Consider the following 144179-nt stretch of genomic DNA (forward strand, 5'->3'; position numbering starts at 1 on the left):
GATAGGAAAACCCACTACTAAGCTTTTGCAGTAGCCCAGGAGTGTGAAGGAAAGATTTTGAACCAAGGTAATGGCAGTACTAGGGGAAAGAAGGAAACATGAAGGAGAGATATTATTACAAAAGTAAAAATCAGAAAAATCTGGTAACTGATAATACATGAGTGATGAGAGTGTAAGAAGTTAAAAGTAATAATGAATTTACAAGCCTAAGTAATTTGAAGGTGATCGGGTGTCTTTTGTGATTGTCAGGTCAAATAACTGACTTCCTGTGTCCTTGATCTTAATGCTTACATTCAATGTGTATGACATCTCTTCAAGCTTCATGCTACAGGCAAATTTGATAAGCACATCATCTATCATTTCTCCAAATCATTAAGAAGAACATTGTTCAATAAAGTTGACAAATCTCTGATATATATCATAAGATATCTATGTTTGGAAATGTAAGAATCTTTTTCCAGTTTGGTGACAAAATCCTGTCATGTCAAACATGAGCATATGCTTTTATAAAGTCACTTTTCCTTCCCCAAGTTTTAATTTTTTTTTTTAACAATCTCTAGGATTGATAAAACTGTTCAGCAAGGTCATGCACCTAAAACAACTGAGTTAGTAGAAAACATGTGCTCTGCGGAATTCTTTTAAGACTTTTGCAGTTTTCCATGCTTGAGTCCAAAAGTTCCAGAAGTATTCAATATGAAATGTGTTAATCATGCTACTGGCCTACTTCTTGCAAATTGATAATGACTTCCAATGATTACTAGTCTTTTCAGTGCTTTCCAAGACACATATTGAGGAACAGAATGAGAAATTTAACTTTGCCTATTTTATCAGCTATAACAAGTAAGAAGATCTGAAATGCTTCAGCACATGTATACACATGCATATATCACCAAACCCTCTATTTGGATAGAAAAACATTATACTCGATAAATTTCAGCAGCAATGATAATGAAGGCCTCTTCTTGGAATAAGAATAATTGAATTATTATTGCAAAAATTAGCTTTTGGCAAAGATATTTTGAGAATTTTAACAGAAGTTAAATTGATTTTAAATAAAATTACTTTCTAATCAAATAGATTTTAGTAATGTGAGTTCATAAGTATAACCAACCCCTGTGGAGAGAAATCCTTTACCAACATAGGTCAGGACCTTCTCTGAAATTTTTAGAGCACAGAGAAGTTATCTAATTTCTCCAAAGTCTCAAAGTCAGTGTATGTTTGAGTAAGAATTTGAACCCAAGTCATCCAGACTCCAATGTCTGTGCTCTATCCACTAGGTTATGCTGCTTATCAAATTAACTGTTTATAGATTTTAATAAAAATGACTTCCAGATCTCATACAAATATTCAAAGTAGCAATATATAGGATACAAGGGAGAGATTATTTTATCAATGGGAAAAGCAAGAAATGAACAAGAATGAGAATTCCATTAAGGCAGAAAAACAAATGCTTTCAAATTCTATATACTAATAGCAAAATTTCTCTCATACTTCAACTGACATATCTTGCCATTTCTGTCTTTGTAATTTATCTCTTATCTACCACTTGATTTAGTTCCTCATGCCTTCTTTTCTAGATGATTGTAATAGCCTCCTCATTTGTCTCTGCGGTTTAAGGCTGTTCTACAGTTCAGTCCCTCCACTCATCTATCAAAGTGATCTTCCTAAAATTCAGGTCTGATCATGGCAGTCAGTCAATAAATGTTTATTAAATGCTTGTTATGTATCAGGTACTTACTCTCCTCTCAAACTTAATCAACTCAAATAGGTGCTCATTCTCATCAAATATAAAATCCCCCAAGCATTAAAATCCTATACAACTAAACACAATTCATATCTCAAGACTCCCTGGACATTTCTTTGTTCAAATATTTCCATCATTTAGTTGCACCATCTTTTTCTCTGTTCCTCACATACAGCACTTAATTTTCCCATCTCTTTTTTTGCATAGGATCATTTCACATGCCTACATTTAAACCACTTCTTACCTTTGAGCTGCAGAGATCTTTTCCTACTTCAAGACATAACTCAATCATTACCTTTTACATTAAGCCTTTTCTTATTCCCCCAACTGCTACTGCTTGTTTTCCTGGAGTTCCTTTAATTTAATAATTCACAAATATTTGCATTCATTGACTTTTTACTTATTATGTATATATTAATATAGGTACTTATTGTTTCCTCATTAGAAAAAAGCTCATTATGAGTAAAAACTATTTTATTCTTTTTATTTGTATCCCCAAAGACTAGCTCAGTGTTTGAAACATACATGATACTCAATAAATACTTGTTGACTGAATGATTGATGGGTAAAGTGGTAATTAGGAATAACTTTCATTACTAGATATTTCTAAGGATAACATATACACTGTCTTACTAAGATTAAATCAGAATTTCAATTTTGCATAGAATCTCTCCTCTCTAAGAGTATCACATAGGCAGGCATGTACAACTGTTATATGTTTTTGTTCTCCTCCTTCTGAATCTTCCAAAAATTGGCAAAAGAGGAATTGAGCAAAATTTTAAAAATTATTTCTGCTCCATTTTATTTTATTGTTGTTATTAGTCTTGTCTAACTTTTTTTGTGATCCCATATGGGGTTTTCTTAGCAAAGAAACTGGAATGATTTGTCATTTCCTTCTCCAACTAATTTTACAGATGAGTAAACTGAGATAAGCAGCATTAAGTGACTTACATAGAGGCACATAGCTAGTAAATGTGTGGACCTACATTTGAACCCAACATGATGTCTTACAGATTGCAGGCTTGGCATTCTATTCAATGTGACATCTAGCTACCCATTGTATAGGATACCAATAAAAATTATGAGTTTTTTTAATAGCCATTCACTCACAAAGAATGAGGGTCAATAGTGAGTTATTTATCATGTTTTTCTTATTCTGCTGCTGGATGATAAGCCTTAGAAGGTAGGTGCAAATGTTTTATTTTATTTCATTTTCTTGATTTTCACATATTTCGTTTTTGATAAAAGAATAAAGTTGTATTTAACTTTTATGAACATGAAAGTGGAAATTAGATAGATAGATAGGGAAAACAGTTATTTACATGATGGATTTCTAATTCAACCCAAATTCTCTGGGTCTTGATCAATATTAATCTTGCTTTTAGTCTACCTAGAATAATTCCTTCTGTAAATAACATCTTGCTAATACAAAGATTTAAGATAGGTAATCTCACACAAATTCATATACACAAAACAGAATCGGGACATCCTGGAGGATATAATGGGATATATTTGAACCAACTCAGTGAATATAGCTTAAAGGTTTTTCATTAAATTTACATACAATCATTGAGAGAGGTACTATTGCAGCATAGATATATGGCCCTTCATAGGTATGGCCATTGAACCATGCTGACCTCTACTCAGATTTTTAGCCTGTCCATTACCACTTTAGCTCTCTTAGATGGGGTCTTGGTATTATGGTGGTCATTGAGTTTTGATTATGCTGAGTTGAATGAAAGCTATATTGGAGAGGGAACTGGTAAGAAGTTCCCTGGGTACAATCAATCAAGTCTTGTTTGAGTGTACTCTGCGCAGACAACTAAATTGGGGCTAAATGTATAGTAGAAAATTCCAAAGTATAAGACTTGCTTATTTATCATTTGTTTCAGTCATGTCTCTTCTAAGAGATCTCTTTTGATGTTTCCTTGGCAAAAAATATTAGAGTGGTTTGTCATTTTTTTCTCTAACACATATTATAGATAAGGTAATTGAAGCAAACAAGGTTAAGTGACTTGCTCAGGGTCACACAGCTAGTAAGTTTCTGAGGCTAGATTTGAATCAAAAAGATGAATCTTCCTGATTCTAGGCTGAGTGCTTTATACACTCTTACCAATCTGCTCCACAAGACATGTTATTTAACTTTAAAGAACTTCCAATTCAATGTGATATATTAAAAATGGTGGTAAAATATTTATAATTATTTATCAAAATTATAACAGCTTATCAAAAATGTGAGATTGTGTAGCATGGCACATATTTTATATATTGTAGAAATTCTAATAAAGAAGGAAACACCAATAAGGGGTGGAAGTCAAATAATTCTTAACGTAGTGTTTAAACTTGAGCTAAAGCTTGAAGAGTGAGTCAAATTTAATAGATGTCTATAAGAAAAAAAAGAAGTGATACAAGGCGAATAACATAAGCAAAGTGATAGTGATATGACAATAGTGAAAAAGCATTTCTTGGTCTCTCTTCATGAAGGTAATTATGCAGTGCAGGGTGATCAAGGAGCCTAGGATGTGAATAAAGAGATAAAAATACAGCTATAGAGTAAATACAGATATGAATAATTGAAAATCTACAATATCTATAATAGAAATGCAGACTTTAAAAGGAAAAGATAGAAGCAATTTCTTTTTTTTTTTCTTTCCCTACCTCATCAGGTAACTATTACAATGTAGGGAATCCTTGATAACTGATTAAATGTGCAGAATATTAGCAAAAGGATCTTAAAGTACTGTGATTTGGAGCTAAAAGGCATGATACTGGCATGTTACTCACCTGAAAAGCTTGGACAGGTACTTTATCAACTAACAATCATCTGTATCATTTTGCTTACTTGTATTGAGGGAAGGGCTGTCAATTACCTGAAGCAAGAAACTTACACCACTCAGTAACTTTTTTTCTATATGATACTGACAACTTTTTAATAAAGGAGATAGTGTAACTAACCAGAGACTGGCTCCATTTCTGCCCAGTAGGACAGGGATGGTTGCAAATTCTGTGAGGAAATGCAATTTGGGAGATAGCAATCATGAAATGGTGCAGTCAGGCTCCATGTAGTCAGGGAGACCATTCAAAACAGAAAATGGATTTTCCTAAGTGAAAACTAGTAAGTTGAAGGGAAATCTAATAGAACACAAATAAAGTGTAGCAGGATAATGAAAGAAAAAAAAGTAGGAATGCCTAAAAGACACAGTGAGGCCATTTTGAACAAATACTTTAAAGAAATACAAAAATGAATTCTCAGGAAAAAACAGAATTCAAGTACAAGAAAGTCGAACCCCAGAAAAACCTAGACTTTAGAAAGATACTCTATTATCAGTAGAAAAATAAAACAAATTAATGAGGATGAAAGATAATGCAATCTATGGGGGGCAAGTAAACAAATATTTATAAAGTACTTATAATCGAGCTAAATCTTCAAAAATATTATGTTACTCGTTACAACAATCCTTTGATTTTGTACTATTATTAACTCTCCTTTATAATTGATGAAACTGGGTCAATCAAAGGTTATGTGACTTTCCCAGGATTATACAACTAATAAGCATCTAATTGCTAGAATTCAGAGCGACTGAAATTTGGAGATTATCTTTTCTAACCCTTAAATCTAAAGATGAAAAAGTAGATATCTGATAAATTGAAGGGAATTGTCCAAGATCACAAAGTCATTTTGTGATTCAAACCTACGTCTTTCGATTCTGAATGTAGTCATCTTCCCTATGCCATATAAACAGCATCAACAACAGAAAAAAATGCTGCATAGAATTTTAATGAATAACAAACCATTTAGCAATAAAATAATTTGTATAAATGTTTAGATTCATATTAAGTCAATATCTAGTTGTGATAATTTTCCTTTGCTTATAAGCTATGCAGCTATGAGTTATTTTTTCCTTTTGAATATAAATTTAGACAACTCTTCTAGGTAATAAGATTATAGACTGAGATGGGGAATAGATCTAACGTCTCATTGAATCCACAACAAAACTGAGAGATGGAAAGACCAAGCAAGTTGCTTAGATTCATACAATTAGTAAGTATATGAGATGAAATCTGAACCTAGATTCTCAAATCAATTCCAAATTAAGGGCCCCTTTTATTATGCCATGACACAATTAAATATCCTACTGAAGTACTTATCACAAGCAGCACTCCTGCAGAATACATTGCTAAAATTTTATAATAAAAAAACATATAGGTAAATACTGATAATTATTAATAAGGATCACATTTAAGGTTTTATAAAAATTAACCAAATATAAATAATTTTGGTGGGAGGAGGGATCTTCTTCCCTGACACAGATAAGATGTTCAATTACCTCTTATGCATTATTATCAAGAATACTGTGACCAAAAAAAAAATTGTTGACAACCTAAAAATGAGTCTCTCCATCTTGGAGAATGGTAAATGATCCTTGAAAATGAAACCATGGTCATACTCAGGATGCAAGTATTAGAGGAAAAATCAACCAAATGAAGATAATTGTCATGAGTCAGAGATAGACCAAGGGGATTAACCCAATTTAACTCTAATTCAAAGGTAAACAGATGTGGCTAGTCAAAGATCCATGCCAACTGAAGGAATGAGAAGACAACATTACCACAGATGATAATCTTAATTAACTTAAAAATTAGAGAAAAGAGATATCTAGTATGTTGCGAGTATTTGATAAATAATTAAAAATAAATTATATCCTTTGGACAAAGCAAAATAACTCCTTAATTTTCAAGGGAAAGTATAGGTATAATCTTTCCTTTCAAAATTCTTTTCCATGCCAGGTTAATTTCCATCAAGGAAATGACCAAAATATAGGTTAATAGTATTTCATTTTCTTTTTTTTTAATCTTTTTTTTTAATAGCCTTTTATTTACAAGTTATATGTATGGGTAACTTTACAGCACTGACAATTGCCAAACCTCTTGATCCAATTTTTCACCTCTTACCCTCCACCCTCTCCCCCAGATGGCAGGATGACCAGTAGATGTTAAATATATTAAAATATAAATTAGATACACAATAAGTATACATGACCAAACTGTTATTTTGCTATACGAAAAGAATCAGACTCTGAAATATTGTACAATTAGCTTGCGAAGGAAATCAAAAATGCAGGTGGGCATAAATATAGGGATTGGGAATTCAATATAATGGTTTTTAGTCATCACCCAGAGTTCTTTCTCTGGGCGTAGCTGTTCAGTTCATTACTGCTCCATTGGAGATGATTTGGTTGATCTCATTGCTGAGGATGGCCAGGTCCATCAGAATTGGTCATCATATAGTATTGTTGTTGAAGTATATAATGATCTCCTGGTCCTACTCATTTCACTCAGCATCAGTTCGTGTAAGTCTCTCCAGGCCTTTCTGAAATCATCCTGTTGGTCATTTCTTACCGAACAATAATATTCCATAATATTCATATACCACAATTTATTCAGCCATTCTCCAACTGATGGGCATCCACTCAGTTTCTAGTCACTACAAAGAGGGCTGCCACAAACATTCGTGCACATAGTATTTCATTTTCAATGTAAAACTATAATATAACAAGAGTGATTAACAGTAATTTGTGATAAAAGTGTTTACTTAGATTTAAACCTTCTCTCTTCCCCTAATCTCCTTTCTGTACCTCTCTATATAATCACATATAAAATTGGGATGATACATTTTCTAGAGTAAGAGCAGACAAATGTAGTAATCTGCTGGGCTCAGCAGCATATGCTAAAACTGACCACAACTTTCACAATGGAGCATTTGGTTCACAATCATATGTTATTGCTTGTTTATTACAGATCATAGATTAAATAATCTTTCAAGCACTTTTATTTATAAATATTCAAAAATAATTTCTGCATTCTCTACAAAGAACAACATAACTCTTCAATATTTGGGCACAGTATTACAACCTCCCCAAACCAAAATAACCTGTATAATATTCAATAAGGTTTATCTTCAATCTTTTGCCTCAGTACCTTCTCTTCATTCCCAGAATGCACTTCCTCCACACTTCTTTCTCTTGGCATCCTTACATTCCTTTAAGACTCAACCCAGGGGAACATTGACAGGAAGCCTTTTAAGACCTACTTACATGTTAGTGCTCTCTCCTTCCTCAAATTATCATGTATTTTATATTGTCACATGATACCCTTCCAAATAAAATATAAATTCCTTGAGTACAGATACTGTTTGATTTTTTTTAAATTCCTGAATATCAATCCATCAATTCCTAGCACTTAGTACATATAAATTGCTTAATAAATGCTTGTAGAACATATATTGTATTTAAGATATACTTTAACATGTTTAACATGTATGAGACTGCCTGCCATCTAGGGGAGGGGATGGAGGGAAGGAAAGGAAAAGTTGGAACAGAAGTGATTGCAAGGGACAATACTGAAAAATTGCCCATGCATAAGTTCTGTCAATAAAAAGCTATAATAAAAAATTAATGCTTGTAGAAATTATTTAATCTTAAATTTTTAAAGAAGGGTCAAATCCTATCTCAATTCTGTGAACTTTATCATCATAGTAAGTAGTACATAAACATTTTTTTAAATCAACATAGCTAAAAACCTGATCTTATCTCTTCCAAAATATCATATTAGATAATAGAATGAATTTTTAATTCAGCTAATATGAATAAATTTTCTGAACTCAGAAGGCTATCTTAGTAATTACTTGCTAATCAGCTTAAAAGACCATATATACATGCTTTTCTTTGGAGTGTTTTACATTTTGTAACTTGTGGGGGTAAATACAAAGACACTGGAAGATTTATTTGTAATCCAATTACTACATCTAGAAAACAGGTCAGTCTTGCTTCAGACTGAAACCCAGTAGAAACAGTGTTATTAGGAATTTATGAAAAACTTTGGACTTCAAGATATTCCAAGCATTTCTTCAGGAAATTATTTCTTGTTCAGCCTAATTTGTAGTTCTTTTTTCTTTCCCCCTAGGGTAGTGAAGGTTGGGTATGAAGTGAAATATAATCTAACCTGTATGAATCAATGAAATGGGCTTAGACTAGATGATTTCTTAGAGTCCCAAATGCATATTTTTATAATACCATGGAACATATTCATTGAAGGAAAAAAAAAGGCTCCTTCACACTTTTCCCCTCCTCCCATGCTATCAATAATATCATATTGAATCCTTAGTCTAGTTTCTGATCTTTGTGTGGAGATGATCTAGGATTTTCAAAGGAAATTCCTGTGGCAAAAAAGACCTGAAAAGTCCCACTAAGTTTGGAAGTTTTGAATATAAACCCAGTTCATTTCTCACACTTATTCTCAATGAAGTTGTGTCTCTTTCCTTGTTAGTGCTTATTTCTCTGACAATCTGTGATACCTCCTTTCTGTCTCAATTTATTTTTCTATCTCATAATCTGTTTATTTCTGTAGGTATGTACTATCCTCATGTATGTCTTTCATTTTGTTTTTCTTGGTCTTTCTCCTTGATTGTGCATTTATTTCTCTCTCCCTCCTTAAGTATCCATACCTCTCCCTTTCTCTATGAAGTAAAATTTCTGTATGACATTTCCCCTACCCCCAAAATAATAGAATGCTGACCCTAGAATCAGGAAAACTTAAGTTCAATTCCACTTTCAGTTACTCACCAACTGTATGACACCTAATAGCTGAGCATCAGTTTTCTCAGCTGTAAAATGAGAATCACAGGACTTACCTCATGTGGTGCTGTGTAAATCAAATGAAATATTTGTAAAGCACTTAGAACAGTTTCTGGCACATCACAGGTGAATAAATGCTTATTTATTTCCCTTCTCATAATATCTAACAGTCTCCCACTTTTTAAAATGTTTTTGTGCCCATCTTTTTTTCCTTTTATTTGTATATCTCTGCTTCCGTTCTTCAGATTTTCTCCTCAAGTTTCTGTTTCTCTGTATTTTACCTATATCACTGTGCTTGTCCTAATTCTTCCACTTCTTAGGGCTTTTTAGCTTCTGAAACTGTTATATATTTACTTGTCCATGTACCCACCTAATAGAAAGTAAACACCAGGCTCGGGACTATTTTTCTCCCTTTTTAGCATCAGCACACAGCACAGATCATGGCACTTAATGGAGACTGACTATGTTTGTTGAATTAAATTGAATTAATTTTTAAATGGTCATTTGTATTATCTAAACTCTTAGAAAGATTAAATTAGCTAATATATTGACTTCTTAAATATTCTTCCCATATATTCTTTTTTTTCAGCTTTTTTTTTCAAAACATATGCATAGTTTTCAACATTCATTCTAGCAACATCTTGCATTCCAAATCTTTTTCTCCTTCCCTTCCCCCATTTTTCCCCTGGACAGCAAGTAATCCAATATATATTAAACATGTGCAATTCTTCTATGTATATTTCCACTTATATATTCTCATCTATACCCAGAAATGCAGAAAGATGTGCTCCTATTTTGGATGGCATGGGAATTAATTTTCATTTGCCTTTATTGAGATAGAAAACTACTGAACCTTACCATTTACCCATATATGTCTATGGTACTGAAATATGACTTGTTGACATGAAATATGATCTACTGACATAATTTAAGGATTCCTTGATATTATATTTGCCTAGTAGTATATCTGGCATTTCTATTCATTTTGCTGCTAATTTTCTTGTATAGTCAGCCTCACTCCAACAGAATACAAACATCTTAAGACCACATTCTAGTTAGCTTTTTAATATTTTTATCCCATTGGTTTAGTATAGTGCTTGCATGTACTAAGCAATTAATAGATTATTCATTCATTTTTCCTTTAAAGTCTGCACCTCCTTATATATTTCATGAAAATTTTCACTATGAAAATAATGTCATCCATGCATGAGGGAGAAGACTTCTGTTACCAGTTCATGAAGCAGAGGGTAACAAACGTATGCTAAATGGAATCAGTATATAACTGAGCATAAGACAATATCCAGTCTGCCATCACAGCTGCCACCTTAGTTTTGCTGTTTTCTTTGAAAACAAAAAGCATGAAAATTGTAGATAATAGTGTTTTTACAATTTCCTAATAAGTATAAAGCCAACACAAGAGTTTAGTTTCTAACCTTCATTCCAGATCTACTTTCAGGTTTTGGTAATGACAATAATGACAATCATGATGATTGGTACTGTCACTAAATTAGTTGAAAAAAATTAAACAAAATAAAATAGGACCTACATGCAAATATTTTTTAAAGAAATCAATTCAGATAAAAATGGGTTGAAAAATAAAATGCAATAAATATATTTGAATCTTCATCTCTTGACTGTACTGATAAGCTTGTTTCCAATCCTATCACATGAATACCAGAGCTAATTTACATTAGTGTAAATAATTTAAAATGTACCATTAAGTATTTCAGCATTCTCTGAAATAGAATCTCAATTGTACATAGATATGCAAAGTTTATTAGCCATTTTTGAGATATATAAACCCCTTTGTATTTATTTTTAATTTTTATAAAATCTTATCATAAATCTCTAACTGTCTGAATGGATTTAGATCAAATTTTCCAAAATAAATTTACCTTCAGGCTTGGATTAAGAATGGAAAATTTTCATCCCAAAAGTCAATTCTGGGTAAGTTATAAGAGGAAACAAGGTGCTCTAATGGAAATTTTCATGACACCTTAATTATTGGGTTTGCTACTGAAAACTCCATAAAATTATTACATTCCTCCTACCACCCACACTCCATTAGGTCTGCTTCATTAAAGGTGAGAGGACAGGGCCACTATTGAATTCCAGACAATATAGAAATGATAAAATATGCATAACCTTACACATAAAAGCAGTGAAACTCAAAAGCTGCATGCCTTAAAACCCAGAAATTATGAAGTTTTTAATTTGAGATTTCTATTGCAATCTATATAGGCAGTATGGGAGTGATAATAAATTCCCCAGCTAAATGCTTAATTATGTAATATTCTACGTCCTTAAAATATATAATTTTCTCACAATTCTCTTATCTTTTTTTCCCTGACATTCAATTCTGAGTTCCCACCATTGCCTGATATTCAATCCAGGATTTTATTTTTCAATTAATATTAATGTTTTCAGCATATAAAATACATTTCATACATTTCTTATTTCCATTTTTGATCTTAGCAAACTGAGTCTCAAATAAGTTTTGTCTAAAATTTATTATTGTCTAAACTACTTTATAAATCTTTAAGACAAGAAGAGTCTGAAATCTGGATTCCAAATTTCAATGATAGATAACTAGACAAGACTCCCTGATATATATTATCTACCAAAACACATTATAGCTAGATCTAAGAATATTTCCCTCCATGACTTTTTAGTTTGTTTTGATTTTGTTTTAAAACATTTCAAAAGAAAATAACACTGCGTGTGCCAATTTGCATGCTGTATGATATCATTTTCTTGATGTTCATCTTTTTTTGGTGGTGTTTTCTCACTTTTACGATATTATAATTTTTCTTTTTTTTTTTGCTTATGGGAAATCTAAAATCCCCAATGAAAGCTATCAATTTAATAGAATATCTGAAGAAAAATATGGCCTACATATTTTCTTTATATTTTAACTTTGATATCTTTTGGCCATAATGATCTAGCTATTTATAACAAATATGCTATATAATGGTCTTTAATGAAAACATATCTTCTCCATCAGAGAATAAATAATATGGCAAAAAGACTGTGGTTAACAAGTGTAAAATTAAAATTGAATATTATAATAGTAATTCTTATGCCATGAAGCCCATGTTTGTTTTTATTTCTTGTTTAATATCATGTGAATTTAGTTTCACCCATTTAGATTGCCTTGGTCTTTCTCTTACTTAATCAGGAATTATGAGATAGCAGGATCATAGATTGAGAAATGGAAGGGATCTTGGTTTTTGGTTTTCTAATCACATTATATTATTGATGAGTGTCTCTGAATACTTTTGGAACTGATTGCATGACATAGGAAACAGCAGCAAAGAAATCCTAGCATGATGTGCCCACATCAAAGAAGGCACTGAGCTCTAGAAGGCACTATGAGCAAAGCAGAAATACAGTGGTCCAAAAGATATATAACATACATAAATTTAGAAATATTTCTACCTCAAATATTCATATGGACTATTTTTGCCCAACCTGTGGTATGAGCTTATAATTGTCAGATCAACCACAGTTAAACAGCACTGTAATTTTTTTGGTTCTATTGAACAAAGGACAAAAACCAAACAACCATTATGGATGAGGAAGCTGGCTTAGAGGGGTTAAGTGTCTGACCCGCATCGCACACATAGAATCAGAACTGCAGTTTCCAATAGCTCCCCAAAATAACCTCAAAGTTTATAATGTATCAATCAAACTCTATTGAAAGGATTGGATGTAGGGGGATGGGGCTAGACAGGAATAATCCAGAGCTGTGATTTGATCCATCTATGATGTAGAAGCTACCTCTACTAAATCTGCTAAGTAGTTAGTTTGTAAGTTAGAGACTGAAAGTTGCCTAGGGTACTGACAATGTAAATGATTAGATGGAGTTGCATAATAAGTATATGTCAGAAGTATCCTTTCACTATGTTTCTGAACTTCAAAATTTCTTCTCAATCCATTATTTTTCACAACATCTTTTTACTTATTACTTATACTAAATGACTTAGATACTACCAAGAGCTATTTTCAACTGTTATTCCCCCTCCTTTTTTGGTCAAGCCATAATACCTATTATCAGTTATTGCATTTAGTGCTAGTTATGGGCCAGTCATTTGGTAAAAATGAAGGAAAGACAGCTTTTGTGCATGATTGGTACCCATGCATTGTCAAAAATTCCACAGAACATTTCCACCATATTGTGGTAGACCTCTGTGGTAGATTTATGGGAGGATATGGAGACAACTCAAATATAACAAGTAGTAAGGGATAATTTATTGCAGTATTACTGAAGGGAGAATTCACCTTGCAAGATACGATTTTCTGTTTTTTTTTTAAATTTCTGATAATATCAACATTAAGCCTGACATCTAAATCTTAGTTCCTTCTTTTATTTGTTATCACATGTTTATCTCTCCTATAGAGAAGTACAAGTGAATCATTAATAAGCAATCACCTAATGTATGCCTTCTTAAACTGTAGCTTGTTCTAAAGCAAAATTCAGAACATGAAGGAATATCATTACCAAGAGATATATTTAATGTTCTCATTTGGTTCTTTCATTTACTTAACACTGATTCTAGATCTATTTCTTCACCAAAGAGAGATTGACATGATATGTCATGAAAATGAATGTTCTTTCACTCTTTATACTGTAACTGCATCAAAACCAAGAGTTTGGTTCTCAGTCCTACCTTATCATAAAGAGAAATCATACCCCATGTATAATAGTTTTATGACTTAGTTAACAAGCCATCTGTAAATCAAATTTTTACAGATTGTTTTTCTTTTTTACTATAATTGTTGGGAACTTTCCCTTCTTTCACTTGCATGTTTATTTTCTTAGTGTGAAAGTAAAAGTCAGAAAAATCTTTCTCCAAGCTCCTGGATCCTGGTAGTTAATCTTTCCTCATTTATTTATTTAGCTTGTAACTGAACTTTTATGCCATTTCCCTATTATTTCCAAGCTATGCTTCCATGAAAGAACCATTTCCTCTTCCCTTTCCTCATTTTTAATTCTCCTTTAAAAGTTTTTTATAATTGTTATTTGTTTAATTTTTCAATTGTATTTTCCTCTTTTTGCCCCATTGATCATATTGTCTATGGAATATTCTTGGTAAAGATATTGGAATAGTTAGCTATTTGCTTCTTCAGTGAATTAAGGCAAACCGAAGTTAAGTGACTTGCAAAGGGTTACACAAATAGTAAGAGTCTGAGGCTGGATTTGAAGAGAAGTCCTCCTGTTTCCAGCTCAATGCTTCAAAAACTAAGCCACCTAGCTTCTTGGGCACAATACCTTTTATTGTCCTTACAGTAAATGATTGTCTCATTGGTATTTGTATTACCAGTGCTTCTCACGCTGTCTACCAAATAATAAGTATATATGGAGTGTGTATGTAATAAAACAAAGAAACAAAAATTGATCTCTCTATCAATATATAGATATGGATATATCCTACTATTTGTCAGACACTGTGGTTATGGAATTACAAAGTACTTTCTCATTTGATCCTGACAACAACCCAGCAGGATAAATATTATTTTTATTTTAGTTTTGAAAAAACCAAGGCAAATAGGTTAAGTGGCTTTTTATAATTTCATATCTAGTGAATATCTGAGGCTGGATTTGAACTTGTTTTCTATCAACTGACCCATCTAGCTTTCTCTCTCTACATGATCATTCTCTTTTATTTAACCCATTTTAATGACAGCATCAATTCAACATACTATAGCTCCCTCTTTTACTCATTAAGACAGGAATTGTGTTTTATTGTGCAATTGAATTCTTTGAGTTCTAGGTCTGTGAGAAACTCTCTTTATATGTCAAATGGGGATCAATAATAGGACCTATTCTGAGGCTCAAGACATTATGTGGGTATACACTTATATAAAAGTCAGGGATTATTTTTTATTTCTATGATTAACTTCATTTATTGAGATAAGTTAAGCTCAAAGTTTTGTCTTTTTTATTAATATGTTTATTTGAAGTTATTATGTTTTTAAAATTCCCTTTTTATAACAATGCTGTTATGCTGTAGTTCATGACTTTAGAAAATAGGTTGGGTATAATTCTTCTAGTACTTCTGTAAGAGTAGAGTGTGAAGAAAATGACCTAAAATATTTCCTGGTTGCCTACCAATAAGAGAGTAAGTAGATCTTGGTATTATGTTTTCGAGGCATATTCTCTTCACTCCAGACAATTTCATGAATGAAAGTAGAAACACTGGAAAGGAGAGCAAGAGAAACAATTTTAGATATACAACTCACTTTATTTCTTTTCAGCTTATAGTTAAGCAAGTTAAATTATTCCTGTCATTTTGACAGTCATTGACGAGTTGGATATCACTATTTTGGAAGTCTTTTTAAGACTCTAAGGATACTTCTGGGCTTTCTGCTTCTAACATCCAAACTTTACTTGCTTCAATAAACATTAATTATGAGCTTCAGAGCTAGGTCAACACAATATAAATTAAAGAAGGGAGTCAGAATCTATCTGGAGAACCAGAGACTTTTTAAGATTATATATTATGGCTGCTTTGCTTTCTAAACATATATTTGTTTAGTATTTTATTTTTTCAGTTACATGTAAAAATAACTTAATTTTAAAACTTTCAGTTCCAGATTCTCTCTCTTCCTCCTCCCCATGACAATGCTCTGATTGAGAAGACAAGTAATTCGATATAGGTTATACATGTGTAAGCATACAAAACATTTCCATAATACTCATGTGGTAAAAGAAAACATAGAGTGACTTCTGAAAAAATCCTGAATTAAAGTTTAAAAAAAAGTATACTTTAATTTATAAGTCATATGCCACTTTTTTTCCTCTCTGGATATGGATTCCGTTTTCCATCATAAGTCCTTTAGAGAAGAGCTGATAATCTTATGATATTGTTCTTTAGTTCATGAAATTCTTTCCAGTTTTTTTCCTTCCAGGTATTTCTTTAGACATTTCCCCCATGTTTAACTTAACACCTGTACCCTCTGTCTAACTATATTGCTTCTATCAGCTCTAATAATCTGAAAATTCTTATAAATTATAAGCATCATCTTCCCATGGAGGAATGTCAACAGTTCAATCCTTTTTAGTCCCTTATGATTTCCCTTTTCTGTTTGCTTTTTAATTCTTCTCTAGAATCTTATAATTAAAGATCAATTTTTATATTCAGCTCTGGTCTTTTCATAAAAAATGTTTGAAAGTCTTTATTTCATTCAGTGTCATTGTTTTCCTCCTGAAGGAGTAAACTCAGTTTTGCTGATCATTATTTCTTACAACACAATAATATTTCATCATAATCACAGACTAAATTTGTCTAGTCATTCTGAAACAAAAAGGCAGCCCCTCAATTTCCAATTCTTTGCCCTCAGAAAAGAGCTTCTACAAATACTTTTGGAATACATATCTGGTAGTGGTATTGCTAGGTCAAAGGCACACTTGATTTTATAACTCTTTAGGCATAGTTCAAATTGCTATACAGAATAGTTGAATCAATTCATAAGTCTACCCAATAGTACATTAATGTCCCACCCTCCCATATTTCCCCCACCTTTCATTATTTTTCTTTTTCTATACTATAATTTCTTCTAGTAGGTATGAGGTAGTCCTCTAGAATTGTTTTCATCTGTATTTCTCCAATCTATAGTGAGGTGAACACTACAGATAATTTTGGTTACTTCATCTAAAAACTGTTCACAGAGGGTGGAGCCAAGATATCAGGGAATAGACAGGTCTTTAGGTGAGCTCTTCTTCCTGCATTCCCTCAGATCAATTCCAGATTAAGCTTCTGAACTGATTTGAAGTGACAGAACCTACAAATATTTGGAGTGTAACAAATTTTCATCAGAAGATATTTTGGAATAACTACAGAAAATGTGTATTTCATGAGATGCTTTGGGCCAATTCCAATGGCTTTGTAATAAAGACAGAGAGCACTATAGTATTTTCACTTTTTTATTGTTGTTCACTTGCATTTTGTTTTCCTTCTCATTTCTTTTCTCTTTTCACCTGATTATTCTTGTGCAGAATGATAATTGTGGAAATATGTATAGAAGAATTACAAATGTTTAACATATATTGGTTTACTTGCCATCAAGGAAAGAGGGTGGGGAGAAGGGAGGAGAAAAAATTTGGAATACAGGGATTTGCAAGAGTGAATATTGAAAATTATCTATGCATATATTTTGAAAAAAAACTTTATTAAAAAAGCTAAAATATAAAAAAAATAAAAAAGAAAAGGTCTTTTTCTTTTGAGCATGGGGTTGCAGGGAAGGGACTTGGAGTCAGGAGGGAAGGAAAGAGAAGGTGATCCCAGTGCATGTTCAGCTCAGGGACCCAGGTGGAGTGGTCAATAAGGACATTTTTAGCCAAAGCATAGCAGTGTTGACTACTCTGTAATGGTTCAGAAGTCAATGGATCAGTCGACTAATTGTGAGAATCCAAGACAAGTACAAAAGGCAAATAGTGAGTCCTTGAACTCTAGAATAGTGGAACTTGGTAACACATGGCCAGCACAGGAAGGAATTCAGCAGTACTGACCCCAGTGCAGCCTGAAACTGCTGTCTCCTGTAGATGAAGGTTGGGACAATCTCTGTTTTGCCGTAAAAGCAAATCTCAATCTTTAAAAATGAGCAAAAAAGCAAGACTTCTGACCATAGATAGTTTTTATGGAGAAAGAGAAGAATAGATCTCAAATTTTGAGAACACTAAAGACAAAAACAGTTCCAGGTGAAGCTTCAAAAGGTGATGTGATGTGCTCTCCATCTCACAAGACTCTCTTCAAAGAATTCTCAAAGGATCTTAAAACAAAGAAGAAAAATGGGGAAAATGAGAACTTTACAGGAGTATTTGAAAAAGGAAACACAGATATTATCTGAAGAAAACTCTTTTTAAAATAGATTTAATGAAATGGAAAAAATAAACCAACTTTTCAGAAATAGAATTTGTGAAATAGAAAAAAAATTCAATAAAAAACATCTTCAAAAATTCAAGTTGGCCAAATGAAAAGAGAGAGATAAAAAAGCTAACTGAAGAAAATTATTCACTAAAAATTAGAATTAAAACAAAAGGAAGTGAATAACTCAATGACACATCAAGAATCAATCAAACAAAACCAAAAATAATGAAAAAATAGAACAAAACTGAAATACATCATTTGAAAAACAACTGACATGGAAAAAAGATCCAGGAGAGGCAACCTAAGAATTATAGGAGTACCTGAAAAGCATGAATTAAAAGAGCCTAGACATCATCGTTCAGAAAATCATGAAGGAAAACTGCTCTGATATCCTAGCACCAGAGCATAAAATAGTTATTGATAGAATTCATCAATCACTTCCTGAAAGAGACCCCAAAATAAAAATGCCAAGGAATATTGTAGCTAAATTTCACAAGTATCAGATAAAGGGGAAAATACTTTGCAAACAGGCAGAAAGAAACAATTCAAATATCACAAAGCCACACTCAGGATTACCAAAGACCTAGCAGATTTCACTTTAAAGGATTGAAGGGTCTGAAATATGATATTCTGGAGGGCAAAAGAAACTTGGATTACAGCCAAGAATCAACTATACAAAAAAAAAAAAAAAAAAACTGAACATTATCTTTCAGTGAAAAAAGAGGGACATTCAATAAAATAGATGAATTTCATGTTTTCTGATGAAAAGAGCGGAGCTAAACAGAAAATTTACTCTTCAAATACAGAATTCAAGAGAAAAATAAAAAGGCAAAAATGTAAGAAAAAAGTTTTTTAAAAGTTAAAAAATTACATCCCTATAAGGGAAGATATATTTAATTCTTGAGAACTGTATCCTTATTTGGGGTTACTTTGTGGGTATAGGTATAATTTGACTTTATTGTGATGATATAAAAAAGAAACAAGAAGTAAAAGGGATTGTACTGGAAAAAGAGGAAAATGGAGGTAAAATGGGGGCAAACATCATCTCATGAAGAGTCAAAAACAGACTACAATCAAGGGAAAGAAGGGAAAGTGATGAACATTGTGCAAACTTTATCTCATAGGATTTGGCTCAAAGAGAGACTATCAGACATATTTAACTTCATAGAGAAACTTGTCTTATACTATAGGGAAATAGGAAAATAAAGGGGAAAGGAAAGGGGGAGGCTAATAAAAGGGAGAATGGAAGTAGAAAGTGAAAGAGTAAAAAAAGGGAAAGGGACTGAAAAAGAGGAGCACAGGTTGAAGGAGGTGGTGGTCAGAAACAAGACACTAGGGAGGAGATCTAAACAATTAGAAGAATATTAAGTGTTCATGGATAGGTCAAGTTAAAATAATAAAAATGACAATTCTACCTAAATTAATCTACTTATTCAGTGCCATACAAATTAACTTCCACAAAATTATTTTACAGAGATAGAAATATAATAGCAAAGTTCATCAAAGAAAAAAAAGATTAAGAATTTCAAGGCAATTAATGGAAAAATGCAAATAAAGATGGCCTAGCTATATCAGACCTAAAAACATACATTATAAAGCAGTGGTCATCAAAAATATTTGGTACTGGCTAAGAAACAAAATAGTTGATCAATGGAATAGTTTAGGTTCTTAAGACACAATACTCAATGACTGTAGTAATCTAATGTTTGATAAACCCAAAAACTCTGGCTTCTGAAACAAGAACTCATTATTTAACAAAAATTGCTGGAAAAATTGGAAATTAATAGGCAAGAATAGGGGAGAAAATAGGCATTTATACACACCTAAGACCCTTTGCCAAAAATAAGGTCAAAATGGATTTATGAGTTAGACATAAAGAGTGATACTATAAGCAAATTAGAAGAACAAAGGATAGCCTACCTCCCAGATCTGTGGCAAACATTTCTGAACATAAAATAAATAATTCTGATTTTATTAAATTAAAAAGATTCGTACAAAAAAATGCAGACAAGTTTAGAAAGGAGCAATAGAGTGGGAAAAATTCTACCCAAGGGTTCTGATAAAAGCCTCATTTCTAAACTATGTAGATAATTCACACGAATTTATAAGAACACAAGCAATTCTCCAGTCGACAAATGGCCAAAGGATATGAACAATTTTCTGATGGAATTAAAATTATTTTAGTCATATGAAACAATTCTCTAGATCACTGTTGACCAGTCTAATGCAAATTAAGACAACTCTGAGTACATTGGCTAAGACGACAGGAAAAGATTCCTTGTATAAATCCCATTTAGTCATAGTGTATTATCTTGCTGATATTATTTAAAATTCATGCATCAATATTTATTACGGAGAACAATCTGTAATTTTTATTTTCTGTTTTGTCTTTTTCTGATTTAGATAAGAGCACCCTATTTGTGTCAAAGAAAGAATCTGGCAGAACTCATTATTGCCTTTCTTTTGGGTGAAATCATTGATTGTTACTATGATTTGTTCTTTTAACCCACTCATTCTTTAGAATTAGATATTTAATTTCCAGTTTGTTTTAGTCATTTTTCCATTGGTCTTTTGTTTATTTATTTATTTATTTTTTGCTGAGGCAATTGGGGGCAAATGATTTGCCCATGCTCACACAGCTAGGAAGTTTTAGGTGTCTGAGGCCAGATTTGAACTCAGTCCTCCTGACTTCCAGGCTTGTGCTGTATCTACTCTGCCACCTAGCTATCTCCTGATTCTTTATTGAATATATATATATATATATATATATATATATATATATATATATTGAATCATGGTCTGAAAAGGAAACATTCACTATTTCTGTCTTTCTGCATTTGACTGTGAGGTATTTAAACCCTAATACATAGTGGATTTTTGTGTAGGTGCTATATATTGCTGAGAAAACATATATTCTCCTGTATCTCTATTTAATTTTCTCAAGAAATCTATCATATCTAAGTTTCCTAAAATTCTATTAACTTCCCTTGTTTCTTTCTTGTTTTGTTTTGTGACTAGATTGTCTAAATCTGAGAAGTGAGAGTTTATATACTGCTATAGTTTTGTTGCCTATATCTTCTGTAACTTGCCTAACTCCTCAAGAATTTGGATGCTGTAGCATTTAGTGCATATAAATTTAATATTGATACTTCTTAATTGTGTATGGTACATAGTATATGCCCTTTAACAAGATATAGTTTTCTTCCTTATATATTTTAATGAGATCTATTTTTTTTTTTTTTTTTTTTTTTGCTCTACCTGAGACTCCTATTGTTGCCTTTTTTTTTCTTCTACTGGCTGATGCATAAAAAAATTCTGCTCCAGCCTTTTACTCTTAATCTGTATCTATTTCTCTGTTTGAAATGTGTTTCTTGCAAACAACATATTATAGGATTATAGCTTTTAATTCACTCAGGAATCCACTTCTGTTTTGTCAGAGAGTTCATCCCAATCACTTTCTCAGTTATGATTATTAGCTATGTAATTCCCTCCATCCTGTTTGCTCACCTGCATATGCTTTTTTCCCCTCTCTTTCCACCCTGTCCCTCCTTAGCAGTGCTTTGCTTCTAATTTATCCAGCCCTCCACCTCTTCCTTCTAACCTTTCCTCTCTTCTCTTACTCTTTTCCCCTAGTGTTTCTGTCTTCCCTTCTATCCAGCCCTTCCCTTTTCTTTCACATTTCTCCTCTTACTTACTTATCAAGTAAGATAAATTTCTATATGAATGTTATTCCATTTTAACCCTAAACTGAAGAAATTAAGCTTTTCCTTGTGGGATCTCTTTCTGGAGATGACTGATGTATTCTTTCATTGAGTATTTTGCCCTCTGGTTTTAGTATATCGGGGCAATTTTCCTTGATGATATCTTGAAGAACTATATTTAGGTTCTTTATTTTTTTGGGGGGGAGCCTGGCCTTCAGATTAATTATTTTTAAATTCTCTCTCCTGGATCTATTTTACAGATTGCTTATTTTAAATGAGGCATTTTACATTTTTTTCCATTGATTTCATTCTTTTTAGTTTTTAGTTTGATTGACTGATTTTTGATGTCTCACAGAATCATTAGCTTTTATTTGCCTGGTTCTAGATGTTAATGCATGATTTTCTTCAGTTAGTTTTTGTATCTTCTTTTTTTCATTTGGTTAATTCTATTTTTCAAAGTATCATTTTCTCCTGTTGATTTTTTTTTTGCATTTTACCAATTATTTGTTTTTAGGTATTGATTTCTTTTTCCAAACTGTTGACTCTCTTGAATACTTCCTGTTTCTTTTCCCAGTTTTTCTTCAACCTTTCTTATTTGTCTTTTAAAATCTTTTTTGAGTGCTTCCCAGAAACCTCTTTGAGCTTGAGACCAATTCACATAACTATTTGAGATTTCCCATGTCAGCATTGTGTCCTTGTCTGAGTTAGTATTTTGAATTTCTTGGTCACCAGAGTAACTTATGGTTAAAGTTCTTTTTTTTTTTAATTTCTTGCTCATTTTTTTTTTCTCCCTTTTTGTGACTTTTATGGTCAAACTCTGCTCCTGGAGTTCAGGGGTCACTCCCCCAAATTTCTTCTGAAGTCTGAACCTTGGCTTTGTGCATAGGGTTCCCTTGTGTTAGGAGTCTTGGTCACAGCAAAGCATAGCCAACCTGTTCATGCATTCTGAATAAGGAATGCAGATAGAAGTAGTCCTTTCTCTTATGTGGTTTGTCAAGTGTGAATATGATTGAAATTGTTGACCAAATTCCTTTTCCTTGACTGAACTATCTATGCTAAAATGATGTATGATTACCTCTTATATGCTGAAGAAAGGGAATGCTACCTGACACAACTGTTGATGGAAAAGAAAGATGTGCTGGGTAGGGACTTTATGTGCCAATTCTCTTCTCTATTATTTATCTTGAGGTTTTCAAAGACAGAAGACACCAGGAAGTCAAGGCTACACAACAGTAAGAAAAATTCTTCTAAGAAGCAGAAAATCTCTTTTTTTTGAGTAAAGTTTTTATTTTCAAAACATATGAATAGATAATTTTCAGCATTAACCTTTTCCAAACCTTTTGTTCCAAATTAGTTTTTCCTTCTCTAACTTCCATCTCCTTTCCCAGATGGCAACAAATCCAATATGTTAAACATGTACAATTCTTAAGAGGTAGAAAAATCTAAGAATGAAATTCAAGCTTATTAATTAATTCAACAAACATTCATGTGTTTACTCTGAATGTCAAGTATCCTAGGTCTGGATATGCAAGACACAAAGAAACACTCTGTTACCCTAAGAACTCACTCTGTTAGGAGAAAGGACCCCCCCCCCAAAAAAAAAAAGTTGAATTGATTCTTTTTGGTTTGAACATCACAGTTACTTCCTAAAGTATAAGTACTAAAAAATTTTGGTAAAAGTGAAAGGAAAATTAGCTATTTGGCAGAATATGCACCATTTTAATTCTGTAGTTCTATTTCTTTATTAAGAGTGATATATATATATATATATATATATATATATATATATATGTATTTCTCTAAAACATTTGTTGTAACCTAGGGCCAGAAAAAAAGAAATGTCAAAGAGAGTAATTAAAAAGATATTTTGCTCTAGTCTTTGTCTCATTCTTATCTCATTATTTCCAAATGGTTTTAGAAGACTTTCTTAGTGACATCTACAAAGGTTTTGTAAGATATATGTAATGCTAAACAATAGTCTTGCGGACTAATCTATGAATCACACAGGAATAGAGATTAGACCTATGATTTAATTTAATTTAGTTCACTTCACTGGGGGCTTCCAGAAAAGAAAAAAAAAATACTTCTGTCAAGTAAGAGAATTGAGGGAATTTGAAAAAACAAACGGTTAATTGTAAGTATCTTGTGACAGTTCTGGATAAATCTTTGTTCCCTTTCTGTTCAGCTTGGGTCTTTTCAATTTTTTTTCTTGTGGAAAAATTTTGTTGTGAGAATTGGAACTGGGGAAAATATTTTTTTGCATTATGTGAACCCAAACCTGTGTGACTAGGAACCTGAATCTCCCCATACCTGTTGCTTAGCGACCCTTAACTAAGGACCTACATTATTCTAACCAGAAACACAGTCACATCCCAATATCATATATCTCAATATCCCAATATCATACATCTCAAGCAAACCATGTCTTATCTGAAAAGTAACACATTTATTGTTTCCATGTTCTTTGAAATGTATACAAACATTTGAGAAGAGTGGAAAACACCGATTCCCCTGCATTCAGGGTTCAGGGTCAAAGCTAAGTTCTAATTTGTTGGGCAATTGACATACATTGCTTAATCAATCAATGTGTTCAGAATCTAAAACCTTTGAATAATTTTCTTCACAAGAAACATTATCACTTTCACTGCAGTTTCTATTCTTATAGAATTTCTTAGAGCACTGAGAAGTTTAATTACTTACTTGAAGTTATACAACCTCCATGTGTCAGTGGTTTTTTGCTTATTATTTTGAGGCAAAGATATCTTGCCTTTATAACATTTCTTCCTAATGTACCATATTCAATAATAAATAACGGCAAAATCACAAGTAATTCATTTTTTGTATGAACTATCTGTCATTTAGATATAGTTTTAAGACAGAACTAACAATGCTAAAGAATGAGAAAGAGGCACCATCATTTAAGTCCACCAACAATTTTCTGCCTTACTCAGATGGAAGCCCTTGATAGTCTCATTTAAGAGGGGTTAAGTGGTAAGTCTGAAAAAACTATGTAAAATGGAACAGTCAGGCCTTAGACAACTACCTGGTCTCTTTTTTGTTTCTTACATAATGTATAGATAAACTTAAAAAAAATTTTAAGAAAAAAAATGTTTTTGATTTAAATGATTTTCCACATTTGGATAAACTTGCCTTGTGTAACCCAGGTCAAGAAAACTACCTGATATATAAGTAACTATTTTAGGACTTTATACTCAAATTCTGTACCATGTTTTTCTCAACTTTGGCCTCATAATTGAGTCTTTTATTTGTACAATATAATCTGGGGCTTTGCAACAAAATCTCATAGACATTGAAAGTACTCTGTGAGGAATGCAGCTACACAGAGCTACATAACCTCTTTAGAAGGAGATTCCTTACTATAAAGCTTGCTTTTGCCATGCACTCACAAGTCACAATTTTGAACATGAATTAGGTCCTAGCATTGTCATTCATAGATTACCTTTTTTTATTCATACTGACTCCATTGCATTCAACAAACTTTCCCTCCATGACTCTCTTCTGAAACCCTTGATTTCATAGTTCCCTGAATTCTCCCAATAATAACTCCCCAAGTCATCATAAATTTATTTTAGAGTCAGATCTTATAACACTAAAGCAAACAGTAATGACTAATGTTAAGAAAGCATTTATACTTTAGTGTACCTGGCACAGGAAAATCCATCTCTCCAAGCAGATCTGCAATGTGCTTCAATTGATAATCTAAGAGAAATGCTTAAAGACTAAGACTAAGAACTTCCTATGGGATCATATGACCACTATGAGTAGAAAATAGGATTGAAACACAGATCTTCTTACAGAAAAGTTCAGCTTTTTATCTTATATGCCATCTTGCTTTTGTGTTCATCCCTACTTTTTGTAGTACAAACTTGTTTTTCATTGCCTTTTACTACTATCTAATCTTATTCTTTTGTTAACAAACCTATAATTAATGAAACTTTAAAGTTTCCTATGAAATAACAGATCACTTTGATAACCTCTCCCAGGCTTACCTATGTTAATTCTAAGTCTTTTAGTTAGCGGACTATGATTCTAACAGTTAAAAAAAATACTGGAGTCAAAGTCAGAGGACTTAGCTTAAAGTCTCAACTCTTTTCATATATGAACTAAATGACCTTTGTCAATTGACTTGATATTATTGGGTCTAAATGACCTCATCTGGATTAAATGGAATCTCAAGACCCTTCCAAGTACAAAACCCCAAAAATTTCTTGGGTAAAAAGGATTACAAGTGGGAAAAAAAAATAAGAATTGTTTTGAGCACTGAGATTTTAAGTGATTAACTCTAACCTGATAGAAAATGGATCATCATAGAAATTGGTTAGATATATTTAATCAGACTCTCTGTGCAGGAGGAACATCTTTTTTTTTTTTATTATTATATCTACAGCCATGATGTTTAGCTTATCTGAATCATAGGTAAGAGAACTAAGGTCATATCATCAGGATAGGTGACAGGCAGGATCTGAGCCCAGCTTATGCTAATTCCAGGCTAGCTCCTTACCTGTAATACTAGGTTGACTTAACATACATATATATACATATATATATATATATATATATATATATATATATATATACACACACACAATATACACATATATATATACTTTCATATATGTGGTATTTTTCTTCATCTCTCTCTCTCTCTCTCTCTCTCTCTCTCTCTCTCTATATATATATATATATATATATTACACTGGTTAATGCAAATAATTACATATGTATATATATATGTATTAAATTTGAAACAATGTAAAATATGAATTTAGTATTACTTTCATATATGTGGTATTTTTCTTCATCTTTCTCTCTCTATCTATATATATCTATTATACTGGTTAATGCAAATAATTATATTCAATGTCAAGAAGACTATTCACTTTTTGTACATTTTTTCATGTATTAATTTAAAATATCCCATCAAAATTAGGACTTTTTTTAAGTCAATACAGAGTAATGAGTTTAATATATGCATCATTAAAAATGCATTGAAGGGCAAATGACTAAAATAAAAATTAGATTTGTAGACTTTGCAAAGCTATGAGAGATGTGAGTGAATCAAATAACCCTCCAAAATCTGAAAATGTTCAAAGTAGAAGCTGTCTATAATAGATAAATTCTTCTTTTCTTTGCTTCTCTTTCTCTGTTTAGCACCTGCAGAGTTACATTCAGTGAGCTATTCTAGGCAATAGGCAGATAGTCTGAAGACTGCTCTGTCCTTTGCCTTAATTACAGAAATCACATTTTCTTTCTTTGAGAACATTCCTGCTTGCTTTGTGGAAAAGACCCAGACTTGGCTTTCTACTTCCACAGAAAATAATCCTTTCATTGGCCATTCCTCTCTTAAATTTAGCACCTTTTCACATTCTGGATTTCAGGAAGCCAATCTGACAACCCAAAGACCATTACCTTGGAAAGCAAGCATCCTGTGTTCCAGTCCTAGTTATGCTCTAACTAATTGTGGAGCCTGTGTAAATAGCTCATCCTCATGTTTGCCTATCTGCAAAACAAAAGAATAGGATTACAATTATTTAACAAAGATTAATTAGGTTCAACAATGCAGGGAAATATACAAAACAAAATTTGATATGAGGCCTGATCTCCCCAATCTAGAAGAAATAATAACATATGCATAAATGAGCATAATGCCAATTAAAGCATATCAAGTATATAATAAGTTTCTGAAGCACTATGAGATCAATTGACAAAGAAATCTTTTCTGTTCATCTTTTCACAAACCCATTTGTGATACTGGAGTGCTTTGTCATTTCCTTTCCAGCTTGTTTTACACATGAAGAAATTGAGCTAAGCAAGGTTATGTGACTTGAACAGGGTCAGACAGATATTAAGTGTCTGAGGCTAGAATTGAACTCAGGGAGATAATTCTTCTTCACTTTAAGCCTTGCACTCTAGTTGCTGCACCACTTAGTAGCCAACACATATAAATGAGCACGATTGAACTATAAGAAACCCTGAGGACCACTTATTGATGTAAAAACATATATACACATTGCACATACACACACACACACTTAGAAGAGTGAAAAAGAACCTCAACATAGTAAAATAATATAAAATACACTTTTAAAAAAATTTAATAGCTTTTTATTTACAAGTTATATGCATGAGTAATTTTATAGCATTGACAATTGCCAAACCTTTTGTTCCAATTTTTCCCCTCCTTCTCCCATCCCCTTCCCTAGATGGCAGGGTAACCAATACATGTTAAATATGTTAAAGTATAAATTAAATACAAAATAAGTATACATGTCCAAACTGTTATTTTGCTGTACAAAAAGAATCAGTCTCTGAAATAGTGCACAATTAGCCTATGAAGGAAATCAAAAATGCAGGTGGGCAAAAATATAGGGATTGGGAATTCTATGTAATGGTTCTTAGTCATCTCCCAGAGTTCTTTTGCTGGGTGTAGCTGGTTCAGTTCATTACTGCTCCATTGGAACTGATTTAGTTCATCTCATTTCTGAAGATAGCCAGTCCATCAGAACTGATCATCATATACTATTGTTGTTGAAGTATATAATGATCTCCTGGCCCTGCTCATTTCACTTAGCATCAGTTCAAGTAAAGTCCCTTCAGGAAATTAGATTTTCGGAAATCATCTTGTTAGTCATTTCTTACCAAACAATAATATTCCATAATATTCATATACCACAATTTATTCAGCCGTTCTCCCATTGATGGGCATCTACTCAGTTTCCAGTTTCTGGGCACTACAAAGAGGGCTGCCACAAACATTCTTGCACATACAGGTCCCTTTCCCTTCTTTAAGATCTCTTTGGGATATAAGCCCAGTAATAACATTGCTGGATCAAAGGATATGCACAGTTTGATAACTTTTTGAGCATAGTTCCAAATTGCATTTCTCTGATTAATAATGACTTGGAGCATCTTTTCATATGGCTAGAAATAGTTTAAATTTCTTTGTCTGAGAATTGTCTGTTTATATCCTTTGACCATTTATCAATTGGAGAATGACTTGATTTATTATAAATTAGAGTCAATTATCTATATATTTTGGAAATGAGGCCTAAAATACTTTAATATGGCTCAGGCAACAATTAGAATTGTTGCATCCACAGACAGTATGTTTTATAGGCATGCATTATAAGTAATAAGGCAACACCTTATTACTTGTCCAATCCAGAGTGAAATATTTTATAAATGTTTCTTAAATTGCATTCTTAACTTATTGAAAGAAGAAAATGAAGCAAAGTAGAAATCATTGAACAAAGTAAAAGCAAAAAATATACAAACAGTAAAAAAGAACATATCCTTTTCATCAGGCTACACTGTCTGAAGTTAGAAGCACTGAGAAAAGAAATTATTACAGTAGTATGTAATTTCCCACTGACTTTTCCCTCATTCTCCTAGAGTGAGGGTGGCTATAATTCTGATCACAGTTCTAAGAAAAAGCTAAATGGTAGGGTTATCTTTCTTTAATGATATTGGCCTTGCATCCATTCTGATGCAATTTCTTCCACTGTTAGCCAGCACTAGCTACAGCCCAATTTCATATAAAGATTTTTTTAAAAAATTATAATAACTTTTTATTGACAGAACCCTAGCCAGGGTAATTTTTTTTACAGCATTATCCCTTGCACTCACTTCTGTTCCGATTTTTACCTCCCACCCTCCATCCCCTCCCCTAGATGGCAAGCAGTCCTATATATGTTGAATATGTTGTAGTATATCCTAGATACAATATATGTGTGCAGAACCAAACAGTTTTCTTGTTGCACAGGGAGAATTGGATTTAGAAGGTAAAAATAACCCGGGAAGAAAAACAAAAATGCAAACAGTTTACATTCATTTCCCAGTGTTTTTTTTTTCTTTGAGTGTAGCTGTTCTGTCCATCATTGATCAATTGAAACTGAATTAGGTCTCTTTGTCAAAGAAATCCACTTCCATCAGAATACATCTTTATACAGTATCGTTGTTGACGTATACAATGATCTCTTGGTTCTGCTCATTTCACTTAGCATCAGTTCATGTAAGTCTCTCCAAGCCTCTCATCCTGCTGGTCATTTCTTACAGAAAATTAATATTCCATAACATTCACATACCACAATTTACCCAACCATTCTCCAATTGATGGGCATCCATTCATTTTCCAGTTTCTAGCCACTACAAACAAGGCCGCCACAAACATTTTGGAACATATAGGTCCCTTTCCCTTCTTTAGTATCTCCTTGGGGTATAAGCCCAGTAGTAGCACTGCTGGGTCAAAGGGTATGCACAGTTTGATAACTTTTTGGGTATAATTCCATATTGCTCTCCAGAATGCAAAGATATCTGCAAAGATATGATGAAATACTTAGAGAACCCCAGAGATTCTACTAAAAAGCTATTAGAAATAATCCATAACTTTAGCAAAGTTGCAGGTTATAAAATAAATACCCATAAATCCTCAGCATTTTTATAGATCACCAACAAAATCCAACAGCAAGAGATACAAAGAGAAATTCCATTCAGAATAACTGTTGACAGCATAAAATATTTGGGAATCTATCTACCAAAGGAAAGTCAGGAATTATATGAGCAAAATTACAAAAAAATTTCCACACAAATAAAATCAGACTTAAACAATTGGAAAAATATTAAGTGTTCCTGGATAAGCCGAGCGAATATAATAAAGATGACTATACTCCCTAAACTAATCTATTTATTTAGTGCTATACCAATCAGAATTCCAAGAAAATATTTTAATTATCTAGAAAAAATAACAACAAAATTCATATGGAATAATAAAAGGTCAAGAATCTCAAAAGAATTAATGAAAAAAAATCAAATGAAGGTGGCCTAGCTGTACCTGATCTAAAACTATACTATAAAGCAGCAGTCACCAAAACCATTTGGTATTGGCTAAGAAATAGATTAATTGATCAGTGGAACAGGTTAGGTTCACAAGACAGAATAGTCAACTATAGTAAACTAGTGTTTGACAAACCCAAAGATCCTAACTTTTGGGATAAGAATTCATTATTTGACAAAAACTGCTGGGACAACTGGAAATTAGTATGGCAGAAATTAGGCATGGATGCACACTTAACACCATATACCAAGATAAGATCAAAATGGGTCCATGATTTAGACATAAAGAGCGAGATTATAAACAAATTGGAGGAACATAGGATAGTTTATCTCTCAGACTTGTGGAGGAGGAAGAAATTTGTGACCAAAGACTAATTAGAGGCTATTATTGATCACAAAATAGAAAATTTTGATTACATCATATTAAAAAGCTTCTGTACAAACAAAACTAATGCAAACAAGATTAGAAGGGAAGCAACAAACTGGGAAAACATCTTCACAGTTAAAGGTTTTGATAAAGCCCTCATTTCCAAAATATATAGAGAACTGACTCTAATTTATAAGAAACCAAGCCATTCTCCAATTGACAAATGGTCAAAGGATATGAACAGACAATTTTCAGATGATAAAATTGAAACTATTACCACTCATATGAAAGTGTTCCAAATCATTATTAATCAGAAAAATGCAAATTAAGAATACTCTGAGATACCACTACACACCTGTCAGATTGGCTAAGATGACAGGAAAAAATAATGATGATGTTGGAGGGGATGCAGGAAAACTGGGACACTGATATGTTGTTGGTGGAGCTGTGAACCAATCCAACCATTCTGGAGAGCAATCTGGAATTATGCCCAAAAAGTTATCAAACTGTGCATACCCTTTGATCCAGCAGTATTTCTACTGGGCTTATACCCCAAGGAGATACTAAAGAAGGGAAAGTGACCAATATGTGCCAAAATGTTTGTGGCAGCCCTGTTTGTAATGGCTAGAAGCTGGAAACTGAGTGGATGCCTATCAATTGGAGAATGGTTGGGTAAATTGTGGTATATGAATGTTATGGAATATTATTGTTCTGTAAGAAATGACCAGCAGGATGAATATAGAGAGGCTTGGAGAGAATTACATGAACTGATGCTAAGTGAAATGAGCAGAACCAAGAGATCATTATATACGTCAACAACGATACTGTATGAAGATGTAATCTGATGGAAGTGGATTTCTTTGACAAAGAGACCTAAATCAATTTCAATTGATCAATGATGGACAGAAGCAGCTACACCCAAAGAAAAAACACTGGGAAATGAATGTAAACTGTTTGCATTTTTTTTCTCCCCGGGTTATTTTTACCTTCTGAATCCAATTCTCCCTGTGCAACAAGAAAACTGTTTGGATCTGCACACATACATTGTATCTAGGATATACTAGGACATATTCACCATATATAGGACTGCTTGCCATCTAGGGGAGAGGGTGGAGGGTGGGAGGTAAAAATCGGAACAGAAGTGAGTGCAAAGGATAATGTTGTAAAAAAAATTACCCTGGCATGGACTCTGTCAATAAAAAGTTAAAAAAAAAAGAGCGATAGTTTGGTTTCCCCATTGCCTATTCTGATTCCTTTAATCTCTTTCTCGACTCTTTTTGCTGAGGTTAGTGTTTCTAATATAATATTGAATAATAATGTTGATAGTGGGCAAGCTTGCTTCATTCCAGATCTTACTGGGAATGGTTCCAGTTTTTCCCCATCGAATTTCATATAAAGTTGAAGCAAAACGATTTTACAAATGGATGCTATTTTACAAATATAGCAAGTACAATCATTCCTCTCCAATACTATCTTAATTCCAGGGCTGCATAGGTTCACGTATAATTCAGTTTCTACATAACATTCACCTCAAGTTTACCACTAGGTAAGTACATCACATCTTCCACTTGATTATGTAAAAAAAAGGTTATTTCTAGGTGCATTGATGCTGAAATAGCTGGCTTCAATGCCAATATTAATTCCATTCTCTGAACTTGGGTCTTTTATTCTGTTGATCAGTTTTCCCCCTCTTTTTTATATTTTCAAAATATATGCTTAGGTAATTTTCAACATTCACCTTTGCAAAACCTTGTGTTTCAATTTTTTTTTCTCCCTCCCTTTCCCCCCCACACTCTCCCAGACAGCAAGTAATCCAATATATGTTAAACATGCAACTGTTCTATACCTATTTCCACAATTATCATTCTGCAAAGAAAAATAACAACAAAAAGGAAAGAAAAATGAGATAGGAAAACAAAAAGCAAACAAAACAACAAAGAAAGTGAAAATACTATGCTGTGATTCACATTCAGTCCCCAGTCCTCTCTCTGGATGCAGATGGATCTCTCTATCACAAGCCCATTGGAACTGGCCTGAATCACCTCTATCACAGTTAATCATTACATGATGTTGATGTGTGTAATGTTGTCATGGTTCTGCTCCTCTTTTCTTAAAAGCAGGATTTTCAAAAGCAAATAAGAGAGGTAGAAGAAAAATTGGGAAAAGAAACAAAAGATATGAAAGAGAGAGTAAACAGTTTAGCAAAAAAAGAGGAAAAATTGACAAAGAAAAACAACTTCTTAAAAAATAAAATGGGGAAGAGCCAAGATGATAAAAAGCAGACACAAGTTTCTATGACCTCTGACCCTCTCTCAAACCAAAAATAGATTAAGCCTCTAAACTGATTTTGGAGTCAAAGAACCCACAAATACTTGGAGTACAACATATTTCCAGAAGAAGATACCTCAGAAGAACCTCAGAACAGATCTGTTTCAAAAGGGCAGGGGCGTAGTCTGCTGAGCCCAGGCAGCAGCACTACAAGCATTTTTGCATGTCAGCCCTTTTTCCTCCTTTATGATTACTTTGAGACAGATAATGGCATTGCTAGGTCAAAAGGTAGGCACAGTTTTATAGCCTTTTAGACACAGTTCCAGATCACTCTTCAGGAATGGTTGGATCATTTCACAACTTCACCAACAATGCATTAATGTCCCAATTTTCCCACATCCCCTCCAACATTTAGCATTACCTTTTCATGTCATCTTTGCCATCTGAGAGGTGTGAGCTGGTACTTCAGAGTTGTTTTAATTTGCATTTCTCTCATCAATTGCATCAACAATTAGAGCATTTTTTATATAACTATAGTTGGCTTTAATTTCATCATCTGAAAATTGTCTGTTCATATGCTTTGACAATTGGGAAATGACTTGTATTCTTACAAATTTGACATAATTATTTAAATATTTTAGAAATGAGACCTTTATCAGAAATACTGCCTGTAAAATTCTTTCCAGTTTTGTCCTTCCCTCTTAATCTTGTTTCTGCTGGTTTTGTTTGTACAAAATTTTTTTAATTCAATGTAATAACAGTTGTCCATTTTGCATTACATAATTTTCTCTAGAAAATTCTTTGCTCTTTGGTCATAGATTCGGATGGGTAAATTATCCCTTTTTCTAATTTGTTTATGGTATTTTGACATTATTTTGGTATGGGGTATGTGACGTAGGTATATGCTAAGTTTCTGATATATTTTTTTCCAGTTCTCCCAGAAATCGTTTAGATATAACTATATTTCTGTGAGAAGTGTTTTGTAATTGTGTTTATATAGTTCTTGGGTTTGTTTTGGCAGACACCCCCAAATATTTTATTTTGTCTACAGTAATTTTAAATGAAATTTCTCTTTCTATCTCTTCCTGATGTGTTTTGTCAGCAATATATAGAAATGCTGATGCTTTGGGTGGGTTTATTTCATAGCCTACAAAATTGGTAAAGTTGTCAATTGTTTCCAGTGGGTTTTTAGATGGTTTTCTAGGGTTCACAAATATAGCATCATATCATCTACAAAGGGGGATAGTTTTTTTTTTTCCCTTCTTTGCCTGTTCTAATTCCTTTAATTTATTTTTCTTTTATTATTGCTAAAGCCAACATTTCCAATATAATGCTGAATGATAGTGGTGATAACGAGAATCCTTGTTTCACCCCTGATCTTATTAGGGATGTGTCCAGCTTTTCTCCATTATAAATAATGCTTATTGTACATTTAGATAGGTACTGCTTATTAATTTAAGGAAAGCTTCCTTTATCCTAAGCCTTCTGGTGTTTTTAATAAGAATGGTGTTGTATTTTGTCAAAAACTTTTTCTGCATCTATTAAGATTATTATATGATTTCTGTTAATTTTGTTATTGATATGATCATTTATGCTAAAAGTTTTCTTTTTATTGAACCAGTCTTGCATTCCTAGTATAAATACTACTTGATCACAGTGTGTTATCCTGCTGATAAGTTGATGTAATCTCTTTGCTAATATTTTATTTAAAAATTTTGTGTCAATATTTATTTGAGAGATAATTTTGGAATTTTCTTTCTCTGTTTTGACCCTTCTTAGTTTAAGTATCAGTACTATAATTGAATTATAGAAATAATTTGGCAGGCTCTTTTTTGCTTATTTTTCCAAAAAAATTACATAATATTTGAATTAATTGTTCTTTAAATGTTTGGTAGTCCTTTATGAATCCATCTGGCCCTGGAGATTTTTTCTTAGGGAGATCATTACATATTTTTCAATTTCAATTTCTTTTTCTAAAATGGGATTATTTAACTATCTTATTTCTTCTTCTGTTAACCTGGGAACTTTATATTTTTTAAAATATTCATCCATTTCAGTTTTGCTGTTATGTATTTGGGAAAAATAATTCCTAATTATTGGTTTAATTTCTTTTTTCATTGGTGGTAAGTATATCCTTTCCATTTTTGATCCTGGTGATTTAATTTATTCCTTTTCTTTTTTCTGAACAAATTAACAATTTATCTATTTTGTTGGTTATTTCAAAAAAAACAACTCTTAATTTTATTAGTTAAATAATTTTATTAGTATCTATTTCATTAATCTCTCCTTGGAGTTTCAAAATTTCTAATTTGGTATTAAAAACTCCCAATTAAATGCATTAAAAATTCTGAAAATAAAAGAGGTGATTTAAAAATTGAATTAAGAAAACAAACTAACAAAAGTAAATGTTGGTTTTATGTAAAAAAATAGATAAACCTTTAGTCCATTTGATTAGAAACAAGAAGAAAATCAAGTAGCATCAAAAATGAAAAGGGTGAATTTTCTTTCAGTGAAGAGGAAATCAGTGCAATAGAAGCTCTTTTGTCCAACTTTATGCTAATAAATTTGATTATCTAAGTGAAATAGATGAATAACTCCAAAAATATAGATTATCCTGATTAAAAGATAAGGAAACAAATTATATTAGAAGATTTTAGAAATTGAACAAGTTATTAATCAACTTCCAAAGAAAATATCTCAGGGAAAGATGGATTTACTTTGAGAACTATTAATTCCAACAATATGCGAACTGTATGGAAAAATAAAGAAAATAAAAGATTCCTACTTAATTCATTTTATGAAATAGAGATGATGCTGATATCTAAACCAGACAAGGTCAACAAAGAGAAAAAAATTATAGACAAATTTCTCTAATGAATATTGATGCCAAAATCTTAAATAAAATATTAGTAAAGATAATATATTGTGATCATGGATTTACACCGGGAATGCAAGGCTGGTATTTTCTTAGGAAAACTATTAGCAAAATTGACTATATCAATATCCAAACTAACAGAAATCATATTATTATCTCAATAGATGCAAAAAGGCATTTAATGAACCAACACTCAATCCTATTAAAACATTAGAGAGTATAGGAATGAATGGAATTTTCCTTAAAATGATTAGTAGCATCTATTTGAAACCACAGCAAGCATCATGTGTAATATTGATAAACTAGAATTAAGGAAAAGTGCTGTTCATCTGTGGAATAGGTTAGATTCACAAGACTCAATAGTCACTGACTTTAATGATGTAGTGTTTGATAAACTCAAATAACCCAGCTTCTTTGATAAGAACTCACTGCATGGATTATTTTGATTTTATTAAGTTAAAAAAGTTTTTGTATAAACAAAACCAATGCAGAGAAGATTAGAAAAACAAATTAGAAGGGAAAATTTGAAAAAAAAAAACACATTCCATTATCTATGAATCACTTTCAGAATTACCCAGAATCTAGCAGCTTGTACAATTAAGGATCAGAAAATATGGAATGCCATATTCCAGAAGTCAAAAGATCCAGATTAAAATGAAGAATCAACTACCCAGTGAGACAGAGTATCATTTTTTCAGAGGAAGAGATAGATTTTCAATGAATTAAGAGACTATCAACCATTTCTGTTGAAAATACCAGGGCTAAAAAGAAAATTTAATCTTCAAATACAGAACTCAAGAGAAGCAAAGGAAAACAAAGTAAACAAACAAACATGTAATTTAAAATTTGAACTCTTTACATCCTTAGATGGAAAAGTGCTAATTGCAACTCTAGCAACTTTAACTTTTATTGAGGTAGGAAGAGGGGGCATGCATGGACTGAGGTGTCAATATGAATTGATTCTAATATGATGGCAAGGGGAAAAAACATTAAGGAAAGGGGGGAAAAGGATGTTCTGGGAGAAGAGGAAAGAGCAGGTAACATAAGGTAAATTTAATCACATGAAAAGGAACAAAAGACCTATTACAATGGAGGGAAACAAGGGAGAAGAATGAGAATTGCCTGAAGCTTAATTTCTTTCTTTCTTTCTTTCTTTCTTTTTTTACATTTTATTTATTTATTTGTTTAATAGCTTTTTATTTACAAGTTATATGTATGGGTAATTTTACAGCATTGACAATTGTCAAACCTTTTGTTCCAATTTTTCCCCTCCTTGCCCTCTCCCCCTCCCCTAGATGGCAGGATGCTGAAGCTTAATTTCACTAGTTTTGGCTAAAAGAGCGAATTACATATTCCCTTGTGTATAGAAATTTATTTTACCTGATAGGAAAGTAAGAGGAGAAAGGGAAAAGAAAAGGGAGGGGCTAGATAAAAGGCAGAACAGAAACACCAAGGGAAAGGAGTAAGAGAAGAGAGGAGAGATGATAGAAGGGAAGACAGGTGGAGGGCTGAGGGAATTAGGAACAAAACAGTGCTAAGTATGGACAGGATAGAAAAAAGAGAAGAAAAGTATATACAGGAGAGAAAATAGGATGGAGAGAAATCACAGCTATTAATCATAAGTATGAATGTGACTGTGATGAACTCTCCCATAAAAGTTAAATGGATCACTGAATGAATTAAAAGCCAGAATCCTATAATATGTTGTTTATGAGAAACACATTTGAAACAAAGAAATACATACAGAGTAAGAGTAAAAGCCTGGAGCAGAATTTTTAGTACATTAGCCAATAAAAAAGATAGCAATTGAATTATCAGATAAAGCAAAAAATAAAAATACATATCATTAAAAGAGATAGGGAAGAAAACCACATCTTGTTAAAGGATACCATATACAATAAAGTACTATCCATATTAAATTTGTATGCACCAAATGGTACAAAATTCAAATTATTTGAAAATGTTTTATAAGTAACTGGGAATATAAATGTATATGAATGAATAGATGAATAGATAAACAAATGAAAAACAAATCTGCACTCAGGGATCAACTTATCCTTAGACAAGACAGTATTAATGCCTGTCAGAATTTTTGGCCACAAGTTCAGCATTGTAAGTATATCACTATCAACATCTGCTATAGGATTTAGTCTCAAACTGAACCAACCCACCTGACCTTCACAAAGGAAATGATCTTTTGTGCTTTGGAAATTCATGTCCTTGGAAAAAGAGCCACACATGGATCTCAGGCACCAAATGGAAAAAGAAAAATGGGTCATCTATTGTGGAAATTATAAGTAATTAAGTGGAAGAAAGCTTTAGAATTATGACTCCTACCTGGTCAGAGAGGTATAATTTAATGGCCAAGAATTTCACAGAAAACATACATTTCCCTTGATAATCACCAAGAATTATATTTGTGACCTCTAAAAATGGCATGGAAATATTAATTAATGGCTTACTACTAGCCTAGAGAGAAATCTATGGAGGCATAGCTCAACTACCCATCTCTAACTCAAACTTGTTTATTATTTTACACAAGGATATAGACTGAATATGCAATAGCTAACTCATGGAATGACAAAATAAATGTTCAAAAATAACATGACAGACTACAGCAATCAATGGTCTTCCCCTTCCAAACTCCTTTCTTTCTATTTTGGATCTAATCCACATTTACTTGTTAAAATGTTGTCTCCCCAGGAAAGTATATGAATTCCTTAAGACGTGTTGTTGCTTCATTTTATTTTCATATTTTCAGTATCTAGCAGAATGACTGATCCATAATAGGTGCTAAATAAATGCCCATTAACTAATTGGTCAGTTGATTTTTTTTTCTAACCAGCTTTAAAAATGTATGTGTGTGTATATTGTGAGCATTACAGACTTTTTTCCCCTTTGTAGGCTATCGCTCAAAGAGTTAACAATGGAATCCACAAATAATATTCTTAGTTTATGGGTTCTAACACTTTAAATTAATCACAGCAATTTATAATCTTATACTAAGGTAGCTAGTGTTAGGATTCTTTAATGGCAAAACAAACTTTCATAATTAGATTGCTGTTCAGGGAACTTTACCAAATAGAGAATCCTTCAGCATTTTTTTCTTTTTTCTGTATCAGTTTTTTCTCTGATAAAACCCATTCTTTTTCTGGTAATAGATACATATATTCATTTTGTATTACTAAAATTTGGTTTGGGGAGAAAATGTGCATAATCTATATGATTCTGTCCTATTTATTTTTTTGTGTATACTGTAATATCAATGATGTTCTCTTCAGCTGAGTATCTTACCATTACAACATTTAATTAACCTTTCCATATCAATACAATATCTTATAGTGGCATTATAATTGACATGTTTTATATTTAATCAAATAATACAAGTTTCAAAAGTAATTGTTACTTTGAGCATCCTCAATATTTATGTAGTTTTCTGAATGATTTTTTTCAAATGAAATTAATCAAAATAGTTCCAAATGGCTTTGTTTTATTGATTCTCTCCAACACATGAAGAATTTCTTTAAATACTTTGAGAAAACTAAAAAATAAAGAATGGAAAGGAATCATAATTCCCTCTTCTTAGACATGATTAAAAGGGTAAATCAATGTAACAATTGTCAGTTACAACTGTTACTACATGATATGCTGTGACATTCTGCATTATTAAATAGGCTATCCTTATAGAAGCTCAGTAATTCTTTAGTTGCACCATCAGTTGTAGTAGCTAACATAAGAATTTCTTTAGCTGTCTTGTTGGTGAACTTTGACAGTTATATTACTGGCTATTAGTGTGTAGGTACAGAACAGGCCAAGAGATTATAATGCACATAGTTCTGATTGTTGAAAAATAAAAATATATAAAAATTTAAATCTATTAATGCTTTCCAGATATTTAGTTAAATATTCCAACTAATTGAATTTCACCAGAGTATTAGTCCAATACTCTGCTTTAGCTTTTCTTCCTTTTGCCCATAACCCCAATATAAGTATGAATAATTTTTCTTAAATGGTATTTGAAAAATTTCTTGAGATTTTATTGGTTCAGAGGATTAAATTACAGGCCACTGGTTGAGATTCTAAGTCCCTGGGTAAAAATAACAAAGAGGAGAGAGTGAACTTTTAGAACATAGATTAGGATCTTGATAAAGCGTGGGAAATTGTTCTACAAAAAATCACCGACTTAAACTAGATGAATATTATTTTTCTATTTTTGAATATCTCCATTATTGATGAAAGGAAAACTATTTTGTTAAATTATGTGGATTTTGAGGTAGTTTAATCCCATTTTAATTTTTATCCTAAATAATAATGGCTTTAGATAAAAAATATTACAATGGGCATATAAAAATTATACTTTGGAGAATATTTTAAACATTTTTTAAAAGCTACTATTTAGTATCTTTCCTATTTACATTTAAGTAGTTTTGGCAGGAGAAACAAAGATTTGTCATAAGAAATTTGGGATTATAGGCAATATTTTCTCTGGCTGTCCAATATTTCCTCTGGGAAATTTTTTTCCCCTTTTCTCCTTTCTTCCATATTTTTGCTTTCACATATATATAGCTTCCTCCTGATGAGACAACTATTTTAGTCTCCCTTTTCAGGAGAGTAAAAGTACAAATGCAAGCAAAAGTAGTTAAACTTGTCATAGTATCATCATTATTCAATAATTCCTCCAATTTTGAGGTTCATTTATTCTATATTTGTCATACAGTTAAGTTTCTGTTAGCTGTTATCTATTGGCATGTAATACACTCTCCTTACTGAGTTCAAAGCCTGGATCACAGTTTTTCTCTTGCCCATTCTTTTCCTTGTTATAGGAGATTCAAGAAATACATTGATATTTCTTCACATGCCCTGATACCACAATTGTTCAATTTACTCATTTCACATGACCTAGTCCTTCATTTTATCTTAGCTATACACAAGGAGCTTGACATCTCCAAAAAGTGTTGCCTATCCAAGTTTATGAACTCTGAAATCTCTTTACCTGATTGTAATCTGTTGTCATTTTCCATTACTCACTTTTCATGCTATTCAATGTCCTTCCTGTAATCTGTGACCCTTTTAATCTACCTTATTTCTCTAATCCAGTTCTTTTCCATGTTAATAATTCTTATACTCCCCATAATCTCCTCTATTCCATGTCTCCACTATCATAGTGGAACAGGGCAGCTCCACACTGTTCTGTACTTGAGTTTGTTACCCTTTACTGTACTCAACTTGAGTACATTATACTATGTGCTTTTCCCTTCCCTTATTCCTAACTCTAGATGGCAAGCAATCCAATGTTAAACATTTGTGCATTTCTTCTATACATATTTTTATGGTGCACAAGAAAAAATCAGCTAAAAAAGGGAAAAAATGAAAAAGAAAACAACATTCAAGCAAAAAACAATAAAAAAGTGAAAATATTATGTTGTGATCCACACTCAGTCCCCACAGTCCTTTCTTTGGGTGCAGATGACTCTTAATCACAAGATCATTGGAACTGGCATAAGTAGATCAATTTAGGTAGATTTGTCATTGTTGGGGGCGGAGCCAAGATGGCGGAGACGACACACGCGTCTTTCTAAGCTCTTCTCTTACCCTCTTTATCAATATTATATCGAGCCTCAAAAATAGTCTTGACTGCTACAATTCGTAAAGATAAGAAGTAGAACAACTCACCGGCCAAAGAAAATCTGAAGTCTCACCAAAAAAGGTTGGTTCCGGGGCCAGGGGGGAGATCGGCGCAGACTGGGAGAGAAATTAGGTTCCGAGGAGAGTCTCAAACCGTGGGTGAAGGCACAGATCTCAGCACAAGTGCGCAGCCCCAACCCGCAAGTAAGGGCTTTTCTTGGGCAGTTGTGATCCTGCACTGCAGGAGGACGCAGCCGGATTAGCCTCCAATCTGCGCAGGGGAGCTCGGCTTGGGGCCATAGAGCTTTTCCAGGGCCAATTTGCATCAGGCAGAGACGCTGGGCAGAGTTTGTGGCTGTCTGCGTTCTGTGGTCTGCCCTCAGCTGCTAATACTCACAGTCCCACAAGAGGCTCCGGCCTGGGCTGTGACACTTTCACCACTTAGTCTCTAGCCAAGGGCAATCGATAATCCACTCAGCCCTACTAAGCAGTTTGATAGCTCCGCCAGTGCTGAATCCACTTCCTGTTGGGGGAAGGGAAAACTCTCACCCAGAGCACTCCCATACCTCGGAGCCGGAAATCGGTTTACATCTTTCCCTGCTCTGCAGAGGAAGCTGGTAACCCCCTTGCCTAGGAGACCTACCCTAAAGCTTTAAAACATGAATAAAAAGATGAAAAGAACAATCGACAGCTTCTATGCAGAAAAAGAGCAGGTCAGCAAACCTGAAGAGACCTCAAACAGCAAAAATGCATCAGACTGTCCTCCTTTACATAATGCTCTCATAGAAGAGACCATTAAAAGTCTCAAAAGAGATTAGAAGATAAATGGGAAAGGAAAGAGAAGCCTTACAAGAGAGCAACAACTTCCTGAAATACGAATTGGAAAAGTTAAAAAATTCTCAGGAAGTGCAGGGAAACAAAATTGGTGAATTGGAAAAAATAAAGAACTCGCAAGAAAGTAGGATCCGTGAATTGGAAAAGACAAAGAACACGCAAGAAAGTAGGATCTGTGAATTGGAAAAAGAAAATAATTCACTAAAAAAAAATTAGTGAAATGGAAAAAATTCCACAGACCAAAACAATACATTCAAAAACTCAATTGGACATATACAGAAAGAAGTAAAAAAGCTATTGAAGAAAATAATTCTTTAAAAATTAGAACTGAACAAATTGAAACTAATGATTCATTGAGACAGCAAGAATCAATCAAGCAAAAACAAAAAATGACAAACTGGAAAAAACCACGAATTATCTACTTGCAAAAACGACAGACTTGGAAAATAGATCTAGGAGAGATAATCTGAGGATTATTGGACTTTCTGAAAACTATGATGAAAAAAAGAGCCTAGATACTATTTTACAAGAAATCATCAAAGAGAACTGCCCAGATGTAATAGAATCAGAAGGTAAAATAGGCATTGAAAGAATTCATCGAACACCTTCTGAAAGAAACCCTAAAATAAAAACCCCAAGGAATATTGTGGCAAAATTTCAGAACTATAAGATTAAGGAAAAATTTTACAAGCAGCCAAAAAAACCATTTAAATACCGAGGTGCCACAATAAGGATCACCCAAGATCTGGCTGCCTCTACATTAAAGGAAAGAAGGGCCTGAATATGATATTCCGAAAGGCACAAGAACTTGAGATGCAGCCAAGAATAAACTACCCAGCTAAGCTGAGCATTTTCTTCCAGGGAAGAAGATGGACATTTAATGAAACAAATGAATTCCATTTGTTTCTGAAGAAAAAACCAGAACTAAACAAAAAATTTGATCTCCAAGAATAGAACTCAAGAGATGCAGAAAAGGTAAAAATAACTCTTGAGAATTGTATTTCTGTTGTGGATATACAAAAAGAATACATGTATAATTTGATTGTACTGATATAACATAAAAAGAAGTAGATATGGAAAAGGGATGATGACAGAATAAGGTGGGAAGGAGGGATAAAGAGGGAAACCACATCCCACAAAGAGGCTAAGGAAACTTATCATATCTGAGGGAATTTAGAGAGGGGGAAGAACATTGTGTGAATCTTACTCTCATCAGAGTTGGCTCAAAGAAAAAATAATTGACATTTGTTTTAGAACAAATTCTCTCTCGCCCTCATTAAAAACGGGGAGAGGAGAAAGGGAAAAGAAAAGAGTAATAAGGGAAGGAAGGGAAAGACTCAAAGGGGAGGAGGGATTATAAAGAGGATAAGTATCGTGATACAAGAGGGGTACATAAGTTTAAAAGGGGAAAGAGGGTTGGGGAGGCAAGAACTAAGTGAAAGCACAATCTGGGGTTATTAGGATGGCAGGAAATACAGATTTAGTAATTCTAACTCGTAAATGTAAATGGGATGAACCCCCCATAAAGAGGAGGCAGATAGCAGACTGGATCAAAAGTCAGAACCCTACAATATGTTGTTTACAAGAAACACATCTAAAGCAGGGGGATGCATATAGAGTAAAAGTAAAAGGCTGGAGCAAAATCTATTATGCTTCAGGTGAAGTCAAAAAAGCAGGGGTAGCCATCCTTATCTCAGATCAAGCAAAAGTAAAAATTGATCTAATTAAAAGAGATAAGGAAGGTAACTACATCCTGCTAAAGGGTAGCATAAACAACGAAGCAATATCAATATAAACATATATGCACCAAGTGGTATGGCACTCAACTTCCTAAAGGAGAAGTTAAGAGAGTTGCAAGAAGAAATAGACAACAAAACTGTAATAGTAGGAGATCTCAACCTTGCACTCTCAGAATTAGACAAATCAAACCACAAAACAAATAAGAAAGAAATTAAAAGTAAATATAATATTAGAAAAATTAGGTATGTTGGATCTTTGGAGAAAATTGAATGGAGATAGAAGAGAATATACTTTCTTCTCAGCAGTTCATGGAACCTATTCAAAAATTGACCATATATTAGGACATAAAGACCTCAAAATTAAATGCAAGAAAGCAGAAATAGTAAATGACTTTCTTTCAGATCATGATGCAATAAAAACTACATTCAACAAAAAGTTAGGGAAATAGACCAAAAGTAATTGGAAACTAAACAATCTCATCTTAAAGAATGATTGGTGAAGCAGCAAATTATAGATACAATTAATAATTTCACTCAAGATAATGACAATGATGAGACATCATACAAAATTTGTGGATGCAGCCAAAGCGGTAATAAGAGGAATTTTATATCCTTAGAGGCTTACTTGAATAAAACAGAAAAGAAAAGATTAATGAATTGGGCTTCAACTAAAAAACTAAAAAGACCAAATTAAAACCCCAATCAAATACTAAATTGGAAATTCTAAAATTAAAAGGAGAAATTAAAAATATTGAAAGTAAAAAACTATTGAACTAATTAATAAAACTAAGAGTTGGTTCTATGAAAAGCCAATAAAATAGATAAGCCTTTGGTAAATCTGATTAGAAAAAGGAGGAGGAAAATGAAATTAGTAGTCTTAAAATGAAAAGGAGAACTTTCCACCAATGAAGAAGGAAATTAGAGAAATAATAAGGAGTTATTTTGCTCAACTTTATGCTAATAAATTTGATAACCTAAGTGAAATGGATGACTACCTCAAAAATACAGACTTCCCAGACTAACTAGAGGAAGAAGTAAATTGCTTGAATAGTCCCATTTCAGAAAAAGAAATAGAACAGGCAATTAAACAACTCCTAAGAAAAAATCCCAGGACCAGATGGATTTACATGTGAATTTTACCAAACATTTAAAGAACAATTGGCCCCAATGCTATATAAATTATTTGATAAATAGGGAATGAAGGAGTCCTACCAAATTCCTTCTATGACACAGACATGGTACTGATACCTAAACCAGGTAGGCTGAAAACAGAGAAAGAAAATTATAGACCAATCTCCTAATGAATATTGATGCTAAAATCTTAAATAAGATATTAGCAAAAGACTACAGAAAATCATCTCCAAGATAATACACTATGATCAAGTAGGATTTATACCAGGAATGCAGGGCTGGTCTCAATATTAGGAAAACTATCAATATAATTGGCCATGTCAATACCACAATTAACAAAACCATATGATCATCTCAATAGATGCAGAAAAAGCATTTGATAAAATCCAACATCCATTCCTATTAAAAACACTTGAGAGTATAGGAATAAATGGACTTTCCTTAAAATAATCAGCAGCATCTATTTAAAACCATCAGTAAGCATCATATGTAATGGAGACAAACTGCAACCATTCCCAATAAGATCTGAGTGAAACAAGGTTGCCACTATCACCAGTTACTATTTAATATTGTATTAGAAACGCTAAGCTATAGCAATAAGAGCTGAGAAAGAGATTAAAGGAATAAGAATAGGCAATGAGAAGCCAAATTATCACTCTTTGCCGATGACATGATGGTATACTTAGAGAACCCCAGAGATTCTGCTAAAAGTTATTAGAAATAATCCACAACTTTAGCTAAAGTTGCTGGTTATAAAATAAACCCACATAAGTCATCAGCATTCTATATATCACTAACAAAATCCAACAGTCAGAGTTACAAAGGAAATTCCATTTAAAGTAACTACTGATAATATAAAATATTTAGGAATCTATCTGCCAAAGGAAAATCAGAAACTTTATGAGCAAAATTACAGACCACTTTTCACACAAATTAAGTCTGATCTAACCAATTGGAAAAATATTAAATGCTCTTGGATAGGACGAGCAAATATAATAAGATGACAATATTACCTAAACTAATCTATTTATTTAGCGCTATACCAATCAGACTCCCAAAAACTATTTTAATGACCTAGAAAAATAACAACAAAGTTCATATGGAAAACAAAAGGTCAAGAATTTCAGGAATTAATGAAAAAAAATCAAATGATGGTGGCTTAGCTGTACCAGATCTAAAACTATACTATAGAGCAGCAGTTACCAAAACTATTTGGTATTGGCTAAGGAATAGATTAGTTGATCATGGAATAGATTAGTCTCAAGGGATAAAACAGTCAACAAATATAGCAACCTAGTCTTTGACAAACCCAAAGATCCCAGCTTTTGGGATAAGAACTTACTGTTTGATAAAAATTGCTGGGAAAATTGGAAACTAATATGGCAGAAACTAGGCATTGATCCAAACTTAACGCCGTACACCAAGATAAGGTCAAAATGGGTTCATGACCTAGGTATAAAGAATGAAATTATTAATAAATTAGAGGAACATAGGATAGTTTACCTCTCAAACCTGTGGAAGGGGAAGATTTTTATGACCAAAGCAGAACTAGAGATCATTACTGATCACAAAATGGAAAATTTCGATTATACCAAACTGAAAAGTTTTTGTACAAAACAAAACTAATGCAGACAAGATTAGAAGGAAGCAATAAACTGGGAAAATATTTTTACAGATCAAAGGTTCTGATAAAGGCCTCAGTTCCAAAATATATGAGAATTAACTCTAATTTATAAAAAATCAAGCCATTCTCCAATTGAAAATGGTCAAAGGATATGAACAGAACAATTCTCAGATGAAGAAATTGAAACTATTACTAGTCATATGAAAAGATGCTCCAAGTCATTATTAATCAGAGAAATGCAAATTAAGACAACTCTAAGATCCACTACACAACCTGTCAGATTGGCTAAGATGACAGGAAAATAATGATGATTGTTGAGGGATGCGGGAAAACTGGGACATTGATGCATTGTTGGTGGAGTTGAACGAATCCAACCATTTTGGAGAGTAGTTTGGAACTATGCTCAAAAGTTATCAAACTGTGCATACCCTTTGATCCACAGTGTTACTACTGGATTATATCCCAAAGAGATTATAAAGAAGGAAAGGGACCTGTATGTGCACGAATGTTTGTGGCAGCCCTTTTGTAGTGGCTGAAACTGGAAACTGAATGGATGTCCATCAGTTGAGAATGCTGAATAAATTGTGGTATATGAAAATTATGGAATATTACTGTTCTGTAAGAAATGACCAACAGGATGATTTCAGAAAGGCCTGAGAGACTTACATGAACTGATGCTAAGTGAAATGAGCAGGACCAGGAGATCATTATATACTTCAACAACAATACTAGATGACCAGTCCTGATGGATCAGGCCATCCTCAGCAACGAGATCAACCAAATCATTTCTAATGGAGCAGTAATGAACTGAACTAGCTATACCCAGAAAAGAACTCTGGGAGATGACTAAAACCATTACATTGAATTCCTAGTCCCTATATTTATGCACACCTGCATCTTTGATTTCCTTCACAAGCTAATTGTCAATAATTCAGAGTCTGATTCTTTTGTACAGCAAAATAATGTTTTGGTCATGTATACTTATGTTGTGTATCTAGTTATATTTTAATATATTTAACATCTACTGGTCATCCTGTCATTTAGGGAGGGGTGGGGGTAAGAGGTGTAAAAAATTGGAACAAGAGGTTTGGCAATTGTTAATGCTGTAAAGTTACCCATGTATATATCCTGTAAATTAAAGGCTATTAAATAAAAAAAAAAAAAAAAAAAAAGATTTGTCATTGTTATTATATTAGCTCACACAGGAACACTGGATATTTTTCCAGTTGATTAGATCTAATTTTATTTGTATGAAAAGTGTGTGTTATTGTGTTCATATAATTCATGACTTTGCCTTGGCAAGGATATTCCAAAATATTATATATTTTCTACAGTGATTTCAAATGGAATTTCTGGTTGTATCTCTTGCTGCTGGACTTTGTTGGTAATATAAAGAAATGCTGATGATTTATGTGGATTTATTTTTGTCCTGCAACTTTGCTAAAGTTGTGAGTTATTTCTAGTCATTTTTAGTTGATTCTCTAAGTATAACATTATATCATCTTCAAAGATGGATAATTTGATTTTCTCATTCTCCATTCTTATTTCTTTAATTCTTTTCTTCTCTTATTGCTAAAACTAACATTTCTAATAAAATTTTGAATGGTAATAGTGACAGTGGACAACCTTTTTTCATCTCTGATCTAATTGGGAATGGGTCTAGTTTATCTCCATTATATATGATGCTTGCTGATAGTTTTAAATGGATGCTATCAATCATTTTAAGGAAAAGTCAATTTATTCCTATACTCTAGTGTTTTGAATAGGAATGGGTGTTGGATTTTGTCAAATACTTTTTCTATATCTATTGAGACATTTATATAATTTGTTAGTCTGATTATTGATATAGTCAATTATGTTCATAATTTTCCTAATATTGAACCAGCCCTGCATTCCTGATATAAATCCTAATTGGTCAAGATGTATATCCTGGAGATACTGTAATATCTTTGTTAATATTTTAACTAAGATTTTTACATGAATATTCATTAGGGAAATTGGTCTATAATTTTCTTTCTCTGTTTTCACCCTACCTGGTTTGGGTATCAGCACCATCTTTGTCATAAAAGAAAATTTGTTAGTACTTTTTCTTTCCCTATTTTTTTGAAATAGTTTGCTTAGTATTGGAATTAATTGTTCTTTAAATGTTTGATAGAATTCACTTGTGAATCAATCTGGCCCTGGAGTTTTTTTTTTTTTTTTTTCCTTAGGGAGTTTTTAAATAGCTAGTTCAATTTGTTTTGTAAAATGGAACTATTTAAGTAATTTATTTCCTCCTCTGGTAATCTGGGCTATTTATATTTTTGTAAATATTTATCATATTTATCATATTTATTGGCATACAGTTGGACAAAATAGCTCCTAACTATTGCTCCAGTTTTTTCTTCATTAATGGAAATTTCAGCCTTTTTATTTTTAGTACAAATAATTTGATTTTCTTCTTTCCTTTTTGTAATTAAATGAACAGAAGGTTTATTTATTTTGTTGTTTTTTTCACAAAACCAACTCTTATTTTGGTTATTAGTTCAATAGTTTTCCAATTTTATCTCCTATTTTATTTTCATAATTTTACATTTTCTATTTAAATGGGGGTTTTTAATTTGTTCTTTTTTCATTTTTTTTTAAATTGCATAACCAATTCATTGATCTTCTCTTTGTCTATTTTATGCAAGTAAGCATCTAGAGATATAAAACTTCCCCTTTTAATGCTTTGGCTGTATTTCATAAATTTTGATTGTCTCATTACTGTCATTCTTTTGAATGAAATTAATTGTGTCTATGATATGTTATTTTACCCACTTATTCTTTAGGATTAGATTATTTAGTTTCCAATTAATTTTGTTATATTTTCCCCAGTCTTTTATTATATATAATTTTTATAGCATCATGACCTGAGAAAAGTTGCATTTACTATTTCTGCCTTTCTGCATTTGATTTTGAGGTTCTGAGGCCCTAATAGATGGTCAAATTTTGTGTAGGTTCCACGTACTGCCAAGAAAAAAAGCATACTCCTTTCTGTCTATATTCAGTTTTCTCCAAAAGTCTATCACACCTAACTTTTCTATAATTCTATTTAACTCTTTACCTTCTCTTTTATTTAGTTTGCAATTTAATTTATGTAGTTCTGACAGAGCAAGATTGAGATTCCCCCCTAGTATAGTTTTGCTGTCTAATTCTTTGTGCACTTCTCTTAACTTCACTTCTAGGAACTTGAATGCAAAACCAACTGGTGCATATATGTTATTACTGCAATATCTAAGATACCCTTTAACAAAATACAGTTTCCTTCCTGACCTCTTTTAATTATATCTATTTTTGCTTTTGCTTGATCTGAAATTAGAATTGCTACCTCTGCTTTTCTTTACTTAAGCTGAAGCATAATAGATTATCCTTCAGTGTTTTACCATTACTCTGTATATTTCACTCAGCTTTAAATGAGTTTCTTGTAAACATTATATTGTAAGATTCTGTTTTTTGATCCAATCTGCTATCTTTTCCTCTTTTTAAATCTTTTATCATTATTAAAGCTTTTTATTTTCTAAACATAAGCATAGATAATTTTCAGCATCCACTCCTGCAAAACCTTGTTACAAATATTTATCCCTCCCTTACTCTTTCCCCTTGCCCTACATGGCAAGTAATCCAAATATGCTACAAATATGGAGTTCTTCCATACATGTTCCTCCAATCATTGTGCTGCCCAAGAAAAATCAGTTCAAAAAGGGAAAAATGAGAAAGAAAAAAATTGCAAGTAAAAAAAAAATTGAAAATACTATGTTCTAATCCACAGTCAGTTTCCATAGTACTCTCTCTGGATGCAGATGGCTCTCTTTGTCACAAGATCATTGGAACTTGCCTGAATCACCTCACTGTTAAAAAGAGACATGTCCATCAGAATAGATCATTGCATAATCTTCTTGTTGTGTACAATGATCTCTTGATTCTGCTGACTTCACTTAGCATCACTTTATGTTAATCTCTCCTGGCCCCTCTGAAAGACAGAACATATGCATGGGTAATTTTTCAACATTGACTCTTGTAAATACTCTGTTCCAACTTTTTCCTTCCTTCCCTCCACCCTCTCCCCTAGATGGCAGGCAATCTCATACATGTAAAACATATTAAAGTGTATCTTAAAAACAATATGTGTGTCTATATTCATACAGTTATCTTGTTGCACAAGAAAAATCTGATTTAGAAAGGTCAAAATAACCTGGGCAGAAAAACAAAATTGTAAGCGGTCCCCACTCATTTCCCAGTGTTCTTTTGCTGGGTGTAGCTGGTTCTGTTAATCACCGATCAAGTGGAACTGAATTGGATCATCTCATTGCCGAAGTTAGCCATTTGCATCAGAATTCATCCTCATATAGTATTGTTGTTGAAGTGTATAATGAGACTCCTGGAAGTCTCTCCAAGCCTCTCTGTATTCATCCTGCTGGTCATTTCTTTCTTTTTTTTTTCTATAATAATACTTTATAATACAATATATAGACTTTTAAAAATTAAAAAAATGCTTTACTTATGTAATCTCATTTACATAATCTGATAAAATATATAGTACAAATATTATTATCTTCATTTTACAGATTTGGGGTCTCAGAGGTCATATTTTATAAATAAGGAAATTGAGGTCAAGAGACTTGCCTAGGCTCTTATCACCAATAAGAAACAGAACTAAGAATGTAATCCAGGTCTTATGATTCAAAATTTGGTGTATTTTCCTTCTAAAATGAATTTCTAATAACAAATCTCTCTCACACGTTCCATGTAAAATTTTGGAATACTTTCTGGAATAAAATTTTGGAAAATATTTTTCGGTAAGTTTTTTAAGGTTCATTTGAAAATAACATTTGATATCCATTCCATATGCTTGAAGATAACACATGCCTTTTAACAGTGCTTTTTTTTCCCCCTGAAGATATCTTAAGAATATTAATGATGAAAATTTCATGGGCTCAAAAGCTATAATACTGATGATGATAAAGATAGTATTTATATTATGTTTTAAGATTTGCAAAATGATTTAGATCTTCAAAACAGCCCTGTGAAGTGGATGCAGTGATTATCCCCATTTTACAGATAAAGAAACTGACGTTGAGAGAAGAGTCAAGTTTCTTGTTTGGGTATATAGCAAGTAAGTATCTGGGACAGGATTTGACTTCTGATACCCTTACCTTCAAGTTAAACACTTCATCTTTTTAATTCATGCTTCCTCTATGTCACTTAACCTTTAAAACAAAGGGTAAGAAACATCAGGCTTGTAGACTGTATAATTTTAAAGATTACAAAGTTCCATTACCTGCAGATGCTGTTAAAAAAAACTATTGATTTTGGATTGCTGAACCATTTCCAAATATCTTGGGATTTATTGCCTACATTTCTTTAAAAACATTTTTTTTTTAATTTCTTAAACCCAAACTGTTCTGACTCTCCTTGACTGGCCAACAAAGATCCCAAGCCAAGCTCCAATTGGTCATTGTTTGGGTCCTGATTGATTCAGAGTAAATGTAAATAGGCTGAGTGACAGAAATATATAAAACTTTTTACTTCTCCCTAAAAATGAGTTTTCATCAGATTGGACACTAATCTCAAAGAATGACTACTTTTCATGTTACCCCTGTAAGAGGTGCTTTCTTTCTTTTTCTTTATTAAAATATGTCCTTTCACTTCTATACAAAACTACACAAATTGTAGAGTTTACAAGATCTGACTCCAAGTACTTCTGTAATTTCTTAAGACAATCCTGAGCACAAAACTCAATAAATAATACTAATGATGGGGAAAATGTTAATTTTTCACTCAAAGGTCATGGATGATTGTTTTGTTCTTATAATATTTTCTGATGGAAATCTTCAGCATTGTTCTCTCTCCCTCCTTACAATTAAATGAACTGGGAGGAACAGATGGACACCACAAGCAAGAACTGCAATACTTGCCATAGAATGAGGGGACAAGGTGAGAGCCTATTTAGAAAAAAATTAAAAGCTCTTCTCAGAACCACAGGGCAGAGAACACAACTTGGAGCTTCAGCAATGAAAATGAAAGCTTGACCCCTCTTCCTTCATGTAAAGGGCTGCTGGTCATTTCTTAAAAATAATAATATTCTATAACATTCATATACCATAATTTACTCAGCCATTCTCTACTTGAGAGGCATCCATTAAATTTCCAGTTTTTACCCTGGATAGTTGATTCTTGGCTGGAATTCAAACTCCTTTGCCCTCTGGAATATCACATACCAGACCTTTCAGTCCTTTAAAGTGGAAGCTGCTATGTCCCTGATTTTGCCACTTTTATTTGAATTGTTTTGTTTTGTTTTTCTGGTTGCTTGTAATATATTCTAGTTGATCTGACAATTCTGAAATTTAGCTGCAATATTCCTTGAAGTTTTCATTTTGGTGTCTCTTTTAGGAAATTATGGGTGAATTCTTTGAATGGCTGTTTTATTCTCTGGTTCTAGGACATGCAGGTAGTTTTTCTTAATGATTTTCTGAAAGCTAATGTCTAAGCTTTTTTTTTTTTTCATCATGGTTTTTAATAAGTCCAATAATTCTTAAATTGTCTCTCTTAGATATATTTTCAGGTCAGTTTTTTGCAATGGAGTATTTTACATTTTCTTCTATTTTTATTTTTTTTTTTTGTTTGACTGAGTTTTGATGTCTTATTGAGTCATTCACTTTCCTTTGTTTGATTTTGATTTTTAGTGAATTTTTTTTTTCTTGAGTTAGCTTTTTCAAGGAATTGGTTTCTTTTCCCACTTAATCACATCTATTTTGTAAGGAGTTATATGCTTTTTCAATTTCTCTAAATTTATTTATAAACAAGTTTTTTTTTCAAATAATTTGTTTCCTTTCCCAGACTTTCCTACAAGGGTCCCATTTCCTTTCCCCATTTTTCTGTTATCTGTTAGTTATCCTTTTGAATTCTTCCAAAAGAGCCTTGTGAGATGGAGACAAACTCATATCACTTTTTGAAACTTCACATGGAGATGATTTGACTTTAGTCCTCAGGATTTGAGATCTGTTCTTCTCTGTTTCCATAAAACACTACCTATGATCAGGGTTATTTTTACTTTTTTACTAATTTTTAGAGGATGAAGTTTGCTCTTAGAAGAAAGGGGAGATTATCTCAAGCTACTAATACAGGAGACAGTGGCTTCACATTTCCCTGGGGAGGCAGTGCTGCTGACTTCCTTTTTGTTCTGGCTGAATGTGGCCAAGTCCTGTTTAATTCTGGAGTTTAAGGAATTCACTATTTGCCTTTTGTAGTTGTGTTGTATGTCTCACAGTTAGTCAGCTGATCCACTAAACTTTTTTTCTGAAATTCTGTTGGAAATTAGTTACACTCCAAATAGTTTTTATTCTGTCATTCCAAATCCAGTTCAAATCTGTATTGATTTGAGGGAAGGTAGGAATAGCTCAGAAAAAGACCTCTCTACTCTCTAGCATCTTGGTATCATACCGGAAATGATAATTCTGGAACTGTTTGATGTATCAATTGTACTCAAGTATTGTAAATGATTGCTTTAATTTTTTAATAACTATTCAAATTTTGATGTACTGTAATATGCTATGTCCTGACATTTTTCCAGATCTTTTAGGGTGGTTGTTGGTGTAAGTATACTATATGAGTTGAACTAAACCTTTGATTCTCTCCTCTGAAATGGACTCAAAGGTTCTGAATGCAAGGGACATATCAGATTGACTATCTATGTGATATATAGTCTTCCTAAAATAGTTATTTCTATATTTCTTTTAATAATAAAAAGTGGAAAGGGAAAGAATTGTTATTAGATAAATCCTAGCAAAAGTGAAATCAAGCGAAAATAAAACTCTGTCTGTCGCACTGCTTTATGTGTTAGAGAAACCATATTTACTTTTCTTTGTGCAGACATTTGAACAGAAATCATGTTTTCCTAATAAGTGGCAATTATCAGTCAGCTGTTCCAAGTGGTTCAGGAATTTACAAAAGCAAATTAATACATATGGTACCTAGAAGAATGGGGCAACATAGCTTATGTTTAAAGAGAAATAATTTTTCTTTAATTTCAACAGTGAGAAATGGTTTCCATATAATTATTTAAGGTTAGAAATTCTTTAAACTATTTAAAATCTTAAAAAAATCTTAGAGAGGATTAAAATAATGCCACTGAGTTATCCTTTTTATTTAAGAGGATTCTTGACATCTCAAGGTATACAAATATTTTGGAAAAGGTAAAAAAATACTGAAGGTTGAACAGGGTTTTTGGATATCTGTTAAGAGTATGAAATTTTGAGGGGCGGAGCCAAGATGGCGGAGAAGACACACCCGTCTTTCTAAGCTCTTCTCTTACCCTCTTTATCAATATTATATCGAGCCTCAAAAATAGTCTTGACTGCTACAATTCGTAAAGATAAGAAGTAGAACAACTCACCGGCCGAAGAAAATCCGCAGTCTCGCCAAAAAAGGTTGGTTCCGGGGCCAGGGGGGAGATCGGCGCAGACTGGGAGAGAAATTAGGTTCCGAGGAGAGTCTCAAACCGAGGGTGAAGGCACAGATCTCAGCACAAGCGCGCATCCCCAACCCGCAGTAAGGGGCTTTTCCTTGGGGCAGTTGTGATCCTGCACGGCAGGAGGACGCAGCCCGGTTAGCCTCAATCTCGCGCAGGGGAGCTCGGCTTAGCCAAAGAGCTTTTCCAGGCCGATTTGCATCAGGCAGAGACGCTGGGCAGAGTTTGGGGCTGTCTGCATTCTGCGGTCAGTTGCTAATACTCACAGTCCACAAGAGGCTCCGGCCTGGGCGGTGACACTTTCACCACTTAGTTCTCTAGCCAAGGGCAACTCGATAATCCACTCAGCCCTACTAAGCAGTTTGATAGCTCGGCCAGTGCTGAATCCACTTCCTGTTGGGGAAGGAAAACTTCACCCAGAGCCCTCCCATACCTCGGAGCCGGAAATCGGTTTACATCTTTCCCTGCTCTGCAGAGGAAGCTGGTAACCCCTTGCCTAGGAGACCTACACTAAAGGCTTTAAAACATGAATAAAAAGATGAAAAGAACGATCAACAGCTTCTATGCAGAAAAGAGCAGGTCAGCAAACCTGAAGAGACCTCAAACAGCAAAATGCATCAGACTGTCCTCCTTACATAATGCTCTCATAGAAGAGACCATTAAAAGTCTCAAAAGAGAGTTAGAAGATAAATGGGGAAAGGAAAGAGAAGCCTTACAAGAGAGCAACAACTTCCTGAAATACGAATTGAAAAGTTAAAAATTTCCAGGAAGTGCAGGGAAACAAAATTGGTGAATTGGAAAAAAATAAAAATCGCAGGAAAGTAAGAATTGTGAATTGAAAAATAAAGAATTCACTAGAAAGTAGGATTTGTGAATTGAAAAGACAAAGAACTCTGCAAGAAAGTAGGATCTGTGAATTGAAAGAAAAATAATCACTAAAAAAAAATTAGTGAAATGGAAAAAATTCCACAGACCAAAACAATACATTCAAAAACTCAATTGACATATACAGAAAGAAGTAAAAAGCTAATGAAGAAAAATAATTCTTTAAAAATTAGAACTGAACAAATTGAAACTAATGATGCATTGAGACAGCAAGAATCAGTCAAGCAAAACCAAAAAATGACAAACTGGAAAAACCATGAATTATCTACTTGCTAAAATGACAGACTTGGAAAATAGATCTAGGAGAGATAATCTGAGGATTATTGGACTTTCCGAAAACTATGATGAAAAAAAGAGCCTAGATACTATTTTACAAGAAATCATCAAAGAGAACTGCCCAGATGTAATAGATTCAGAAGGTAAAATAGGCATTGAAAGAATTCATCGAACACCTTCTGAAAGAAACCCTAAAATAAAAACCCCAAGGAATATTGTGGCAAAATTTCAGAACTATCAGATTAGGAAAAAAATTTTACAAGCAGCCAAAAAACCATTTAAATACCTGAGGTGCCACAATAGGATCACCCAAGATCTGCTGCCTCTACATTAAAGGAAAGAAGGGCCTGAATATGATATCGAAAGGCACAAGAACTGGGATGCAGCAAGAATAAACTACCCAGCTAAGTTGAGCATTTTCTTCCAGGAAGAAGATGGAATTTAATGAAACAAATGAATTCCATTTGTTTCTGAAGAAAAACCAGAACTAAACAAAAATTTGATCTCCAAGAATAGAACTCAAGAGATGCAGAAAAAGGTAAAAATAACTCTTGAGAATTGTATTTCTGTTGTGATATACAAAAATACATGTAAAATTTGATAGTACTGATATAACATAAAAAAGGGAAGTAGATATGGAAAAGGGAGGATGGCAGAATAAGGTGGGAAGGAGGGATAAAAAGAGGGAAACCACATCCCACAAAGAGGCTAAGGAAACTTATCATATCTGAGGGAATTTAGAGAGGGGAGGAACATTGTGTGAATCTTACTCTCATCAGAGTTGGCTCAAAGAAAAATAATTGACATTTGTTTTAGAGAAAATTCTCTCTCCCTCATTAAAACGGGGAGAGGAAAAGGGAAAAGAAAAAGAGTAATAAGGGAAGGAAGGGGAAAGACTCAAAGGGGGAGGAGGGATTATAAAGAGGATAAGATCGTGATACAAGAGGGTACATAAGTTTAAAAGGGGAAAAGAGGTTGGGGAGGCAAGAATAAGTAAAGCACAATCTGGGGTTATTAGGATGGCAGGAAATACAGATTTAGTAATTCTAACCGTAAATGTAAATGGGATGAACTCCCCATAAAGAGGAGGCAGATAGCAGACTGGATCAAAGTCAGAACCCTACAATATGTTGTTTACAAGAAACACATTTAAAGCAGGGGATGCATATAGAGTAAAAGTAAAAGGCTGGAGCAAAATCTATTATGCTTCAGGTGAAGTCAAGAAAGAGGGTAGCCATCCTTATCTCAGATCAAGCAAAAGTAAAATTGATCTAATTAAAAGAGATAAGGAAGGTAACTACATCCTGCTAAAGGAGATAAAACAACGAAGCAATATCAATATTAAACATATATGCACCAAGTGGTATGGACTCAACTTCCTAAAGGAGAAGTTAAGAGAGTTGCAAAGAAATAGACAACAAAACTGTAATAGTAGGAGATCTCAACCTTGCACCTTCAGAATTAGACAAATCAAACCACAAAACAAATAAGAAAGAAATTAAAGAAGTAAATATAATATTAGAAAAATTAGGTATGTTGGATCTTTGGAGAAAATTGAATGGAGATAGAAGGGAATATACTTTCTTCTCAGCAGTTCATGGAACCTATTCAAAATTGACCATATATTAGGACATAAAGACCTCAAAATTAAATGCAAGAAAGCAGAAATAGTAAATGCTTTCTTTTCAGATCATGATGCAATAAAACTACATTCAACAAAAAGTTAGGGGAAATAGACCAAAAAGTAATTGAAACTAAACAATCTCATCTTAAAGAATGATTGGGTGAAGCAGCAAATTATAGATACAATTAATAATTTCACTCAAGATAATGACAATGATGAGACATCATACCAAAATTTGTGGGATGCAGCCAAAGGGTAATAAGAGGAATTTTATATCCTTAGAGGCTTACTTGAATAAAACAGAGAAAGAAAAGATTAATGAATTGGGCTTACAACTAAAAAAACTAAAAAAGACCAAATTAAAAACCCCAATCAAATACTAAATTGGAAATTCTAAAATTAAAAGGAGAAAATAAAATATTGAAAGTAAAAAAACTATTGAACTAATTAATAAAACTAAGAGTTGGTTCTATGAAAAAGCCAATAAAATAGATAAGCCTTTGGTAAATCTGATTAGAAAATGAGGGAGGAAAATGAAATTAGTAGTCTTAAAATGAAAAAGGGAGAACTTTCCACCAATGAAGAGGAAATTAGAGAAATAATAAGGAGTTATTTTGCTCAACTTTATGCCAATAAATTTGATAACCTAAGTGAAATGGATGACTACCTCCAAAAATACAGACTTCCCAGACTAACAGAGGAGGAAGTAAATTGCTTGAATAGTCCCATTTCAGAAAAAGAAATAGAACAGGCAATTAAACAACTCCCTAAGAAAAAATCCCCAGGACCAGATGGATTTACATGTGAATTTTACCAAACATTTAAAGAACAATTAGCTCCAATGCTATATAAATTATTTGATAAAATAGGAATGAAGAGTCCTACCAAATTCCTTCTATGACACAGACATGGTACTAATACCTAAACCAGGTAGGCTGAAAACAGAGAAAGAAAATTATAGACCAATCTCCCTAATGAATATTGATGCTAAAATCTTAAATAAGATATTAGCAAAAAGACTACAGAAAATCATCTCCAAGATAATACACTATGATCAAGTAGGATTTATACCAGGAATGCAGGGCTGGTTCAATATTAGGAAAACTATCAATATAATTGGCCATGTCAATAACCAAATTAACAAAACCATATGATCATCTCAATAGATGCAGAAAAGCATTTGATAAAATCCAACATCCATTCCTATTAAAAACACTTGAGAGTATAGGAATAAATGGACTTTTCCTTAAAATAATCAGCAGCATCTATTTAAAACCATCAGTAAGCATCATATGTAATGAGACAAACTGCAACCATTCCCAATAAGATCTGGAGTGAAACAAGGTTGCCCACTATCACCGTTACTATTTAATATTGTATTAGAAACGCTAGCTATAGCAATAAGAGCTGAGAAAGAGATTAAAGGAATAAGAATAGGCAATGAGGAAGCCAAATTATCACTCTTTGCTGATGACATGATGGTATACTTAGAGAACCCCAGAGATTCTGCTAAAAAGTTATTAGAAATAATCCACAACTTTAGCAAAGTTGCTGGTTATAAAATAAACCCGCATAAGTCATCAGCATTCTTATATATCACTAACAAAATCCAACAGTCAGAGTTACAAAGAGAAATTCCATTTAAAGTAACTACTGATAATATAAAATATTTAGGAATCTATCTGCCAAGGGAAAATCAGAAACTTTATGAGCAAAATTACAGACCACTTTTCACACAAATTAAGTCTGATCTAACCAATTGAAAATATTAAATGCTCTTGGATAGGGCGAGCAAATATAATAAAGATGACAATATTACCTAAACTAATCTATTTATTTAGCGCTATACCAATCAGACTCCCAAAAACTATTTTAATGACCTAGAAAAATAAACAACAAAGTTCATATGGAAAACAAAAGGTCAAGAATTTCAAGGAATTAATAAAAAAAATCAAATGATGGTGGCTTAGCTGTACCAGATCTAAAACTATACTATAGAGCAGCAGTTACCAAAACTATTTGGTATTGGCTAAGGAATAGATTAGTTGATCAGTGGAATAGATTAGTTCAAGGGATAAAACAGTCAACAAATATAGCAACCTAGTCTTTGATAAACCCAAAGATCCCAGCTTTTGGGATAAGAACTTACTGTTTGATAAAATTGCTGGGAAAATTGGAAACTAATATGGCAGAAACTAGGCATTGATCCATACTTAACGCCTGCACCAAGATAAGGTCAAATGGGTTCATGACCTAGGCATAAAGAATGAAATTATTAATAAATTAGAGGAACATAGGATAGTTTACCTCTCAGACCTGTGGAAGGGAAGGTTTTATGACCAAAGCAGAACTAGAGACTCTACTGATCACAAAATAGAAAATTTCGATTATACCAAACTGAAAAGCTTTTGTACAAACAAAACTAATGCAGACAAGATTAGAAGGAAGCAATAAACTGGGAAAATATTTTTACAGTCAAAGGTTCTGATAAAGGCCTCATTTCCAAAATATATAGAGAATTAACTCAAATTTATAAAAAATCAAGCCATTCTCCAATTGAAAAATGGTCAAAGGATATGAACAGACAATTCTCAGATGAAGAAATTGAAACTATTTCTAGTCATATGAAAAGATGCTCCAAGTCACTATTAATCAGAGAAATGCAAATTAAGACAACTCTAAGATACCACTACACACCTGTCAGATTGGCTAAGATGACAGGAAAAAATAATGATGATTGTTGGAGGGGATGTGGGAAAACTGGGACATTGATTCATTGTTGGTGGAGTTGTGAACGAATCCAACCATTTTGGAGAGTAGTTTGGAACTATGCTCAAAAAGTTATCAAACTGTGTATACCCTTTGATCCAGCAGTGTTACTACTGGGATTATATCCCAAAGAGATTATAAAGAAGGGAAAGTGACCTGTATGTGCACGAATGTTTGTGGCAGCCCTTTTTGTAGTGGCTAGAAACTGGAAACTGAATGGATGTCCATCAGTTGGAGAATGGCTGAATAAATTGTGGTATATGAAAATTATGGAATATTACTGTTCTGTAAGAAATGACCAACAGGATGATTTCAGAAAGGCCTGAGAGACTTACACGAACTGATGCTAAGTGAAATGAGCAGGACCAGGAGATCATTATATACTTCAACAACAATACTAGATGATGACCAGTCCTGATGGATCAGGCCATCCTCAGCAACGAGATCAACCAAATCATTTCTAATGGAGCAGTAATGAACTGAACTAGCTATACCCAGAAAAAGAACTCTGGGAGATGACTAAAACCATTACATTGAATTCCCAGTCCCTATATTTATGCACACCTGCATCTTTGATTTCCTTCACAAGCTAATTGTACAATAATTCAGAGTCTGATTCTTTTGTACAGCAAAATAATGTTTTGGTCATGTATACTTATTGTGTATCTAAGTTATATTTTAATATATTTAACATCTACTGGTCATCCTGCCATTTAGGGAGGGGTGGGGGGTAAGAGGTGAAAATTGGAACAAGAGGTTTGGCAATTGTTAATGCTGTAAAGTTACCCATGTATATATCCTGTAAATTAAAGACTATTAAATAAAAAAAATAAAAAAAAAAAAAAAAAAAGAGTATGAAATTTTACAAGGCCAACCCAGGGAGAAAAAAATCCACAATATGCAAATTTACTGTTGGTTTCTCTGTGACCCAATCCCATGCTTTTTTATCATATTGAAAAATATTTTGTCCCTTGAATTAACGCTTTTGACATAGATAAAACTATCATCTGTGCCTTTACTTGGCTAACTTTACTTGCTGTACTTGAGTACTTGAGTAACCTGGCTTTTTGCATTATGCATATTTATTATTCATGCTCCCTATGGCATCTCAGAAGAGAAATATAGGAACCTCAGAGATCCTGAATTAGGTATCTACTGGTCTCCAAACTGTTACACTGTTCTGGGTACTGCTATATTTTGGTAGTTTCAAGGTTTTTCCCTGGGTGCTTTTTAATCACTGTGGAAGTATTACTAACATCCAGGAAAACTTTGTTTTTGTTTTTCTCTATACGATCCTTGTTAGATATGTATACTTATTGTTCATCATCTGGAAAATGCTTTTCTGGTTCTGATACTGGCATTTGTAATTTTATTGAGTATTGCTTATGAGATTCTGTCTGGCACTTTGTTCAGTTCCAAAATAGAAATTAGATTTATTGATTATTGCTTATTCTAATGTGAATTTCAGTTTTTGCTAAAATTTTGCTTATTTTCCATAATGTGTTTTGTCCAAGGCCCCAGTGAAACAATATGAAGGAAAATATTTTAACTGGAAGTCCCCTACAGCAAGAGTCTAATTCAAATAGAAACTGGCCCACTAATTCAAATATACAAATTCTTGTAGGCTGTTCATTAACCCATGTTAAAAAATCTAGTTATATTTTGATTTTGTACATTTTATTAAATATTTCCCAATTACATTTTTATCTTGTTGGGTTACACTCAGGACTGTAGTATAAGCAGCATCAAGATTTGAGATTTCTGTATGTGTCTGTATGTCTGAATGTATGTGGGTGTGCAAGAGTGTGTGGTGAGAAGAAAAGAATTTAAAGGGTTTCTCATCTAGATGCCAGATATTTTTGAAATGAAATCTAAGAGCTGAGGAGATGTTTTGCCTTACTTCTTGCACTATTGATCTTTCAGTCCATTGAAAAATCCATCTTTTACTGGGGATATTTTCTTTTTTAACTTTGTAGTATCAGAATTGACATTTTACATTTAATCATATGCCATTTGGCCTAATGTTTTATTTTATCAAGTTATTTTTGTATTCAAACTTATCAAGTATGTTAGCTGGCTTTCCTTTTTTGTATCATCTAAGCATTTCAAAAGTAAGTCATCTAAACATTTACTGAAGTAGTTGGTAAGATTGTTAAAAAAAAAAAAAAAAGGAAGAGGCAAGGACAAAATAATCAGAAATTCTCTGCTAGATTCCTTATTCTAAATTTACATAGAAGAACTAGAAAATAAAAACATGGGGGATCAAAATTTGCATAATTTTATTTTTCTTCATATTTCTATAATATGGTCTGTCCAAGAACTGCAAGTCAAGCAATAAAAATCATTTCTTATTAGTCTCTTTATTTTGCCAAAATAAAAATTCTGGAAAAATTCTGAAGACAGTTTTTAACCATCACAAATTTATCATGATATTAAATTTGTGGGATTTTCATGATAGTAGAGATTTCCATTGATGTTTTATAGTATGCATTCATGATATTATTAAATGGGAACGAATTTTCAATTACCATGAGGATACTTTGGCACAGAAGTCGATGGCATGATAAAAAATAATTTTATATTTGGAGTCAAAAGATTTGAGTTTAAATCCCAGAGCAATACTGACTATGAACTAGTTATAGCAACTCTCTGCAGCTCAGTCCATTCCTTACTAAGATGTCAGAATAATATTGATACTATACATTTTGTGAAACATTTTTGGGGAAAAATGAAAGTTGTAAAACCACTTTGAAAGGTAAACAGTTATTTCTTTTGCAATTTAAGAAAATGAAACCATAGTTTTATTAGGGTCAAACATTGATACATAAATGCAATAATCATTAGATTCACTTAGTAGAAATTATTTTTTAAAAAGTCATGAAATGGGGGCGGAGGCAAGATGGCAGAGAAGACACACACGACTTTCTAAGCTCTTCTCTTACCCTCTTTATCAATATTATATTGAGCCTCAAAAATAGTCTTGACTGCTACAATTCGTAAAGATGAGAAGTAGAACAACTCATCGGCCGAAGAAAATCTGCAGTCTCGCCAAAAAACGGTTGGTTCCGAGGCCAGGGGGGAGATCGGCGCAGACTGGGAGAGAAATTAGGTTCTGAGGAGAGTCTTAAACCAAAAGTGAAAGCACAGATCTCAGCACAAGCTCCCAGCCCCAACCCACAGTATGGGGCTTTTCCTGGGGGCAGCTGTGATCCTGCACGGCAGGAGGACGCAGCCCGGGGTTAGTCTCCAATCTGCCCAGTGGGGAGCTCGGCTTGGGGCCATAAAGCTTTTCCAGGGCCGATTTGCATTGGGCAGAGACACTGGGGCAGAGTTCCTGGCGGTCTGCGGTCTGTGGTCTGCCGTCAGCTGCTAATACTCACAGTCCCACAAGAGTCTCCGGCCTGGGGCAGTGACACTTTCACCCCTTAGTCTCTAGCCAAGGGCAATCGCTAACCCACTCAGCACTACTAAGCAGTTTGATAGCTCAGCCAGTGCTGAATCCACTTCCTGTTGGGGGAAGGGAAAACTCTCACTCAGAGCACACCCATACCTCCGAGCCGGAAATTGTTTTACATCTCTCCCTGCAATGCAGAGGAAGCTAGTAACCCCCTTGCCTAGGAGACCTACCCTAAAGGCTTTAAAACATGAATAAAAAGATGAAAAGAACGATCTACAGCTTCTATGCAGAAAAAGAGCAGGTCAGCAAACCTGAAGATACCTCAAACAGCAAAAATGCATCAGACTGTCCTCCTTTACATGATGCTCTCATAAAAGAGACCATTAAAAGTCTCAAAAGAGAGTTAGAAGATAAAAGGGGAAAGGAAAGAGAAGCCTTACAAGAGAGCAACAACTTCCTGAAATACGAATTGAAAAGTAAAAAATCTCAGGAAAGTAAGAATTGTGAATTGGAAAAATAAAGAATTACTAGAAAGTAGGATCTGTGAATTGGAAAAGACAAAGAACACTCAAGAAAGTAGGATCTGTGAATTGAAAAGAAAATAATTCACTAAAAAAATTAGTGAAATGGAAAAATTCCACAGACCAAAACAATCCATTTAAAACTCAATTGACATATACAGAAAGAAGTAAAAAAGATAATGAAGAAAATAATTCTTTAAAAAATTAGAACTGAAAAATAGAAACTAATGATTCATTGAGACAGCAAGAATCAGTCAAGCAAAACCAAAAAACTGACAAACTGAAAAACCATGAATTATCTACTTGCAAAACGACAGACTTGGAAAATAGATCTAGGAGAGATAATCTGAGGATTATTGGACTTTCTGAAAACTATGATGAAAAAAAGAGCTCTAGATACATTTTACAAGAAATCATCAAAGAGAACTGCCCAGATGTAATAGAATCAGAAGGTAAAATAGGCATTGAAAGAAGTCATCGAACACCTTCTGAAAGACACCCAAAATAAAACCCCTAAGGAATATTGTGGCAAAATTTCAGAACTATAAGATTAAGGAAAAATTTTACAAGCAGCAAAAAAACATTTAAATACCGAGGTGCCACAGATAAGGATCACCCAAGATCTGGCTCTCTACATTAAAGGAAAGAAGGGCCTGAACTATGATATCTGAAAGGCACAAGAACTTGGGATGCAGCCAAGAATAAACTACCCAGCTAAGCTGAGCATTTTCTTCCGGGAAGAAGATGGAATTTAATGAAACAAATGAATTCCATTTGTTTCTGAAGAAAACCAGAACTAAAACAAAATTTGATCTCCAAGAATAGAACTCAAGAGATGCAGAAAAGGTAAAAATAACTCTTGAGAATTGTATTTCTGTTGTGGATATACAAAAAGAATACATGTATAATTAGATTGTACTGATATAACATAAAAAAGGGAAGTAGATATAGAAAAGGGATGATGGCAGAATAAGGTGGGAAGGAGGAATAAAAAGAGGGAAACCACATCCCACAAAGAGGCAAAGGAAACTTATCATATCTGAGGGAATTTAGAGAGGGGGAGGAACATTGTGTGAATCTTATTCTCATCAGAGTTGGCTCAAAGAAAAAATAATTGACATTTGTTTTAGAGAAAATTCTCTCTTGCCTCATTAAAAATGGGGGAGAGGAAAAGGGAAAAGAAAAAGAGTAATAAGGGAAGGAAGGGGAAAAGACTCAAAGGGGGGGAGGGAGGGATTATAAAGAGAATAAGTATCGTGATACAAGAGGGGTACATAAGTTTAAAAGGGGGAAAGAGGGTTGGGGGAGGCAAGAATAAGTAAAGCACAATCTGGGGTTATTAGGATGGTAGGAAATACAGATTTAGTAATTCTAACCGTAAATGTGAATGGGATGAATTCCCCATAAAGAGGAGGCAGATAGCAGACTGGATCAAAAGTCAGAACCCTACAATATGTTGTTTACAAGAAACACATTTAAAGCAGGGAGATACATATAGAGTAAAGGTAAAAGGCTGGAGCAAAATCTATTATGCTTCAGGTATAGTCAAAAAAGCAGGGGTAGCCATCCTTATCTCAGATCAAGCAAAAGTAAAAATTGATCTAATTAAAAGAGAAAAGGAAGGAAACTACATCCTGCTAAAGGGTAGCATAAACAACGAAGCAATATCAATATTAAACATATATGCACCAAGTGGTATGGCATCCAACTTCCTAAAGGAGAAGTTAAGAGAGTTGCAAGAAGAAATAGACAACAAAATTGTAATAGTAGGAGATCTCAACCTTGCACTCTCAGAATTAGACAAATCAAACCACAAAACAAATAAGAAAGAAATTAAAGAAGTAAATAGAATATTAGAACAATTAGGTATGTTGGATCTTTGGAGAAAATTGAATGGAGATAGAAAGGAATATACTTTCTTCTCAGCAGTTCATGGAACCTATTCAAAAATTGACCATATATTAGGACATAAAGAACTCAAAATTAAATGCAAGAAAGCAGAAATAGTAAATGCTTTCTTTTCAGATCATGATGCAATAAAAACTACATTCAACAAAAAATTAGGGGGAAATAGACTAAAAAGTAATTGGAAACTAAACAATCTCATCTTAAAGAATGATTGGGTGAGCAGCAAAATATAGATACAATTAATAATTTCACTCAAGATAATGACAATAATGAGACATCATACCAAAATTTGTGGGATGCAGCCAAAGCGGTAATAAGGGGAATTTTATATCCTTAGAGGCTTACTTGAATAAAACAGAGAAAGAAAAGATTAACGAATTGGGCTTGCAACTAAAAAAACTAAAAAGAGACCAAATTAAAAACCCCCAATCAAATACTAAATTGGAAATTCTAAAATTAAAAGGAGAAATTAAAAATATTGAAAGTTAAAAAACCATTGAACTAATTAATAAAACTAAGAGTCGGTTCTATGAAAAAGCCGATAAAATAGATAAGCCTTTGGTAAATCTGATTAGAAAAAGGAGGGAGGAAAATGAAATTAGTAGTCTTAAAATGAAAAGGGAGAACTTTCCACCAATGAAGAGGAAATTAGAGAAATAATAAGGAGTTATTTTGCTCAACTTTATGCCAATAAATTTGATAATCTAAGTGAAATGGATGACTACCTCCAAAAATACAGACTTCCCAGACTAACAGAGGAGGAAGTAAATTGCTTGAATAGTCTCATTTAAGAAAAAGAAATAGAACAGGCAATTAAACAACTCCCTAAGAAAAAATCCCCAGGACCAGATGGATTTACATGTGAATTTTACCAAACATTTAAAGAGCAATTGGCCCCAATGCTATATAAATTATTTGATAAAATAAGGAATGAAGGAGTCCTACCAAATTCCTTCTATGACACAGACATGGTACTGATACCTAAACCAGGTAGGCTGAAAACAGAGAAAGAAAATTATAGACCAATCTCCCTAATGAATATTGATGCTAAAATCTTAAATAAGATATTAGCAAAAAGACTACAGAAAATCATCTCCAAGATAATACACTATGATCAAGTAGGATTTATACCAGGAATGCAGGGCTGGTTCAATATTAGGAAAACTATCAATATAATTGGCCATGCTAATAACCAAATTAACAAAAACCACATGATCATCTCAATAGATGCAGAAAAAGCATTTGATAAAATCCAACATCCATTCCTATTAAAAACACTTGAGAGTATAGGAATAAATGGATTTTTCCTTAAAATAATCAGCAACATCTATTTAAAACCATCAGTAAGCATCATATGTAATGGAGAAAAACTGCAACCATTCCCAAGAAGATCTGGAGTGAAACAAGGTTGCCCACTATCACCGTTAATATTTAATATTGTATTAGAAACGCTAGCTATAGCAATAAGAGCTGAGAAAGAGATTAAAGGAATAAGAATAGGCAATGAGGAAACCAAATTATCACTCTTTGCAGATGACATGATGGTATACTTAGAGAACCCCAGAGATTCTGCTAAAAAATTATTAGAAATAATCCAGAACTTTATCAAAGTTGCTGGTTATAAAATAAACCCACATAAGTCATCAGCATTCTTATATATCACTAACAAAATCCAACAATCAGAGTTACAAAGAGAAATTCCATTTAAAGTAACTACTGATAATATAAAATATTTAGGAATCTATCTGCCAAGGGAAAATCAGAAACTTTATGAGCAAAATTACAGACCACTTTTCACACAAATTAAGTTTGATCTAACCAATTGGAAAAATATTAAATGCTCTTGGATAGGGCGAGCAAATATAATAAAGATGACAATATTCCCTAAACTAATCTATTTATTTAGCTATACCAATCAGACTCCCAAAAAACTATTTTAATGACCTAGAAAAAATAACAACAATGTTCATATGGAAAAACAAAAGGTCAAGAATTTCAAGGGAATTAATGAAAAAAAAACATCAAATGAAGGTGGCTTAGCTGTACCATATCTAAAATTATATTATAGAGCAGCAGTTACCAATACTATTTGGTATTGGCTAAGGAAAGATTAATTGATCATTGGAATAGATTAGGTTCAAGGGATAAAACAGTCAACAAATATAGCAACCTAGTCTTTGACAAACCCAAAGATCCCAGCTTTTGGGATAAGAACTTACTGTTTGATAAAAATTGCTGGGAAAATTGGAAACTAATTTGGCAGAAACTAGGCATTGATCCATACTTAACACCGTACACCAAGATAAGGTCAAAATGGGTTCATGACCTAGGCATAAAGAATGAAATTATTAATAAATTAGAGGAACATAGGATAGTTTACCTCTCAGACCTGTGGAAGGGGAAGGTTTTTATGACCAAAGCAGAACTAGAGATCATTACTGTTTACAAAATAGAAAATTTCGATTATACCAAACTGAAAAGTTTTTGTACAAACAAAACTAATGCAGACAAGATTAGAAGGGAAGCAATAAACTGGGAAAATATTTTACAGTCAAAGGTTCTGATAAAGGCCTCATTTCCAAAATATATAGAGAATTAACTCTAATTTATAAAAAATCAAGCCATTCTCCAATTGAAAAATGGTCAAAGGATATGAACAGACAATTCTCAGATGAAGAAATTTAAACTATTTCTAGTCCTATGAAAAGATGTTCCAAGTCATTATTAATCAGAGAAATGCACATTAAGGCAACTCTAAGATACCACTACACACCTGTCAGATTGGCTAAGATGACAGGAAAAAATAATGATGATTGTTGGAGGGGATGCGGGAAAACTGGGACATTGATGCATTGTTGGTGGAGTTGTGAACGAATCCAACCATTTTGGAGAGTAGTTTGGAACTATGCTCAAAAAGTTATCAAACTGTGCATACCCTTTGATCCAGCAGTGTTAGTACTGGGATTATATCCCAAAGAGATTATAAAGAAGGGAAAGGGACCTGTATGTGCACGAATGTTTGTGGCAGCCCTTTTGTAGTGGCTAAAAACTGGAAACTGAATGGATGTCCATCAGTTGGAGAATGGCTGAATAAATTGTGGTATATGAATGTTATGGAATATTACTGTTCTGTAAGAATTGACCAACAGGATGATTTCAGAAAGGCCTGGAGAGACTTACACGAACTGATGCTGAGTGAAATGAGCAGGATCAGGAGATCATTATATACTTCAACAACAATACTATATGATGACCAGTTCTGATGGACCAGGCCATCCTCAGCAATGAGATCAACAAATCATTTCTAATGGAGCAATAATGAACTGAACTAGCTATGCCCAGAAAAATAACTCTGGGAGATGACTAAAAACCATTACATTGAATTCCCAATCCCTATATTTATGCACACCTGCATTTTTGATTTCCTTCACAAGCTAATTTTACACTATTTCAGAGTCTGATTCTTTTTGTACAGCAAAATAACGGTTTGGTTATGTATACTTATTGTGTATCTAATTTATATTTTAATATATTTAACATCTACTGGTCATCCTGCCATCTAGGGGAGGGGGTGGGGGGGTAAGAGGTGAAAAATTGGAACAAGAGGTTTGGCAATTGTTAATGCTGTAAAGTTACCCATGTATATATCCTGTAAATTAAAGGCTATTAAATAAAAAAAAAGAAAGAGTCATAATAAGGCTATTGCCAAATAAAAAAATAATAGCTTCCTACTTAAAAAAAAAAAAAGAAAGAGTCATAATAGGGCTATTGGCAAATAAAAAAATAATAGCTTCCTACTTAAAAAAAAAGTCATGAAATGAATTATTTTTAAAATGAAGGTAATGCTACATGATAAACTTCTAAAGGAAAATCATCAAGGGTTACAGCAAATGATAAAGTTGGTTTTAGAAAGAATATCAACTGATTAGTTAGACAAAAAGTGAATCTCAGGCATTTTGTATATAATGTATTTCATAAAGGTTCAATAATACTCTAAAATAATTTGTTAGTAAGAGGCTCAGTATGAAAACTAATCATTTATTAATTATTCCCTGATTGGTAAATGCACTTTTTGTGTAGGGAATGCCAAGACAAAAATCTCATTTCAGGTGTTGTCAGACAATTGATCTATGTTTTAGAAAAGAGTGTGTGTGTATGTGTGTGTGTGTGTGTGTGAGTGTGTGTGTGTGTGTGTGTGTATTACAAAGAAGACGCAGAACAACCCTGTCTAAATGTTTAATTGGATTTTTTCATATTTCAATCAACTTCTTTGGCATCTGAGAGATTCAGTCAGTACAATTTGAATTTCAGAACTAGGGAATAAGTGATTTTATTACTATCTTTTTTATAACATATGCTTTATGAAATGTGAAGATTTCCATGTCATTGCTACAATCTTAAGACTTCCACACTGAATTTGAAGTCAGGAGAACCAATTTCAAGTATTAAGTTAACATTAATAGCTTATGTAGCTATGAGCAAATAATATGATGATTCTAAGCCTCAGTTTCCTCATCTATAAATTATTTGGATGTTGGACTAAATGATCAGTATAGTTTATTCTAGTTCTATATCTTAATATCTTACTTTGCCCTGTATCTCTTTAATTTGTTTGGTATGTATTATTGTCTATGTTATTTATCTGTGTTTATTAGACCACGGGCATATAACTACTGGTGGGTGAGGAGCTGCTCCAGGAGGACAATGGAGGGGAGCATTCTTATGTGGCAGCTCAAGTCAAAGAACATTTTAGAGAGTATTTGTAAATTTCCCTAGCTGTTCCCTTAAATTGTTCCTGAGAAAAATAATTGTAATGGATTTTTTTTTTCACTCAGATTACAAAATAGGTTTTGGAAAGCCCCAGAGAGGTAAGAAGACAATTTATTTGAATGTCATTGTTGTATTCCATATGTGCCAGATGGAAAATAACCTTACTCACCTCCTAGAATACTAGTTCATCTACCTGTTAGATTAGAGTATGTTATAAGTTTCACAATAAAAGGGATCATATCTTATCCAATGCTAGACCTTACCCAGGGACTAGCACACTCCTTTGAACATAGTAGATACAATAAATATTTATTGACTTTGTCCTACTATCTGCTTGCTGTTACTGCCATGATTTTCACCAACTGTTCTAAAGTCTTGTGATTTAGACCTTAGAATTATATTCCCACAATGGGGTGTTTCTGAATCCATGTCTTAGTCTTTAAAGGAGTTATTCACTTAATCTCATGGTACAATAACTTATTTTGTGACTGAATATGTACAAACAAGCTTACTGTATCAATTGGTTGGTCCTATACCTCAGCCCTTACTTCAAGATCAAATTTTATACAATCATCCATCTATCTACTTAGGCTAATTCACCATCTGAATGCCCTGGCAATTTTATTTATCTTTGTAATCTTTTTTGAGACCTCTTGATCTTTAATAATATTTTTTAAGTAATTTAATAGCTTTATACTTTATCTGCACCAATTAACATCATACCTGGAACATAATGAAAGCTTAATAAATGTTTTTAATTGAATTCTAAATCTATTTTCTGTTATTTAAATTACTCAATCATTTTCTATATATTAAGTACCTCAAAAGTGAAAAACGTTGCACTAACAATTGAAAATAGGAAAAATAAAAAGAAGCAGTCCTTGCCCACAAGAAATTTACAATTTATTGGGAGACACAACATGTACTATTTGAATAAATATATACAAAATAAACATAAAGTGAATGCGATGCATTTTGGGGAAGGGCACTGGCAGCTGAGAGGATCAGGCAAAGCCTTAAATATAAAATTGTACTTCAGCCATTTTAATAGATTCTAGTAATTGTACAAAGTAAAAATAAAGAGCAGTGTGTTGTAGGCATGAACAAGTGAGAATGAAATTTTATGTGTAAAAAAATAGCAAAAAGACCAGATTGGCTAAACCATGGAGAGTAAAAAGTTTCAGGAAATGTACAATTGTGCTGAGAAAGGAAAACTAGGACAAATTTGGAGAGACTTTAAATGCTAATTTAGAAAATGTATATATTTTACTAAAGCTATTTATTGAGAGCTTCTAGAGCTTATTGAGATGTTAGCAGCATAAGATTATAGAGAGATGTTTTATTGGAAGAAAACTCTAAAAGAAATGACCTTACCTTTGTAAAACAAGGAATATCTCATTATTAAAATCTTTATTATTGTATGTCATATTGCCTTGCATAAAGCAGGTGTTTAATAAAATATTCATTAAGTGCCAATTATGTGCCAGGCACTGTGCTAAGTGCTAAGGATATCAAAAAAATTAAAAACAAAAAGTGTGAAAAAAGTCAATCCCTTTTCTAATCTATTCCTAATTTTTCTGGCTGAATATTATTAAAGCACAGAACTGTGACAATCCGAAGGCTGATACAAGAATACTTCTTTAAAATCCATTTCTCTCTGCCCTAATAATACATTGTATGAAGGGGAATAATGTAGATTAAAGAAGGAAAATAAAGTTAGATAATGTTTACAAATGGTTTTAAATAAAATACATAAAGGAAAGTATTTAATTTCATATATGAAGGAATCAGTGGAGCCTTTTGAATAGGGGAATGACATATTGGACTTGAGTTTTGAATAAACAAAACAAAACAAACACCACCCCATTCTTTAGTAGATATTTGAAGGATGCATTGATAAAGAGAAATTTAAACTTGTGAGGTCAATCAGAAAATTAATGTCGTAATCTGTAATAGGAAATAAGGGACTATACAAGGGAATGATCCATGGAGTTAGAAATGTTTATAAATGTGAGGGCTCTTGTATGGGAAGGACTCACTAGACTACAGATTGAAAAACTGAGGAGGAATTAAAGATTGCAAACCTGGATTATTTATTTATTTATTTTAATTTTAATAGCCTTTTATTTACAGGTTATATGTATGGGTAACTTTATAGCATTGACAATTGCCAAACCTCTTGTTCCAATTTTTCCCCTCCTTCCCCATACCCCCTCCCCCAGATGGCAGGATGACCAGTAGATGTTAAATATATAAAAATATAAATTAGATGCACAATAAGTATACATAGCCAAACCGTTATTTTGCTGAACAAAAAGAATCAGACTCTGAAATATTGTACAATTAGCCTGTGAAGGAAATCAAAAATGCAGGTGGATAAAAATATAGGGATTGGGAATTCAATATAATGGTTTTTAGTCATCTCCCAGAGTTAAACCTGGATAATTTAGAAGTATAGTACTACCACTGTCAGATAGAAAGAAGTCTGAAAGAGGATTGGTCCTACATATTACCTCCATTTGAGGGTGTATTGTTAGCTTTCTATTTGGGATATTCTATTTTTTTTGTTGTTGTGCTTATGTTACTGCTCATTGAGATAGTGTTTGCACATATCACTTTCTGGATTTTGTTTCTAATGTTTTCTCTCTTGAGGCCAAGTGATCAAATTCAATATGCAGCCTGTCTCCAAATCAATCAAAATTTCCAGTCCTGTAACTCCATTGCTATTGTTGTAATGCTATGTAGCTTCTTCCTTTTGGGCCTGCAGTCAGAAAATTCAAAACAAATCACACAGCTTACTAGCCTTGTGACCCCCAAACAATTGTTTGCTTGAATTTCCTTAATTGTAAAATGGCAATAATAATAGCATCTATATTCTAAGTATTATGAAACATACATGAGATGATATTTGTAAAGCACTCAACAAGGCACTTATTATTTCCTTGCTCTTTTCCTTCCTCCCTCCCTCCCTCTTTTCTTCCTTCTTTTCCTTCCTTTCTTCCTTCCTTCCTTCCTTCCTTCTAAAACATTCCCTTCCCTCAAGGAGATCACAGTCTAATATGGGAGAGAACATGCAGAGAAATGTATGCAAGGCAAGCAATATATAAGATAAATTGGAAATAATTAACAGAGGAAAGGCTTTAGAATTAAGAGAAGATGAGGAAATCTTCAAGTAAAAGATGGAATATTGGTTGGGTCCTAAAAGTTATCCAGGAAGATCAATAGTTATAAAAGAATGGGGAAAACATCTGGCCTGAGATATAGAAAAAATGTATAGGGCCAAGATATAGAGTGTCTTGTTCATGAAGAGCCAGGACATCAAAGAGGACGTGTCCAGAGCAAGGCATAAGAAAGCCTAAAAAGTAAGAGAGGCCAAGGTTATGAAAGATTTTGAATGCAAATAGGATGCTATATTCAAACTTGTAGGTAAAAGGGAGCCATTACCTGAGTGTTTAGGTTGGGAGAGGAGCTAGGTAATGACATTATCAGATATGTGTTGTAGGAAAATCATTTTAGTGTTTTGAATGGGCAGAAATTTCAGCCAAGAGACCCACCAATAGGGTAATTTCAAAAGTGCAATGAATATGTGATGAAGGACTGCTCTGGGAAACTGGCAGTGTCACAGGAAGAAGGGATGTATTTGAGGAAAGTAGCATAGGTGAAATTAGCAGGCTTTGGCAACAGCTTGGATATGGGGGCTGAAAGATAGTAAACCCAAGGTATCTGTTATGTTGTGATACTGAGAGACTCAGAGTTTGCTGTTTTCTATTGCAAGATAAAAGGTGATGTGTGTGTGTGTGTGTGTGTGTGTGTGTGTGTGTGTGATGTTTTAGAGGTAAAGGTAATTTCTCTTGTGAGTTTAAGATAAGGTAGTTGGAGTTGAAAGACTGGAGGTAAGCAGAGAATTCCCAACAGGATATTGTTTGAGAATCACAAAATAGAGATGGTAATTAAATCCTTTCTATTAAGTCGTTTCTGAAAAATGCAATGTCTTACTAGTGCTTCTTTTAGTTCGCTTCTTTTAGTTCTAATATTGGACTTGTACTAAAAGCATGCTGCCATTGAGATGAAATCACAACACTTTAACTTTTTTATGATGTCCCATCCTTTGTCTTCCTTTTTCTAATCATTTAATACAACTATTACATGTTTTGTCCTTTTGTGCCTTTTCTTTCCTACCAAAACAATTTGGGGTACAATCTTATCTACCACCATAACTTTAATGTTTCCTTCTCTGCAAATGAATTATGTTAGAATTACAGCCTCTCCCCTTTCCAGAACTCCTGACCTATATTTCCAGACAATGAACATTGTCTTGATGTTTCAGTGATAATAATGAATAATAGTAATAGCTAATATTTATATAGAATTTATGATGTGCCAGGCACTGAAATATGCTAACATTTTTACAGTATTACATAATTTGAATATCACAGCAACTCTGGGAAGCAGATGCCATTATCATCTTCATTTTATATCTCATTCACATTTCCATCATGTAGCATTGTTAAATTTTGTTACTTCTCTTGTTCTTCCACCAACACATAATAAATCAACCTAAACACCAGTGCATTTAGGATCTCCTAAATATGTTGTTTATAGACATTTTCACATTTGAAGAAAGGCTGCTGCCTTTATTAGGGATATGGGATAGTTATTAATTAGCCTCCCCAAATCAACAATTCTGCTATTTTGATTATGGTAATAATAGAGATTGGCTTTTACCTAAATGACTGGATTTTATTAGGGAAAAGTATTAATTAGGTTATTTTTTTTCTTTTGTTTTATTATTTAATTTGTCAGGCACTATATTCACAAAAGCTTGAATTTAAGTATCAAAGCTACTTTTGTTACAAGATAAGAATTGGATCTGTGATTTTATGGGTATAGGGAACTCTCAAGTGAAAATTCCCTTTATCAATGCAGATACATAGTATATATGTGGAGAGTTGCTTAGATCTCTATAGGATTAAGTGACTAACCCAGGGTCATACAGTCAATATGTGTTAGAGCAAGACAAAATTAGATTAATTCAATTGATTAATATATGTGTATATATGTATGTATTCTGCTATCTTGGCTAGTGAAGACAGATGTAGAGAATAAGCAGCCTGATTTGTGGCAAATGCTGACTATATGACAATCAGTAAATCACTGAAACGCTAACTCTAAATAACTCTCTCAAACAATACTTTTTGGTATAATTGTTGACCTACTTTCATAGAAAGTAGATTTCCTCATATTGAGATTCTGGTATCAATTAAATAAAAATATATGAAGTCATATGTTTGCATATCTGTATCTTTAGTTCAATGCCATTTAGCAAGATAGAGATTTAAAAAATCAGAATGCCTAGATCCAACATTTTAAATATATTAATATTAGCTCCTATGTATAGAATCTCTTAAGGATTATAAAATACTTAGCACCCATTATCTTATCTGATGCTACTAATAGTCCGATTTAAGAAGTAGAAAGCTTAGAATTTTTATCTAAATTCTTGCCTCCTCCCCCCCCCATCCTACACATATCTTACTGACTATTATTGATACATTAAACTCTATTGGATGGCATTGGTATTGATTTTGTTGTGGGGTTTAGTCTTATATGCTTAATCAAGTTTTACTTCAAATTAGCCATTTCCCCCCATAAGTAATAATTTAAGGTAAGTAATTTAATTATTTACAAATATATAGTAATGTATATTATAATAATTTTATAAACATAAATATTTTATAATAATTACATACAATTTTATTTTCATATTAATATATAATAAATACATAACAAGGTAATTAATTTAAGGTAATATATTCAAACTGATATGCAAATACAACAATATGGTTATATCTTTTATTTAATTTTTTATATAATTTATATCATATTTTCGACTTATTTAAAAGCTTACAAAATTACAATGATTTTTAGGTTCAAGAAACTTATATATGTGTGTGTGTGTGTATATGTAGTCATAGTTAAGTCATTTTATCTTTACAATTCTTTAAGATAGGTCTTATTATTACCCCATTTTTTACTGGTGAAAAACCTTACCCAGGGTCAAACAGTTAGCAAGTATCTGTTACTGGATCAGAAACCTCAAGGTTGTCCTATCTTGCAACCAACCTGACACCCTTTCCATTGTGCCATGCCATTGCCTAAGTGATTGTTCCTTAGGACTTCAACAGTCATTTTTCTCCCATTTACTTAATATTAAATATTGTATATAAGGTTTATATTTAAGTAAACATGATCAAAGTTCCCTGGCCTACCCTGATGTCTCCCCACCAAGGCATAAATATAGGAAATTTACATTGTGCCCTTGACTGAACCTTCCCTAAGCATATTATATTTATTGAATATTAAAGCATTTTGTAATTTGCAGTATATCTATAAGCGTGTTAGAGAAATTTCACCTAATTAGGGACATGGGAGATATTAACCTTTGAAACTCAGTTTCTGCTTACTGAGCAAAGGGTAAAAAGCTAAACAAGAGAGAAAGTGAGTTTACAAATAGCTGGTAAATGGCTTACCTATCCAGAAGTGTATTATTTACTTGCCTTTTAAAACAACATCTGTTGTCCTGGTAACCCAATAAAGCATCAAAATCAGGAAATTTCACAAAAGCATAGAGATGCTGAGCGAACAGGTTTTCAGCTTCACAGCTCTGTGTCCTGATGTGAGCTTTGTTCATCTGAGATATGAAAAAGAGAAGATGTGAGCAAAACACTAAGAGACAAATAACATGTGGGTAATGTGGGAATCATTGGAACATATTTGATTTCCCTTTGTTAACCTTTTAGCTTCTTTTGTAACTCTATATGGTAAGCTAAAGAATTAGACGTCAGTGGAGAAACTGACAATTACTGAGAGACACTAAAGAAGGCTCAGAACATAGACAACAATTCTGAGGTGCATGTAAATACATGTTATAAATATTTCAAAAGATTCATTTCTACCTCTGAACCTGATCTATCATCTCTCTCTCTCTTTCTCTCTTTCTCTCTCTCTCTCTTTCTCTCTCTCTCTCTCTCTCTCTCTCTCTCTCTCTCTCTCTCTCTCTCTCTCTCTCTCTCTCTCTCTCTCTCTCTCTCTCCCTTTCTCTCTCTCTATCTATTTATCTATAGAGAACTCACTGGCACACAGTGGACAAAATTCCAAGACTCAAGTACTCAAGTCAGGAAAACTCCTAATCTTGAGTTCAAATCTGACCTCAGATACCTAGTAGTTCTGTGACCCCGGGAAAGCCATTTAAACTTGTTTGCTTCTTTTTCTTCATCTATAAAATTATCGGAAGAAAGAAATGGAAAAACACTGTAGTATCTTTGGCAAGAAAATCCCCAAATAAGTCAATAAAAAGTTGGCCAGGCCTAAGTAATGACTAAGCAAAGACAACACAAATGCTTATGCATAAAATGTATATAGTAATAGTTTTAGTAGTTTGATGTATATATTTCCAAATAAATATAATACACACATGTACAAGTATGTATGAGAGAAAGAGAAAGAAAGAGACAGAGAGACAAAGAGAAAGAGGGAGAGCAGAGAGACAGAGAGAGAGGAAGGGAAAGGAAAGAGACAGAGGTGAGAGAGAGAGAGAGAGAGAGAGAGAGAGAGAGAGATGCTGTTACACAAAGTTGCCATCATTCCTTTCTTCCCGCCTGTCGCAGAGATTTACCTAATCAAAGAAAGAAGTTAAGTTTCTTGGGCATTAAGTCCTAGGGATCCAGTGGAGCCTCCATTATTGACAGAGAACTGAAACAAGGTGAATTGTTGTTGTCATTTTCTCCTTAGACTTCTCTAGAAATAATTGCATGATTCTTACATACACAATGGGATCATGGTGCTGTATTACCATTTGAAACCCAAGATTCATTTCACTTCATTCAGCAGATGGCATCTTGGTATGAAGACTACCTGTTGGGCTTAACACCAGTGAATTTCTGAGCCAAGGAACATAAATACTTCATCTCCTTAGGGAACTCATCTTGTTTCTTTTCTGTTTATACTGTTTGTTAATGATCTGCCTACTGGCTGACTTGGCAAGAACATATTTCTTCATGCAGGCAACCATATTGTTCTATAGCAGATTGCCTGACATTTTCAAGATAAACTCCAACAGGGCACTTTTGAATCTTGGAATTTGTCCTTTATATTCTAAACAGAAGATACTATAATTATGTGTTTCCTTTAATGAGCTTTGAACATGACTTTCTCCTTCATCTGACTATTTGGAATAAGTCTCTATTAAAGGATTGAAAAAATGATTACAAAAATTCCTGAACTTTGACCTCTTTTTGTTTAGCCTAGATAATCTAGATAGGACAAGAAGCAAGACAATTAATTCAAATGTGATCTAAAATATACAATATTATTACTTGAGATTTTCATCTTCATTTCTATTAGCCAATAAAAGCTGATGATTAAGATAAATACTTAAGATTGTTCTTCTTTAAGATGATTCTTTGAAAAAAAAAGGTAGTCTGTCAAAAATGAAAATCTAGTTTGCTCTTTAATAGTTCAGATTTTAGCATGGAAAAGAATCCAAATGTCCTACATTCTCCATAGAAGTCCACATAGTCATTACAAGAAGAGGTTTACTGAACAAATAAACAGCTATGAATCCTGATCCATCCCTCGCTCCATAATATATTTGCCAAACTTTTATTAAATACTACCAACAGAATAGCATTGTGTGAGGCATTTTAAACAAGAGAAAAATTAAATAAGAATCAGTTCCTTACCTTAACCAAATAACAAACACTTAGTAAATACCAGTATTCATTATGAATACAAAGACAAAAGCATAATATAAAGTTAATAGCCTTGTTAGAAATGACAGCAATCAGATGATATATTATAAATAAATGGGAGAAATATAAGAGGTCTGAAAAGGGAGCAATATATTTTTTATCATTTATTTATTTTCTCCTAGTTACATGTAAAAATAATTTTAACATGTGTTTTTAAAATGTTGAATTCCAGATTCTCTCCATTCTTCCCTCCCCATTCCATCACCTCATTGAGAAGGGAAGAATTTAAATATGTGATATACATGTATAGTCATGCAAAACATTTCCATAATAGTCATTTGTGAACAAAAGCAAACCAAAAACAAACCTCAAGAAAAAATAAAATTGATATTCAGATCTCTTTAATTCAAATTTCTGTTACTTTGTACACAGAACATTTCACTTTGTATCAGTTCATGGAACTCCTTCCAGGTTTTTCTGAGAGCACCCTGATCATCATCTTTTATAGAGCAATAGTTACCATTATAATCACATTTGTTCAGCCATTCCCCAGGTTATGGACATATTTTTGATTTCAATGTTTTTGTTCCCAGAAAAACTGCTATAAATAGCTTTGTATACAGAAGTCCTTTTGGTAAACCTTTTTTTTTTGTGATACAGAACTAGGGGGTATTACTAGGTCAAAGGGTATGCATAGCCCCTTTGAACATAGTTCCAAATTGTTCTACAGAATGATTGAACCAGTACACAACTCCAAGAACAGTGCATTAATGTATCATTTTCCCCACATCCCCTCATTTTTGCCATTTTCCTTTTTTTTTGTTGTTGTTGTACTATTTTTGTGGTACTAGTAATATGTCACAATGTTGTCTTTGAAAAAATTCAGATTCATTTTCCAACCCAAGAAAAGTTATTTATTTGGGGTGATACACTTGGAGACTTTATTCCTTAAGGGAAATAGATACACCACTGGAGAGAGTCATAGAATTCATAAAGAACAAAAACTGCTAACAAACATTCTGGGTCTACACCATATCATGATCTGATAATGAAGGCAAGGCAAACAAATGCCCATTCAGTTGCCCACAACGCATACAGAGAAGCCCAATTAGGTATTAATGTAGGATAATGATATTACAAAGGGCTCCTCCATATCATATGTTCATCTAGAGTACAATTTTTGCTGTGGCTGCACAGATGTTGGCTTAGGAACCGTATCTTTTTTGGTTTCGTGGTCAATATCCTATATGGAAAATGCATTCATTTATCTAGGGCAACGTTTGCCTAGTTGCTGACACAATTATTGCTAACAACTTTGCTAATCCTTATACTGTTAGCCAATTCAATAGGTATGAGGTAGTATTTGACAATTGTTTTAATTTGCATATAGATACAGATAGCTTTAATTACTTCATCTGCAAATAGTTAATATCATTTGATCATCTATCAATTGGGGAATGGCTCTTATTTTATTTTTTTTTTAATTTAACTCAGTTCTCCATATGTTTAAGAAGTGAAGACTTGATCAGAGAAACTTGCTTCAATCTCCTCCCTCCTCAATTACTATTGCTAGCTCTTTCCCTCCACCCTATTTATTCTATTTTCTCTCTCCTTTTATCCCATCCTTCTTAAAAAGTGCTTGCTTCTGACTGTTCCCTCCCACAATTCGCTTTATCTTCTGTAACTCTTTCTTCTCTAATCCCTTTCGCCTCTTATTTTCCTTTAAGGGAATATAGATTTCTTTATACAATTGAGGATATATGTCATTCTCTCTTTGAAACAACTCTAGTAAGAGTAAGGTTTACTAACTTCCCCTTACCTCCCTGCCTTCTTTTTTTCCATTGTAAAAGCTTTTTCTTGCCTCTTTTATGTGAAATAATGTACCCCATTCTAGCTATCTCTTTTTCTTTCTAACACTACACACCTCTCTTACTCTTTTAGTTTTTTAGATTTCATCCTGTCACATTCAATTCACAAGTATGTCTATATTTCTAACTGCCTTAATAATGCTTCTATTGAATTTTGGATTTGAAAATCAAATTTTCTTTTCATACTGGTCTTTTCTCAAGAATGCTTAAAAATCATTTATTTCATTGAATATCCTTTTTTTTTTCACCTGAAGAATTATATTGTTTTGCTGGGTAGGTGATTTTTGGTTGTAATCCTAGCTTCTGTGCCCTCAAAAATATGATATCACAATCTCTCTTATTCTTTAATCTGGAAACTGTTAATTCTTGTGCTATTCTGGCTAGCTTTACAATACTTGGATTGTTTCTTTCTGGGTGCTTTCAATATTTTCTCCTTGATCTGGAAGTTCTGGAGTTTGGGTATAATATTCCTGAGAGTTTTCATTTGGAGATCTCTTTCAAGAGGTGATTGGTGGATTCTTTTAATTTCTATTTTACCCTCTGGTTCTGGAATCTCCCAATAGTTTTCCTTAATAATTTCTTGGAAAAAAAAAAACATCATGTCTAGGCCCTTTTATGTTCATTGTTTCAGGTACCAATAATTTTAAAATTAACTCTTGGATCAATTCTCTATGTCATTTGTTTTTCTAATAAAGTACTTCACATTATTCATTCTTTTTGTTTGGTTTTGGTTAGATTGTTTCATGATTTCTTTTTTTTTTTTTTTTTTTAATAGCCTTTTATTTACAGGATATATACATGGGTAACTTTACAGCATTAACAATTGCCAAACCTCTTGTTCCAATTTTTTACCTCTTACCCCCCCTCCCTAAATGGCAGGATGACCAGTAGATTTAAATTTTAAATATAACGATACACAATAAGTATACATGACCAAAAATTTTGTTTAAAAAAATCAGACTCTAATTTTACAATTAACGTGAAAATAAAAATGCAGGTGTGCATAAATAGGGGTTGGGAATTCAATTAATGGTTTTTAGTCATCTCCCAGGTTCTTTTTCTGGGTATAATGTTCAGTTCATTACTGTCCATTAGAAATGACTTGGTTGATCTCGTTGCTGAGGATGGCCTGATCCATCAGAACGGTCATCATCTAGTATTGTTAAGTATAAATGATCTCCTGGTCCTGCTCATTTCACTCAGCATCCAGTTCGTGTAAGTCTCCAGGCCTTTCTGGAAATCATCCTGTTGGTCATTTCTTACTGAACAGTAATATTCCATAATTTTCATATACCACAATTTATTCACCATTCTCCAACTGATGGACATCCATTCAGTTTCCAGTTTCACCACTACAAAAGCTGCCACAAACATTCGTGCAATAAAGGTCCCTTTCCTTCTTTATAATCTCTTTGGGATATAATCCCAGTAGTAACACTCTTGGATCAAAGGGTATACGTTTGATAACTTTTTGAGCATGGTTCAAATTTTCCAAAATGGTTGGTTCTTACAACTCCACCAACAATGAATCAATGTCCCAGTTTTCCCAATCCCCTCAACAATCATCATTATTTTTCCTTATCTTAGCCAATTCCAGGTGTGTATTATCTTAGGTTGTCTTAATTTGCATTTCTCTGATTAATAATGACTTGGAGCATCTTTTCATATGACTAGAAATAGCTTCAATTTCTTCATCTGAAATTGTCTGTTCAATCCTTTGACCATTTTCAATTGGGAATGGCGATTTTTATAAATTAAAGTTAATTCTCTATATATTTTGGAAATGAGGCCTTTATCAGAACCTTTGACTGTAAAAATATTTCCCCAGTTTATTCTTCCTTCTAATCTTGTCTGCATTAGTTTTGTTTGTACAAAAGCTTTTCAGTTTTTATAATCAAAATTTTCTATTTTGTGATTATAATGATCTCTAGTTCTGCTTTGGTCATAAAGACCTTCCCCTTCCACAGGTCCAGAGGTAAACTATCCTATGTTCCTCTAATTTATTAATAATTTCATTCTTTATCCTAGGTCATGAACCCATTTGACCTTATCTTGGTTTCAGCGTTAAGTATGGATCAATGCCTAGTTTCTGCCATATTAGTTTCAATTTTTCCCAAATTTTATCAAACAGTAAGTTCTTATCCCAAAAGCTGGGATCTTTGGGTTTTCAAAGACTAGGTTGCTATATTTGTTGAATGATCCCTTGAACCCAATCTATTCCACTGATCAATAATCTATTCCTTAGCCAATACCAAATAGTTTTGGTAACTGCTGCTCTATAATATAATTTTAGATCTGGTACAGCTAAGCCACCATCATTTGATTTTTTTTCATTAATTCCCTTGAAATTCTTGATTTTTTTTCCATATGAACTTTGTTGTTTTTTTTCTAGGTCATTAAAATGTTTTTGGGAGTCTGATTGGTAAGCGCTAAAAAATAGATTAGTTTAGGTAATATTGACATCTTTTTATATTTGCTCGCCCTATCAAGAGCATTTAATATTTTCAATTGGTTAGATCAGACTTTTTTTGAAAAGTGGTCTTAATTTTGCTCATAAAAGTTTCTGATTTTCCCTTGGAATAGATTCCTAAATATTTTATATTATCAGTAGTTACTTTAAATGGAATTTCTCTTTGTAACTCTGACTTTGGTTTTTAGTGATATAAAGAATCTGATGACTTATGTGGGTTTATTTATAACCAACAACTTTCTAAAGTTGTGGATTATTTCTAATAACTTTTTTGCGATCTGGGATTCTCTAGGTATACCATTGTCATCGGCAAAAGATGATAATTGGCTTCCTCATTGCCTATTCTTTTCCTTTAATCTCTTTCTCAGTCTTTGGTATAGCTGCGTTTCTAATACAATATTAAATAGTAACATATTGGGCAACCTTGTTTCCTCCAGATCTTATTGAATGGTTGCAGTTTGTCCCATTACATATATGCTTACTGATGGTTTTAAATAGATGCTGCTGATTATTTTAAGGAAAATCCATTTATTCCTATACTCTCAAGTGTTTTAATAGGAATGGATTTGGATTTTATCAAATGCTTTTTCTGCATCTATTGAGATGATCATATGGTTTTTTAATTTGGTTATTAACATGGCCAATTATATTGATAGTTTTCCTAATATTGAACCAGCCCTGCATTCCTGGTATAAATCCCCTTGATCTCTGTATTATCTTGGAGTGATTTTCTGTATCTTTTGCTAATATCTTATTTAAGATTTTAGCATCAAATTCATTGGGAATTGGTCTATAATTTTCTTTTCTGTTTTAAACCTACCTGGTTTAGGTATCAGTACCATGTCTGTGTCTAGAAGGAATTTGGTGGACTCCTTCATTCCCTATTTTATCAAATAATTTATATAGCATTGGGGCCAATTGTTCTTTAAATGTTTGGAAAATTCCATGTAAATCCATCTGGTCCTGGGGATTTTTTTCTTGGGGTTGTTTAATTTCTGTTCTTTTCTTTTCTGAAATGGGCTATTAAACAATTTACTTCTTCCTCTGTTAGTCTGGGAAGCCTGTATTTTTTGGGGTAGTCATCCCATTTCAAGGTTATCAAATTTATTGGCTAAAGTTGGCAAAATAACTCCTTATTATTTTCTAATTTCCTCTTCAATGGTGGAAAGTTTTCCCTTTTCATTTTAAGACTATAATTTCATTTTCCTCCCTCCTTTTTCTAATCAGATTTCCAAGGCATCTATTTTTTGGCTTTCATGAACCAACTCTTATTTTTATTAATTAGTTCAATGGTTTTTACTTTCTATTTTTAATTTCTCCTTTAATTTTAATTTCCAATTTAGTTTTTGATTGGGGTTTTAATTTTGGTCTTTTTTTTTTTATTAAATTCATTAATCTTTTTCTTTCTTTTTATTCAATAAGCCTCTAAGGATATAAAATTCCCTCTTATTACCCTTTGGCTGCATCCACAAATTTTGGTATGATATCTCATCATTGTCATTATCTTGGTGAAATTATTAATTGTATCTTAATTTGCTGCTTCACCCAATCATTCTTTAAGATGAGATTGTTTAGTTTCAATTACTTTTTGGTCTATTTCCCCTTTTTTGTTGAATGTTTTTATTGCATCTGACCTGAAAAAGAAAGCATTTACTATTTCTGCTTTCTTGCATTTAATTTAGGTCTTTATTTAATTATGGTCAATTTTTGAATAAGTTTCCATGAACTGCTGAGAAAAGAAGTATATTCCTTCTTCTCCATTATTTTCTCCAAGATCCAACATACCTAATTTTTCTAATATTATATTTACTTCTTTAATTTTTTCTTATTTGTTTTGTGGTTTGTTTGTCTAATTCTGAGGTGCAAATTGAGATTCCTGCTATTACAGTTTTGTTGTCTATTTCTTCTTGTAACTCTCTTCTCCTTTAGGAAGTTGAGTGCCATACCACTTGGTGCATATATGTTTAATATTGATATTGCTTCTTGTTTATGCTACCCTTTGGGATGTAGTTACCTTCCTTATCTCTTTTAATTAGATCAGTTTTACTTTTGCTTGATCTGAGATGGATGGCTACCCTTTTTGACTTTACCTGAGCATAATAGATTTTGCTCCAGCCTTTTCACTCTATTCATCCCCCCTGCTTTAAATGTGTTTCTTGTAAACAAAAATTTGTAAGGGTTCGCTTTTGATCAGTCTGCTATCTGCCTCCCTCTTTTGGGGGGTTCATCCATTTACATTTACGGTTAGAATTACTAAATCTGTATTTCCTGCCATCCTAATAACCCCAGATTGTGCTTTACTTTTTTGCCTCCCCAACCCTCTTTCCCCTTTTCTTTGTACCCCTCTTGTATCCGATACTTATCCTCTTTTAATCCCTCCCTCCCCCTTTGGTCTTTCCCCTTCCTTCCCTTATTACTCTTTTTCTTTTCCTTTTCCTCTCCCCCGTTTTAATGGGGCAGGGAAATTTTCTCAAAACAAATGTAATTATTTTTTCTTTGACCCTCTGATGAGGTAAGATTCACACAATGTTCCTCCCCTCTCTAAATTCCCTCAGATATGATAAGTTTCCTTGCCTCTTTGTGGGATGTGGTTTCCCTCTTTTTCCCTCCTTCCCCCCTTGTTTCTATCTCCTTTTCATTTACTTCCCTTTTTATGTTATATTAAATCAAATTATACATGTATTCTTTTTGTATATCCACAACAAAATACAGTTCCAAGAGTTATTTTACCTTTTCTGCATCTCTTGGTTCTATTCTTGGAATCAAATTTTTTGTTTTAGTTCTGGTTTTCTTCAGAAACAAATGGAATTCATTTGTTTCTTAAATTCCATCTTCTTCCCTGGAAGAAAATGCTCAGCTTAGCTGGGTGTTTATTCTTGGCTGCATCTCAAGTTCTTGTGCCTTTCGATATCATATTCCAGGCCCTTCTTTCCTTTAATGTGAGCAGAATCTTGGGTATCCTTTTGTGGCACCTCGGTATTTAAATGGTTTTTTGGCTGTTGTAAAATTTTTTCCTTAATCTTATAGTTCTGAAATTTTGCCAAATTTCCCTTGGGTTTTATTTTAGGGTTTTCTTTCAGAAGGTGTTCGAGAATTCTTTCAATGCCTATTTTACCTTCTGATTCTATTAATCTGGGCAGTTCTCTTTGATGATTTCTTGTAAAATTTAATTAGGCTCTTTTTTCATCATAGTTTTCAGAAAGTCAAAATCCTCAGTTATCTCCTGATCTATTTTCCAAGTCTGTCATTTTGCAAGTAGATAATTCTGGTTTTTTCCAGTTTGTCATTTTTTGTTTTGTTGACTGATTCTTGCTGTCTCAATGAATCATTGTTTCAATTTGTTCAGTTCTAATTTTTAAAAATTATTTTCTTCAATGCTTTTTTACTTCTTTCTGTATATGTCCAATTGGTTTTAATGTTTGTTTTTGGTCTGTGGAATTTTTTTCCTTTCACTAATTTTTTTTTATGAATTATTTTCTTTAATTCACAGATCCTACTTTCTTGAGAGTTCTTTATTTTTTTTTCCCAATTTTTGTTTCCCTGCACTTCCTGAGAATTTTTTTAACTTTTCAATTCGTATTTCAGGAAGTTTTGCTCTCTTTAAAGGCTTCTCTTTCCCCCCATTTATCTTCTAACTCTCTTTTAGGGACTTTTAATGGCCTCTTCTGGGAGCATTATGTAAGGAGGACAGTCTGATGCATTTTGCTGTTTGAGGGGTATCTTGGTTTGCTGACCTGCTCTTTTTTTCTGCATGAAGCTGTCGATTGTTCTTTTCATCTTTTTTATTCATGTTTTAAAACCTTTGGGTAGGTCTCCTAGGCAAGGGGTTACCAGCTTCCTCTGGAGCAGGAAAGATGTAAACATTTCCACTCAGGCATGGGGAGTGTTTTGAAGGTTTTTCCCTTCCCCAACAGGAATGTTCAGCATGGAGCTATCAAACTGTAAAGTAGGGCTGAGTGGGTTACCGCCCTCGGCAAAACTAAGGGGTGAAAGTGTCACTGAGGCCGGAGCCTCGTGGGACTGTGGTTTAAGCTGACCACAGAAAGCAGCTGCCGAACTCTGCCCCAGTGTCTCTGCCTGATGCAAATCGGCCCCTGGAAAACTCTATGGCCCCAATGGGCTCCCCACTGGGTTGGAGGCTAACCAGGGCTGTGTCCTCCTGCTGTGGGATCACAACTCCCAAGGAAAAGCCCGGTACTGCGGGTTGGGGCGGGCCTTGTGCTGGATCTGTGCCCCCCCGGTTTGAGACTCTCCTCGGAACCTTTTCTCTCCCAGTCTGCGCCGATCTCCCCCTGGGGAACCAACCTTTTTTGGCGGACTGGGTTTTCTTGGGCCGGTGGTTGTTCTCTTCTTATCTTTTAGTTGGCAGTCAAGACTATTTTTGAGGCTCGATATAATATTGATAAAGAGGGTAAGAGAAGAGCTTAGAAAGTTGCGTGTGTCTTCTCCGCCATCTTGGCTCTGCCCCCCTGTTTCATGATTTCTAATAGAATCATTAGCTTCCATTTGTTCAATGATAATTTTTGAGGAATTATTTTATTCAGTTAGCATTTATATTTCCTTTTCCATTTTGCCAATTATGCTTTTAAAGGATTGTTTCTCTTCAGTAATTTTTGTTCTTATTTTCCTATTTGGCCAGTTTTGGTTTTGAAGGCATTCTTTTCCTCATTGACTTTTTGTACCAGTCTATTTTTTTTTTTTTTGCAGTGTTATTTTTTTCAGTGTTTGTGCGTGTTGACTTTTTTATGATTTTCTTGCATCACTTATTTCTCTTCCCAAATTTTCCTCTCCCATTCTTACCTGATTTTCAAAATTCTTTTTGTGCTCCTCCATGGCCTGAGACCAATTCACATTTTTTTTCTTGTAGGCTTGACTTCATTATCTTCTTCTGAGTATGTGTTTTCATCTGCCTTGTCACCATAATAATTTGACTGAAAACAGTGAAGGTGCAGATGAACAATGAGGAATAAGCTCCCTATCTTCCTCTATGCTATAAGTCAATTAGTCAGCTTGAATTTCTTAAATGCCTACTTGGTGTCAGCAACTGTGCTAAGTGATGAAAGTGTTATTGTCCCTAATGACTTCAAAACATTTTCCTTCATCATCACGTTTTCTAATTTCTGTGAATCAAACATTTATATTCATGATTCTTCTTAGATTCTAGATGCAGAAAACTTCTATCATAAATTGTAAGCTTTCTCAGGACAGAAGCTGTCTTTTACCATTTTTATGTCCCCATTAATTAATGGTACCTGCTATTCAGAAAATACATATTGACTGGCTGACCAGATCAAACTGACCTTCATAGCAATGTTGTACTAGTCATTTCTATTACATTCATATTCAAGATCTCAAGGTGATATGATATTCCTCCATCAGAAAAGTCTGATAATTTTAGTCACTGGGGATGTTGGGAAGAAATTGTTCTTGTACTTTTTGGCAGTGAATAAGAATAGTATTATTGGAGTTTCAAGACAATTTGGCTGTCTGGGGGTACTTATGTGTAAAGGAATTGAAAGGCTTAAGAGAAAGGGTGTGTGTGTGTGTGTGTGTGTGTGTGTGTGAATCTTCAGCTGGAAGAGAGACTCAGCAAGATATAATCCCATTGCTCTAATCACAAGGAGTTGCATTCATTCATGAATGTAGGTTAAGAATGATTTTATTGTTTGATTTTTCTGCCTGTATAAACTTATGAATCATTTATACACATTGAAAACATCCTCATAGAGAGTAATAGTAGGGAAGGATTAAGGTATCAGAAAGTGACAGTCCATTATGAACCACATTTTTATCATTTTATAATTAATATTTTCAATATAAATAACCTGATTTCAATGTTTATTAAATCTTTTGTTATTATTATAAAGTTATGCAGTTAGTTGTTGAGAGTTTATTTTGTAGTCTATAACTTTGTTGAAGCTATTGCCTCAGTCATTATCTTTACTTTTCATTAGGATTGTTCAAATATATCATCCTTTTATCAGAAAAATGGATATATTTTTCTTCTCTGTATTGATTTTTATGCCTTTAATTTCTTTGTTTTGTCATTTTGCTGTTGCTAACTTTTAAAGAATTATATCAAATAATAGTGTAGAAAATGGGAATCCTTAGCTTGCTCTCATATTTTTGGGAGGAAAGCATTAGTATATTCTCATTTCATATGATGTTTGCTTTTGATTTCAGATGGATGTATTTTTGACATTCAAAAAGGTCTCTCTATGCTTAGACTTTGTACGGTTTTTAGTTTAAACAAATGTCTACATTGTCAAAGTATTTTTCTGTAGACATTTATGAGGGTTTTTTTAGTTTAAGTTTTTTATAAAATTGTGTTCATTATTTTCCTGATGCTGAACTATTCTTGCATGTCTGGTATAAATCCAACTTTTTTGCATTAAATGATTTTTGGACAAATAAAATTACTGTAATTGTTTGATGGAGTTTTGTTTGAAATGTTTGAATTGATTTTCATCTATTATATTGGCCTGAAGTTTTTCTTCTGTGTTTTTCCTGTTTTGGAAACTTTTTGGCATATATGCTGAAGTTATTTGTCATTTTTTCCAGCTTATTTTTTAGATGAGGAAACTGAGGTCAACAGGATTAAGTGACTTGCACAGAGTTACATAGATAATATATTTCTGAGACCATATTTGAACAAATGATTCTTCCTATTAGGCTCAGCACTCTCTTCACTGATCCATTTATTTATTCATCCTCCCTTCTTCCACCACCCCCCCCCAACAAATGTTTTTTAGTTGTTTCCAGATCTTCTTTCCTTTGTGAGAACAAAGAGAACAAGCTGAAATTCTCTATGGGGTTTTCTTGCTGAAGATACTGGATTGGTTGGCCATTTCCTTTTCCACTGAATTAAGACAAATCGGAGTTAAGCAGGTTATCCTAGGTCACAAAGAGCATATATATGAAACTAGATTTGAACTCAGGTGTCCCTGACTGTAGGCCTAATATTCCATTCAATGAACCATCTAAGTAATTATAAAAGGATGATTTGGGGGTAGTGTCTTTCTTTTTTGAGGATAATTTGTGAAATATGAGTATTAGTTATTCCTTAAAATTTGATGGAATTTTTGAGAACCAAAAAGTTGTTATATTCTCCCCTCCCCACTTTTGCCACTTCTGTTGCTGTTTCTATTTTTTCCTCAAAATTGTGTCTTCTTACAATTTGGGTAGTGTGTGTATGTGGGCATGTGTATTTTTCTATTTCTATTTCTTTAATGATCTCAGTTTAGCACATAACTGCATAATCGTGTCTGAGTGTTCATTTTGACTCTTATGGTTTTGCTGTAATTTCATATTTTTCATATGTTATTTGATTTTCCCTCTTTTCCTTTTTTGTTTAGAATAACTAAAGGTTTATTTTGTTTTTTCACTTACGCATCTTTTGTTTTTATGTTATTACTATATTTTATGTCTAATTTATCTATTTCTCAGATTGTATGTCTTAATTTTTACTTCAAGTTTACTTGTTAGATTTCTATTTTTAATGCATATTCAGTCCATTAATCCTATTTCTTCTATCTTTCAACATGCCTGTTTATAAAAGTATGGTTTTTCCCCTGCAAATTATTTACTTCTCAGAATTTTTTCATATTCTCTCATTATTGAATTTTCTTTTTTTAAATTTATATAGTTTATTTAAGTATATAATTCAATGTAGTTAAATTGTTTTTCTTTGTTTCTTTTTATTCTGTTCTTCATATTTTAGTAAGTTTTTATTGATGCCTTTTTTTACATCATCATCTTTTTTTCCGTATAACTCTTACCTTCCAGAGAGACAGTTCCATATTAAAAAGTATTATTTTTAGGGATTAAATTTTTTAAAAAATTCCTAAAGTCTTTTACTGAAATTAACTTCCATCAACATTACATTGTTATTTCCCAACCCAGATGGCATCTAAAATATTCATTCACTTTTTCTTATCTTTTTACAAAATGATAGTGTTTCATTTAAACTAAACCTTTACTAATGCTCTATAACCCTTTTATTAATTTTTGTCCTTTTTTCACAATGTATATTCAAAAGTCTTTCCTAATCTATGGTATCAGTATCTGATTCTTAACTCTTCTAATTTTACTGAAAAACTTGAAATCAGAATCTACTGTCATCTTTCACATCATTACATCTTTTTCAAAGTTTATCTCTTCTTTTTAACATGCTATACAGGGAGTGGGAGAAGCATATTTCTGTTCTCTAAGGATGTTCTCCCCACTAAAGACTATCCCTAGGTCATATCAAGTCCAGAATGATCCTACCCTCTCTTCAGGTTTTGGAAAATTACTCATAGGACACATTCTTATCACATTTCTTAAAAAGATCAAGTCATCATTCTATGAATACAATAGGAATTGGTATAACTTTTTGTACTTTATAGCATAGGATTAAATGGTATGAAAATAACTTTATTTTCAAGGACAATTTTGAAATAAATAAAACAATACAGGAATCGTTTACATATACTATGCAGTCCACAGAGATGAAAACACAAAGACACTTTCTAGTGTTTGTTTGTTTGTTTTGTTTTTGTTTTTGTTTTTATTTTTGATAGTGACAATAGGGATGATTAAGGACTAATTCTATTTGATTGAACAAACATTTATTAAGTGCCTTGGCCTGTCAAGCATTAAGCTTTTTGGATTTACACTCGAAGGTTGTGGTTTCATTTTTCAGTTGTGCTACTTACTGCCTAAGTTCCCTTCTATCTATAATTCTATGATCTTAAAATCTTTACAAAGGCAAAAATGCAAAAAAAAAATTGTCCTAAAGGAATTATTCAATTCAAAAAACACATTATGGGCAAAGTATTTTCCTTACAACAACCAGTTAGCTTGAATTTAATTCTTTTTTGGAGATGAGTAGTCTAAGATTCAGAGAAAAAAAAGGTAGAATCAATAAATATGGATTTTTTGCCTATTGCTTGCAAAACTTCATGCTGTGATGGAGGTTTCGAAAAACATAATTTTTGAAATCATAATGGTTACAGTCAATCCCCTCAACATTTCTTTCCTGGCTATACTCCTAAGATTAGTCTTAGACTTAATCAAACTATCATCATTCTGCAAGATCACATTAGCTTGGAAACTGACATGCTCCTGCTTCTGGGACTCTTACTTTTCTTTGATTGGAAAGGATAGAGGTTCCAGAGTGGACAATCCTCTTAAATTTTCTATTTAAGGAGGTGCCAAGGGCAGTCATCTTCTTATTTCCCACCTTTATTCATTCTTTTACTGCCTCTCATAGTGCCATTATAAAGGTTACCTTTTTCTATCTTGATTTTTAATTTATTTTTATGGGTTGTCTTCTTTCAGGTTCGTTTCTTTGTATCTCTAGTGCTTAGCAAAATGCTGGCACACAAAAGGTGTTTAATAAATATTTCTTGCTTCATTGAGTGACTTACTGACAGTAAAACATTAATTTAGGAAACTAATATGCAACATCACAGAATAAAGGCCTGAGAAGTGCAAATTAAAGTTTATGAATTCTGACCTAGATTGGGCCAGAGAAAACCTCCTGGATGAGGTGACATTTGAATTGGTCTTTATAGGATGAACAGGAATTCAAGCTGGAAGAAGATAATTTTTTTCAGATGAAATAAATAGCCAGAATGAAGGTAAAGAGACTATATTTTTGATCTCTTTTTGATTGTTCTTTTTCCTTCTGCCTTCTCTCCTTGCTTTCTGAAGTAATTGCTCAGTCACTAGAGGTAATCCTTACAATTTGTCATACCTTAGAAATAGATTCCTGACTTCAGCTGTGTTCTCTATTCCCTTCTCTCCAAATCCTTTTTCAATTTATTCCCTCAAAAAATCTTTCTTTAACTTTCAGTCATTGACTTATAGGTCAAGAGCTACTACAAACATTAGAGTTTGTATCCAAAATTCTCATTTACAGCTAAAAATTCTGAGGCCAAGAGATGGTGATTTGCATGATCACACAATTAAGCAAGGATTTGAGATAAAATTAAAACCTGACTTTCCTGCTTCCAAATCCATCACTTTATCCATTATACCATATAGTCTTCCAATTGCCATTACTACTCTGCTGTCAATCAAAACAACAACAACAACAACAACAATAACAACAACAACAACAAAGGCCTTTCTAATTTTTAAAGGGAAAACAATATAACAAAGCAAACTTCACTTGACTTGCGTGCTTCCTCAATAAATCATATTTTCTTCTTTTTTTGGTCACATTTCCCTAAAGCTCTAAAACTTCTATTATTATTTACCACCCTTCTTTACTTCTGTCCTTCCCAATGTCAGAAATTGTGTTCAAGAAATCAACAATGAACTTCTAATTGCCAAATCTGCTGGTCTTTTCTTAATGTTTCCTTCTCTTCAAGTATTCAACAGCAATTAGTGTCAATAACTTTCCCTTCCTGAAAACTTCATCCCAAGAATTCTTCCCAATAAAAATGACTATTTCTCAGAATTGAAAAGGACATTAGAGATCAAAAAATACTAATTCAGTCACAATGCAAGAAAACTTCCTCCAACTTGTGAAAGATGGTCAAGAAACTTTTATTTAAACATTTCTGAAGATCCAAAATTCAGTACTTAATTGGGCTAAGGCTTCTATTTGTAAAACTTCATGAGAAAAATTTTTCTTATGTTGAAATGATTTTTTTTTTTGGATAATTTATGGCTGCTTGTTCCAATTCTGCCCTTTACAGAGGTTTAGTGCATATGTTAACAGGTTAGAATCACTTTTTTATTCAGTGAATTCCCTCCATACTTTTTTTTTACATTATTTGTCTGTAGAAAATATTTTAAATTAATTCTGTTGTTATAATGGAAGAAATTATCTTTTGAGGTTCTTATAATTTTGTTATTTTAAAAAATTAGCAAGTTAAATAAGGTGTCAGTTTGAATAACTTTTTCTATCAATTGCATTGAGTTTTCATGCATACCATATATGAATAACAAATTATGGGGGAAGGGAAAGAGGGTGACTTCATTGAATTAAGCACTAAGGAAATTTAAATTTTCAATTTGTTTTTTTCTTAATTAATTAATACTTCTATGTTTCTTTCCATTTGTATATCCCAAAGCACTTTGGAAATTTTAATTGCATTTCCAAATGCTTTTCTGACTTTTTTTTCTTTTAAGAATAAGTGACTACAGAAATGAATATAAATATAAATTAAATGAATATAAATATAAATTATGAGCAGTACAATGTTGATTGCCAAACTGTGGTTATAATGATTAAAGAGAGATTTCTCTATCTATCTATCTATCTATCTATAATTGATTTTGCATTTCTAAATTGGATTTTATTTAATTTTGAAATTAACTTTGAATTCCAAGCAAAATAAAGGTCAGAACATGGAAAATTATATTAAAATTATATAAATTAATCTTTGTTGTGGTTATTAATGTTTTCCTTGATTAATGAGTTCAAATATGTCTTTAATCCTTCATTGAAATGAATTGCATATATAGAGAGAATTGTTCCTTTCTCTGTTTCTGTTAATGTTTGACTTCAGAAGGAATTTGTTCAAAAAAGATACTTAATTTGCATTTTGGATTTAGTTAGGAGCTAAAAAAAAGCATATTTGCATGTCAGTGTTTGCAAGAAACAAGAGGTAATTTAAAAATATTCTTTTTTTCTTATATGATTCTTTATCTTTTAAATCATTCCTAATTATTCACACATACAGAAACACATTTTTGTTTATATACACAAATACACATGTATATATACAATACAGGTAAGAATGCATCATGTGATTTAACAGAAGTAACAGAATATAAATTTTTAAAACTTCAATGGTTTTTATATTATCTAAGAATAAAAAGTATTCTTTAAAAAGTACATCATGATCTTTTTTCTCAATCTTCCTTGGTGAGGAATAAAATGAAGACAAATCATGTATACATTCAACTTACCAAGAAACTCATCAAGTATTTATTAAATACAACTATCTGTAAAGGAATAATAGCTAATCTTGTAGGGAGCACAAACATATATACTACTAAACAGATAATAATCATAAAATAGAAATTGATTCTTTTGATACTTTTAGATATCTTCTTTTATTTAGCTTCTTTCTTTCTTATAAAAGCTTGCAATAAATTGCATATATAAAGAATTTCAGCAGTATGTCAGATTTGACATATTTGACTTTGTGTAAACATTTTCACAGTAACAGTTTGCAAATGAATAATGGCTTATAAAGATTTCCTTATGTTGATGTGATTTTATCAATATCAAGACAACATGCCCATTTTCTCTGCATTCAGTTCAAATCTGTGTCATGTTTTACCACCAGTGTTTTATAGATCTACCAATTGGTTGGAAAAATTTCTCTTGTTCTTTTCATATCTCAGAGGCACCATTGAATGACTAAAGCTATCCATCTGTTGTTTTCACTCATTCTTGCTTCATAAATGTTTGTTAAATTGAACTGAATTGGAAAATTGGCCTCCTTCCACATAACAATGGTTGAAGCCTAGACTTATTGAATGTCAAATTTGTAAAGGAACTCAAATATCTTTTAGTTCAAGCTATATGAGAAGAAGAGTTCCTTCTAAACTATCTCCAATCTATGGTCTTTTAATTTATAAGTGGTAACTTCTTATTTAAGAAACTTATTTCTTCCTGAGACAGTTCATTCGACATTTGTAAGATTCTTACCAAATTGTTATTTTTAATTTTTCTATTTAGTCAAATTCCCCACTTCTGGAACATCAATCTGATTCATTTCCATTAGACTTCATTTAATGTTCTACTATATGAAAAACACTATGACTATCTGATGAAATAATATAAAGTTTAAATGATGCAGGCCTTCCTTTTAAAATGCTTGCATCAAGTAGAATAATAAGAGACAGACACAAAATTGATTTTCTTTTGTAATCATGACTCAAAATTAAGTATATTCAAACATAGTCATTGTAAAGACATTAGCTTTCCTGTTTTATTTATTGATGATATTTAAATGTACCCCTTTCTAGTGACCAGAGAGAAATTGTGTTTTCCTTGTGTTGCTGTCTAATGTTAGTGAAAAAAATCTCATGAAATGGGGGAATTGGTCAATGAATGCAAGCAAAACTGTAATCTCTGTTTAAGGTAATCTCCCATGTGAGCTTTGGTATAAATGTAGAGATTCTATAAATGTTGTTTCCAATCTATTAAATGACTAATGAAGAGATAAAGTCTTTATTCTCTTTTTTTTTTTACATGACCAAAACATTATTTTGCTGTACAAAAAGAATCAGACTCTGAATTATTGTAAAATTAGCTTGTGAAGGAAATCAAAAATGCATGTGTGCATGAATATAGGGATTGGGAATTCAATGTAATGGTTTTTTTCCTCCCCAGGTTCTTTTTATATAGTTCAGTTTTTTTTCCTTGAAATAATTTTAGGGGTTTGACCTATTATTTTGTTAGATATAATGTCTCCTGGTCCTCCATTTCACTCACCTCCAGGCCTTTCTAAATCGTCCTGTTGGTCACAGAACAAATTTCAAATTTTCTTACCAAAATTTATTCAGCCATTCTCCAACTGGACATCCACAGTTTCCAATTTCTAGCCACTAAAAGGGCTGCCCACAAACATTCCAAACATAAGGTCCCCCCTTCTTTATAATCTTTTGGGTATAATCCCAGAATAAATCTGGATCAAAAGGTACAGGATAACTTTTTGACATAGTCCAAACTACTTCCCAAAATGGTTTGATTCATTCCAACCCAAACAATCAATGTCCCAGTTTTCCCGCATCCCATCCAAAACATCATTTTTGTTCCTGCATTTGAATCTGACGGGTGGGGTATCTTAGAGTTGTCTTAATTTGATTTCCTGATTAATTTTTGGAGACTTTTTCATATGACTAGAAATAGTTTCAATTTCTTCATCGGTTTTATTCTATCCACCATTTTTCAATTGGAGAATGTTGATTTTTTAAATTAGGTTAATTTCTATATATTTTGGAAATGGGGCCTTTCCCAGACCTTTGACTGTAAAAATATTTTCCCAGTTTATTGCCCCTTCTAATCTTGTCTCATTAGTTTTGTTTTGGAAAAACCAGTTTGTTAAACGAAATTTTCTATTTTGGATCAGTAAGATCTCTTTCTTTTGGTCTAAAACCCCCTTCCACAGGTCTGGAGGTAAACCTCCCTGTGTTCCTAATTTATTAATAATTTATTCTTTTGCCTTCTGAACCCATTTTATTTATCTTGGTTCGGCGTTATTGGATCAATACCTAGTTTTCCCATATTAGTTTTTTTTGAATTTTTAAAGTAAGTTCTTTCCCAAAGCTGGGATCTTTGGGTTTCAAAGACTAGGTTGCTATATTTTGACTGTTTTATCCCTTGAACATAATCTTTCCACTGATCAACTAATCATTCCTTGAATCAAATGTTTTAATCTCCTAAATATAATTTTGTTCTGAAGCTAACCACCATCATTTTGATTTTTTATTAATTCCTTTGAAATTTTGACCTTTTGTTTTTCCATATGAACTTTTTTTATTTTTAATTAAAAGGTTTTTGGGGTCTGATTGGGTATAGCGCTAAATAAATAGATTGTTTAGGTAATATTTCATCTTTATTTTTTCCGCCCTATCAAAGAATTTAATTTTTCAATTGGTTTAGATCAGACAATTTGTGGAAAAGGGTTTAATTTGCTAAGTTTTTTTTCCTTGGGGATAGATTCCTAAATATTTTATATTATAGGTTCTTTAAATAATTTTCTTTGTAATGACTGTTGGTTTTTTGGTGATATATAAAATTGATGACTTTGTGGGTTTATTTTTATAACCCCTTTCAAAGGTTGGGATTATTTCTAATCTTTTAGGGTCTCTGGGGTTCCTAAAATCATGTCTGGAAAATGTTTTGGCTTCCTCATTGTCTATTCTTATTCCTTTAATCTTTTTCCAGCTCTTACTATACTAGGTTTCAATACAATATTAAATAGTAACAGTAATTGGGAACCTTGTTTCCTCAGATCTTTTTGGGAATGGTTGCGTTTGTCTCCATTACATATGTCTTACGTGGTTTTTAAAAGATGCTGATTATTTTAAGGAAAATCCATTTTTTCCTATAAAGTGTTTTAATGGGAATGGATGTTGGATTTTATCAAATGCTTTTCTGCACTATTGGATGATCTATGGTTTTTTAATTTGGTTTTCTTTGGAATTATATTGATGTTTTCCTAATTTGAACCAACCCCTGCACCTGGAAAATCCTACTTGATCATATGTTTTTCTTGGGATGATTTTCTTAGTCTTTTTGTAATATCTTTTTGATTTTGATCAATATTCATTAGGGCGTTGGTCTATAATTTTCTTTCTTTGTTTTCCACCTGGTTTAGGTATCAGTACCATTCTGTGTCATAGAAGGAATTTTGGGGGACTCCTTCATTCCCTATTTTTTCAAATAATTTTTGGCATTGGGGAATTGTCTTTAAATGTTGGTAAAATTCAGTTTCCATCTTACTGGGATTTTTTTAGGGGTTGTTTAATTGTTGTTCTATTTCTTTTTTCGAAATGGGACTATTCAAGCAATTTACTTCCCTCCTCTTTGTCCGTCTTTGTTTTTTAGGTGTCATCCATTTCATTAGGTTTAATTTATTGGCATAAAGTTGAGCAAAATAACTCCTTATTATTTCTCTAATTTCCTTTCATTGGGGAAAGTTCTCCTTTTTCATTTTAAGACTACTAATTTCAATTTCCTCCCTCCTTTTCTAATCAGTTTCAAACTTATTTTATTGGCTTTTTCATAAACCAACTCTTAGTTTTTTAATTAGTTCAATAGTTTTTTACTTTCAATATTTTTTTTTCAAATTTTTAATTTCTCCTTTTTAATTTTAAATTTCTTTATTATTTGATTGGGGTTTTAATTTGGTCTTTTTGTTTTTTTAGTTAAAGCCCAATTCATTAATCTTTTCTTTCTTTTTTATTCAAGTAAGCCTCAAGGATATAAAATTTTTATTATGCTTTCTGCATCCCCAAAATTTAGATTCTCCTATTTTCTTGAGTGAAATTATTAATTGTATCTATAATTTGCTCTTCACCCAATCATTTTTAAGATGAGATTGTTTAGTTTCCAATTACTTTTTGGTCTATTTCCCCAACTTTTTTTTTTGAATGGGTTTTATTGCTCTGATCTGAAAAAAGATTTACCATTTCTGCTTTCTTGCTTTTTTGGGTCTTTATGTCCTAAATATGGTCAATTTTTGAATAGGTTCCAAAACTCTGAGGAAAATTTTTCCTTCTATCTCCCCATTAATTTTTCCAAAGATCCAACATACCTTTTTCTAATATTTATTTCTTCAATTTCTTTCTTATTTGTTTTTGGTTTGGTTTGTCTAATTCTGAGTCAAAGGTTGAATTCCCTATTGTTTTGTTTCTATTTCTTCTTAACTCCTTTAACTTCTCCGGAAGTTGGGTGCCAACCACTTGGTGCATATATGTTTGATATTGATATTGTTCGTTGTTTTGTACCCTTTAGCAGGAATGTTCCTTACTTTTTAATGGATCAATTTTACTTTTGCTTGATCGAATAAGGAGGCCCCACCCTTAAGCATAAAGATTTTGCCCACCTTTTACTTTTACCTTATATCCCCCTCTTAAATTGTTTTGTAAACAACATTTGTGGGTTCTGACTTTTGATCCATCTTATCCCTCCTCTTTTGGGGGTTTTCCCATTCACATTTATGGTTTAAATTATAAACTACCTGCCATCCCAAAACCCCGATTGTGCTTTCATTTCTTGCCTCCCCAACCTCTTTCCCCTTTTTAAAACTTATGCCCCTTGTTCACGATCATTTCTTTTAATCCTCCCTCCCCTTTGGTTTTCCTTCTTCCTTCCCATTATTTTTTTTTTCCTTTTCCCTCCCCGTTTTTTGGGGGAAATTTTCCTCAAATTCAATTATTTTTTTTGGAATCGTGGGTAAGATTCCCAATGCCTCCCTCTAAATTTCAGAATGATAAGTTTTTAGCCTCTTTGTGGGATGTGGTTTCCCTCTTTTTTATCCCTCCTTCCCAGCTTATTTGCCATCATCCCTTTTTCTCTTCCCTTTTTTTGTTATATCATACAATCAAATTTACCTGTATTCTTTTTATCCACAAAGAAATACAATTCTCAAGAGTTATTTTTTATTTCTGCATCTCTTTTCTCCCGGATAAATTTTGTTTAGTTCTGGTTTTCTTAAACAAATGGAATTCATTTTGTTTCTAAATTCCATCTTCTTCCCTGGAAGAAAATGCCACTTGGGTAGTTTATTCTTTGGCTGTCTCAAGTTCTTGTGCCTTTCGGAATTAAACCCAGGCCCTTCTTTCCTTTAATGTAGGGCAGGGGTCTTGGGTGATCCTTTTTGGCACCCTGTATTTAAATGGTTTTTTTGGTGTTTAAAATTTTTTAATCATAGTTCAAATTTTCCCTTTTCTGGGTTTTTATTTTGGGTTTTCTTTGAAGGTTTGTGAATTTTTCACCATTTCCTTCTGATTCTATACCATCTGGCAGTTCTCTTTGATGCTTTAAAAATGATCTAGGCCTTTTTTTTTCATCATGTTTTCAGAATAATAATCCTCAGATTATCTCTCCTGATCTTTTTCCTTGTGGCTTTTGCAAGTAGATAATTGTGGTTTTTCCATTTTGTCTGTTTTTTGTTTTTTTGTGTTCTTGCTGTCTCAATGAATTTGTTTAATTTGTTCAGTTCTAATTTTAAAAATTATTTTTCTTCATTGCTTTTTTTTTTCTTTCTTTCTATATTCCAATTGGTTTTTGAATGTATTGTTTTGGTCTTGGAATTTTTTTCCTTTCCTAATTTTTTTTTAGTGAAATTTTCTTTTCAATTTGCAGATCCATTTCTTGCGTGTTCTTTTTTTTTCCTTGGATCCTACTTTCTTGGTGTTTTCTTTTGTCTTTTCAAACGGTCCTACTTGAGTTCTTTGTTTTCCCATTCCAAATCCTATTTCTAGTGAATTTTTATTTTTCCAATTTATTTCAGGAAATTGTTGCCTCTTGGGCTTCTCTTTCCTTTCCCATTTATCTTTCTCTTTTAGACTTTTAATGGTCTCTTTGAGAGCATTTAAAAGGGAGGACAGTCTGATGCATTTTGCTGTTTGGGTCCTTGGTTTCTGACCTGTTTTTCTGCATGGCTGTATATTTTTTCATCTTTTTATTCCATGTTTTTAAATTTGGGGTAGGTCTCCTAGGCTAGAGGGGTTCCAGCTTCCCTCCAGGCAGGGAAAGATGTAAAAACGATTTCCGTCCGAGGTATGGGATCTCTGGGAGGTTTTCCCTTCCCCCAACAGGAAGTGGATTCTGCACTGGTGGAGCTATCAAACCTTAGTGGGCTGAGTGGATTATCCTTTGCCCCCTTGGGAACAAGGGGTTAAATTCCCCCCCAGGCTGACCCTTGTGGGACTTTAGTGACCGAGACCCCACAAATCCCCATCTCTCCTGATGGAAATCGGCCCTGGGTCATGGCCCCAAGGAGCTCCCCCTGCAGATTGGAGGCTAACCGGCTTTCCTCCTGCTTGCAGGTCCACAACTAAAGGAACCCTTCTGGGTTGGGGCTGGTGCTTGTCTAGATCTGTCCCTTACCCCGGTTTGAGACTCTCCTGGAACCAATTTCTCCCAGTCTGTTAGTCCCCCCGGCCCCGGCACCAACCTTTTGCCAGCTCGATTTCTTCGCCGGTGAGTTTTTCCTTTTATCTTTCAATTGTAGCAGTCAAGACTATTTTTGAGGCTCGATATAATATTGATAAAGAGGGTAAGAGAAGAGCTTAGAAAGTCACGTGTGTCTTCTCCGCCATCTTGGCTCCAAGTCTTTATTCTCTTTGCATATATTGACACTGTTAATCACTATGACCTTCTTGATACTTTGCACTCTCTGTGTTTTTTGAACATGACTCTCTCATATGTTGAAAGAAAGAAATGGAAAAGTATCAGCCTAATCCATGTTGTAGAGAAACATTTGTACATATTGATCCTAATACTAATGTTCAGAAATAAGCAGAAAACTAGGAAAGGATATTATTTGTTATTCAGTAATTTTTCAAAAGTGTCTGACGTGACACAATTTAGAGTTTTTTTGATTAGGATACTTGAGTGATTTGCCATTTCCTTCTTTAGCCCATGTTACAGATGAGGGAACCGAGGCAAGCAAGGTTAAGTAACTTTCACAAAGTAGGAGGAAAAAGGGAAAAGATAAGGCAAGACAGAAAGCTAATAGAAAGGAAGGCAAAATAGAAGATAAAATGAGTAAGAAAAGAGGGAGGTGATAAAAGAGAGAGCAGACTGAGGGAGGCTGAGGTCAGAAGCAAAAAGCTGCTGAAGAGGGAAAGGATAAGAGAAATGAAAAAATATAAATGGAATAAAAAAGGATGGAAGGAAATACAGAATTAGTTATCATTACTGTGAATCTGAATGGGATGAACTCTCCCATAAAATGGAACCCAATAACAGAGATAATTAAAAACTAGAATCCTACAATATATTGTTTACAAAAACACATTTTAAGCAGAAAGATACAAACAATAAAAGTAAAAGCTATTTGGAGCAAAATATATTATACTTCAGCTGAAATTGCAAGAAAAAACAAAACAGATGCCACTTGCATTCAGAAAAAGAACTAAGGATATTGCATGTAAATCAACACATGCTATGTTTACTTCTTGGTTGTCTTTTTTTTTAAATCTCTTCCTATGATTTTTTCCATTTTGCTCTGATTTTTCTCTCCCAACATGATTCATAAAGCAATGAGTATTAAAATAAATTTGCTAATATAGAAAAAGAACTGAACATGATAATCCAAGTGTAATGTAATCAATATAAATTATAGTATGTTTTGACTTTTCTTATTTCAGAGTCTGTGTTTCTATTAATGCAGTTTTGATAACATCTTTTTAAAATTTTTTTCACCATTTCACTTTTGACTCTTTCAAAATGAATTTCCAGTTGCTACTACTACTGTTTCTTTTCCTCCTCGTTGTTCTTGTTCTTCCTGATCTTTTTATTCTTATTCTTCTTTTTCCTCTTCCCCTTCTCCTCTTTCTTCTTCTTTTTTTCCTCCATCTCTTTTTAATTTTCCTCTTCCTCCTCCTTCTCTTCCTCTAATGTTATCTAGACACACAGTATATAGAAAAAAGTCAGTTTTTTTTTTTAGAATTCAAGTATTGGATGTTTCATATTTAAACATTTCAGAGGTTTAGTATGATATGATGCATGACTGCAATGGTAATGTTTAAGCATTTTATTACAGAGAATAAAAGTAGCCTTGTGCAGTAAGAAAACTTCTACATATATAAAAACCCATGAATTTTCAGAGATGGCATAATAGAATTTATAGAAAAAGGGAAAAACAGGTAGTATTGTCTTGAGGAAGTCAGACTAGTAAGAGCAATTAGGAATTAAGTTCAGATGTGGAACAAAATCTGGCATGAAGGTGCAATAACATCATGACGATGGTCTTCACCTATCCAGTTATATATGTCAGAGTTCTCTGCTCTATTAAAAGCAGAACTGCTAGCTGATCCTAGATTTCTCTAGGTTAGCATTTTGATTTTCAGAAAATGGAAGTACTGAGAAGGTTGACTCTTATATTTAACTTAATTCTAATAAATAAGTGTTAATGGATAAAAACAAAGTAGATAAAGTTAGTGGATAAGGGAACCTTGGGCAACAATTACTAATTCATGGTTTTAATATACAAGAACAGAACTCAAGAGTAGTATAATGTATTGTTCTCACTTATGTCTTACTCTTCATGACCCTATTTGGGATTTTCTTGGCAAATATATTGAAGTGGATTGCCATTTACTTTTCCAAGTCAATTTACAGATGAAGAATTGACGCAAAGAGGGTTAAATATTCAAAGAAAATTTGAACTCAGAAATATGTGTCTTTCTGACTTTAGGCCCAACCCTTTATCCATATGCCACTTAGCTGCCTTAGCATGATAGTTATCCTCTGCTTCATTAAAAGGGGGTTTTAAAGGGCTCAGAAAAAAATCACATAAGATAACATTTCTTGAAATTCTATAAAGAAAGCATAATAAGCCCCTTGGGCCCCTTAAGAGGAAAAGCTGCTGATGGAATAATAGTTTATCATGATGAGAGAAAAAACTGTGACTAAAGAGATTATATAGCTATAAATCATCCAACAGTTCTTATTTTTCAAAGAACATATTCAAAAGGTAAAAGTGAAAGCAGGTGATTAAAGATGAATATAGAATTAATATAAATTTATGGAAGAACAGAGTTAAGGGGACAAAAAAAAAAAGATGAACAGGTTGACTATTATCACTTCAATAAAGACTTTTTAAGGGAAGGTAGACTGACCTTTCATGTTTCATCTTCTCTCTAAAATTTTCTATTCTCTATCCAGTATCTAATTTCTAACTCCAAAAATTTTCTTTGGTGACATTAATCTGTGTGCAAATTACATGCAGCAGTAGAACATAATCTCTTTCAGAACAAAAACTATTTGTTTAGTCTTTACACTTATAATGTCCCATTGAATGCAGAAGACCCCCAAAATATTTAATTTTGTTGCTGTTGTTGGTACTGCTTCTATGGTGGGAAGAAGAAGAAAATTGTGGAATAAATAGGATTTTAAAGAAGAAATAGAAATTGTGAATTAAATAACCAGAAAAATTATCAATGAAAAGATGATAGCATGTGAATAAAAGAGATTTACTTTTTTTCAACATACTTGCTCAATTACTATTTTGTCTCTGTAATTGTTGTTTTCTTTTTTTGTTTGTTTGTTTGTTTTGTTTTGCTCTGTCAAGAGGAAATAATCTTTCAAAATGAGGAGAAAACAGAAATGTCTAACAAAGAATTGGAACTCAAATAAATCAGAAGATAGTGAGTATGCCCCTATCTCTTTTTAATTGAATTTAGGAGATAGATCCTGTAATACTAGAAGAACTCATGGTTATAATGGGAGAACCACTCTGAGTAATCTCTGGGAAAAAAAAAAAAAAGTTTGGATAGATGATTTATCTTGCAAATGAAAATAAGCGAATGTTGCCTGGATCATTAATACTGGGAAAATAAAATCTGAAAACATTTTTAAATACTTATGTGTTAGAGAGTATGGTAGTAACTGAGGATACAAAGACAAAAACAAGGATTTTCATTTTAATAAGAAAATATAATACATACATAGACAAATTCATGCAGAATGCATATAAAATGTAAAATAGTTTTGGAAGGGACACTCATAAGAAGTTAGGGAATCTGGAAAACTTTTTGCAGGAAGTGACACTTAAACTTAGCTTTGAAAAGAAGTAGGAATTCCAGGAGGAAGTGGTGATGAGATTGTAAAAATCTCATCTAGGAATAGAAAATAGTGTGGGCTGAAGTGAGAGGTGGAATATTGTGTATAAGAAGTAACAAAAAATCTAGTTTAGTCATTAGAACAAGTATTGAAGGACTGATGTGAAAAACTAATGTGAAACTAATGTGCAAAGGCAAGGCAGAGACAGATAATGAAGGATTTTTAATGCTAAAGAGGATTTGAGTTTTTCTCCTGGAGGAAATAGGGAATCACTAAAGGTTCTTGAGCACATGAGTAAGCAACAAATTGTGATCAGTCATGTACTTTATGAATATCAATTTGGCATCTATGTAGTGAAGAGGATTAGAGAAGGGAGAGATGGCATGATATAACTACACAGTATTAGCTGTATAATTATTATGAAGTCACTTTACTTCTCTGAGTCTGTTTTCTCATGTGTGACATGGGGTATGTCACACAAATGCATTGTAAAGAAATCATTTTTTTCAAAGATAGGTTTATATAAATATAAAGTGATTGTTGTTTTTTTTTAATATGGAACAATGATTAATGCTGTTAACTGATAGAATTCTGTTAGAATAGAATACTATTAAAAGGAAGACTTCTGTTTATTTAAAAAAAGATGATCATAAAGAACTATCATGGCTTTATTAATTGCAAGTCATTCCAGACTAACTGTATTTCATCTTTTCAATAGGTTTATTCGCCAAGAAGTAGATCAATATAATTCCATCAAACTAGAAATTTGACAAAATCATCTATTTTTTTAAAAATTTCAGTCAAATTTTAATAATCTACAAAATATTAATCACTTAATAGAATAGCATTTTAGACAGGTAAATTTAACTGAAATCATCTTATGTTGGCTAGAAAGAAAAGTAAAGAGGAAAATATAAATACAACCAGGTATTTATTTTCCTAAAAGAAAAGAGGAAGCAGCCTTCACATTTAAACAGAATTGTCAATATGTAAACCCCAAAGGATGTGTTTCTATTGGACAATGCCCTCCTTTCTGTTAGTACAGTACTGACATTTTGCCAATATGTTATTATTTTATTTATTTTGTGAATTTCAGAGATATTTTCTAAAACTGTGAAATAAAAGGTTGGTAATCAAAAGAAATAGAATTTAAGAAAGTAGTATGTCTTGTTTCCTATTTAGGAGGTAACTCACCTCCATTTTTGGAAAGATGAGATATTTTTTCAATAGCAGGTTGGACTAGATGGCTTCTGATGCTCCTTCAGATTTTTGTGAGGAAGCTTTTAAATTTTTTTTTCCTCATAAGGGAACAAATAAGCCATTTCAGCTTCTTGAAAGCTTATCCATGTCATCATTTTCACAGTGAGTTTGTTTAGTTCTATAAAGTGCAGGAGGCAATGAATTACTTATTTTTAAACAAATCCGAATGCCATCATGAATGAGTAAATTATACAAGCACAGAACAGAGAAGTCTTGCAAATGCAACATATTGAGGTCAGAAAAGTAATTATGATACTAGGGTGCATTCATAATAATATAAAATACTGTGAGGCAATCTGCTTACTTACTATATTAAACTTTTCTACTTTTTTCTAGCAAAAACAAGATAAAGCTTTGTCTGGCTCTTAATTGAACAATTTAAATAAAAAATGCAATCTCGGGGAGTTTCTAAAAGAAAAGAATGAACACATCTAAAGCTTTATAAAGCCTGTTCAAAAAATAATAAAGCCTAAGAATGTTAGGGTACTACAAGGTCATATGAATCAACAATGTGATAGCTTAACTAAGAAAACTCAATTTGTATTAACTATACTATCAGTGATGTGACAGATGATTGTTGTGCTGTACTCTGTCCTATTTAGATCATATGTTGTATTTCATTCTGGGTGTTCTATTTTATAAAATACATCAGGATTCTATTTAGTACTAAGCAGGGTAACCAAGATGGTGAAGGGTCTCAAGTTCTCAAGTTTATATCTTATATACATTAATTGTAGGAACTGAAAATGATTATCTGAAGAAGAGAACTAAAGCCTAGGAAGGACATAATAGATTAGATGCCTTTAATAATTTCAGGAGTTGTCACAGAATGAATAAATTGGCCTTTTTTTCTGAAGATAGTTATGTAGATGATGAAAGAAAAAAAAAAGACAAATCAACTCTCTATAAAGTTTTTTTTTTTTTTTTTTGGTTTTGTTTTGTTCGAATATGAGTATGTAGTAGATGCACTCTGATTTCCTTGTCAATTCAGTAAGTCTATTACTGGCTGCAACACTATACATGTGGAATGGCTCAAGAAAGTTGATGATGGATTTTAGGTAGTCACTTAATCTCAGAGTTGGTAGAAATACCTATCTTGTATTGGTCAGATATTATATGTACTAAATGAATCCTTTCTGTAATATTTTTGGCAGATGTTCATCTAGTCAATATTTACACATACCATTTCACCAAAAACACACAATTGAATAAGACAACTCATGAAGTTGAGACCCAATGAACTGAAATTGATTAAATATAAGAACGAGGATTGGAACCCAGGTCCCCTAACTCCCAGATTCTATTGACTTTACCTAGAACATAAAAAGTACATGTAATGATTAAAGAAAGGGAGATTCTAAGCGTCACTTGTATTTCAATGCAACCCTTGCTCCAGTCCAAAGACATCTAAGTGTTTTGTCAATGAACAGGCTTTGAGTTTGGCAAAAACTTGGAGATAATATCTTATCCCATTTTAAGTGATGATATATGTTAACTTATGGAAAAAAAGTTCTAGGTTTATTTATTTAACTGATATTTAGTGTTTAGGGGCAGAATGATTGGATAGGGAGAATATTCTGTGATTGTTCAGTATTGTTAGATATTTCCAGAATCTCATAGTTAGTTGTAGGGAGCCTTGAAAGCCAAGTAAAGTAAAATAGTTTGTACTTTAGTTTATACTTCAGTACTTTTGTAGAGTATGTGAGTACATTTGATGAGATCATTAAGAGGTACTACATTGCTCTGATTTTTCTCTCCCAACATGTAATGTGTATTAAAAATACATAAATTTACTTGAAAAAAAGAATCGCTTCATCTCAAATTTCCATTTCCTCTCCTATATATATATTTTGGGGATAATAAGTTTCTTCTATTGCTCACCTAATAGGATCATTATGAGGAAAGGGCTTTGTATAACTTAAACCATTACAGACATCTGGGTTTTTATTATGACTTTTTGTCTTGAAGTTTGGCTACAAAAAATTATCCAAACCAAAATTGACACTTGACATGGGGTTTCTTTTTGATTCTTAAGCCAATGCTCTATCCACTGTTCTACCTAGCTGTTTCAGGGTTTCTACAATCTATTATTCTACCTTGGATACCATATAAATTGACCTCTTCATTTTACAATAAGTAAGATTCTGAGAGGTACAATGAAATGATTGAGATTTTTTAGTTTATAAGAAAGGCTTAGACCTGAGAGGCAGTAATTGAGGTATTGGGGAAAAAAAATCACTGAACATGGATTTGAGACACAGATTAGAATTGATGTCTCAATTGTCAAGTACCTGTTTTCTGAACTTTTTTTTTTTCATATGTAAAATAGGGATGAGGGTACCTATAGTATGTACATAGTCTAAACTTCAACTGTTTCAGGTTCTTTTTGTTTGTTTTTGTCTTGTTGAGTTTTTTGTTCGTTTTTGGTTACCAAAACACAGATTCAACACAGTCAAAACAAAGGATATTTAATTAAATAGAATAGCAAAATAGTAGAAAAGTAAAATATACTTATAAATATGAGAGTATACTCCCTTATAGACTTATTTAATGATTTATCTACTTGCCTATCACAAGACCAAATGTTTCTTTTCTCTTTCTTCTTTGTACCACAGACAAGGGATGTATTCAGATTGTGAGTCATGTCACAAATTTCCAAAATTATCCCTTTCTATAATCAAAAGATGAATGATTGTTCAAGTACGCAAATAAATAGGAGTTAAAATTATGGGTAGATATTTCAACATTTGAGCTAGGTAGTATTGGAGATTGAAATTTGATTTTACTGATCATGTGGGGAGATTAAAGTCTTACTTAACGGATTAAAGTCTTCTGATGACATTTCTATATGAACATGTTATATCAATCTAATGATATCTAAATGTAAATATGAGGAAAGACTCCTAGAAGGACAAATTTACTTCACATTTTAACTCCCCTTTCTTTTCAGTCTGTTCATTCCTCTAGTATCAGGATGGATTGATCAAAGAAGCTATAATATTCATTCAGTTTCTATTTTCAAAACTCATCACCCTCAGAAAGAAGTCCCTATTGACACATAACTGTTAGGTTTATGATGTTCAAGATTTGGCCCAATAAACAATGATCTCTACCCTCAAACCTTTGAAGATATTCAAGACTGTGAGGGAGTTAGCTGAAACTGGCTTGGCAGAGCTTATTTGTTACCTTTTTATTCTATGACTGCAGGGATGGCCAATACAAAACAATGGAGACAAGATATAGAGTGAAGTATAGGAGAAATGGAAGGAAATTAAGGTTGATTAGATGTCAGAGTTGATTTGGTGAGAAGAAAAATATCTAATGATGTTAGAAAAATAGGTTGGTGCTAGGTCTTCAAGTATATGGTTTTAAAAACTAAGCAGAAAAAATAATTCAGAAAAGTTTGTAAAGACTTACATAAACTGATGCAAAGTGAAGTGAGCATAACCAGAAGAATATTGAATGCTGCAATAACAATATTATAAAATGATCAACTATGAATGATTTAGCTCTTCTCAGGAATATAATAATCTAAAACAATTCCAATGGAGTCGTCATAGAATTTCTAGAGAAAAAAATTGATCTGAATGCAGCTCAAGGTATAGGATTTTCAACATTATTTATTAACTTGTATGTGTCTTCCTTTCAAAATAATTAACCTAGAAATTTGTTTTGCATGATTCCATATGTATAGCCTATATCAATTTGATTACTATATCAAGGAATAGGCACAACAGAAAAAAGAAGGGAGAGAATTTGGAACTCAAAATTTATATGTATATATACACAAATATATATGCTTGTGTGTGTGTGTGTGTGTGTGTGTGTGTGTACCTATCCATCTATCTAGCTAGCTCTTTGGGTGTATTAAAATTGTTTCTATGTCTAATTTGGAAAAAATATAATGGGAAAATAAGTAGAAGAATTTATATTTTATCCTTGAGACAACAGGAAACCTATTGAATTAATAGAATAGTAGATTGATATGCACAAATTTCTACTTAAGAAATACCACTTTGCTAGAGCAGTTTAGGATGTATTAGAGTTGGTAGAGATGTCGGGAAGTCCAATTAGAAGACTATTATCCAAGGTAGGATAGAGTTAATTAGCATCTAAAAATGACCAATTACTTTTTTTGTGGAGAGAAGAAATTAAGACTAAGAGATGATGTGAAGGTTGAAATGGGAAGAATTGCTTTTGTTTCTCTGCAGTCGATGACTCTCTCTCTCTCTCATTCTCTCTCTCTCTTTCTCTCTCTCTCTCTCTCTCTCTCTCTCTCTCTTTCACACACATCTCTCTCTCTCTCTCACACACACATACACACACATACACATAAAAACACACAGAAAGAGGGCGGAGCCAAGATGGCGGAGAAGACACACGCAACTTTCTAAGCTCTTCTCTTACCCTCTTTATCAATATTATATCGAGCCTCAAAAATAGTCTTGACTGCTACAATTCATAAAGAAAAGAAGTAGAACAACTCACCAGCCGAAGAAAATCCAAGTCTCTAAGGTTGGTTCGGGCCAGGGAAATCGGCCAGACAGGGGAGAAATTGGGTTCCGGAGGATTTCAAACCGAGGTGAGGCACAGATCTCAGACAAGCACGCAGCCCCAACCCACAGTACAGGAGGCTTTTCCTTAGGGCAGCTTTATGATCCTGCAGCGAGGACGCACCAGGTTAGCCTCATCTGCCAGTGGGGCTCGGCTGGGGCCATAGAGCTTTTCAGGGCTGGTTCTTGGGCAGGAAACTGGGGAGGAAGTTTCAGGCGGTCTCGGTCTACCCCGCTGCGGTAGCTGCTAATACTCACAGTCCCACAGGGCTCCGGCCTGGGCAGTGACACTTTCACCCATAGTCTCTGCCAAGGGGCAATCCGCTAACCACTCAGCCCTAACTGGGCACATTATTCCGGCAGTGTGAATACACTTCCGGTTGGGGAAGGAAACTCTCCACTCAGAGCACCCCATACCTCAGAGACCAAATCTTTCATCTCTCCCTGCTCTGCAGAGGAAGCTGGTAACCTGCCCTGGGGACATACCCTAAATCTTTTAAAACATGAATAAAGATGAAAAGAACGATCAACCTTCTAGCGAAAAAGCAGGTCCACAAACCTGAAAGGACCTCAAACAAGCAAACATGCATCAGCGTCTCCTTTACATGATCTCTTAGAAGAGAACCATTAAGTCTCAAAAGAGTTGAATAATGGGGGAAAGGAAAAACCTTACAAGAGCAACAACTTCCCAAATACAAGGAAAAGTTAAAAATTCCCAGGAAGTGCGGGGAAACAAAGTGGTAAATTGGAAAAAATAAAAAAAATTCCAGGAAAAGTAAAATTGTGGTGGAAAAAATAAGAATTCACAGAAAAGGGATCAGGAATTGGAAAAGAAAAGAACTCAAAAGAAAATAAATCCGGAAAGGAAAAGACAAAGAACACACAAAAAGATCTTGAATAGAAAAAAAAATTCCACTAAAAAAAATGTGAAATGGAAAAAAAATTCCAAACAAAACAAACTTCAAAAACTCAATTGGACATAATAAAGAAAGATAAAAAAACTGAAGAAAAATCTTTAAAAATAGAACTGAACAAAAAAATAATTCATTGAAGACCAAAACAGTCAAGCAAAAACAAAAAGACAAACTGGAAAAAACAACGAATTATCAACTGCAAAAACGACAGACTTGGAAAATAGATCTAGAGAGATAATCAGATTTATTGACTTTCTGAAACTATGATGAAAAAAAGAGCCTAAACTATTTACAAGAATCATCAAAGAAACTGCCAGATGTAATAGAATCAGAAGGTAAAATAGGCATTGAAAACTCATCAACACCTTCTGAAAAAACCCTAAAAAACCCCAAGAATATTGTGAAAATTTCAGAACTATAAGATTAAGGAAAAATTTTACAAGCAGCCAAAAAAAACCATTTAAATACCGAGGTGCCACAATAAGGATCACCCAAAGATCTGGCTGCCTCTACATTAAAGGAAAGAAGGGCCTGAATATGATATTCCAAAAGGCACAAGAACTTGAGATCAGCCAAAAATAAACTACCCAGATAAGCTGAGCATTTTCTTCGGGAAGAAGATGGACATTAATAAACAAATGAATTCCATTTGTTTCTGAAGAAAAAAATCCAGAACTAAACAAAAATTTGATCTCCAAAGAATAGAACTCAAGAGATGCAGAAAAGGTAAAATAACTCTTGAGATGATTCTGTTGGGAATCAAAAAAACAGGTATAATTGATTGACTGATGTAACATAAAAAGGGAAGTGATAGGAAAAGGATCATGGCAGAATAAGGTGGGAAGGAGGGATAAAAGAAACCCTCCCACAAAGAGGCTAAGAAACTTATCATATCTGAGGAATTTAGAGAGGGAAGGAACATTGTGAATCTTACTCTCATCAGAGTTACTCAAAGAAAAAATAATGACATTTGTTTTAGAAAAAATTCTACCTCATTAAAACGGGGAGAGGAAAAGGAAAAGAAAGTGATAAGGAAAAGGGAAAAACTAAAAGGGGAGGAGGATTATAAAGAGGATAACTTGATACAAGGGTACATAAGTTTAAAAGGGAAAGAGGGTTGGGGGAGGCAAGAATAAGTAAAAGCACAACCTGGGGTTAATAGGATGGCAGGAAATACAATTTAGTAATTCTAACCAAATGTGAATGGGATAACTCCCCAAAAGAGAAGAAACAACGATCAAAGTCAGAAACCCTAAAATATTTGTTTACAAAAAACACATTTAAAGCAGGGATACATAGGCTGGACAAAACAATGCTTCGTGAGTCAAAAAACAATCATCCTTATCTCAGATCAAGCAAAAGTAAAATTGATTTAATAAAAGAATAAGGAAGGAAACTACATCCCCTAAAAAGGTACATAAACAACGAAGCAATATCAATTGAACATATATGCACCAAGTGGTAGGCACTCAACTTCTAAAGGAAGTTAAGAGGTTGCAAGAAGAAATAGACAACAAAACTGTAATAGTAGGAGATCTCAACCTTGCACTCTCAGTTAGACAAATCAAACCACAAAACAAAAAGAAAGAAATTAAAAGAAATAGAATATTAGAAAAAATTAGGTATGTTGGATCTTTGGAGAAAAATTGAATGGAGATAGAAGAATATACTTTCTTCTCAGCAGTTCATGGAACCTATTCAAAAATTGACCATATATAAACATAAAGACCTCAAAATTAAATGCAAGAAAAGCAGAAATAAAATGCTTTCTTTTCAGATCATATGCAAAAAAACTACATTCAACAAAAGTTAAGGAAATAGACCAAAAAGTCATTGGAAACTAAACAATCTCATCTTAAAAAGAATGATTGGGTTGAAGCACAATTATAGATAAAATTAGCATTTCACTCAAGATAATGACAATGATGAGACATCATACCAAAATTTGTGATGCAGCCAAAGCAGTAATAAGGGAATTTATATCCTTAGAGCTTACTTGAATAAAACAGAGAAAAAGGATTAATGAATTGGGAACAAACTAAAAACTAAAAGACCAAATTAAAACCCCAATCAAATACTAAATTGGAAATTCTAAAATTAAAAGGAGAAATTAAAAATATTGAAAGTAAAAACTATTGAACTAATTAATAAAACTAAGAGTTGGTTCTTGAAAAACCAAAAAATAGATAAGCCTTTGGTAAATCTGATTAGAAAGGAGGAGGAAAATAGAAATTAGTAAGTCTTAAAAATGAAAAGGAGAACTTTCCCACTATGAAGAGGAAATTAAAATAAAAGATTATTTTGCTCAACATCACAATAAATTCAATAACCTAAGTGAAATGGATGACTACCTCCAAAATATGAACTTCCCAGACTAACAGAGGAGAAATAAATTGCTTGAATAGTCCCATTTCAGAGAAAAAAATAGAACAGCAATTAACAATTCCTAAGAAAAATCCCAGGACCAGATGGTTACATGTGAATTTTACCAAACATTTAAAGAACAATTGCCCCAATGCTATATAAATATTTGATAAAATAGGAATGAAGGAGTCCCCAAATTCCTTCTAGACACAGAACATGGTACTGATACCTAAACCAGGTAGGCTGAAAATAAGAAAAGAAAATTATAGACCAATCTCCCTAATGAATATTGATCTAAATCTTAAATAAGATATTAGCAAAAATACAGAAAATAATATCAAGATAATACACTAGATCAAGTAGGATTTATACCAGGAATCAGGGCTAGTTCAATATTAGGAAAACTATCAATATAATGGCTATGTTAATGACCAAATTAACAAAACCATATGATCATCTCAAAGATTCCAGAAAAAGCATTTCATAAAATCCAACATCCATTCCTATTAAAACACGAGATATAGGAATAAATGACTTTTCCTTAAATAACAGCAGCATCTATTTAAAACCATCAGTAAGCATCTATGTAATGGAGACAAACTGCAACCATTCCCAATAAGCTCTGGAGGAAACAAGGTTACCCACTATCACAGTTACCATTTAATAGTAATAAACGCAGCATTAGCAATGAGCTGAGAAAGAGTTAAAGGAAAAGAATAGAAATGAAAACCAAATTTACTCTTTGCTGATGACATGATAAGTATACTTAGAAACGAGAATTCTCTAAAAGTTGTTAGAAAATCACAACTTTAGCAAGTTGCTGGTTATAAAAAACCACATAAGTCATCAGCATTCTTATATCACTAACAAATCAACAGTCAAGTTACAAAAGAGGCCATTTAAAAGTAACTACTGATAATATAAAAATATTTAAGGAATCTATCTGCCAAGGGAAAATAGAAACTTTATGAGCAAAATTACAGACCACTTTTCACACAAATTAAGTCTGATCTAACCAATTGAAAATATTAAATGCTCTTGGAAGGCGAAACAAATATAATAAAGAATGACAATATTACCTAAACTAATCTATTTATTTAGCTATACCAATCAGACTCCCAAAAAACTATTTTAATGACCTAGAAAAAAAACAACAAAGTTCTATGGAAAACAAAGGTCCAAAAATTTCAAAATTAATGAAAAAATCAAATGAAGATGCTTGGCCTTCCAGATCTAAAATTATATTAAGGCAGCAGTTCCAAACTATTTGGTATTGAAGGAATAGTTAGTTATCAGTGGAATAGATTAGTTCAAGGATAAAACAGTCAACAAATATAAAACTAGTCTTTGAAACCAAAGATCAGCTTTGGGATAAAACTACTGTTTGACAAAAATTGGAAAATTGAAACAATATCAGAAACAGCATTGATCCATACAACCCGTACACCCAAGATAAGGTCAAATTGGTTCAAGACCTAGGCATAAAAGAATGAAATTATTATAAATTAGAGAGAACATGGATGGTTTACCTCTCAGACCTGTGGAAGGGAAGGTCTTTATGACCAAAAGCAGAACTAGAGATCATTACTGATCATAAAATAGAAAATTTCGATTATACCAAACTGAAAAGTTTTGTACAAACAAAACTAATGCAGACAAGATTAGAAGGAAGCAATAAACTGGGAAAATATTTTTACAGTCAAAGGTTCTGATAAAGGCCTCATTTCCAAAATATATGAAGAATTAACTCTAATTTATAAAATCAAGCCATTCTCCAATTGAAAAATGGTCAAAGGATATGAACAAACAATTCTCAGATGAAGAAATTGAAACTATTACTAGTCATATGAAAAGATACTCCAAGTCATTATTTATCAGAGAAATGCAAATTAAGACAACTCTAAGATACCACTACACACCTGTCAGATTGGCTAAGATGACAGGAAAAAATAATGATGATTGTTGGAGGGATGTGGTAAAACTGAACATTGATGCATTGTTGGTGGAGTTGTGAACGAATCCAACCATTTGGAGAGTAGTTTGGAACTATGTCAAAAAGTTATCAAACTTTCATACCTTGATCCAGCAGTGTTACTACTGGGATTATATGTCCAAAGAAATTATAAAAAGAAGGAAAGGGACCTGTTTGTGCACGAATGTTTGTGGCAGCACTTTTTGTAGTGGCTAAAACTGAAACTGAATGGATGTCCATCAGTTGGAGAATGGTTGAATAAATTGTGGTATATGAAATTATGGAATATTACTGTTCTGTGAAATGACCAACAGGATAATTTCAGAAAGGCCTGGAGAGACTTACGTGAACTGATGCTGAGTGAAATGAGCAGGACCAGGAGACCATTATATACTTCAACAACAATACTATATGATGACCAGTTCTGATGGACCAGGCCATCCTCAGCAACGAGATCAACCAAATCATTTCTAATGGAGCAGTAATGAACTGAACTAGCTATTCCCAGAAAAAGAACTCTGGGAGATGACTAAAAACCATTACATTGAATTCCCAATCCCTATATTTATGCACACCTGCATTTTTGATTTCCTTCACAAGCTAATTGTACAATATTTCAGAGTCTGATTCCTTTTCTACAGCAAAATAATGTTTTGGTCAGGTGTACTTATTGTGTATCTAGTTTATATTTTAATATATTTAACATCTACTGGTCATCCTGCCATCTAGGGGAGGGGGTGGGGTTTAAGAGGTGAAAAATTGGAACAAGAGGTTTGGCAATTGATAATGCTGTAAAGTTACCCATGTATATATCCTGTAAATAAAAGCCTATTAAATAAAAAAAAAAATAGAAATGGTTGCAGTTTGTCACCATTACATATGATGCTTATTGATGGTTTTAAATAGATGTTGCTGATTATTTTAAGGAAAAGTCCATTTATTCCTATACTCTCAAGTATTTTTAATAGAAATGGATGTTGAATTTTGTCAAATGCTTTTTCTGCATCTATTGAGATGATCATATGGTTTTTGTTAATTTGGTTATTAATATGGCCAATTATATTGATAGTTTTCCTAATATTGAACCAGCTCTGCATTCCTGGTATAAATCCTACTTGATCATAGTGTATTATCCTCGGGATGATTTTCTGTAGTCTTTTTGCTAATATCTTATTTAAGATTTTAGCATCAATATTCATTAGGGAGATTGGTCTATAATTTTCATTCTCTGTTTTCAACCTACCTGGTTTAGGTATCAGGACCATGTCTGTGTCACAGAAGGAATTTGGCAGGACTCCTTCATTCCATATTTTATCAAATAATTTATATAGCATTGGGGCCAATTGTTCTTTAAATGTTTGGTTGAAATCACATGTAAATCCATCTGGTCCTGGAGATTTTTTCTTATGGAGTTGTTTAATTGCCTGTTCTATTTCTTTTTCTGAAATGGGACTATTCAAGCAATTTACTTCCTCCTCTGTTAGTCTGGGAAGTCTATATTTTTGGAGGTAGTCATCCATTTCACTTAGGTTATCAAATTTATTGGCATAAAGTTGAGCAAAATAACTCCTTATTATTTCTCCAATTTCTTCTTCATTGGTGGAAAGTTCTCCCTTTTCCTTTTTAAGACTACTAATTTCATTTTCCTCCCTCCTTTTTCTAATCAGATTTACCAAAGGCTTATCTATTTTATTGGCTTTTTCATAGAACCAACTCTTAGTTTTATCAATTAGTTCAATTGTTTTTGTACTTTCAATATTTTTAATTTCTCCTTTTAATTTTAGAATTTCCAATTTAGTATTTGATTGGGGATTTTTAATTTGGTCTTTTTTTATTTTTTTTAGTTGCAAGCCCAATTCATTAATCTTTCTTTCTCTGTTTTATTCAAGTAGCCTCTAAGGATATAAAATTCCTCTTATTACTGCTTTGGCTGCATCCCACAAATTTTGGTATAACGTCTCATCATTGTCATTATCTTGAGTGCAATTATTAATTGTATCTATAATTTGCTTCTTCACCCAATCATTCTTTAAGATGAGATTTTTAAGTTTCCAATTACTTTTTGATCTATTTCCCCTAACTTTTTGTTGAATGTAGTTTTATTGCATCATGATCCGAAAAGAAAGCATTTCTTTCTGCTTTCTTGCATTTAATTTTGAGGTCTTTATGTCCTAATACATGGTCAATTTTGAATAGGTTCCATGAACTGCTGAGAAGAAAGTATATTCCTTTCTATCTCCATTCAATTTCTCCAAAGATCCAACATACCTAATTTTTCTAATATTCTATTTACTTTTAATTTCTTTCTTATTTGTTTTGTGGTTTGATTGGTCTAATTCTGAGGTGCAAGTTTGAGATCTCCCAGTATTACGTTTTTTTGTCTATTTCTTCTTGCAACTCTCTTAACTTCTCCTTTAGGAAGTTGGATGCCATACCACTTGGTGCATATATGTTTAATATTGATATTGCTTCGTTATTTAAGCTACCTTTAGTGGATGTAGTTTCCTTCCTATCTCTTTTAATTAAATCAATTTTGCTTTTTGCTTGATCTGAGATAAGGATGGCTGCCTACTTTTGACTTCACCTGAAGCATAATGATTTGCACCAACCTTTTACTCTATATGTATCTCCCTGCTTAAATGTGTTTCTTGTAAACAACATATGAGGTTCTGACTTTTATCCAGTCTGCTATCTGTCTCCTCTTTATGGAGGGGTTCATCCCATTCATTTTATGGTTAGAATTACCTAAATCTGTATTCTGGATCCTAATTAACCCCAGATTATGCTCTTTTTCTTGCCTCCCCAACCCTCTTTCCCCTTTTTGAACTTATGTCCCACTTGAATCATGATGCTTCCCCTTAGAATCCCTCCCTCCCTCCCTTTGAATCTTTCCCCTTCCTTCCCCTTATTACCTCTTTTTCCTTTTCCCTCTCCTTTTTAATGGGTGAGGATAATTTTCTAAAACAAATGTCAATTATTTTTCTTTGGGCCAACTCCAGAGAGTAAGATTCACAATGTTCTCCCCTCTCTAAATTCCCTCAGATATGATAAGTTTCCTACCTCTTTGTGGGATGTGGTTTCCCTCTTTTATCCCTCCTTCCCACCTTTTCTGCCATCATCCTTTTCTTATCTACTTCCCTTTTATTTATATCATACAATCAAATTATACATGTATTTTATATCTACACAAAATACAATTCTCAAAGTTCTTTTTACCCTTTTCTGCTTCTCTTGAGTTCTATGGTTGGAGACAAATTTTTGTTTAGTTCTGTTTTTTCCTTGAAACAAATGGAATTCATTTGTTTCATTAAATGTCCATCTTCTTCCCTGGAAGAAATGCTCAACTTGCGGGTGTTTATTCTTGGCTGCATCCCAAGTTCTTTTGCCTTCCGGATATCAGATTCCTGGCCCTTCGATCCTTTAGTGTGGAGCCAGATCTTGTGTAATCCTTATTGTGGCACTGCAGTATTTAAATTGTTTTTTTTTTTGGCTGCTTAAAATTTTTTCCTTAATCTGATGGTTCTGATTGCCACAATAATCCGGGGTTTTACTTTGGGTCTCTTTCAGAAGGTCTTTGATAATTCTTTCAATGCCATTTTACCTTCTGTTCAATTACATCTGGGCAGTTCTCTTTGATGATTTCTTGTAAAAATAATATCTAGGCTCTTTTTTCATCATAATTTTGGAAAGTCCCAATAATCCTCAGATTAACTCTCCTAGATCTATTTTCCAAGTCTGTCATTTTCAAGGTAGATAATTCATGGTTTTTCATTTGTCATTTTTGGTTTTGCTTGACTTTTCTTGCTGTCTCAATGAATCATTGTTTCTTTTTTGTTCAGTTCTAATTTTTAAAAATTATTTTCTTCATTAGCTTTTACTCTTTCTGTATATGTGCAATTGAGGTTTTTAAATGTTGTGTTTTGCTCTGTGGAATTTTTTCCATTTCATAATTTTTTTTTTTTAGTGATTATTTTCTTTTCAGTTCATTTCCTAACTTTCTTGCAAGTTCTGTTTTTTCAATTCACAAATCCTACTTTCTATTGAATTTTTTTTTTCCAATTCACAAATCTTACTTTCCTGAGATTTTTACTTTTCCAATTCAATTTTGTTTCCACTTCCTGGGAATTTTTTTTTTTCAAATCGTATTTTCAGGAAATTTTGCTCTCTTTAGCTTCTCTTTCCTTTCCCATTTATCTTCTAACTCTCTTTTGAGACTTTTAATGGTCTCTTCTATGAGAGGATCATGTAAAGGGGACAGGTATTGTCTGTGTGTGTTGCTTATTAGTCTCTTCAGGTTTGCTGACCTGCTCTTTTTCTGTATAGAAGCTGTCAATTGTTCTTTTTGTCTTTTTATTCATGTTTTAAAGCCTTTAGTGTATGTCTCCTAGGCAAGGGGGTTTCAAGCTTCCTCTGCAGAGCAGGAGAGATGTAAATCGGTTTCTGGCTCCAAGGTATGGGAGTGCTCTGAGTGAGAGTTTTCCTTCCCCCAACAGGAGGTGGATTCAGCATTGGCCAAGCTATGGATGCCATGGGGCTGTGTGGGTTAGCGATTGCCCTAGGCTGGGAGACTAAGGGGTAAAAGTGTCACTGCCCAGGCCAGAGTCTTTGGGACTGTGAGTGAGCGACCAGACCCCCATTTTACTGGCACTCTTATCAGAACTCTGCCCCAACGTCTCTGCCTGATTCAAATCGGCCCTACACAAGTTCTATGGCCCCAAGCCGAGCCCCCCACTTTGCAGATTAAAGGGTAACCTGGGCTGTGCCCTCCTGCCGTGCAGGTTCGCAACTGCCCCAAGGAAAAGCCTGTACTGCAGGTTGGGGCTGCAAGCTTGTGCTGACATCTGTGCTTTCACTTTTGGTTTAAGACTCCTCCTAAGAATCTAATTTCTCTTCTAGTCTATGCTGATCTCCCCCCTGACCCCGGAACCAACCTTTTTTGGTGAGACTGCAGATTTTCTTCGGCTGGTAAGTTGTTATACTTCTTATCTTTACAAATTGTAGCAGTCAAGACTATTTTTGAGGCTCGATATACTATTGATAAAGAGGGTAAGAAAAGAGCTTAGAAAGTTGTGTGTGCCTTCTCTGCCATCTTGGCTCCGCCCCCCATTCCTCTTAATTTTGGAACTGTCAACTAGCTCCTAGTGCCACAGTCATGGTTTTTGTGATGGAACTATAATAATCATTCTAATGAAGCTAGATACAAATTGTAAAGGAGTCCTCTACTAGATTAGGAGCCCTCATAATTGACCTCCTCGGATGAGTTTATGAGTAGATTGAAAAGTAGAATGAGCTGGCTGATGTCACAATTGAGAAGAAAAAATAATTGTATAAATGAAATATGGCATAGTAAAAACAAAAGATGATGGACTATCACTAAGACATATTAGTGTCTATGGAAACTTTAGAATTAGCCTCATTTTTGTGTAAGAATATTGCAAAAGAAAAATGAGGAATAAGATTAGTAACAGTTTGCCTAGTCCCCAAATTTTACAGAATAATATCGCTTATTTTACTTATTCAGAAACAATTTTGCATTCAATTTTATTAAAATGATCAAAATATTTTCCTATTTGTTTTATTCTAGCTAGATTTCTAATACTAGTATTATTCTTAAATGGGTTGACTAGCAGATCCATTAATTTTTGGTTGTGAATCTTAAATCCACCAGTAGATAAGGCTGTTTTTTTTCTTTTTTCTAAGAAATGTGTAAATGTAGCATTTGTTTTATGAATTTCAGTACAAGGGTGGCAATCTATAAGATCTTCATTATACTGGATCCCCCTTAATTAGTCTTTCCTGCCACTATAGTAGCTTTTTATTATAACATTATTCTTTGTTCTTGTTTTTGTTTAACTATATTCTCAGCTTTAAAAGACTAGCTTCAACCCACCCTCCTCTCAACTCTTGTCAATACTTCTAATGACTTGGAACATTAGAAATTATAACTAACTCCAAACACCATTGTCCTCCATGCTGCCATTGCCCATCCCCATGTCCAACTCAGTTTTAGAGATTCAGAAAAAGAAGCACAAAATGAAGTGATTTCACAAGTTCATTTATCTATTAAGTGACTTGACAAAGTGATTAACCAATTCAGGTCTGTAAATGTAGAATTCTTTCGACTTCATCATTTTCATGAATAATTAGATAACAGTTTTCTTATCATATTATATATGCTAATCTATCTTTCACACAATATTATATTTCCTTGAAGGCACAGACCATCATATATTTACAACAATATTTAGCAAAGTGTTGGAGACACAGAGGAGATATGCAATAAAAAATGTTAATTAATTTTAAATCAAGCACTAAATAGGTATATACCTCTTGTGGATTTTTTGGTTGCCCATTTTCCCAACCTATTTCTTGACTTTGAGTTTTGTGCTATAAAATGAGCTATTTACCTGGCACTGAGAATGTATTTTCCAAGTTTCAGTGTGTGTGTGTGTGTGTGTGTGTGTGTGTGCATGTGTGTATGTGTGTGTGTGTGTGTGTGTATGTGTGTGTGTGTGTGTGTGTGTATACGTGCTGCTGTTTTCAGAGCTATTTCTAGATCTGCAAGTTTTCACTGTTCTGGCCCAGGTATGGTCATTACTTTTCTGATCTTTTCTTTGGTCTTTACTCAGGAAGAATCCCTGATTTCTTGTAGTTTCAAGCAATAGCTGTGTTCTTTGCCCTGAATTATGAAGATCTAGGGCCCTTCCTTCCTTTGCAATGACTACAAGTGCTCCTCTCTATTTAGAAAATGTGAGCTAGAGCATGGACAATGAAGTTGCAAATCAACACCAGCTTCATCCACTACTAGCAGTTTCCCTGTAATCTCTTCCTGAGTAATCTATTTCGCTTTTAATGGCTCTGGGCTGAGAGGTCCCCAACCTGCTGCTGTTGCCACTATGATCACCTCCAAGTCTCATTGCTTCTGTTGCTGCCATACTCTGGACTGGGCTCTAACTGTGGTGTCCCAAATCTCTCCTGCTAATCTACAAAATTGTATTGGGATAGGAAAATGTCTCACTCTAACCTTTTGCTGGGATTTGCTGCTCCAAAGTTGATTGGAGGAATTAAAGTTAGATGAAGGGATTGCTGGAAGAGTTAACTGCATTGCTGCCTGCACTCGGCCATCTGGGATCTTCCTTCATCTGTTTCCATTATAGAAAGAAAAAAAGAACCTATCACTTGGTGAGCAAACTTCTATTGGTGAGGATACCTGAGCTTACTGGAGTCCATTTTGTTTGAAGTGCAAGCCTCCTGATCAGGCACTCAGTTAGAATTATTATATTGAATGTAAAAATGTCTTAAGCTATAGAGAAACTATGGAACCATTAGAAGACAATAAAATACATAGTGGACTTACATGAAATCCTAAAGCATATGGCCAAAGATTAGTGCGAGAGACATGGATTTCTAAAATGATTTTAGCAAAAAAAAAAAAAATACTTTAAGTCAATGTCTTCTAGTGAAATAAATTGAAAAACATTAGTAACTACAATCAAGTACTTCAATCATCCTATACCCACTCAATTCAGATTTAAGACAGGGCAAAAATTCTGAACTAAAAGTGGCCCAAGATGGCCATGTGCCCCCCCCCCCGCCCAATTTTTTAAAAAGATTTTTGAAGATTCTTCTCCCATCTATGATGCATACATGGTTGGTAGAGTAAGACAAACATAATTTGGATCAGGAAAAATAACACTTGCTTTTAAGGTTTTTCAAGTGATGTATTCCACTCACCAGGTCCCTCCTGTTGGCATGGGATAGTTTACTGAGCCCAGTGAGCCAAGATGGGCTGGCTGCAATAGAACCTGGGAGTGCCAGGCTCACACTGATCCAAAAACAACAACTATCAAATCAATAGCCTCTTGGTTGCTGGCAGCAACTGCATAGACACAGCACCACCTGAGAATTTTGTGTTTGGTTTATTAACATAATGAAAAGAAGAGAATGAGAGTGCCATGATACTTTGAATAAAATTTAAATAGTTATTCAAATATTGGCTATAGATTTGTCCAGATAACTGATTAAAGTGTGTCTACATTAACTTTAAAACAAACAAAGATTTTTGTTTCACATTGCAGATTGCTTGGACAATTCTCTCACCTCTCTTTCTTTTTAACTTCTTGGTAACTATTGATTATGCAGGATAAGAAATTGTGTTAAAATAGAATACTGTTGAGAAATTGTGATCATTGCTCTTCTAAGCCATGACAAATATTTATCTGAAATGTGTATAGTCATTCTATAGTCTATAGAAACTAAACTATTTCCAATTGCTCTCATAACTTCAATTACTGACTTTATGAGAATGACTTTTAGCATACACTTAAAGGTAATCTAAATCACATTCCTGAATACTAGCTTCAACTCTTCACTGCCTACTGAGCATTTTCACTGGATTATTCCATCTTTGCCTCTCATACAACATATATGAAAAAGAAGGAAAAAAAGGAAGGAAGGAAGAAAAAAAGAAGAAAGGAAGAAAAGAAAGAAGGAAGGAAGGGGAGGTCAGGAAAAGAGTGGAGAAGGGAGGAAAGAAGAGAAGAGAAGAGGAGAGCAAAGGACAAGAGAGGAGAGGAGAGAGTATCGATTGTTTTATATGCCAGATTTCATCTAATCCAAAAAATCATTTTATAGTTTAGGACAGTGAGGCCCAGAAATGTTAAGTGATTTTTCATGGTTGCATAGGGAGAAATCATAGGAGTTGCTTGACTAGTGTTATGCTTTGGAGGCTTTAATTTTTTTCCTACCTTTTCTATTATATCAAGAACAAAAAGAAAAGCCATGCTATCTGTTCTAGGGAGGCGTAGGGGAATGTACATTTCCTTCTATGGCAGATTGTTATAGTGGAAAAAAATAGTACTTCTAGAAGAATAATTCTTGGATTCATGTCCAACTCTGTAATTTGCTATTGTGTGCTATTAGGCAAATCCCTTAAATCTTTTGTCTCAATTTCCTCAATTTCAAAATGAAGGGATCATAGAATGATCTTTTTAAGGTTCCTTCTAGTTAAAAATCTGTAAAATTATGAATAGTAACAAAAAAACTTGAATCTAGGAGGTAAAGAAATTGTGCACAAACATTTAACAAAAAATTTCTGTTAACTTGGTTGGGGAGTAGGGAGAAAAATGGAGAAGGAATATATTTGTTACTTGGAAATGATAGGGCCATATTAAAGTATGATAGAAAGAGCAGGATTGGCCAGGTCCTCTTACTGTTTCTTTTATCATTATCAGGCAAAACAGTTTTCAATTTAGAGAAGAAGGGATAACTGAAAATGTAAAGCCATGATAAAGAAAATGATAGAAAGCGTGAAAACACCTTACAAGTAAACCACAAACTGTGTCAAACACAGTCTTTAGTCCTAGAAATATGAAAAACATGAAAAAGTTTCTCTTTCCAGGAGTTCACACTATATCATAGAAAGACAATATGTTAACATATATCAAGTTAATTATTGTGAAAGGGTTGATAAGTTATAACAAGTATTTACAAATCCATAAATGTAGCATATCATGTTTTAGGGAGAATGCACTAGAGTCTGGGTAAATCAGAAAAGGCATTTTATAGGAGGGAGAGTTTCCCTATGAGGGAAACTAATAATTCTAACAGGTGGTTGTGAGGTTTGATTGCTTCCCAGATATATGATAGTCTATGCAAAGAGCCTGAGATAGGGGTATGAATATCACATAAGAGGAGAAACAAAGCTAGTTTGATGAGATCAAAGATGGTACGAAGGTGATTAAAAAATTAAGGGAAAGGTAGATTGAAGACATGTGGTTAAAAAAACAAGAACTTTAAATTATGAATAGCAGTTTGTTCCCCATACTACTGGCAATAACACAAAAGAAAGTTAAAATATTATATGCATTTGATTGGTCTAACACAAAGAGTAGTAACTAGCAGATTACTATTACTCAGAAGGAAAGTCATTTATGCAGGCATCTTTGACTGGTGATTTAATTATTTTTTGCACAATAACTTGGATGAATATAAAATATATTTACATATAGCATTTATTTATATTTTACCTGTTTGCTGATTTGATGCTTATTGTTTCATTCTTAAATGGCCCCTGGATTTATTTCTATTAATAGCATACTGTAAACATTTTTCTGCACACTATTTCTGATTGTTTACAAAGTGATGTTTTTCCTCCATCTCCTTCCATAAATTTTACAAATGAGTTTATATTTTAAAGTATGCTACTCTCTTGGCTATAACAACTCTACTTTTGTCAAAGAGTACATAGTGGTTGCCAATATTGCTAGATAACAGTGGAGTCCTCAATACAAAAAATAATTTACATGATTAAATTTCCTTAAAAAAACAATGATAGTCTATGCTGATGTCTTTTACAAAAACCCATAATCAGCTTGTTTAATTAGGTCAGGTTTGAATTACCTTGGATGCATACCCTATCTTGTTTTTTCTTTCTAATACTTTGGCATTGATTTTGATTTTTGCTCTAAAAAGGCTGTGGTATGACTATTTACATAGGGTAGATATAGAAATGACTTCTACATCAGAAAATAGTCATATTTTGTCTATTAAAATAATCAATTCATATTTTATGATTTTTTTTGTTTGCCATCATCACTGACTTCCAACTCTCCTTGAAGAAAATGACCATTATATAAAAAAATAAGGCTTTTACATTTTCCACAAGTTTTTGTCTCTCTCATTTCTTACTTTTAAACCATATTTTCTCTTTAAAAATGTTTTTTTTTTAGTATTGCAGCACCGATACACACATACCCACATACATGCATATATATGTATGTGTGTACATATATACATACACACACAAATGAATATACTATACCTACTTACTGAACCTTCCTTTGTAACAAAGAAAGCTAGTTTAATAAAATAGACCACCAGAGCAACCACATCTTATAATGTATTAATGATTCTTTATTTATAGACACCTATTTATTTACTGAAAGGAGAAATAGATGTCTTACTTTCTATTCTTTGGAACCAAGTTTTGATTAATTTTCTTTTTACTTCTGAATTGCTTTATAGTACCAATATTTTCATTAAGAACAGATATAGGACTACCTGGACAGTAATATCAGACATTCTAAGGAAAGCTCACTCTCTTTTCTTGATTTAATTTTTTTTTCTTTCACTATAGTATTTGCTGCTTTTCCTTAAATCCCATCTTCTACCACATTTCAAAATCTAAACTAATTTCATTTGTTGAGTTTTATTTAGTTCTTCACTGAAATTTTATAACTTGATATTCATAATAAAAGTTGTTGGCACACAAACTGAAATGATCATCATAGTTGTCTTTGCCCTAATATGTACTATGAGTCCTACAATATGTGATGTCCAAACATTCATTGAAATAATGTTGTTTCCCCTCTCTTGTAAACCTATGGTTTTTAAAAGACTTTAAATAAATCGTTTATTTGCAATCCTTTGATTGATTTTCTTTTTTTGTCTGAGTTTATTTATAGTGCCAACATTTACATTCAAAGAAGAAAGACAGCAGATCACTAGAACATTATATAATATACATTTTAAGAAAAGTCCATTATTCATTTATTTTTTGTTTTTATTTATTTTTCTTTGTTACAATGGGAAATTTGATCTTTCCGGTATCAGAAAATTTGAAAGGACTATGATGTCAATGCAAAAACTTTAATATTTTCAATTTTATTGAGAAGCATAAAACAGATGTTTTCACCAAAGTTATTTGCAATTTTCATAGAATATGTTCTTCACAGAGATCAAGTGTAAGAGGGATTCTTTACATTCAATGCTTTTATCTAGGTTCTCCTATATTTGGATAACATTGTGCTGATTATATCATGATAAAATACTTAGTAAATGCTGACTATGATTATGAGAGTTCTATTGTGGCCTACCTAGTCAGAAATTATCTAAACATTTTGAGTTTTTTATGTATTCCATATACACAAGACATTGATAATCTAAAATATGTCCAGATAATTATGATCATGATGTCATAAACACATTCAAAAACATATCAGACCAGGACTGGTTAAAAAATGTGGAGTGTATTTCAGAAAATATTTAATATTTAATCACTATCTTCCTTAATTTGAAAGACTACTATATCTAATATATTTATTTCTTCCTTCTTCTTTGTCTCCAGCAGGAAGAATTTAGAGCAGTAAAAAGGGAGTTACGAAAAGCCAGAGTTTAGATCAAAATATGGAAGACAACTTTATGCAGAGAAAGGAATATTGACTTTAGAGATGAGACCTATATTTGAATCCTTTTTCTGATATTTGCTGCTATTTGACATTAGGCAAGTCATTTAGCCTATCACTAGTATAATTCAACTTAAGTAGAATGAGACATAGTTTATCCAAGTAAGAAAAGAATTTATCAGTGGCACATTGAACCTATTCTTAATGCAGTCAGTGGCTCACCTCATTTTTAGTCAAAGACCTCAAGATTATGACTTAATTATTTTTATAATGCTACAATAAAGAACAAAGCAGAATCATGGGGTTGAAGACAAGATAACCGGTTATAGATTCAGCAAAGGGTACAATATGATTGGTTGAAAGTCTTGAAATGAGACAACAGATTCTTCTGCCTTTTCCATGACCAAGAAATGTTCATTGTTTGAGTCTACCTTCAAGATTAAAAGAGAGTGGGCCAGACTTTTTGGACAGCAAACCAGACTATCCTTGAAGTATAACTTAGTGGCTTAAAAATACTATACTCCCTTATGTCCATCTGCAGTCATCAAGGACAATATCATTCCTTGAGGTAAGAATAGGCCAATGATTAATAGAAGAACTGTATTTCTGAACTTAAATGTCAGCTGAATTTCAGCACTAAGTTCAGAAACCTTTTGAAAAAAAAAAGTACATATAATCAATCTTAAAATGATACAGAATCAATTTAATCTTTTCAAACCTGAGAGGCAAGGTAGTGTGGAACAAGGGTACTGGTGGCAAAGGACCTGAATTAAGATATTTCCTTTATTATTTAATTTATATGAGTTTGTTTTGGGCATCTCAAATCTCTCTGAGACGTGAGCCTCAAATTTTACATGAAAATTATAGCTAAGCATACAGGATTGTTGTGGGAGAGTTTTTCCAAACTTGCATCTCTACATAAAGGTGATTTTTTAAATGTACTTAGCTACCTCAAGACATAGTATATCATCTAAAATTGGAGTTGAATTAGATGTCCATTGAAGTTTACTAATTTAAGTACTTAGAGTAGGTTTTCATGATTCTAGTTAGGGATCTAGAATACGTGATTTTTAGCAAGAGCTTACACACTATTTAGTTGAATCTGAGCTGATGTACTAGGTAGCAAAATTAAGGTTACCATGTCCACAATGTCACTTTCATTAAGTTCATTAAGGCATGAATTATATTTTGTCTAGGAACTGCATGAGCATTTGGCCTTTTCCTGTTTTCCTATTTGCTAAGTGACTAGATAGTAATTGAAGTTAAAGATTAAGAGAACTTGGTCTATAACTAAGAGTTTCCTGACAGACATGTCTGTGGGGAAAGAGGATGAAATGGAGAAGTACTCTTTAACAACGAATTCAAAACTGAGAGAGTGGGGATTTGTAAGGAAGGACCTTGGTGGAGTATATCAATATGCTGCCTAAGAGACTAGAGTCAACAGGATAAATTGTTATTAGGAAAAGAAAACTCCTCATGTTATTATGAGAGTAGAACTGGTACTAGTTTGAGGGGAGCTAAAATGATAGAAGGAACACTGAAAGGAACTTGGAAGGCCAAAGACAAATTTCACCTGTTCAAAACTTAGTCTGGCTCAACATTTTTCTGTAATTAATTAATAGTATCTATTTATCTTAAAGTCAAATCTGGATGAGAACTTGTCAGTTTTTCCCTTAGCCTTTATGAAAGACATGAGATGTTGGTTATAATATCTACCTTCTCCTCCACCAAAAGAAATATTCTGACCATCCAAAAAAATCAGGAAAGATATAAGAAGAGAAAAAAGCTAAAATTTCCCCAAGGAATGAAAACAGTTCTCTCTTAATGACAAGGCAACCCTTGAGTGATTTAGTCAAGGGACATTGGGACTTGGAATCTAATCTTGCCATAAAAGGAGTCTAAATAAAATATAAATTTTCTACGTGAAATGTATACAAGCTATACAGCTCTATCTTAGGTCATGTCTCCATAGCACACAGCAGAGGTGAGTCTTGGGAAAGTATAGGACTAAATCAGGCTTACTTGTTTTCTGTAAGTGTCCCTCTACTCACCAAGAGGGTCTCACCTGGACTCTTACCTTTCCCAGTCTTTGGATGTCTCCAGCACCTCTCTTCTCTAGCGGTGATCTATTCTCTTTATTTATTTATTTATTTTTTTTATTTTTTTATTTAATAGCCTTTTATTTACAGGATATATGCATGGGTAACTTTACAGCATTAACAACTGCCAAAACTCTTGTTCCAATTTTTCACCTCTTACCCCCCCCATCCCCTCCCCTAGATGGCAGGATGACCAGTAGATGTTAAATATATTAATATTAAAATATAAATTAGACACACAATAAGTATACATGACCAAAACGTTATTTTGCTGTACAAAAAGAATCAGACTCTGAAATATTGTACAATTAGCTTGTGAAGGAAATCAAAAATGCAGGTGTGCATAAATATAGGGATTGGGAATTCAATGTAATGGTTTTTAGTCATCTCCCAGAGTTCTTTTTCTGGGCATAGCTGGTTCAGTTGATTACTGCTCCATTAGAAATGATTTGGTTGATCTCATTGCTGAGGATGGCCAGGTCCATCAGAACTGGTCATCATATAGTATTGTTGTTGAAGTATATAATGGTCTCCTGGTCCTGCTCATTTCACCAGCATAGTTATAAGCTTCAGGCCTTTCGTTTCCTGTTGGTCTTTCTCAAAAGAAATTTCATAAACATTCCACTTTATTCAGCCTTCCCAACGGTGGACATCCATTAGTTATTTTTTAAAAAAAGGGTACAAACTTTCCAAACATCCCCCTTTTTAATTTTTTAAACCCATTCAATGCGGATGGGTAGAATTTATAATTTTTGAAAAAATTCCAAAACTTTTCCAAAAAATGGTTTTTGGATTCGTTCAAATAAAAAGATCAATGTAGTTTTTCCCATCCCTCCAACTCTCATTATTTTTTCCTGCTCTTAGAAAATTGACTTTGTAGTATCTAGATTTGTTCTAATTTATTTTTATTAATAATGCTTGGGCTCTTTTTCATATGTAGTAGTTTCAATTTCTTTCATCTGAAATTTCTTTTCATATCCTTTTACCATTTTTCCAATTGGGGAATCTTATTTTTTAATAAATTAATTTTCTCTATATTTTTGGAAATGGGCCATAGAATTTACTGAAAAATTTTTCCCAGTTTATTCTTTTCTAATCTTTCTCAAGTTTGTTTGTCCAAAACCCCTTTTCATTTGGTATTTAAATTTTTATTTTTGATCAGAATGATTTGTTCTGTTTGGTCTAAAATTTTTCCGGTTAATAAACTTACCTTTTTCTTAATTTATTAAAATTTAAATTTTTATCCTTGGTCATAACCCATTTTTCTTATCTTGATTTTAATAAAAAGAATTTCCCATTATTTAATTTTCCCAGAATTTTTAAAAAGTAAGTTTTTCCCAAAACTGGGATTTTTTGGGTTTGTCAAAAAACTAGGTTGTATATTGTTCTTTTTTATCCCTTGAACCTTTTTTTGTCAATAACTTTCCTTCCATTTAAAAATATTTTGGTCTCGTTTATAAATAATTTTAATCTTAAGCTAAGCCACCCATTTTATTTTTTTTTTTATTAATTTTGTTCCTTTGCCTTTTTGTTTTTTCCAAAAATTTTTGTTTTTTTTTTCTAGGTCTTAAAATGTTTTTTACTCTGAATTGGTATACCTAAATAAATAATTAGTTTGGTAATTGTCATCTTTTTAATTTGCTGCCCTTCCAAAGGATTTTTTTTTCAATTTTAATTTGACTTTTTTTTAAAAGTTTGTAATTTTGTCATAAAGTTTTTGATTTTTTGGCGTAATTTAAAAATTTTATTTAAGTATTATTTAAATAATTTCTCGTCCGACTTTGTTTTTTGGGTTATGATATTAAGAATGGTACTTTTGTGGTTTTTTTTTTAAAAAAAATTTTAAATTTGGATTACTTTAAAATTTTTGAAAATCTTGGGGTTTTTATTAAAATGTATCAAAGGGTTTTTTTTTCCCATTGCCTTTTTTATTCCTTTAATCTCTTTTCAGCTCTTATTGCTAATACTTTTAATACAAATTAAATAATAACTTGATCAAACCTTGTTTCCTCAGATCTTATTGGGAATGGTTGGTTTGTCTCCATTACATATGATGTTTTGATGTTTTAAATAGTGCTTATTTTTTGGGAAAATCCATTTTTCCTATACTCCAAGGTTTTTAAGGAATGGATGTTGGTTTTTATCAAATCTTTTTTAATTGAATGATCATTGGTTTTTTTAATTTGGTTATTAACATGGCCAATTATATTATGTTTTCCTAATATTGAACCACCCCATTCCTGGTATAAACCTACTTATCATATTATTATCTTGGGATGATTTTTTGTAGTCTTTTGCTAATATCTTATTTAAGATTTAAGCATCAATATTCATTAGGGAGATTTTATAATTTTCTTTCTCTGTTTTCAGCCTACCTGGTTTATTTATTACCATGTCTGTGTCATAGAAGGAATTTGGTAGGACTCCTTTTCCCCATTTTATCAAATAATTTTATGCATTGGGAATTGTTCTTTAAATGTTTGGTAAATTCACATGTAACCATCTGGTCCTGGTTTTTCTTGGGGGTTGTTTAATTGTCTGTTCTATTTCTTTTTTAAATGGGATATTCAAAAAATTCTTCCTCCCCTCTTTAGTCTGGGAAGTCATATTTTTGGGGTATCATCCATTTCCTTAGGTTATCAAATTTTATTGGCATAAAATTAGAAAATAATTTATTATTTCTTAATTTCCTCTTCATTGGTGGAAAGTTCTCCCTTTTCATTTTAAGACACTAATTTCATTTTTCCTCCCTCCTTTTTCTAATCAGATTTCCAAAGGCTTATCTAATTTTTTGCTTTTCATGAACCAACTCAGTTTTATTAATTAGTTCAATAGTTTTTTACTTTCAATATTTTTAATTTCTCCTTTTAATTTTAAATTTCAATTTAATATTTTGATTGGTTTTTAATTTTTTTTATTTTTTAGTTAAAAAATTCATTAATCTTTTTCTTTCTCTGTTTTATTCAAATGCTTCTAAGATATAAAATTCCCTCTTATTACCGCTTTTGGTTATCCCAAATTTTGGTATGAGGTCTCATCATCGACATTATCTTGGTGAAATTATTAATTGTATTATAATTTTGCTTCACCCAATCATTCTTTAAGAAGAGTTTTAAGTTTCAATTACTTTGTGGTCTATTTCCCCCAACTTTTTTTAAGTGTTTTTTTGCATCATGATCTGAAAAGAAAGCTTTACTATTTCTGCTTTCTTCATTTAATTTTAAGTCTTTTGTCCTAATATTGGTCAATTTTTGAATGGGTTCCATGAACTGCTGAGAAGAAAGTATATTCCTTTTATCTCCATTAATTTTCTCAAAGATCCAACATACCTAATTTTTCTAATATTCTATTTCTTTTTAATTTCTTTTCTTATTTGTTTTGTGGTTTGTTTGTCTAATTCTGAGGTAAGGTTGGATCTCCTACTATTACGTTTTTTTTTTTCTTCTTTAGCTCTTTTCCCCCCTTTAGGGTTGTATGATACCACTTGGTATATATTTCAATTTGATTTGCCGTTGTTTATTCCCTTTGCAGGATGTGTTTCCTTCCTTTTCTCTTTTATTAGATCAATTTTTACTTTGCTTGATCTGGATAAGGATCCCCCTGCGACTTCACCCAAACATAATGATTTTCTCCACCTTTTACCTTTCTTTAATGTATCTCCCTGCTTTGTGCTTGTAAACAACATTTTAGGGTTCTGACTTTTGATCCAGTCTGCTATCTGCCTCCTCTTTGGGGGTTCATCCCATTCCCATTTTGGTTAGAATTACTAAAATGTATTTCCTTCCCATCCTAATAACTCCTGTTATGCTTTACACCCTTTCCCCAACCCTCCCCTTTAACTTCTTTTTACCCCTCCCTTTTTCCCTCCCCCTTTTTTTTTCCCCCTTTTCCTTTCTTTTCCCCCCTGTTTTTACGGGAAATTTTCTAAAACAAATGTCAATTTTTTTTTTAACCTGATGGGTTAAAACCACAATGTTTTCTAATTCCCTCAGAATATGTTTTTTGCCCTTTTTGGGGATGGGTTTCTTTATCCTCCTTCCCACCTTTTCTCCATCATCCCTTTTCCAATTCTTCCCTTTTTTATTTTATCATACAATCAAATTATACATGATTGTTTTTATTCCAAAGAAATAATTTAAAGTTATCTTTCCTTTTCTGCATCTCTTGGTTCTATGGTTGGAGATCAAATTTTTGTTTATTTGGTTTTTTCCAGAAACAAATGGAATTCATTTGTTTCATTAAATGTCCATCTTCTTCCCTGAAAGAAAATCTCAGCTTTTGGGTAGTTTATTCTTGGCTGCATCCCAAGTTCTTTGTTTTAGAATATTTATTCAGGCCCTTCTTTCCCCAATGTAGGGCAGCCGATCTTGGGTGATCCTTATTTGGCACCTCGGTATTTAAATGGGTTTTGGCTGCTTGTAAATTTTTCCTTAATCTGTGTTCTGGGAAATTTGGACAATTCCTTGGGGTTTTTATTTTGGGTTTTCTTTCAGAAGGTGTTCGATGAATTCTTTTTTCCTATTTTACCTTTTGGATTCTTTCTCTGGGCAGTTCTCTTTGATGATTTCTTGTAAAATGGTATCTAGGCTCTTTTTTCATCATAGTTTTCGGAAAGTCCAGTAACCTCAGATTATTTCTAGATCTATTTTTCCAAGTCTGTCGTTTTTGCAAGTAGATAATTTGGTTTTCCAGTTTGTCATTTTTGTTTTGCTTGACTATTCTTGCTGTCTCATTGAATCATTAGTTTTTTATTCAGTTCTAATTTTTTAAAAATTATTTTTTCATTGCTTTTTTACTTCTTTCGTATATGTCCAAATTGGTTTTTAAATGTATTGTTTTGGTCTTGAATTTTTTTATTTCACTAGTTTTTTTATGAATTATTTTCTTTTTAATTCACAGATCCTACTTTTCTTGTGTTTTTGTCTTTTCAATTCACAATCCTCCCAAATTCTTTGTCTTTTCAATTCACAAATCCTACTTTCTATAATTCTTTATTTTTCAATTCAATTCTTCCCGAGATTTTTTTTTTTTCCAACACCAATTTGTTTCCCTGCACTTCCTGGGAATTTTTAACTTTTCAATTGTTTTCAGGAAGTTTTTTTTCTTTGAAGGCTTCCCTTCCTTTCCCATTTATCTTCTAACTCTCTTTTGGCTTTTTTAATGGTCTCTTCTTGGGAAGTATCATGTAAAGGAGGTCAGTCTGATGCATTTTGTGTTTGAGGTCTCTTCAGGTTTGCTGACCGTTTTGTCTGCATAGAACTGTGGATCGTTCTTTCATCTTTTTATTCATGTTTTAAAGCCTTTAGGGGGTGTCTCCTGGCAAGGGGGTTAACACCCCCAAGAGGGGAAGATGTAAACCAATTTCTGGCTCAAGGTAGGGAGTCTCTGGTGAGAGTTTCCTTGGAAGGGGTTGCACGGCCCGGCTATCAAATGGGGCGTGTGGGTTAGAATTGCCCGGCACAGACTAAGGGGTGAAAGTGTCACTCCCCCAGGCCGGGCCCTTGTGGGACTGTGAGGGGCTGATCCAGACCCAGACCGCCGGGAACTCTGCCCCAGTGTCTCCCCATTAAATTGGGTTTGGAAAAGCTCTGGCCCCGCCGGCTCCCCCTGCTCAGATTGGAGGCTAACCCAGGCTGCGTCCCTCCCGGCAGGATCCCAGCTGCCCCAAGGAAAAACCATATACTGCGGGTTGGGCTGCACTTGTGCTGAGATCTGTGCTTTCACTTTCGGTTTAGGCTCTCCTCAGAACCAATTTCTCTTCTTCTGAGCTGATCTCCCCACGGTCCCGGAACCAACCTTTTTGGCGAGACTGCAGATTTTCCGGCTGGTGAGGTTCTCTTCTTATCTTTATATTTAGGTCAAATATTTTTAGTCGATATAATATTATAAAGAGGGTAAAAAGTGCTTAAAATCCCTTGTCTTCTCCCCCATCTTTCCCCCCCGTGTCTATTCTCTACAGAGCACCTGGGACACACCAGCTTGATTTTACAGCAAAACGTTTATTTAAGTACTATATACTCTTCTAGCTCTCTCCAGTCACTCCTTGACTCCCCCTAACTCTTCTTGGTCACTCCTAACTCTTCTCAGTAACTCCTCCCGTCTGGTGCAGTTACAATGCTTTTATAGACCCAGTTTACATGCTGTCCAGCCCGGATATTCTTCTTCTTTGCCCTGCCACTTTGCAGACTACTCTGAGCTAGTTATCAATCTTTTAAGTAAACATTCTCTCCTACTGGCCATTTTTCTGCCACATACACACTTTACTGACACGTCCCCAATAGTTTTCCCTTTTAACATTAGCCAAGTGTTGGGAATTCATCAGTTAATTGTTCAGTTCTGTATTATTTTTACATATGTAACTCCATTTGGAGCTTGAAAAAGAAGTTGGAATTGAGATTAGATACAGGGAACAGCTTTTATGTATTCTTGTATGTTCATGTGTGTATATGCACATAGGCAGAGGGAGAATGAAAGATGCTGGATGATATGAAGGAAAATGTAGGATTTTGGAGTAAATGGGCATAAATTTGAACACCTTTTTGGCATTTTTTTTCAGCTGGAGGATTTTGGGCAAATTATTTCATTTTTTCTAGGCCTCAGTTTATCTATCTATAAAATGATAGGATTTGAATTAGATGAATTTTCCATCAATTAAAAACTGTGAATCTATTAATATAATAGCAATTCAAAGATATCAATATATTCAATTACTATAAATATAAAAAGGACAGTCATCTTTATCTTGTCTGCTTAGATAAGACATTGAATTTTCATCCATTTTTCCATTTCTTTGACCCCCTAAGCTAAAAATTAAAGCTAGACAGGCTCTTTTGTTTTAAGAGTAAAAACACTATTTCCAGAGCCAAAGCCTCCTACTAGGATTTAGGCTGCAGCTCATTTTACAACTAGAGGAAAGAAAGCCAAGCAGTTTATGCAGCCAAGAAAGAAATGTATAAATCCAGAAGATTAGTGTCAGGCCCAGGGCTTTTCATTTATTCAAACTGCAAAAAACTCAGGTTAGACAACCTGGCTACCTTTTCCACTTGGTGAATTTGATCAAATATTGAATAAAGTCTCCAGGTACTGAAGTGCATCCTCCCCCTTTGTCTTCAGAGTTAATGGCATTAGAATGTGCACATCAAAGAGAAGGGGATAATCATCGTTTTGTGGTTATGGGTCAGAAGCTGCCCTGAAGTTATAATTTTGATGCCTCAAATGTCAAGAATAATTTACCACCAGATGAATAAGCATCAGCACCCTCCTTCACACATTTCTATTTCGACTTGAGGTGCTTTTTTCTTCTTTCTCCTGGAATGAAGGGGAATTTTTAAAAAACTAAAAACAAAAAACAATGCCTTATAGATTCTCATAGCATCTTAGACCTTAGGTTGAAAGAGACCTCAGAGGTTTTTCAGTTCAATTACTTTCCAGATGAGGCAACTGAGGCCCAAGTGGGTTAAAATACTTGCTTAACATCACAGCCTATAGTGGAAACAGGATTTCAGTCCAAATCTTCTAACTATTAAGCCAGTATGCTTTCGACTGCATAATGCTGCGTTCTTTAGACTAAGCTTTTTATGATAGATATAATATTGTGGCATTAATTCTTTAGCTATATCTGTGATTGTATCTAGTAAAAAAAATAGTATAATGAGTGCAGCAACTGTTTTTCTTGTTTTTTTTCCCCTGTAATTCCCAATGCACTCCTATGTACATTTTGAAGTTCGTACTACAATGCCATAAGTGAATTTCATCGTTGAAGTTTGCTCTACAATGTAAATAAATGACTCAAAGACTCATATATTTTGAGATTTTAAAAGGACCTGAATGGTTAGCTAGCTACCATCAACCTTTCTTTACTATGCCATATAGATAGATAGATAGATATAGATATAGATATTGATATTGATATAGATAAATAGAAGGATTTTAATAACATAAAAAAACAAAAAAAAAAAATAATCAAGAAAACACACCTGACCTGATATAGTGGGCATTCTGACTTGAAGATATTTAGTGAGAGGGACATAATGGTACTAAGAAACCATTCATTCTACTTTTGTATAGCAATGGTCATTAGAAATGCTTTTTCCTGTATCAAACTTAAATTTACTCCTTTAATTTGCACTTATTGCTCTGAGTTGTGTCTTTTTCTTATTTCAAATACTTGAAGAACAACCAATATTGCCTCCTTTCCTCTATACCACAAAATAAACATTATAATCAATAACAACTGTACCTCACCAGCAGCAACACCAAACTCACAACCCTCTCTATTCAATGTTAAACATCCCTACTTCTTTAATGTTTTGTTTTTATGGTTTGTACTGCCAACCTTCCCTCACTTTAGTAACAATCCTTCAAATACTATCTAATATACTGGTGTAATTTCTCTAGTATGACATCAATATTGGACTAAATATTTCAGACGAGACTTAAATAACAAACATTACAAACAAAAACAATTTGAATACTGTCCCTAAAAATTTTAAATGTAAATTAATCAATATCAAATTTGCTCTAATTATGTATAACAGATACGTACAAATTACCACAACTTAAGGTATTACAGAAGTTTTGGAGGGAGGGAGATTCATTAAAAGATTAATTGATTTCCTTTTTCTCACTAAAAAAAAAAAAAGTGTGAATATGAAAGGCAGGGCTTGACATTACATCATCATGTCTCTACTTCCAGTCTTTCATTCAATCTGCCACATATATAAAATGATTTTAATAATGTCTGTTGGATTGAATAGAATTTGATGCTCAATAAATATTTCTTGATGATAAACATGAAAATGATGACAATTTATTAAAATCCAATATCTAGATCTCTAGGCCATATGAGTTATTTCTGAGGAGCAATCTCTAGTGGCTCAGAAAAATGCCTTCAGCCCCTAAAACAGTGTATAAACCTTAAATTTTGCAAGTGTGAAGTGTCATACTGATGGATTAATTTCTAATAAGTGCAATTGATTCAGCAAAATAATGAACAACAACATTATATAGGTTTTTATATAATGAAATTTAAATGTTTCCAATTTCCTTGTTCATCACTGTTTTACACATGAAATTACTAGAATAATTGGACTCTTCTCCAGCTATTAATAAAATCCCTCCTGAGCTTCCACTTCCCAGAAACTTTTAAGATAATATTATACATGATCAAAAACATGAATTAAATGCTACATAAGAAAGATGTCAAAATTATTTTGAGAACTCAAGTGTCATAAAAAAGAAAAAAAAAATTGAAGTTGCCCAATGATCTCAAAACCTATTCCCAAGCCTTGTTTAAAAGTCTAGTGATTCAGATATTTGATAGTCAAACAATATGTAGTCAAAGACAGTGTATTTTATTTATATTTGAAAAAGGCAAGCTATGAAGAAAAACATGATTTTGGGAAATGTGGAAGTTTGGCACTTAAGCTGTTCATTTAAAAATGGATTTTTTAATAGCTAGAAATTCTGAAAATGCTTAATTTTAAAGAAAGCCTTGTTCCAGTATATATTTATAAGATCTCACTCCTTTTCAAGTAGTACTTTTGTCTAAGCATTGCTTATTCTAAGATGAGATCACAATTAATATATATATATATATATATATATATATATATATATATATATATATATTTTTATATTTTTAGACTTGTCTGCTATGGAAATCAGATTTATAAACTTGCTTTGGTGCATCAGGAGTTTGCTGTCATTTAACTAACTCTAAACTTGACAAAGAGGAAGGAAACTCTGAATTTTGCATTACAGAAAGGTAAATAGAAAATTAGATCTCTTTTTCAGATCCATTGTTTTAATCATTACTTGGATAAAAGATCATATGTCAAAGTTAAATGTTATTTCTCAGGTAGTTTATTATTTGATGAATAAAACAGAATTTATTATGTTCTGACAGTACTTTCTTTGTTTATATTTGATTTGGCTTTCTATAATTTAGTATTAATATGTTCAGCAATTCTACTATTTATTAAATAATGTTATATTTCATCATATGTTTCTTGGCCTCAAAGAATGAAATACATTCTAAACTTTTACTGAAGATGAATTAAACTTTTCTAGTCAATTAAGATCTATTCCATTCTTAATGATTTTATAAGTCCCAGTTCTGCTCTGTGTATTCTAGTATTAAAATTACTCACAATTTTCTAAGAATTCATTATATTTAGTCATTTACTTAGTTTTAGTATTTGTGACCAAAGTGAATTATGGATAGATTTATATGAGAAGGCAGTTTAAAAAAAATGATTCATCAGTTAATCATTAATTGTTAACATGCTGTAAGTTCTAGAATAAATCTTTTGAAATAAATAAATATTACATATTATATTCATCTGTATTTCCATTTCTAACTATATTATAAAATCTTTCAACACAGTTAATGTTTTACCACTGACTGTGGCCTAACTGTAGCATATCATAACCAAGCGTCTTTAGACTCTTGCCATCCCATATAGGGTAATATGATGAAGCCTACTAATTATGGTAATTAGAAAGGGTCTAGTAAAACAGTAAAAAGAAGGTACTTATTATTGATTCAACAAGTATTGAACTAATTGCTTGAAAGCAACATATGATGTGTGTTGAACATCTCAAAATCTTTAATTCATTCCTATATTCATGATTTATTGACATACTAAAAATGTTTAAAAGAGACCCAGATATAGTGGCTATGTTAGAATTTTTGAGAACCACATGGAAAATGGGTAACTTAAGCAAATCACCAAAAATGTAATATTAGGATCATTTGTATGAAATAGCCTTTTTTCATGAAGACAACTTAAGTACATAGGACATAATCTTAAAAAAATATCAAGTGAATTGTAAAAATGACATTTTCAATTGGATTAAATTGTTATAGAATGATCAGAAAATGGCAAATATTTGTTAACTGACTCTTGAAAAAATTACTATTAGGAAATTCAGGTTTAATCTTTATTATTGGCCTTGTCTCCATTAATTTCTTACTTCTCAGTGATAAAACAAGGACAACAAATAAATTTTCAATATGGAGCATTTTCCATTTTCCAAGATACCAATGCTTAAACCAGAAATTTCAGAACTTGCTCTGGTGGTTGTTACAGATTTAACTTGATAAGTGACTTAAGTGTGTGAGAGAGAGGGAAGAATGAAAGTTAGAGGGAAGAATAAAACTCTGAGTTTATAAATTTAAGTGACTTAGAGAGTTGCTTTGTCCTTAACAAAAATAGGGAAATTTGGAAGAAAAGTAGCTTTTTGAGGAAAGATAATAGATTCTATTTTGAATTCAAAGTATTGATAAAACATCATAAAGAGATAGTCTTCTGGGTTATTCCACAATAGTGGAGTAAACCCAGGAAGTTGCTCGATTTCTCCCCAGTTTCAAAAACCACATAAAACCAAGCCTCAGAACAGAGTTTGAAAAAACTCTCCAGCTCAAAGTATATTGGAAAGACGCCAAGAAAGGTCATTCTCATGCAGATGAAAGGGGTGTACAGCTCAGTTCCGACAGAGTCTGGGAAAGCCAATGAAAGGTTCTTAAACACAATATCTTGGCTCAGTAAAGGGACAAATCAGTGGGGCAACCACAAGTACCAGTTC

This window comes from Sarcophilus harrisii, chromosome 1 (genome assembly GCF_902635505.1).
Source record: "Sarcophilus harrisii chromosome 1, mSarHar1.11, whole genome shotgun sequence".
Taxonomy (NCBI): domain Eukaryota; kingdom Metazoa; phylum Chordata; class Mammalia; order Dasyuromorphia; family Dasyuridae; genus Sarcophilus; species Sarcophilus harrisii.